General features: G+C 41.3%; 5 protein-coding genes and 1 non-coding gene across 18 annotated transcripts; 2 read left to right on the top strand and 4 right to left on the bottom strand.

Annotated features, from left to right (window-relative positions):
* Positions 1–32,225: 32,225 nt before the first annotated feature.
* Positions 32,226–49,782, top strand: LOC120113137. The gene is made up of 2 exons (XM_039133960.1): positions 32,226–35,168; positions 49,777–49,782. Exons 1-2 carry the CDS (start codon positions 32,226–32,228, stop codon positions 49,780–49,782), a joined length of 2,949 nt encoding a protein of 982 aa, XP_038989888.1.
* A 741-nt stretch (positions 49,783–50,523) lies between these two features.
* LOC103719874 (probable aspartyl aminopeptidase) lies at positions 50,524–67,412 on the top strand. Of its 2 annotated transcripts, XM_039133754.1 has the most exons (12): positions 50,536–50,554; positions 50,634–50,767; positions 50,883–51,018; positions 51,508–51,586; positions 51,922–52,124; positions 52,529–52,598; positions 59,330–59,425; positions 59,586–59,741; positions 63,874–64,050; positions 64,864–64,971; positions 65,119–65,259; positions 66,954–67,412. In XM_039133754.1, exons 2-12 carry the CDS (start codon positions 50,692–50,694, stop codon positions 67,173–67,175), a joined length of 1,464 nt encoding a protein of 487 aa, XP_038989682.1. In that variant the 5' UTR covers positions 50,536–50,554; positions 50,634–50,691; the 3' UTR covers positions 67,176–67,412. The 2 variants fall into 2 exon arrangements, with proteins under 2 accessions (XP_038989683.1, XP_038989682.1); XM_039133755.1 differs by having other exon boundaries at positions 50,524–50,767; positions 64,897–64,971.
* Positions 67,413–67,588: 176 nt separating this feature from the next.
* On the bottom strand, positions 67,589–82,512 carry LOC103719876 (sister chromatid cohesion 1 protein 2). Of its 8 annotated transcripts, none has more exons than XR_003388028.2 (14): positions 82,232–82,512; positions 76,661–77,027; positions 76,532–76,569; positions 76,303–76,346; positions 76,110–76,174; positions 75,632–76,029; positions 75,383–75,491; positions 73,637–73,773; positions 73,262–73,542; positions 72,881–73,140; positions 72,650–72,782; positions 72,269–72,338; positions 68,287–72,191; positions 67,589–67,901 (listed from the first exon to the last, which is right to left on the bottom strand). XR_003388028.2 is itself a non-coding variant. In XM_008809341.4 (14 exons), the coding sequence occupies exons 1-13, from the start codon at positions 82,353–82,355 to the stop codon at positions 72,309–72,311; spliced, it is 1,788 nt and encodes a 595-aa protein (XP_008807563.2). In that variant the 5' UTR covers positions 82,356–82,512; the 3' UTR covers positions 67,589–67,901; positions 72,269–72,308. The 8 variants fall into 8 exon arrangements, 6 of the variants coding, with proteins under 6 accessions (XP_008807563.2, XP_008807560.2, XP_008807562.2 ...); XM_008809341.4 differs by lacking the exon at positions 68,287–72,191 and having other exon boundaries at positions 72,881–72,905; positions 73,104–73,140; XM_026809539.2 differs by lacking the exon at positions 67,589–67,901 and having other exon boundaries at positions 71,521–72,191; positions 72,881–72,905; positions 73,104–73,140.
* A 3,926-nt stretch (positions 82,513–86,438) lies between these two features.
* LOC103702935 (adenylate kinase 4) lies at positions 86,439–126,234 on the bottom strand. Of its 5 annotated transcripts, none has more exons than XM_008809344.4 (9): positions 111,002–111,331; positions 110,869–110,918; positions 110,702–110,771; positions 110,496–110,601; positions 100,033–100,099; positions 97,675–97,750; positions 91,144–91,442; positions 90,435–90,565; positions 86,439–86,899 (listed from the first exon to the last, which is right to left on the bottom strand). In XM_008809344.4, exons 1-8 carry the CDS (start codon positions 111,159–111,161, stop codon positions 90,482–90,484), a joined length of 912 nt encoding a protein of 303 aa, XP_008807566.1. In that variant the 5' UTR covers positions 111,162–111,331; the 3' UTR covers positions 86,439–86,899; positions 90,435–90,481. The 5 variants fall into 5 exon arrangements, with proteins under 5 accessions (XP_008807566.1, XP_008807564.1, XP_038989680.1 ...); XM_008809342.4 differs by having other exon boundaries at positions 90,491–90,565; XM_039133752.1 differs by lacking the exon at positions 90,435–90,565 and having other exon boundaries at positions 111,002–111,332.
* A 6,927-nt stretch (positions 126,235–133,161) lies between these two features.
* On the bottom strand, positions 133,162–138,411 carry LOC103702934 (ankyrin-2). The gene is made up of 4 exons (XM_008785576.4): positions 138,128–138,411; positions 135,870–136,145; positions 134,962–135,099; positions 133,162–134,841 (listed from the first exon to the last, which is right to left on the bottom strand). Exons 1-4 carry the CDS (start codon positions 138,302–138,304, stop codon positions 133,297–133,299), a joined length of 2,136 nt encoding a protein of 711 aa, XP_008783798.4. The 5' UTR covers positions 138,305–138,411; the 3' UTR covers positions 133,162–133,296.
* On the bottom strand, positions 135,580–135,701 carry LOC113462463. Its single transcript, XR_003384866.1, has one exon. It is a non-coding gene; the product is annotated as a U6atac minor spliceosomal RNA (small nuclear RNA).
* Positions 138,412–144,179: the final 5,768 nt, after the last annotated feature.

The raw sequence follows: 144,179 nt of genomic DNA, 5'->3' as shown, positions 1-144,179 counted from the left end.
CACTCTCACCATCATTGCACCTACGCTAGAGTGAGCAGCGGTTGTACCTAAAAAAAAAAAACATGAACGACTTAAAAAAATTTCTGAGAAAACAAATACATGCTGCCTTTTGCTCAACCTAGACCCTAGGGGCTTCAAGAAAGCTGAAACTGTGGGTATTAGACTGTTGAAAAAAATGATGGATATAAACTCTATATATATATATATATATATATATATATATATATATTGTGAAAGAAAAAAAGTCTGAGTCAAAATTCAAATCCACATAGCCAGCTTCCTGGTCGCTGCCGCAATCCACCGTCAAAACCCAAGCATTGGTTAACGAGGCTTCATATACCTTTTCTTTTCATTTATTTACCTATTTCTTGATAAGACCACTCTTTATTTGACCACCTTCTATTATAACAATACTTGTAAGCAATAATCATGTACTCTTAAGTTTGACCAAACTAACATTTTGGCTAGTCCTGGGACTCTAATTCAAATCCTTAAATTTACTTTGGAAAACTACATTAAGTTGTATGTCACATTTTGACCACATCTTAACAAGTGGAAATAAGGAAGATATAAGAGAAAATGTTTTCTGAAAAAAAAGAGGGGAAAGGGAATCAGTGGGATACGATGGGCCTTGTTAATTTTATTGGTCCAAATCATGATAATGATACCATTCAAGTGTGGATGTACTTGTCAATATATTTAGTCATCAATGCTCTCGATCAAAAAGCTTTGGGGTAATTAATCCCCCACCCTCCAAAAGATCGCATTATAACAAAAAGTCCCCGTTGACCGATCTTAAAATCTTCCGTCCAATATCTCCACCAAGTTTAATTCCCGGTCCCTGAGCCCCTTTTATTTTTTCAAAAAAATGACAAAAATACCCTATGCCCCTATTGATCTCCTATTTCCAGAAGAAGGAGAAGAAAAAGGTACGGCCGCCACTGACCATGGCCCGTCCCCGCCCAAGCTCCCTCCCGCGGCCGCCATCAGCCCCAGCTCGCCCCCTCCCGCAGCCTCGCCCCCTCCCGTGCCCTGCCCCTCTTGATCTTCCGTTCCCAGAAGAAAAAGAAGAAGAAAAAGGCCCAGCCGCCGCTGATCGCGGCTCGTGCCCGCCTGAGCTCCCTCCCGTGGCCGCCGCCGGCCCCGGCTCGCCCCCTCCCGAGCCCCCTCCCACGGCCTCGCCCCCTCCCGAGCCCCCTCCCACAGCTTGCCCCCACCTGAGCTCCCTCCCGCGGCCGCCGTCGGCCCCGGCTTGCCCCCTCCCAAGCCCTCTCCCACGGTCGCGCCGCCAGAAATGCCCCGCCCCTTCACGAGCCCCCTCCTGCGGCCGTCGCCGGCCACAACCCGTTCTCCTCCCGCGGCTTGGCCCCTTTCTAGGGCCGCCGGCCTCGCGGGAGGAGAAGCGTTTTCCGCTGGCCAACTGCCGCTGCCAGCCACGCCCCCTCCCGCGGCTCCCTCCAACGGCCGCCATGGCCCGGCCCCCTTCCGGCGCCGCCGGCTCACGGGAGGAGAAGAAAGAAGAAGAAGGGAAGAAGAGAAGGAAAAAAAAGAAAAAAAAAGAAAAGAAAAGAAAAAGAAGAAAAGAAAAAAAGAAACAAAAATAAATAAATAAATGCATAAATAAATAAATAAATATAAATGAACGAATAAATAAATAAATAAATAATATATTTTAATGAAATAAAATAATTATATATATATAAATAAATAAAGCCGCCACGGCCAGGCCTTCTCCTGCGGCCCCCTTCCGGCGCTGCCGGCTCGCGGGAGGAGAAGAAAGAAGAAAGAAGAAGAAAGGAAGAAGAGAAAAAAAAAAGAAAAAAAAAGAAAAGGAAAGAAAAAGAAAAATAGAAAAGAAAAAAAGAAAACAAAACAAAACAAAAGAAAAGAAAAAAAACAGAAGAAAAGGAAAGAAAAAGAAGATTTAAGTGTGTGCAAAGAAAATTTAATTGTGTATAGAGAACACTTAACTATGTGCATACTGCACATACTTAACTGTGTGATGCATATAACACTTAACTGTATGCAGAGAAGATTTAAGTGTGCGCAGAGAAGACTTAATTGTATATAGAAAATATTTAACTTGACTATATAATGTATAGAATACTTAACTATGTTGAGAGAAGATTTAAGTGTGTGCAAAGAAGACTTAATTGTGCGCAGAGAAGAGAAAAAAAGAAAAAGAAAAAAAAAAGAGAAGGAAAGAAAAAAAAAGAAAAAGAAAGAAAAAAGGAAAGAAAAAGAAGGAAAGAAAAGGAAAGAAAAGGAAAGAAAAGAAGAAAAGGAAAAAAAGAAAAGGAAAAAAAAGAAAACAAAACAAAAGAAGAAAAAGGAAAGAAAAAGAAGAAAAGGAAAAAAAAGGAAAAAAAAGGAAAGAAAAAAGAAGAAAATAAAAGAAAAAGGAAGAAAAGGAAAGAAAAAGAAGAAAAGGAAAAAAAAGAAGAAGAAAAATGAAAGAAAAAGAAGAGAAGGAAAGAAAAAGAAAAAAAGGAAAGAAAAGAAGAAAAGGAAAGAAAAAGAAGAAAATGAAAAAAAAAGAAAAAAAGAAGAAGAAAAATGAAAGAAAAAAAAAAGAGCACTTAACTGTGTGATGCATAGAACTCTTAACTGTGTGCAGAGAAGATTTAAATATGTGAAGAGAAATTTTAATTGTGTACAAAGAAAACTTAACTGTGTGATGCATAGAATACTTAACTGTATGCAGAGAAGATTTAAATATATGCAGAGAAGACTTAATTATGTACATAAAAATTTAACTGTGTGGTGCACATAGTTAAGTATTATCTGTACATAATTAAATTTTCTCTGCACACACTTAACTATGTGATGCAGAGAACACTTAATTGTGTGCAGAGAAAAAAAAAGAAAAGAAGGAAAGAAATAGAAGAAGAAAAAGGAAAAAAAAGAAAAAAAGGAAAGAAAAAGAAAAAAGGGAAAGAAAAAGAAGGAAAGAAAAGAAAAAGAAAAAAAGGAAAGAAAAAGAAGGAAAGGGAAAGAAAAAGAAGAAAAGGGAAAAAGAAAAAGAAAAGAAAAAAGAGGAAGAAAAATGAAAGAAAAAGAACACTAAACTGTGTGATGCACGCAGTTAAGTATTCTCTGTACACAATTAAGTGTGTGCAAAGAAGATTTAAGTGTCTGAAAAAAAACTTAATTATATGCAGAGAATATTTAACTTCACTGTGTGCTGTATAGAACACTTAAATATGTGTAGAGAAGATTTAAGTATGTGCAGAGAAAACTTAATTATGTATAGAGAATACATAACTATGTACAAAGAAGATTTAAGTGTGTGCAGAGAAGACTTAATTATGTAAAAAAAGAATAAAAAAAGAAAAAAAAGGAAAGAAAAGCAAATAAGGAAAGAAAAAGAAGAAAAAGAAAAAAGGAAAGAAAAAGCAAATAAGGAAAGAAAAAGAAGAAAATGGAAAAAGGAAAGAAAAAGAAAAAAAAAAGGAAAGAAAAGGAAAAAAAGGAAAGAAAAAAGAAGAAGATAAATGAAAAAGAAAGAAAAGGAAAGAAAAAGAAGAAAAAGGAAAGAAAAGGAAGAAAAGAAGAAAAAAAGAAAAAAAGAAAAGAAAAAAAGAAGAAGAAAAAGGAAAGAAATCGAAGAGAAGAAAAGAAAAAGAACATTTAACTGTGTGATGCATAGAACACTTAACTATGTACAGAGAAGATTTGTATGCAAAAAAAACTTAATTATGTACATATAATACTTAACTTAACTGTGTGATGTATAGAACACTTAACTATATGCAGAGAAGATTTAAATATGTACAGAGAAGCTTGGCACATAGGTAATATACCATGGCACACATTTAAGTAAGCTTGATACACAGTTAATCAATGTTTGAACACTTAATCTAGTCTGACACATAGTTAAATCTTCTCGGCACATAGTTAAGTAAGATTTAACTGTGTGCTAGGCTGGATTAAGTGTTCAAACATTGACTAACTGTGTGCCAAGCTTATTTAAATATGTGCCATATTATATTACATATGTACCAAGCTTACTAACCTAACTGCCACTTACTAATCATTTTTCTTTTTCTTTTTTTTTCTTTTTCTTTTCTTCTTTTTCTTTTCCTTCTCTTCTTTTTCTTTCCTTTTTCTTCTTTTTTTTTTCTTTTCTTCTTTTTCTTTCCTTTTCTTCCTTTTCTTTCCTTTTCTTTCTTTTTTTTCTTTTCTTTTTTCTTCTATTCTTCTCCTTCCTTCTTATTTATTTATTTTTATTTTATTTCATTGAAATATATTTAGTTATTATCTTATTTATTTATTTATTTCTTTATTCATTCATTCATAGATATAATTATTTATTTATTTATTTATTTATTTCTTTTTTCTTCTTTTCTTTCCTTTTCTTTTCTTTTTTTCCCTTTTTCTTCTTTTTTTTCTTTTCTTTTTTCTTCTCTTCCTCTCCTCCCTTCTTATTTATTTATTTATTTATTATTTTATTTCATTGAGATATATTTAGTTATTATCTTAATTATTTTTTTATTCGTTCATTCGTAAATATATTTATTTATACATTTATTTATTTATTTATTTATTCTTCTTTTCTCCCTCATTTTTTTCTTTTCTTCTTTTTCTTTCCTTTTTCTTCTTTTTTTCTTCTTTTCTTTTTTCTTTGCTTCTTGTCCTCCATTTTTCTCCTCCCGCGAGGTCGGTGGTGCCGAAAGAAGGGCGGGCCGCGGCGGCCGCGGGAGGGGGTTGGCCGACCCGGTGCGGTTGGCGAGCCGTGGCGGCCACTAGCGGAGGCCTCCTCCTCCTCTGAATCATGCCACGGATCTCTTCTCCACTCGGGAGGCGGGTCGTGCTCGGGGAAGATGGCTCTCTGTCGGATCGGGGCGCAGTCGACGGCGACGCGGTGGATCTCCTTTCCGCATTGGTCGTGGCCGGTCGGCGACGGAGTTTTCCCTTTCCTCCACGAAAGATCTCGGCTTGGAAGAGGGAGGAGGCGGATTGTGGCCAGTGACGGAGAGAGAAAAGGGGCTTCGGAAGAAGAGAGAGCGCCCACAAAAAAATGGAGGAATTGATTGACTTCTTTTATTGCGAGGAGGAGTAAAAGGTAATTTCGTCTCCAAATATAAATCTAAAATCGTAAAGAACCGGGAGTTAAACCATCGGTCAATAGGGACGTTTCCTTATGTTCCGGTCCAACACCGGACCGCCCATCAATTACCCCAAAAGCTTTCCATGAACGGCATCTATTTTCAACCAAATGACCGCGTGCATTCAAACATCGTTTCTGTTCAAAAGATCCACCCTTGCATACGAAGAATAATGGACTAACTGAACCCCCACCCTCTCCACTCCATATATATCTCCAACCTCATTATGTTGCAAACATCCATGGCTTTTCTATAGCTTCTTCCTTCACCAACTGCTCTCGCTCTCCCTCTCTCTCTTCCTAATCACCATGTCTGCTCTTCAAGGGTGGTTCCTTCTACTGATGCTGATGGCTCCTCTATTCATTTCATCCACCGGAGCTTGGCCACCCAGATTTCTTGTGTCAGTTTCCGATCGGTCTGCCTCGTCACTTCGATCATGGCTGCAGCTGCATCTTGCCGAAGCTCTGCCAAGGGGAAGAACGACGCCGTCCGGGCCATCAACCTGCACCCACTACAGCAGCTATGGAGTCAGGAGGTGCCCGTTGAAGCTAAGGAAAACCAGTGGGTCTCTCCACAGGACTAGACTACCTTCCCACTCATAGAAGATTTTTGGCCTGAGGATTCACCTTATACCTCATCTCTAACTATTTTTCCCAGGCTCTTTCCTGAACACGAAGCCACAGTCGCAAGGCTGGCTGGGGTGATATTTGTAATTAGCATGGTCAGCACGATTTCTTTATCTAAAGGAACAAGTTTCATGCATGGGAGAAGCGGAAAATAAAATAAGCTTCATTGCATTATGTCTATAATTTTGTTGATTTGTTAGAATATGGCTTTGCAAGAATATATATCTTTGGTGTGCTTGTCAGAGGAAAAGTCTTTGTTACGTTTTTCACGGGTGGGCGCTTCGCTAACACAAAGATCCCGCAAATGTACAAACAAGTGTGTGGGAAATTTCAATCAACCCCACGTCACAATGCATATAATTTTAAATTTATTTTAAAATGATAGGTGCTTAATTGAAAAAATGTGGCCATCCATGCAACAACTCCATTATGGTTAGTTCTCACCAAACGATCAGGGCCCAATTCTTTAAATTTGATCTACCATCCCAAGATCGTTCGGTGTCAAAAAATAATAGAATTTAGAAATCTCTAGCCTATGCATCGATCTATTAGTCAAAATAGATATAGTTTAAAAAATTTCAAAAAACGTCTGTTTTCTGATCTTCCAGTCAAGAACAATTTTATTAGGATTATTATGTGGGAGACTACATATTAATTCTACTTTTCCTTTGTATCTTTGTATATAGGATAGTCTATACTCTTTTTGAGAGAAGAGAAGTAAATGTTCCTCTGAGGCCTAAAATCAATAATCAAATATCCAAATTGAAGGTCCACATAATCTATATCAATATAGAAGTACCTAAAAGTCAAAAATTACTTGTTTATGGTCTCCAAGCTATACATCAAACAGATGTAAAGTGGAAGGTTTCATTATGCTCGTGCGCTAAAATATATAAAAATTACTTAAATTGAGAATCCACCTTATTGACCATGATATATATATGTTAAAATATTTATAGATTGAGAATTAATAGATTTTAATATTTAGATCATAAAAAAATATGGTCTCATATCATTATAAATATATATTTTTGCACCCACTTAATATATAGGTTAGAGGTTACCAAACTTGTAATTTCATTTTTTAATCATTTTTAACAATATAGACCATAATCAATAGTGTGGATCTTGATTTGGATGATTGATTATTGATTTGCAAAATGAGAGGAGTAGGTATTCTCTTCTCTCGAGAGAGGGGTAGTCCATCTCTCTCTATGTATGTGTATATTGAACGGGTGATTGCTTTCAAACAACCAATTCAACAAAAATAGTAAAATGATAATTCAAATCAGGAAATGGGCATACTAGCATGCCTCACTGTAACAAAATAATAGTCAAATAACAGTATTTGTTTAGATTATATATATATATATATATATATATATATATATAACGCTCAAAGAAGAGCATTGCTATGTGGCCCCATGAGGTGCACGGTAACAATCCTCTTGCCAGATGGCAGAAATAATGGTGGGCCTCATGGATTTATTGCCCGTATGGAGTTGCCAAGTTAGTATTGTGGGCTAGTTAAATTTTTCATGTACACTTTATAGTTGCACCTAGGAATTTTTTTTGAAAGGCTGGTGCAGGAGAATTGTGCCATGCTCACCTAATTGCTGGATTTTGTCGTTTATTCTATTACCACTTTATATTCTGCACACAAAAGTCATGGTGCTCTATGGACTCCTACATAGTAGAAAAGGTATTTCAATACTTTAAGAAAAGGATCATCCAAAAAAGAATTGTCTGGGAAAGAGCATCCATGAGGAAGCATCATCCGCGATGGATTTGGATTCCCATCTTGTGTCCTTCCTCTCCCTTTTTTTTTTGCCACAGTAATTTCTGGATTCCGTGAAGTATTGATATCTTTATTTCTTAATTTTATGATGTTTCGATCTTTTGATTTCTTATGTTTGATTGATCCCATCTTGTTTTTCTGAACATGGATATCCATGTAGAAAATCACGTTTTTTCATCTTATAGATCTATTTATATGCCTAAGATGCATAGATTTTATTTTGTATAGGATCTAGGATGCATAAATTTATCTCCTATAGATTTGTCCTATAGATATGTCCATTTTCTAAGACATTTGATCAGAGTTCTCTGAGCACAAATTTCTTGGAGTTGTATTCGCGCACTGGATGTTTGTGTGGAGCATTATATGACAAAAAAATAGCTTCAAGGGAAAGGAAGAGCAATGATACCATAGTTGAATCTGCGCACATATCATGTCTCCTTTTCTTTGGACAGTAGGTCAAAACATCCCTATTGCCTTATACACATATTCACTTGTATATAAGCTTCATTCAATAATAAAAGCTTGGTGGCATCTTGCCTCCCTTATCAACAAATATATGCATGCATACATGGATATATGTATATGTGTGTGTGTGTAGTTGAATCTGCGCACATATCATGTCTCCTTTCCTTTGGACAGCAGGTCAATACATCCTTACTGCCTTATGTACATATTCATTTATATATAAGCTTCATTCAATAATAAAAGCTAGGTGGTATCTTGCCTCTCTTATCATCAAATATATGCATACATACATGCATATATATATATATATATATATATATATATATATATATATATATATATATATATATATATATATATATATATATATATATATATATATATATATATATATAGACACACACACATATGTATGTATGTATGTATGTATATGCTTGTTATTGTAATACATTTTCTTGAAAATCATGAGTGCATTAAAAACGAAGAGCCATGTTCCTAAATGGTGAGCCCTCAAGTGGATAGAACAATTGGCGAAAGGACCAAAATTGCAACAAAGATTTTGAAGTTAGTTGCCGTGATAGCTCTAAATTTATATGCAGAAAGAAATAATTGAATAATAAAAACATGATGCAAATGGTTGATGCTGTGTAGATTTAAATATGATTCAATTTATCTAAACTTGACGCCAAGGAAAGTACTTTTGATCTACCGACTCACCCCAGGTGGGTTGAGCTAGGTTTTCCTTCTTATCGATCAGTGGAGTGCTAAAATACATAATATTTGGGTCAAGAGAGATGTTGTCACTTGCACTTTATTATATTTGAGATCCATAATATCCAAAACTGGAATATAGTTTAATTTTCTAGAGGTAGCATCCACTAAAAGTAGAGTCTGTGATAAAATAACAGGGGTTCTATAAAAATCAGTATATTTGCTTATATTCTTAATTCATGAGAACTAACAATATATAAAAAATCCTTCTAGCATATATTAGGAGTATCTTTGGTATTATATGGCAAGTAATCTTGGATTCCCATTGCATGCCAAATAGGTTACTTGTTGATGCTCAGAAATCGTCAATGTTTGGGTGATGATATACTAAACATGGTGATCTTAGATCACTGGACCTTAGATTATCCTAGGATGAGGATCACTAGTGATCTTAAATTACCTTGGTGATCCCATTTGGGTTACCAAACACCCCTTAGGTCATATGAGTACTCAAGCTAATTCCATATCAATCAACCTAGATCTTGTATTGTAGCAAAATCCTTCCTTTAATAGTAAGCCATCTTAATCAATGCCTTCCATAGTGACCGATTTTCTTCAAAGAACCTCTAGATCCATTTCGAAAGTATGACTATTTTGAACTCTTCTAAGTTCTTAATCCCAAGACTACCTTGCTTCTTTGATTTTCAAACATTTTTTAAGCTTACAAGGCAATGAAAGACTAAGGTAGCCATTTCCTTTCCTAAGAAACAAGCTCCTAAATGAGGCCAAAACCAAGCTAGGCCCAAAAACAAAGCATTAGGATCGAAAACCTTGTTAATGGTGAATAACGCCAACATAACCTAATTGGCGATGCACTAGCTACTTTCAAAGGGCATCTAAATAGCATCTGCTTACTATCCAACATCTTTAGTCCTTACTTTGAGATGGGCTTCAAGTCTAACACAACCAATGACGGATCTAGTCACCATCGATTTAACAAATGACGTTGTAAATGGTGTTGGAAGTATTCTAATGACAAATAGATCGACTTCAGAAGTAGATTTCTTCTAGAAGATTGAGAGCAGCGATATATCTTAGTTTAGTTAGTCTCAAGTTATATTTCTTATTTTTCTATAACTATTTGATGGTACATATATATCCCTTACCTTGTAAGGGATACAAGAGCCTATATGTGTTCCATCTTGTAATAAGTTTTTAGGTTTAAAAATTTAATAAAAATTATCTTTTTCTAGATACACTCTAGTGTTCTCTTTCTATAAGGTAGATTGTGCACGACCATATGTATCAATAATATATCATATTTTTTATATTACTAATAATATACTTATAATATTTATTCAATTATATTTTTATAATAATATAATTATAATATTTATAATACCTTACATATCATCTTATTTGTTACATCAGTTATATTTTCATTATTTTTATCTACAATACTACTAGTCTTGTAACTAGTATTATGTTATTGACATAATATCATATTACTTTTATATTAATCATATTAGCTTATAGAAACAACCCCTCAAGTTTAGGCAATTTTCACTTTCTCTCTCTTGTTTAAAACATTTCAATTAGATCTCTCAAGTTCATTAACTGCCGAATGTGGTTTTCCCGAGCCCCACTTGTCATTGATGCCATTAAGAAACCATCTAAAATGACAAAATAATCTTTCTTTATTTTGAATTCTTAGAGCTTTGGTAGATATAAGCAGACATCATATCAACCAACAACCAAATCACTGAACCAAAGTTGACTAGCTTCAGTTCAATCTTTAGTTTGCTCTCGAGGCTTTCTTTGATAGTGGATGCACTATTGCCCCTACCACCCACCTGGGCTTCACCACCTCTCCATAGCCTCCTCCTCTTACCAAATCCAAAACCCTTTCTCCTCTCTTCCCGCCACCTCCTCCATCTTCTTTAGGGCTCGTTTGGTTCGCAGGAAAAGGAGAGGGGAAAGTATGGTCAACGGAAAAGTAATGAAATGCCTCTTGTTTGGTTGGAGTTTTCAAAGGAGAGAGATGGGAAAGTTGTATTCCCATGGGAATATGATTCCCACATTTCATGGGAAAGTCTTTTCCATGAGAAACATAGGAAAGTTACTTTCCCATGAGGTGGAATCACTCCTTTTTTATTTTTTTCCAAAAAGATCCTTCAGCATTAAAGAAGCATTAAAGAGGCATTAAAGATCTAATTTTTATTAAGGGCATAATAGGAATTATACATAACTTTCCTAGGAAAGTGGATGGTCAACTAAACATAAGCACTTTGGAAAGTTGTCACTTTTCCATGATTAACCAAACATGCCAAAAGTACTTTCCTAGGTATCGTCTTCCTAGGAATCTAATTCCCAGGAATCATATTCCTAGGAGGGAAAATACTTCCCGCGAACCAAACGGGCCCTTAGGCTTATGAATTCCACTTTCTCTCCATCATCACCCTTCCTCCCACCATTGGCTACTTTATTGCTGGATTCGACGGCAGTAACATTGTCGACGGCTTCATCTCCACATGGCGGTCTAGCTATCATGAGTTCTCGGCCCTATTTAATGCACTCTGGTAGATAAAGCCCCCTTGACACCACCATCATCAAGAAGGGTATCTCAACCCTTACCAAGGATTCCATGAAGTAGACCATCTCCATCATGCTCGGATGGTCCCCCTAAGTCAATTTGGATCTCCTACCTCTAGCTAATAATGATTTTACAGGTGAAATCGCACCAGAATTAGGCCCAACATATGTGACCATCACTGAATTCAACCTGTCAAGAAAATAAGCTTGCTAATGGGCAATTATCAACCTTTGCAAACCTTATATCAATCCCCTTTTCCGGCAATCACCTTGTTTTGAAACAAGAGAGGCATAAATAAAAATAACTTACACTCAGGGTTGTTTTTATAATTTTCTATCATTATAGTATTAATAGTAATATTATAGTATTCATGATATTATCATACATTAGTTATAATGGATTATATTTGACAAAATATTATCAATTATGACATTATTTTTTAAACCAGACATATCATTAGAATAATAATGTTATTTTTACATTATTGTCCTAAATATTAGATTATTTATTTTATTATCATTTTTATAACATCCACATTCTTGTTTGCTAATATTAGAATGTAATATTATATTAATATCGAAAATAAAATTATGATAGAATATTAAAATGTCATTATAATATTGATATTGACACTACAATTTCAATGATATTAAAATTACAAAATAATATAATATGTTATACTTTTGTAGTTCATATATTTATAAATATTATATATGATGCACATTATATTATTTACATAATTGTTATCATGATATTAAATGATAGCAATGCAAAATAATATTTTTTTATTAATAATATAATATTATCATATGATTATATATTGATAATTATCTATTGTATTATATGCTACTAGTTTTGTTTTATTTTCAAGAAATTTAATTGGATTTATCCAAAAATAGGAATTGACCTAATCATTCCTAATAGTTTCCATGAGTGGATTTCTTAATGATGGGAAAACCATTCCTTACAACCAAACATGGCCTAAACATCTATAAATATATGAGGAGCTGTCGAACTAACATACAAGATTTGGGATCTTACAATTAGTTTAAGAGTTTGAAAAAAGAAGTTCGGACTAATGATGAGATTTTGGTTCCTGAAATTACTTCAAAATATTACGCAATAGCTTGAATTAAATGTGGCATTTGGGATTCTGCAATTAACTCAAAATTTGTGCAAAGGTGGACTTGAACTCAAGATAGATGTAGAATTATTTAGTTAGTTCAAATGAATGGCAAAATATTCTAAACTATATCTGAGGTCTAGGATCCCACAATAAGTACAAACAAATTATATTTATAATTTATATTTTTATATTATATAATTATTATTTTTATTGCTACTAATATTTTTTTATATCAATAATATATTATATTTCTATATATTAATAATAATACATAATGTGTTGCATTATTCAATTACATTTTACAATAATATAACTATTACATTATTAATCTCAAGTATCATACTTGTTGCTGGAAATTGGACTCGGGGGCCGCCGCGAAGCCAGGGGAAGGAGGGGCTTCCGCCGCAGGGGCGGTCGATCGACGGCGTGCCGACTGGTGGCGTCCTCCTGGAGGGACTGAGCTCCGCCGCTGGGAGGGTGGTCGACGGTGCGCCGGCTGGTGGCGTCCTCCTGGAGGGGCAGAGCTCCGCTGCCGGGAGGGTGGTCGACGGTGCGCCGGCTGTTGGAGTCCTCCACTGTGGGGTGCGAGTCCTGCAGGAAGAACCGGTGGCCAGGCTCCCCGGCGCCGGCCCTCCGATGCCTAAGTCAGAGAGGGCGAATATGTGGAGAGAGCGGGGAAGAGAGTATGTGGAGAAGACAGAGAGAATATTTGGATAAAATCAAGAGGATCAGTTTCCTCAATTGTCTGTGTTGTTTACTTCTTTCCACCCGGTCTAGGAGGGTTCTCTCCGGCTTCGGGTTCTTCCTCCCGTTTTGGTCCCCCTTTCCTCTTCCCCCCAGGTTTCCTTTTATAGGAGGATTCGGTTACCTGGGAGGTGACAGTAGGTTTGTCCTGTTCTGTAATAATTGGGCACGATTTGGCCCATTAATGGCGTGATGGAGAACGGGACCGGATCAGACCGGAATCAGGAAGTTGTCACGGTCGATCGGACCTGTTGAAGTGGTTGAACCGCCGGCCGTGGTGGGCCTGGGGTCCGTGGATGGTAAGTGCATTTATTACCGAATGAACCGGCGGTCAGGGAGAGCCATACGCTCTGATGGTTCAGTGATCCGGAGATCGTCTTGGGCCGTGTTCATTAAATGACTGAGTGCATCGGAGACTTGAGGGAGCCTCGTGCATTAATGGCAGGTCGTGCTGAATACCTGCGGAGATCTTATGCCTTGATGGCTTGAAGATAGCGGCAGGTTATAGTGGAGTTGTCAGGTCCCTTAGAGGGTCAAGCGAGAGTTGAATTATTTGGTAAAGGCATCGGCTCGGCAAGGGTGCCGAGCCGAGCTGGTCGCCCAATGGGGCACCCTGTGGCGGGGTTGCTTGAGTACTCCTGGTCGGCGCCTTCTGGGCGAGCACCTCCTAGCCGAGCGCCTCTACTTGGCGCTGTCTCTGGTCAGCGCTTTCTACTTGAGCGCTTCTTTGGTCGGCGCCCGCTGGTCGGCTCTTTCTAGCCGAGCATCCCTACTTGGTTATTTCGGTTGGGCGCCTCTTGGTGCTTTCTCTGGTCGGCGCTCTTTGGCCGAGCGCCTTTCCGGTCGGCGCTCCCTAGCCGAGCGCCTCCGTGGCGATGACTTGGGGTTTTTCCCCCAACACTACCCCCGACTTCCGAGTTCCAGTTGGCTACCAGCTGGAGCGCGGGAAGTAGCTTTAGTTGGGGCATTACGGATTCCGAAAATTTTAATTTGTCGCGCGTTTTGAATTATCGAGCGCTTCGAGATGCCTTTAATAGGCGGCGTCTCTCCTTACCCGAGGAGTCTCATTATTGGGACACTTCTTGCGAAGCGTCCTCGCTGTTCGTCCTTTTCCTGTCTACCTAAAAATATGCTAGACATATCGTTGTTAGAACCGACGAACAAAAGTTAAATTTAATTATACTCTTATCTTTCCTACTCGAAGAATAGTGGTTGTAAGAGGTCGATCCACAGGGAGGCGATTGGAGTTGCATAAAAATTAGAACGTTCACTCGAATTTGAAATCGATTTTTGAATTATAAAAGAAAAAAAACATTATTTTGAGGATGTTGATATGATTTTCTAATTGAAACTAACTAAAGGGAAGAAAGAAAACTTGCAATTGAATTCTAATGTAGAGTAGGGGTCGATTCCTGAAGACATAATATAAATGAAAACTGCAGACCGAATATCGAAGAAAAATTTCAAAATTATCTTAAAACTAAGAATTCCAAAATGCATAACATGAATTGCAGAAATTAAATTGAAGCTTAAAACATAGATTGCATAAAAGATAAATGTATGGATTGCATAAAAGGAAAATTACAAAAATAAAATGAAGATTGGAAGCTTAATGCTTCCTCCTTCTACAAATAAAAGAAAAACAAGAAAATTGCATTTTCTTTCCCTCTCTCTCCCACGGTGGGCCTTCAACATAAAATATATATTTTTTTTATTTCTTTCTTCTTCCCAAGAACAGAGCAATGCTCTGTTTCTTGGCCTCCACCCCGCACCTCCTCCAAGCTCTCCTCTCCCCCCCTCTTCTTATAGCCCCTTGGAGACACGTTGAAGACGCTGGGAAGCACGGTGATCACGGACGGGAAATGGGGCATCCCGACTGGCCGCGTGATCCTTGGCGTGATGCGGAATGGCAAATTGCAGACCGATGGGGCGGAGGGCATCAATCCGTGGGAGATGGCTAGATCACGGCTTGGAGCTTTTGATGCGGCTCGGACACAGTGCTGGGATGGATCACTGGGCGGAAGAAATGGCGGAGGTGGGGGTCTTGAATCCGGAATGGAGCTGCGGCTTGCTGATTTGGGAAGGAGCTGGGATCACTGGAGGAGCCGGGAGCGTGATCGATGGGAGGAAGAAACTGAAATCGGAAGGGAGGAGCGCGGAAGAATGGCTGGAACGGTGCGGGATCCGTGGGGGGGTTGCCGTGGGATGATGCTGGATCACGGTGCTGCTGAGATGTTGTGGGATGAGCTGGGGCACTGCGGATCATTTGGAGGCTGCCGCGGGATGATGGTTGGCTTCACGGAAGGGTGATCGACGGAGGAGGTGCTGGGAGTGACGCGGGATCACCGGATTGGAAGGAGCTGGGGATGCGGTGGATGCTGGGAATCCGGAATGGCTTGAGACGCGGACGGGCTGGCTGCTGGGATTTTGATGGCGTGAGGAAGGAGATCACGGCTTGATGGGCGTTGGGAGATCCCTGGGAAGTCGCCGCGGATGCTTCACATGCATGGGAGCTTGATCCGATCACGAGATGGACGGCTGTGATGACGGTGTGATCCGTGGAATGCTAGGAGGACTCCTTGACGATGCGGATGGAGTGGATTTATTTGGGATGTTGATCTGATGGATGGCGCAGGATTTCATGCTTGCATGGCAGCTGGGGAATTTGTTGAGCTCGAGCTGCCGGGCATTTGGGCTCAAACCCAATGTTATTGGGTCTCTTGGACTCCTTGCACGCAAACACAAATACAATGTTAATTCATTAATTTTATCATTAAAAATTAACTATAATACTAATTAAGGTGGTACGATGATTGCACTTTTGTGCTCTCATCACACCCCCCAACTAGCTTATTGCTAGTCTCTAGCAATTTAGTGCGAAAATGATAAGAGGGCAAAAGTGTTATTTATTATATAAATATACTAAGATAAATACTCACTTTCGTAGAGCATTACGATTGCACTTAGCATGTGCAACAAGCCGTTAAACCCCTAGGTTACCCTAGTGGACGAGTGTTGTCTCGTGAGGGTTTGCAGTGAAGTTACCCACAAACTTCATCAGTCAGGGATTTCCAATTTTTAACTCGAAATTTGAATAGGTATTACTGTATGAAACTAGAATTGTAAGGACAATAGAGACTTGTTGCTATCATATTTAAACAGACTCTAACTCAAGTTTCATTACATCCTATCTATCTGCTAACAAGTCAAGAATGTAGTGAGGTGCAAGATAGTATCATATAAATGAGTGGCTTTCACTTACTTCCAACATAATCACTCCAATTTTCAAGACTTTCTAGAGTTAAATGGTAATGAACACCCCAGATTCTTTTTTTTTTTAATTTATATATTATATTTTTTTAGATTGAATGCTAAGAAGAATGACTTGTGCAATATCTAGCCTTATTAAGCTTTCTAGCTAACCCATGTAGCGAGTGTTAGGCCAATGACTCCCGATCCAGATGGCTCAGGGCACTAGGTGTAAAGACACCCTAACAGGCTTAATAACTCAAGTTAACTAGGCTTCAAGGCCAAATTAGCCACTCAGAGTTTAATTTCAATCATCCTCACCTTTTTACGCGAACACTCGCTGCTTGCCAGGCAAGAGGCCCGGTTACTCAGTGAGAAGACTTAAAATAAACTCATTATTTTAATTTATTTTATCTTTCTTTTTTTTTCTTTTTTTTTTCTTTTTTGATTAGGGTGTTCATCACACATATAACTTTAAATTATCTCAAAGATTATAAGTATTCATATTAGTTGTAAGTTTACATACCCCACTATTCATGTGCTTACGTGTAGGTGCTAAATCATCTTGTATCATGTTAGCAGAAGATAGGTGGGACGAAAACTCAAGCTAGAACTGCTATCATATTTCTTAACTCAAAGCTATTGTCAAAGCAATTCCTAGTTTGTACAGCCAAAAAGATTAGAGTTTGAGTTAAAAATTTGAAATCCCTTTTTTTTTTTAATTTTTTTTAGTTGCATAAAAATCAAAAATATTCTCACCCCCATACCTAAATCTAACATTGTCCTCAATGTTAAAGAAAATTTAAAGCAGTAAGAGGACAGAGGAGAAGGTACTTGATATGGGCGGATAAATTGGGGCAAAATACCCCCAAACCTGCATTCTTTTTTTTTTTTGAGAATATTTACATGTTGGGTTGCCTCCCAAGAGCGCTAAGTTTTATGTCTTCAGCCAGACAAAATGTAAATTCCCATTTTTTTTCAACCATTATCTAAGAATGGTTTTGGAAGAGTCCGAGGAAGAACAGTTGGCTGATGACGATCTATGCTCATGAGGGGAACAGAATTAGGGAGCGCATGCTCGACCCCTTCCTCGGAATGGGCAAGGTAAGCTTCTAAAGGGTCCTTATTATAAGTTTGTAAGAAAGTCTCCTGAACCAGACTTTCAATCATGTCAACTTCATTGATTTCTTTGTCGTCTGGTGGTTGTTTACTTATATTAAAGACATTAAGTTCGACTTTCATATTGCCAAAAGATAACTTCAGCATCCCATTCCGACAATTGATCACAGCATTCGCTGTGGCTAAGAAGGGTCTACCTAAAATTATAGGTGTGTGATTGTCTGGATGTATTACAGGTTCGGTCTCAAGGATAACGAAGTCCACAGGATAGTAAAACTCGTTTACCTTCACTATTACATCCTCTACAATCCCTTTGGGGTACTTCACCGTTCTATCTGCTAAGGAAAGGGTAATATTTGTGGGCTTTAATTTTTCCAAACCTAACTTTTGGTACACATAGTAGGGAAGTAGGTTCACACTGGCTCCTAAATCTAATAGGGCTCTCTGGATGATCGTCTCTCCTATTTTTATTTCAATGGTGGGGCAACCAGGATCTTTAAATTTCGGAGCAATCTGTTGTTGAATGAGAGATGAGGCTTGTGCAGCCATAACAGCTTGCCTAGGAATGCTGGTTTTTCTTTTAACTGTGGTAAGATCTTTCAAGAATTTTGTATAGGAGGGAATTTGTCTTATGGCATCGAGAAAAGGTATATTTATTTGAACAGTTTTAAAGACTTTCATTATTTCATCAAAGTTAGATTGTTTCTTTGAGTCCTGAAGTCTACTGGGAAAGGGAGCCTTGGGTGTGTATGTCTCTATTGGTTTCTCCTCTATTCCTTGTGTTTTCTGTTCTTGTGCCTTTTTCTGAGTGGGATTCGGTTCATGCTTTTCTTCTTTTTCTTGTATAGAAAGTTGAACCTTATTGTCCACTTGCTTGCCAGACCGTAAAGTAGTAATTGCTTGGACTTCATGGTTCTGGTTTCCATTAGAATCAATCTGATACTGACCTATCTGACCTTGATTTTGTTGTCTACTAGGGTTAGGCACTGGTTGACTAGGTAGTTCACCTTTCTTCCTATCCCCTAGAGAGTTAGCTATTTGGCTCAGACTAACCTCAAGTTTTGCAATTGCTTGCGCATGGAATTGGTTAGTCTGGGCTTGGGCTGTATTGGTCTGTTGTTGTTGCTTGATAAAATCTTGTTGTTGTTTCATCATATTAGCCATCATGGTTTCTAATTGTGAAGGTTGCTGTGGGATAGGGGCATTATAAGGCGGTACAGATGGAACCAAAGGTTGGTTCATTTGTGGTGGACCTATCCTGGGGAAGTTGTTCTGAAAACTTGGTGGACCACCTTGATGCTGAATAGGTTCATTTTGCTTGTATGAGAAATTTGGGTGGAACCTATTATCAGGGTGGTAAACTGGGCTGAACGAGTTGGGAGTGGGCTTCTTAAAGGCACTATATGAATTTAGAGCATTTGCTTGCTCGGCCTTTATGGTGGGTAAACTAGGACAACACTCCACTAGATGCTCAGAACTATTACACAAGATACATAAACTTTGTAACTCATGATCCACTTTCATGATGGGATTTAACTCTTTATATGAACTTGAGTTAGTGGAAACAGTGAAAGCATCAAACTTTTTGCTTAAGTTGTTCATTCCAGTCACCAGATTGGACATGACATTTTTGAGTTCTGGGTCTACTTTCATTTCATAATTACCTGGTTTTCTAGACCCAAACTCATCTCTATTTACTTCCTCACCATAGCTACTCCAATTTTGGGCGTTCTCGGCTAAGTCAACAAGAAATTCATAGGCTTGATCCGGGGTTTGGTTCATAAACCTACCCTTGTGCATGGACTCAATCATGTTTCTATGTGCCGGAGTTAGTCCTTTATAAAAGAAATGTACTAGATCAGCCTTGTCAAGCCCATGGTGCGGGCACTTGACTAACAGATCATGGAATCTTTCCCAAAGTTGGGAAAATTCCTCCTCAGATTTTCCTCTAAAAGTTCTGATGGCATCCTTAATTTTTTCAGTTTTTACCATGGGATAGAACTTAGCCATGAACTTCCTAGACAACTGTTCCCATGATGTGATGGAATTTGAAGCAAGGGAATACAGCCATGCAGCAGCACGATCCTCTAAAGTCATGGGAAATAACCTTAATTTAATACCCTCTTCATCTAAATTTTGATTTCTAAACGTTTGACAGATTGTCAAAAATTTGTTTAGATGAATGTAGGGTTGTTCACTCTCGAACCCATGAAACTTGGGTAACATGTTTATTGTTGCAGCCCGAATCTCGAATTGGGCTGCATTATTAATTGGTAGTACTATGCAAGTAGGGGGACTAGCGGATGCGGGTGCAAACAATTCATTTAGGGTTCTAATGTGTTCACCCATTGTAGAGATCGACGGTTGGTTTACAGTTCGCAGGTTGTGATAGTTCTTTCAATCTCAGGATCAAATGGGGTTAACTTATCCCTTAATGACCTTCTACCATGCATACATTTTCCACAACTTAATTAGATTCGACTCCTACAATGAACGAAATCCTAAAAGAAGAGAAGGGCTAGACACAGATGACCACAACCAACACCACACAACAATTTGACCCTATTAGTCTTAGAACTAAGTGAGGTTTAGTAGCTTCTTAAATCTAGTTGCACAGAGATGTATCAGGTTAAAAAGTTCCTGAAATTCTCTCCTAGATTAGACAGCTCCTAATCTCCCTTTCAGATTAAGCTTGAGCTTACCAGTTAAGCAATCCAGTAATCAGTGACCAGGAAAGTCCCGGGGTATGTGGTGGTGCCAGAAGGGATACACCGATACCACAATACCCGTAACAGTTCTCACTGTTGTAAAACTTTCCTAGACATCACCAATTACTAAATTCTCACTGGAGTGGCTTTCAGCCGCTTCTTTCCAAGAGCCTAATTGAGCTCGAAAACCCTAAGGCCAACGTCTAATTTGATTTTAATTTAATTTGGCTTAGGATAAGTATGCAATGTAGTGATTTTTGGGCTAAGGACAGGTAATGACTTCCTGACCTTATCTTTTTAGTGGGTTTTGCCCTTAAATTATTTTATGCAATGCTTGATGCAACAAATAATCAATAATTTTTTTTTAAAGTTTATGCAATGTCATTAGGTTGTATTGATTAAATGAGCAAGCAAAATATATTTTTTTTTACTTTTACTTTTTTTTATTTTTATTATTTTTATTATTTTTAATTTTTTTTTATTTTTTTTTAGCAATAACTTGAATGTAAACTAAAACTAATCCTTATGCGTCACTCAATCTCCGAATGCCCGTGGAATAAGCTCTGGAGATTACTCCGTCAGGAGTCCCAATAGAGGTATGATAACCTCGGAAAATTGCGCCTTATCAATTACTAGCAAAAATAATATAGATTTTTTTTTTGAAATTTTTTTTAATAATTTTTTTAATAATTTTTTTAATAATTTTTTTTTGAATTTTATTTTTAATAATTTTTTTTAAATTTAAATTTAAATTTCAAATTTCGAATTTCAGAATTCAAATTTTGAATTTAAATTTTTGAATTTTTGAATCTTGAAATATTTTTTATATTTTTTTTTTGAATTTTTTTTTTCGAATTTCAAATTTCAGAATTTAATAACTACGAAATTATTAACTGAAAATAATCAAAATAATAAAAATAAAAACTTACTACCGGAGTGCGTTCACTCCGGGCATCCAAAATCCAATTTGATCTTCATGATCGTTCTTGCTTCTCGATTTGCCTCCCCGGCAACGGCGCCAAAATTTTGTTCGTCCTTTTCCTGTCTACCTAAAAATATGCTAGACATATCGTTGTTAGAACCGACGAACAAAAGTTAAATTTAATTATACTCTTATCATTCCTACTCGAAGAATAGTGGTTGTAAGAGGTCGATCCACAGGGAGGCGATTGGAGTTGCATAAAAATTAGAACGTTCACTCGGATTTGAAATCGATTTTTGAATTATAAAAGAAAAAAAACATTATTTTGAGGATGTTGATATGATTTTCTAATTGAAACTAACTAAAGGGAAGAAAGAAAACTTGCAATTGAATTCTAATGTAGAGTAGGGGTCGATTCCTGAAGACATAATATAAATGAAAACTGCAGACCGAATATCGAAGAAAAATTTCAAAATTATCTTAAAACTAAGAATTCCAAAATGCATAACATGAATTGCAGAAATTAAATTGAAGCTTAAAACATAGATTGCATAAAAGATAAATGTATGGATTGCATAAAAGGAAAATTACAAAAATAAAATGAAGATTGGAAGCTTAATGCTTCCTCCTTCTACAAATAAAAGAAAAACAAGAAAATTGCATTTTCTTTCCCTCTCTCTCCCACGGTGGGCCTTCAACATAAAATATATATTTTTTTTATTTCTTTCTTCTTCCCAAGAACAGAGCAATGCTCTGTTTCTTGGCCTCCACCCCGCACCTCCTCCAAGCTCTCCTCTCCCCCCCTCTTCTTATAGCCCCTTGGAGACACGTTGAAGACGCTGGGAAGCACGGTGATCACGGACGGGAAATGGGGCATCCCGACTGGCCGCGTGATCCTTGGCGTGATGCGGAATGGCAAATTGCAGACCGATGGGGCGGAGGGCATCAATCCGTGGGAGATGGCTAGATCACGGCTTGGAGCTTTTGATGCGGCTCGGACGCAGTGCTGGGATGGATCACTGGGCGGAAGAAATGGCGGAGGTGGGGGTCTTGAATCCGGAATGGAGCTGCGGCTTGCTGATTTGGGAAGGAGCTGGGATCACTGGAGGAGCCGGGAGCGTGATCGATGGGAGGAAGAAACTGAAATCGGAAGGGAGGAGCGCGGAAGAATGGCTGGAACGGTGCGGGATCCGTGGGGGGGTTGCCGTGGGATGATGCTGGATCACGGTGCTGCTGAGATGTTGTGGGATGAGCTGGGGCACTGCGGATCATTTGGAGGCTGCCGCGGGATGATGGTTGGCTTCACGGAAGGGTGATCGACGGAGGAGGTGCTGGGAGTGACGCGGGATCACCGGATTGGAAGGAGCTGGGGATGCGGTGGATGCTGGGAATCCGGAATGGCTTGAGACGCGGACGGGCTGGCTGCTGGGATTTTGATGGCGTGAGGAAGGAGATCACGGCTTGATGGGCGTTGGGAGATCCCTGGGAAGTCGCCGCGGATGCTTCACATGCATGGGAGCTTGATCCGATCACGAGATGGACGGCTGTGATGACGGTGTGATCCGTGGAATGCTAGGAGGACTCCTTGACGATGCGGATGGAGTGGATTTATTTGGGATGTTGATCTGATGGATGGCGCAGGATTTCATGCTTGCATGGCAGCTGGGGAATTTGTTGAGCTCGAGCTGCCGGGCATTTGGGCTCAAACCCAATGTTATTGGGTCTCTTGGACTCCTTGCACGCAAACACAAATACAATGTTAATTCATTAATTTTATCATTAAAAATTAACTATAATACTAATTAAGGTGGTACGATGATTGCACTTTTGTGCTCTCATCACTCGCGTCGTGGGCTCATGATAGGGCCGCACGATCCGATGGGGCGTTTCGGCGTCCGAAGCGCTAGCCCTAATTAGATGCGTCGCTTTGTCTTTTGGACCGACACGCGTCGCCATCTAAACCGGATGCAGCATTTTTCTCGCTGATCCGGGCCGTTGGGGAGGTCTATTTAAACTCTCCCCTGGCCCTCTATCCTCTTTCTATTGCCTTCTGCTTCCAGCTTTTTATTCTTCCAGTTTTCCTCAGACCGAAGTCCCTTTTCTCTGGCGTCTTCCCCAGGTTCCCCTCCTCTTTTGATTTCTTTTTCTCTTGCAATGGGTTCTGTCCCTAGCGAAGTTGAGTCCACCATGAGTGTCCTGGAGGTCGAGATGACCGAAGAGTGGTTCTTCCCTCTTCACGGGTTCCGTTTGGAGCCCGCCAGGCGGAGGGATCGGATAACCGATCCTCCGATAGGCCGGATCGGAGTGCATCTGGAGTCGCTCTGGGCCGGCCTCCGATTTCCTCTTCACGGCTTTGTGAATGAGCTGCTAACGACGTGCCAGTTGGTCCCGGCGCAGCTTACTCCAAACGCCTGGAGGACGGTGGTCGGTTTTCTGTCCCTGTGTTTACTGCAGGGGATTCCGACCTCTGTCAACGTCTTCCGGCGACTTTTTATCTTTAAGTCGAATCCGGAAGACGGAGAGTGGCTGTACATCGCCCTTCGGGTGGGTCGGCCACTTTTTCATGGCGCCCCCTCATCCATTCATGGCTGGAAGGAGAAATTCTTCTTCCTTGGTTCTGCACAGTCCTGGGGGTTTGACCCTAGGTGGGGACCGGCTCAGCTCAAGGCCATCAACAAACCCCCCAGACTTTCTCAGCGTGAGCAGGGGATCTTCGACGCCGTCCGCAGCCTCGGGAACGGCATCTTACTGAACGGCCTCATATGTGAGGACGCTTTGGTAAACGTGGGCTTGAGCTCGGCGCGTCCCCATGGTAAGGATAATTTCAAGGTGTATTTATTTCCTTAGTGTTCTAATGTTCTAATCCTTTTTGCCTTTGCAGATATCGCAAAGATGGTGACGAAAAGTGAAGTCCTCTATGCCCGCTTCCAAAAGAGGGCAGCCGAGCTCTCGGGCGAGCCGACCGAGCCGAGAAAAAAGCAAAAGGTCTCGGCGACCTCCAAGGCCCCAGCGACAGCAGTGACCGAGGAGGGTCCTTCTCGGCCCGCTCACTCCGAGGCGGGTCCTTCTTGCCCCGCTCGCTCCGAGGCGGGTCCTTCTCAGCCCGCGCGCCCCGAAGCTGGTCGGAGGGAGGGCGCGGATTCCGGGGGCTCGGGCTCCAGAGGAGCCTCGATGGCGCCCCTATGTCCGGCGCCCTTGGCGCAGATTCCTGGTCGGCAGGACGCTCCAGTTGCCGACCAGGGGAGGAGTTCAGCGGGTCCCGTGCTTGCACGCCCCGCTATAGTTGTGCGGCGGTCTGATCGTCCGTTCGTCCGACCCCAGCCCCCTAGCTCCGAGCCGGGGAGCAGTCAGGGAGCCTCGGGGTCGGCTCTACCTAGGCCAGCCGATGCTGGCCTTCCAGGCCCATCGGGCTCGGGGGGACGGGTGCCCCTTGCACCCACCTGGTCGGTGTTCGAGGGTGATTCAGCCCTCGAAAACCCTCGAGTAGCGCTGGAGATATTCCGGGTCGCGCTGCTCCCAGCCGACCGGGCAATGATGCAGTCCATGAGCTATAATGCTTTCATGAACTATACCCGCTGCAACGCCGTCCGGGTAAGTAAAATTTTCCACCTGTGTAATCTGTATAGATTTTTTATTTATGGTGTCTTATGTTTTCCTTTTCGTCTCTTTTACAGCATTTGCACGAGACGGAGATGCTGATGCACCTTGTTCAAGAATACCGGGAGAAGGCCCGGAGGTGCCAGCACGGGTACGACGAGGCCCAGACGAGGTACACGGCCGCCGAGGCGAAGTACCAGGCCTCCGAAGCGAAGTACCAGGCCTCTGAGGCCGAACGACAGGTGCTCCAAGAAAAGGTCGGAGCATCTGAGGGAAGGATTCGAGCTCTTACCGCCGAGCTCGATGAGGAAAAGGGCGCGCATGCGTTGGCGAGGTCCGAGCTGCGCGCCGCTGAGGCTCGATTGGCCGAAGTCGAGCAAGCGCTGGCCTCCCGCGAGCAGGAGGTGGAGAATGCCTGCCTCCGACATTCAGAGCTTGAGCGGGGAATAAAAACCCTCGAGAAGAAGGCCACCTACCACGAGGCTCGGGAGCTCGAGGCTCGGGAGCAAGCTCAGAGCGCGGTGGCGCTCTTTCGCGAATCGGCGGAGTTCCGCGACCTCCTAGAAGAGGAGGGCGTGAACGGGCTAATCCAAGGCTTCCGGGACTTCCGTAACCAGTTGCGGCGGCTTCTCCCGGATTTTGATGTGAACCTGCTCCAACCGGGAGCAGGGGTCGAAAGGCCGGATGCGGAGGCAGAGACTCCGGAGGCCGAGGCGACCGAAGCCGCCCCCGAGGCTACTCCCATTGCTGCCGAGGCCGAGGAGGTCCCGACTGCTGAGCCCGCCGCTCCCGACACTGCCGAAGCCGAAGTGGTCGGGAGCGGGCCTTAGTGTAATTTTTGTTTCGTTTTGTAAAGTCGGGATGGCCTCCCTTACTTGTAAGGGCCAAACCCGAATTTTGTACTTAGCCTACGGGCCTTTTTGAAATGAATATACATTTCTTTTTTGGAAACTCGTCTGTCGTAGTCCTAGTTTTCCTACTCGGATCCGCTTTAGGTTCCGAGGATATGGGCTCTAGGGCCTCAGCTTTTTCCGCCACAGGGTTTGAGTTTGAGTTTAGCTTGCCGAGCTCCATTGCTCGGTCCTTCAATCAGTGGTATAGCAACGCTTGTGCTTATACCAAGGATTTGGGCTCGGAGAGTTTTTCCGAGCCTAGTCCAGGACTCGACCGAGCCCTAAGGCGGTCATCAGGACTTGAACTTCAGCGAAGTTAGCGAGTTTCGATCCTCGCGTTGCCGGGGCGGACCAGATTCGTTTCCAACGAATGGGTCGAATGCCCGTCAGCTCGTGACGGGGATTCGCCGGACTTAGCATAATATTGTGCTGGTGTCATGAGCACTTCTTCGCCGAGGCGATCGAAGGCGCTCTTCTGCTCGGTGTCCATTCTTGGAGGACATCGGCAGGGAGAAATCCGAGAACAGAATAGATAATGTAGAAACAATAAATAAATGGGTACCTTGTACCGTGTGCGTCCTTGCGCCGAGGCGACTGAAGACGCTTCTCTGCTCGGACTCCGTTCTTTGGGGACGTCGGCAGAGAAATCCAAAAATAGAAGAGCGGGCTGAGCTCGTTGGCTGAAGACGATGGAGCACGAGCCGAGCTCGTCCGGTCAGAGAGGACCGCTACTCATCTCGATGTCTCGAGCATCCCTATAGCCGGGGCATCCCGACGTCTCGGGGCATCCTGACCGTGGTCAGGGTAGGAGCACGAGCCGAGCTCGTCCGGTCAGAGAGGACCGCTAACTCATAGCCGATGGAGCACGAGCCGAGCTCGTCCGGTCAGAGAGGACCGCTAACTCATATCCCGACGTCTCGGGCGTCCCTATAGCCAGGGCATCCCGACGTCTCCGGGCATCCCGACGGATCGGGGCATCCCGACGTCTCGGGGCATCCTGACCGTGGTCAGGGTAGGAGCACGAGCCGAGCTCGTCCGGTCAGAGAGGACCGCTAACTCATAGCCGATGGAGCACAAGCCGAGCTCGTCCGGTCAGAGAGGACGCTAACTCATAGCCGATGGAGCACGAGCCGAGCTCGTCCGGTCAGAGAGGACCGCTAACTCATATCCCGACGTCTCGGGCCATCCCGACGGATCGGGGCATCCCGTTGTGGCAGGGCATCCCAATATATTGGGGCATCCTGACGTCTCAGGGTAGGAGCACGAGCCGAGCTCGTCTGGTCAGAGAGGACCGCTAACTCATAGCCGATGGAGCACGAGCCGAGCTCGTCCGGTCAGAGAGGACCGCTAACTCATAGCCGATGGAGCACGAGCCGAGCTCGTCCGGTCAGAGAGGACCGCTAACTCATAGCCGATGGAGCACGAGCCGAGCTCGTCCGGTCAGAGAGGACCGCTAACTCATATCCCGACGTCTTGGGCCATCCCGATGAATCGGGGCATCCCGTTGTGGCAGGGCATCCCGTTGTGGCAGGGCATCCCGACCGTGGTCAGGATAGGAGAAATAAACCTGACACCATGAGATAATCAGGAGAATCGGTGAGCTCAAAATGAGTATGCGATCATAAGTTTGTTATGAAATGGAATTCATAAAATAAAATTCAATAATTGAATAATGGGGAACCCCTTAGGGTTCTACTGATGGTACACGCGGAGATTTTCAGAACTCCAGCTCCGCGGAATGAGAGTCCCATCTAGAGACTCTAGCTGATAAGTCCCGGGTCGGCGGATGCGCGTGACTCGGTATGGTCCTTCCCAGTTTGGGGCCAGCTTCCCTTGCTCAGTTGGTCGGGAGACTTCAGCTCTCCTGAGGACAAGGTCTTCTGGTTTGAAAGATTTGATTTTGACCCTGGCGTTGTAGTACTGAGCTGTCTTTTGCTGGTACCTCGCCATACGAACTCGGGCGGCCTCCCTTGTTTCCTCGATCAAGTCGAGGTTGCTTCTGAGCTGCGAAGAGTTGGAGCCGGCATCATGATGCTCGACTCTTGGAGAGGGAAGCCCAACTTCCAGTGGGATGACGGCCTCCGTTCCATATGTTAGGTTGAAGGGAGTCTCACCGGTGGGGACACGGAACGTGGTCCGGTAAGCCCACAGGACATTATATAGGTCTTCGACCCATTGTCCTTTGGATTTGTCGAGCCTGGCTTTGAGACCCTGCAAAATAGTACGATTTGTTACCTCGGTTTCTCCATTCGTTTGAGGATGCGCGACCGAGGTGAAGCGGTGGTCAATGCCAAGCTCGGAGCAGAACTCTCTGAAGTGAATGTTGTCGAATTGGCGACCGTTGTCAGAGATGAGGATGCGGGAAAGCCCGAATCTGCAGATAATGGACTTCCAAACAAAATCCCGCATCTTCTGCTCGGTGATCCGGGCAAGGGGCTCGGCTTCCACCCACTTGGTGAAGTAGTCGATGGAGACGACCAGAAATTTTTTTTGCCCGGTGGCCAGTGAAAATGGCCCTAGGATGTCAATTCCCCACTGGGCAAAGGGCCAAGGGGAGCTGATAGAAGTCAAAGGAGCCGAAGGCCGGCGCTGAACATTGGCGTTCCTTTGGCACCGGTCACATCTTTGGACGAAGTCCATAGCATCCTTCTGGAGTGTTGGCCAATAATATCTTTGGCGCAGAATTTTATGGGCCAATGCTCGCCCTCCCAAATGGTTCCCGCCAATCCCTTCGTGGACTTCGCGTAGGGCATAATCAGCCTCCGTTGGGCGGAGGCATCTGAGGAGGGGAGAGGTGAAGGATCTCCGATAGAGCTTTCCCTCGTACAATATGTACCGGGAAGCGAGGCGTTTGATCCGGCGAGCCTCTTGTTCGTCGGTGGGGAGGACTTCGTCTTGCAGGTAGCCGATGAGTTCGTCCATCCAGCTTGGCTCGAACTCAGTGCAGAGGGTCTGCTCGGGCTCATCTGTACTAGGCCTTTGGAGATACTCCAGTACTGCCTCCTTGGGAAGCTCGCTCATGCGAGAGGACGCCAGCTTTGATAGCTGGTCGGCCCTGAGGTTCTCCGACCTGGCAACATGTTGAATGTGAAAAGAGTCCAGGGTCGAGGCGAGATCCCGTACCTTCTGAAGATACTTCTGCATGGTTGGGTCTCTGGCTTCGAAGTCGCCCACAATTTGGTTGACGACGAGCTGAGAATCACTGAAGGCCTTCAAGTCCTTCACTCCTAGCTCTTTGGCTAGCTTGAGCCCGGCGACGAGCGCTTCGTACTCCGCCATATTATTGGAAGCAGGAAACTCGAGGCGCAAGGCTTGCTCGGCGACCACCCCTTCCGGGCTGGTGAGGATGAGCCCTGCTCCGCTACCCCCCGAGTTTGAAGAGCCATCGACATGCAGAGTCCATGTCGGTCTGGGTCGGTACTCGATGTCGAATTTCTCGAGCTCGATGGCCCATTTGGCGATCCGTCCCGCACGATCTGATTTCTGCAGGATCTGCTTGACCGGCTGGTTGGTCAGCACAGCCACTGTGTGGGCTTGGAAGTAGGGTCGGAGCCTCCGAGCTGAGATGACCAGGGCATAGGCAGTCTTCTCAAGCTTGGTGTATCGGGTCTCGGCGTCCCTCAAGACCCGGCTGGTGTAGTATACTGGCTTCTGAAGTTTGCCCTCCTCTCGGACCAGGACCGAGCTTACTGCCACAGGGGAGACGGCCAGATACAGGTAGAGAAGCTCGCCCTGGTGAGGCTTTGTGAGCAGGGGAGGGGAAGCCAGGAGGTGCTTGAGCTCTTCAAAAGATTGCTGGCACTTGTCCGACCACAAAAATTCTTCAGCTTCTTGAGGGCTGCGAAGAATGGAAGGCAGCGCTCAGCCGAGCGGGAGATGAATCTCCCGAGAGCTGCAACTCGGCCTGTGAGCCGTTGTACCTCCTTGACCGTCCTGGAAGGCGTCATCTCTTGGAGAGCCCGGATCTTCTCTGGATTGGCCTCAATTCCTCGTTGTGTAATGATGAAGCCGAGGAATTTGCCGGAGGTGACCCCGAATGCACATTTGGCTGGATTGAGCTTCATCTGGTATTTTCGGAGCGTGGAGAATGCTTCATTGAGGTCGGCTACATGATCTTGTGCCACCTTGCTTTTTACCAGCATATCGTCCACATAGACCTCCATATTCCGGCCTATCTGGTCTTTGAAGATCCGGCTGACCAGCCTTTGATAAGTTGCCCCAGCATTTTTCAAGCCGAATGGCATCACCTTGTAGCAGTAAGTTCCTCCGTCGGTGATGAAGGCGGTCTTTTCCTCGTCTTCCGGCGCCATGCGGATCTGGTTGTATCCGGAGAAGGCGTCCATGAATGCCAGCAGCTCGTGACCCGAGGTGGAGTCTACGAGCTGATCGATGCTGGGGAGTGGGAAGCTGTCCTTTGGGCAGGCTTTATTCAGGTCGGTGTAGTCCACACACATACGCCACTTCCCGTTGGCCTTCTTGACGAGGACCACATTGGCGAGCCACTCCGAGTAGGCTATCTCCCGGATGAAGCCAGCTCCAAGGAGCTTACTGACCTCCTCGGCTGCTGCTCGCTGGCGCTCAGGGGCGGCGTGTTAGCCACCTCAGCCCGCCAAGCCAAATTTCTGCAAGTTTGGCCGAGGCCAACCTCGGCCAAGAGCAACGCCCGGGCCAAATCCACTGCTTGGAAGTCTGCCCAAGCAGTGGACAGCACCTTCAGCCTTCGGCGCAGGCCATTCCCAGCGCCCGCGCGAGGTTCTGCGCCCCTAGCAGCAGCGCGCGGCCCACCGCACGCCCAGCCGGCCTTAGCCACGCACGGCCAACCGCGCGCCCAGGCGCAGCCAGCAGCACCAGCGCCAGCCAGCGCGCACACCCGCGCGCACGTCCAGCCGGCCACCTGCACACGGCCGCCAGCCCGCGCGCGCCCCTGCGCGCCCGCCCGCGCACCAGACTGCGCACGGCCCCCAGGCCGCGCACCCGGCCCCGCGCCCTGCGCCCGCGCCCGCCCGGCGCGCCCAGTGTCCCGCGCCCGCGCCCGCCCGGCGCGCCCAGCAGCCTGCACCCGCGCCCATCTGGCGCGCCCGAACCTCGCCAGACCAGGAGACGGCCAGTACTCAGCAAGGCACCGCGCACGGTCAACCAGGAACCGCGCACACCAGAAGACACTTGGCAGCCATCCGCCGACCATGCGCCCAGCCAAAGAAGGAAGGCAGCAGCCAGCCCGACCCCGCGCGCACCAACAGACACATGGCAAGCATCGGCCGACCAAGCGCCCAGCCAAAAGAGGAAAGCCACGGTCAGCCCGAGCCCGCGCGCGGCCAAGGACACATGGCAGCCATCAGCCGGCCAGGCGCCCGGCCAAGGAAGGAAGGAAACGGTCAGCCCCGCATCGCGCGCACCAAAGGCCAAGTGGCAGCCATCAACACCCAAGCGCAAACAAGGAAAGCCATCAGCAGTTTGCGCAGCCAAGGCCAACCGCCAGAAACACTTGGCAGGCTGCCAAGCATCAGCGCCGAGGCAAACCAAGAAACCGCACGCAAAGAATCCGTGGAGGAGCTTCTAGGCTCTTCCATGGCCAAACGACCAAGGCTGACACGGGCGGCCAGGATGCATCAGGCCGCCAGATGAGTGCGCGTCAAGAGGACACGCCAGCAATCCAAAGGAAGCTCGAGCCAAAGGCAGCAAGGCATGGCAAACCAGGAAGCAAGCTCGGCACAGCAGGAAACCCAGCCCAGCCGCCCGGCGCAGCAACCAAATCTGGCTGCGCACGGGCAGATGGCAGCCACAGCAAGTGCCACGCACAGAAGCCACGCCAACAGCAAATCCCGAGCGCCCAACCACCTGCAGCACATGGCCGAACCAAGGGCCAAGATTGACCAGGCCATTGCGGCCGAATTAGGAGTCCTTTCATTAGGGTTTTAGTCCAAAATAAGCCAAGGCCGTCGGCCATTAAAAGGAGCCATTAGGGCCCTTAGGCATGCATCTCTTAGAACATTGTTTTTCCACCATTGTGTCAAGGGTTGTATCCCTTTCTTTTGTCGGCCGAAAGGCTTGGGACTAGGGTGGGGAACATCAGCCCCCCTAGATTGTTCTTAGGTAGTGCAAGGTCCCTTCCCGACCTTTGCCAAGTCCTTTTTGTAATCCGTTGTTTAGTGGAATGAAATCACCTTTCTTCCAACATTGAGCCCCACCTTGATTTCTTCCCAACGCCGGCAGCCCGAAGGCAAGCATACGGCGTGGATTCCACGGCAACAAGAAGGAGGAAGATACCCACAGCAAGTCGGTCCCAAGGCAAACTGCCAACATCAAACATCAACCTTAGTCGCTTGGGCCGGGGATCGGGACCGCAACCCCCGGGTCGCCAACACTGGTGCTTTCATTGAGAGGTTCTACATCGGAGATCGTCGGGTAATCGGCTTCAGTCCAAATCCACGGAAGGACGATCTCAAGGGTATCTTCTAACTTTTCAGATCTACATACCTTCTTGTTTACATCTTGAGATCTGAAAATCAGATTTTAAATACCTTGTAATAGCATTAAAAAATCTGATTGTGAGGGGTTGTTTCATGGAGTCAGATAGGGAGTCCTTTAGCCCCCAAAGGCTCTTTGAGACCATAGAGAACCACAACACCGAGATGAGTCGGGTGTTAGAACATCTAGTGACCTCCTTAGCCACCATAAGAAGAGAGAGTAATGCAAACATAGAGAGGCTTGAGAGGAGGTTTGCAGAAAAAAATCAAGAGGATGAAAGAGAAAGAAAAAACCGAGAGGAAAGAAGAAGAGGAAATAGGGATGCATGTGGAGAATCCCTAGATGATAGATGGGCCGGTGGCATCCACATGGAGGATCGGCCAAGGAGCATGGAAAGACCCATGAGTGAACCCTTAGGTAGTCCCCATTCTTGTAGGCCTTATGGCCAACATGTGCATGAAGGAAGGAGAAGGGATGAACGGGTGAACCATGAAGGGTTTGAAAGGGGGTTCGGACCACATGAAAGAGGGATTAGAAAGCCCAAGATAGAATTTCCAACCTTCGGTGGAGGGGACCCTTATGAATGGCTCGACAAAGTCGAGCAATACTTCCATGTCTACGAGACCCCTAGAGAAGAGAAGGTGACCTTGGCAAGCTATCATCTTGAAGGAAGGGCCAATAGATGGTGGCGGTGGCTAAGGAACATATATGAGAAGGAGGGAAATTATTTGGGGTGGACGGCCTTCGTGCAAGAATTCATGAACCAATGGGGGCCTTCACCTACCATCAATCACCATGGCCAATTGGCCAAACTCAAGCAAGAGGGCAAAGTCCAAGTCTACATCGACGAGTTCCGACAACTTCAAATTATGGTTGAAGGATGGTCGGAAGAGGCACTACTTGGCACTTTCGTGGACGGGCTCAAACCTTGGTTATCCAAGGAGATCAAATTGAAGCAACCTACCCATCTTCAAGAGGCGATGCGGATGGTGGAGATCCTTGACCAAGCCAACATCCTAGACCGGCGGACCAAGGATAGTACCAACCGCAACTTGCAGCCAACCAAAGTGCAGCCGGCAGCAAGCTCTTCCAAGCCCCATTCAGCCGCTGCATCAACCTCCAAACAGCAACCATCCCATGTGAAGAAGCTCAGCCGAGAGGAGGTTCAAGAGTACATCAAGAAGGGCTTGTGCTTCAAGTGCGGCGCCAAGTGGGAGAAGGGCCATCGCTGCAACCCGGGACAGTCCTATGTGCTGAAAATCGACAGCGGCAGCGAGGAGGAAGTTGATGATGCCTCAACCTACAGCACTTCGGATGAGGAGGACTCCACCGAGGATCAGCCCACCAGCCCCTTGCCAAAAGATGCTGAGCTCTCCCTCCATGCACTCACCGGCATTCAAAGACCATCAACCATGAGGATGACGGCATGGATCGGCAAGCATGAAGTCTCTTTGCTCGTTGACAACAGTTCGTCCCACAATTTCATCAACCCGGGAGCCTTGCAGCGAGTGGGACTCAAGGGAGCAGCAACCGAGCCGTTCGAGGTCAAGGTAGCAAGCGGCGAGCGGCTCAAATGTCAGCAAATTGTCAAGGACGTGCGACTCAACATCCAAGGGGTAAGGATTTCTGCAGACTTACATGTACTACAACTTGTAGGTTTGGACGTCGTCCTTGGCAACGCATGGCTCCGAGGCATTGGTAAAGTAGTCACCGACTACAATACCATGACTATGGAGTTCCGGATCAATGGAAGGAAGAAGATGTGGACAGCACTTAACCACAAAGAAGCCCTACCATGCGAAGCCAACATGATCGAGCGCCTATGCCGGGGAGGTGCACTTTGCTTCGCTGTTGTGATGACCAACCATGGAGTGGCTGCGGAGGGACCTCAACCGCAGCCACCGCAAGTACAAGAGTTGCTTGCAGCACATCAGGGGGTCCTAGCCATGCCGACCGCACTCCCTCCCAAGCGCGCCTTCGACCATTCCATCCGGCTCAAGGAAGAAGGCAAGCCAATCAACGTACCTCCTTATAGGTACGCGCACTTCCAAAAGGGAGAGATTGAAAGGCAGGTTGAAGAGATGTTGAAACAGGGAATCATCCAACCGAGCACCAGCCCATTCTCCTCGCCGGTTTTGCTAGTGAAAAAGAAAGATGGGTCTTGGAGGTTCTGCACCGATTACAGGGCCTTGAACGAGGCCACCATCAAAGATAGATTCCCCATTCCAACCGTGGACGAGATGCTTGATGAGCTCCACGGTGCGAAGTACTTCACCAAACTTGATCTTCGGTCCGGCTACCATCAAATTCGGATGCGCGATGAGGATGTCCACAAGACCGCATTCCGCACTCATTCCGGACACTACGAGTACTTGGTCATGCCCTTCGGACTTTGCAATGCTCCATCAACATTCCAAGCAGCCATGAACCAGGTATTCAAGCCGCATCTCAGAAAATTTGTAATTGTCTTCTTCGATGACATTTTGATCTACTCCAAAACCCTAGAAGAGCATATGCGGCATCTAGACTTAGTTTTGCACACTTTGGAGGAACATCATTTCTTTATCAAACCCTCCAAATGTGCCTTTGTACAAACTGAGCTAGATTACCTTGGGCACGTGGTATCCGGGGACGGTGTACGGGTTGACACCCGAAAAGTGGAGGCCATGACAGATTGGCCATTGCCCAAGGACATTTCAGCCTTGAGGGGATTCTTAGGGCTCACAGGCTACTACCGGCGCTTCGTCAAAGGATATGGCCTCATCGCCAAACCCCTCACGGCCATGTTGAAGAAGGATGGATTTGCATGGACACCAGCCGCACGCCAAGCATTCGAAGACCTCAAAAGAGCCATGACACAGACACCAGTGCTTGCATTACCGGACTTCAACACACCATTCCAAGTCTTCACCGACGCGAGCAATGAAGGAATCGGAGCGGTGTTAGCTCAAAACAAGCGGCCCATAGCCTTCATCTCCAAAGAACTCGGGCCACAAAAGAAAGCTTGGAGCACTTATGCACGGGAGCTTCTCGCAGTGGTACATGCGGTCAAGGTTTGGAGGCCTTACCTACTCGGGCGGCGCTTCACCATCATCACCGACCAACAAGCTGTAATAACCCCAAAAAATTTTTTTTATATATAAAAAGGGATAGAATAGTCCTTTAAAATTGATATAAGGGGTAAAATTGGAAGGAATCAAAAGTTAATGGCATAACCGTAGATATGTTGAAGTGTTAGGGGCAAAATGGGAATTTAATAATATTAAAAAAAGGGTGAATAGTATTTTGATGTGATTTAATTGGAGGGTTTGAGCTGGCTTTTGGAATGAAACCGAGAGAAAGAGGGAGGGGGTTCTCAGGCGTGAAACAGAGGAAAGAAAGAAAGAAAGAAAGAAAAAGAGAAGAAGAAGAAGAAGAAAGAAGAAGAGGAAGAGGATTCGAGGAGGAAAGAGATCCCGGTTGCACTTCCAGCTGAAGGGAAAAACGTAGATCTCCTTCTCCTCTACGCAAGGACCTCGATTTCCAAAAAGAAAAAGGTAAATGTCCATCCCTATCTAGTCTTTTGATAATATTAGGCTATACAAAGGGTGAATATAGTCTAGAGGGGTCGGATAAGGGTTGTAGAGGCGGTTAAAAGAGGAAGAATCGGATTTTGACAAATTTTTCCGGCACTACGGAAAAACTGTGTCGAAGTTCCAACTTCGGCGAATTATTTATGGGGTCAAACGGCCTCCGATGATGATGCATGTTATCTCTTTGGAATCCCCTATGAGTGTAGAATGTTAGGTAAAAATTTTATCAAATCTGGAGTTTGGAAAGTGGATCAAACCCGGGATGAAGTAACCGGCTGTCGGTCCGGGTTACTGTTCATCCGGGTGGAAAATAAGGGATTTCATGCTATAATAGAGTATTAAGCCTAGATCAAGCTAAAAGGGACCTTGTACTCATGCAAGGGAATCCCTAGTATACATAAATGATGAGTTAATTAATAGAAAAAGAAAAAAAGAAAGAAAAGAAAAGATTTAGGGAACGGGGGAGTTGAATCAATTAAAGTTCCCTATATTATAAATGGCACGTAGATTATAGCCCTTGATACAGGACTAAATGGATTATAAATGCATGTCACAGTTGGGCAAGAAGTTAGGGAGCAAGAAGAAGAAGCCCCTACTGCCTACCATAAAGTTTTGGAGGCGTATCAGGGCTGTGCCAGATTGACAGGTGAGTGGGAGTCATGTACTTTGCACTATGAGCATTCTTAATTCATTTTCATGAATGTCGCCAAGTGTGAATTGATTCCACTTGAGCATATTGATTGATATTGTAGTAGATTCCTCTATAATCTTGATTCTCCATGCTTGATTATTCTGTACATGCATTTGAGGGAACATTGAGAGGAATTACGAGGGGTTGATGAGTAATCAAATTGATTCCGAATTGTGAAATGATTTCTTTTGTAAATTGATTTCATTTCCTCTATTTTAAAGACTTGTGAGTCGTAGCTTGATTATACTCTATTATGAGTAATTAAATTGGTTCCAAATTGTGAAATAACTTCTTTTGTAAATTGATTTCATTTCCTCCATTTCAAAGATTTGTAGAGCCTTCTTAGTGGTATATTGAGTTGTATTGCACTTCCTTGACCCTCACTCCTAACCCTGATGTTAGTTTATGATTGGGTCATGATCGAGTGAGTGGTAGTCTTGATCATACTCCTTTTTAGCAGAGTATTGGGAGGGTGCATTATGGCATTTATGCATGGCTTGGCAGTATCTGCAGGACACCTATAGTCGATGGGGTTGAACATCGGCCTTTGTGCACATAGTAGCCTTCTGGGTGGGCGGAGCCCAGTCCCTTCCTAGGGGGGGACACGGCCCTAGGCGTAGGATCGGCCGGTCCTACGACTTATATTCTGCTTGCCGCCGGGCATAGTAAGACCCCGCGAGGTGCAGTATGGCTTTCCGCGGATGTAGAATTCCCGCGAGGTGCCGTTTAGTATGTAGATGTGAGATGGATTTCTGTTCTGGATACTGGCCAGCATTTATATGATCAGTGTGGTGTCTTATCCTGCATATGCATGTGACAGTAGGGAGTTGTTGCTGGTTCGCCTGGGGCGTAAAACCCACCTCTCGATAGCTGTCTAGCATTTATGTTATCGGTATGGTGTCTTATCCTGCATATGCATGTGACAGTAGGGAGTTGTTGCTGGTTCGCCTGGGGCGTAAAACCCACCTCCCGATAGCTGTCTAGCATTTATGTTATCGGTATGGTGTCTTATCCTGCATATGCATGTGACAGTAGGGAGTTGTTGCTGGTTCGCCTGGGGCGTAAAACCCACCTTCCGACAGCTGTCTAGTGATGATTTACATATTGGTGTGGTGTCATATTCGATGTATGCATATGGCAGTAGGGAGTTGTTGCTGGTTCGCCTGGGGCGTAAAACCCACCTCCCGATAGCTGTCTTGTTGATGATTCAGCCTATTGACACCTGATTTATATGATTCAGTACTATGACATGTTGAGCATATTCATGAGTAGCATATATGTTGACTTGATTATTCCATATATGCTTCAGATGAGTTGATATTGATTGTGGTGATATTGATGACTTACTCCATATTCTCTATGTTGAGATCATGTTCATCTTATTATTGATCTTGAGATTTCACCTCGAGCCATGATTATATCTGGTCTCATGTGCATAGTACTCTCTACTCCACTCACTGAGTATTTATATACTCACTCCCCAGTTTGGTGTTTTTGATTGCAGGGCAGGTATTGTATAGAGAGGAGCAGGATTAGTGATTGCCTGTTAGCTGTGCCGCTCCATAGTATAGTATAATGTAGATAGAGGTTTATACCCTTTTGGTGTATTATAAACCTTCTGTTGTATATAGTGTATAGTTACAGTCATAGATCCTGTTGTGGATATGGGTTGACCATGGATGGATTGGGAAGCATGTATATATATATGTGTGTGCAGATCAGTTGTGTGCCTGTGATAATGTATTGCTATATATTGTCCAGGTTTATTATGTGACAGATTATGTGATTACTGCTCTGACAGGTAGTGTGTTATATGTATTGAGATAATCCTGACAGGTCACCATAGGAAAGGTGATCATTTTGTGCATGCATCATGCCAAAATTTTTCAGAATTTATGGATGATTGATAGGTAGTAGGGTTCTACGTGGTGGCTGGTGGCCTTATGCCTACCCGCACCCTAGGACCGTCGCGGCGGCCCGCCGGGAACGGGGCGGGGGTCGTGACAAAGCTTGGTATCAGAGCAAAGGTTAAGAAGAGTCCTATCAGAGCAATAGGGTGAGTCAGGATTAAGTATAGGATTATACTATGGAGCATCGGGTTTTTCTGTATGTTAATTTATGAGTCATTTACAATTCAGTAAAATATATTATGACTCAGTGTGTAACGACCGCCCTCTCTTTTTGACCCTTTTAGAGACATATAAAGAATACCTCCAAGGAGAGGACCTGCTCGTCCTGGAAGGAGGATGGAGCCAGATATAGCATTGGATGCGGGTTCTGCACATGTCGAGCCCCAAAGAGAAAAATCTCCTCCTGCTGATAGATGGAGGGTTGATGATCAAGGAGAGGTAGGAAGTAGAGATGCATTGATGGAACAGTTACTGGCGGAGAATCAGGCTCTGAGGGAGCAGATTGCTCGGGGGAAATCTCCTGCCCCGTCAGTAGTATCTATCCCACCTCCTGTACCTGTGCCAAGAAGTTTGGCCAGGCGGGCTCTAGATGATGAGGGGATTACTGTACAGGAGTTTCTGAGGCTCAGAACCCCGGAGTTTAAGAGGGAAGAAGGTGAAGATCCTCAGAGATTTCTGAAGGAGACTGAAAAGATGATACGGAGACTGCCCTGTTCTGATGCAAGAGCTATAGAACTTGTAGGGCTTACAATGAAGGAAGATGCCTGGGACTGGTACCAGAGACAAGTGGAGGACAGATTGTACAGTAGGAATCCTCCAACCTGGGAAGAGTTCAGGCAAGCAGTGATGGATGAGTTCTTGTCTCCGGCTGAGAGGGAGAATCGGGCTCTTCAGTTTGAGAGGCTGAAGCAGGTGCCCGAAATGAGCGTATCTGAGTACGCTCGTGAGTTCACTAGATTGGGGAAGTATGCTCCTTACATCATCCCCACTGAAGCTGCCAGGATAGAAAGATTCAGGCGGGGTCTGATTTTCCCGCTTTATAATGCAGTACTGGCAGTAGAGGTCCCCACCTTGTCTAGGCTAATTGATAAAGCAAAACAGTGGAAGACCAGAAACAAAGAGGAAAGAGCTGAAAGAGAACAGAGAAAAATGAGTATGGGGAAAGGGCAAAGCAGTAGAAATAGATCTGAGGGAGTAGATCTCTCGGAGGGCCCGACGGAGCAGTCTGTACGCTCAGCTCCACCTGCCCCACGTAAGAGGAAATGGAGGGAAAGAGGTCAATCACAAGATACTTTTCTGCCATCAGTACCTCGTCCTCCGGTCACTATGGCCAGAACGGAATCCAAGTTCCAATCATGGCCAGTATGTGGCATATGTGGGAAGCAGCACCCTGGCAGATGCAGAATGGGTCAGGGAGTGTGCTACAGATGTGGACAGCCGGGTCATTTTGTCAGAGAATGCCCGCAGGGTGCCACCCAGCAGTTTGTGTCTTTGGCATCCTATCCTTCTGTGCAGATGGACAGGCCTAGTAGTAGGGAGCCTGTAGGCAGAGGTAGAGGTCAAGCACAAACATCACAGCAGAGTGCTGGACCATCTCAGCCATCAGCTCCAGTAGGCAGAGGGCAAGGAAGGGTGTTCACGGTAAATCCACAGGAGGCACGGGCATCGAATGCAGCTATGACAGGTATACTCTTCATTGATAAGATTAAAGCTAGAGTGTTATTTGATTCTGAAGCTACCCATTCATTTGTATCCCCTTATTTTGCTAAAAAGTTAGCTAAGGATAAGATATTAATGCATATTCTCTTAGCTATTAGTACACCTGTAGGGGATAGTATAAAAGCAAAGTATGTGTATCCTACCTGTGTGGTAGAGATAGAAGGTAAAACACTTCTAATTGATTTGATTTCCAATACCACACCGAGCAGAATATGAAAAGCAGATACACTCACCCCTTTGAGTAATCAGGTAATTTACTCTTTTAAATTCGAGGACGAATTTTATATAAGGAGGGGAGGATGTAATAACCCCAAAATTTTTTTTTATATATAAAAAGGGATAGAATAGTCCTTTAAAATTGATATAAGGGGTAAAATTGGAAGGAATCAAAAGTTAATGGCATAACCGTAGATATGTTGAAGTGTTAGGGGCAAAATGGGAATTTAATAATATTAAAAAAAGGGTGAATAGTATTTTGATGTGATTTAATTGGAGGGTTTGAGCTGGCTTTTGGAATGAAACCGAGAGAAAGAGGGAGGGGGTTCTCAGGCGTGAAACAGAGGAAAGAAAGAAAGAAAGAAAGAAAAAGAGAAGAAGAAGAAGAAGAAAGAAGAAGAGGAAGAGGATTCGAGGAGGAAAGAGATTCCGGTTGCACTTCCAGCTGAAGGGAAAAACGTAGATCTCCTTCTCCTCTACGCAAGGACCTCGATTTCCAAAAAGAAAAAGGTAAATGTCCATCCCTATCTAGTCTTTTGATAACATTAGGCTATACAAAGGGTGAATATAGTCTAGAGGGGTCGGATAAGGGTTGTAGAGGCGGTTAAAAGAGGAAGAATCGGATTTTGACAAATTTTTCCGGCACTACGGAAAAACTGTGTCGAAGTTCCAACTTCGGCGAATTATTTATGGGGTCAAACGGCCTCCGATGATGATGCATTATCTCTTTGGAATCCCCTATGAGTGTAGAATGTTAGGTAAAAATTTCATCAAATCTGGAGTTTGGAAAGTGGATCAAACCCGGGATGAAGTAACCGGCTGTCGGTCCGGGTTACTGTTCATCCGGGTGGAAAATAAGGGATTTCATGCTATAATAGAGTATTAAGCCTAGATCAAGCTAAAAGGGACCTTGTACTCATGCAAGGGAATCCCTAGTATACATAAATGATGAGTTAATTAATAGAAAAAGAAAAAAAGAAAGAAAAGAAAAGATTTAGGGAACGGGGGAGTTGAATCAATTAAAGTTCCCTATATTATAAATGGCACGTAGATTATAGCCCTTGATACAGGACTAAATGGATTATAAATGCATGTCACAGTTGGGCAAGAAGTTAGGGAGCAAGAAGAAGAAGCCCCTACTGCCTACCATAAAGTTTTGGAGGCGTATCAGGGCTGTGCCAGATTGACAGGTGAGTGGGAGTCATGTACTTTGCACTATGAGCATTCTTAATTCATTTTCATGAATGTCGCCAAGTGTGAATTGATTCCACTTGAGCATATTGATTGATATTGTAGTAGATTCCTCTATAATCTTGATTCTCCATGCTTGATTATTCTGTACATGCATTTGAGGGAACATTGAGAGGAATTACGAGGGGTTGATGAGTAATCAAATTGATTCCGAATTGTGAAATGATTTCTTTTGTAAATTGATTTCATTTCCTCTATTTTAAAGACTTGTGAGTCGTAGCTTGATTATACTCTATTATGAGTAATTAAATTGGTTCCAAATTGTGAAATAACTTCTTTTGTAAATTGATTTCATTTCCTCCATTTCAAAGATTTGTAGAGCCTTCTTAGTGGTATATTGAGTTGTATTGCACTTCCTTGACCCTCACTCCTAACCCTGATGTTAGTTTATGATTGGGTCATGATCGAGTGAGTGGTAGTCTTGATCATACTCCTTTTTAGCAGAGTATTGGGAGGGTGCATTATGGCATTTATGCATGGCTTGGCAGTATCTGCAGGACACCTATAGTCGATGGGGTTGAACATCGGCCTTTGTGCACATAGTAGCCTTCTGGGTGGGCGGAGCCCAGTCCCTTCCTAGGGGGGGACACGGCCCTAGGCGTAGGATCGGCCGGTCCTACGACTTATATTCTGCTTGCCGCCGGGCATAGTAAGACCCCGCGAGGTGCAGTATGGCTTTCCGCGGATGTAGAATTCCCGCGAGGTGCCGTTTAGTATGTAGATGTGAGATGGATTTCTGTTCTGGATACTGGCCAGCATTTATATGATCAGTGTGGTGTCTTATCCTGCATATGCATGTGACAGTAGGGAGTTGTTGCTGGTTCGCCTGGGGCGTAAAACCCACCTCTCGATAGCTGTCTAGCATTTATGTTATCGGTATGGTGTCTTATCCTGCATATGCATGTGACAGTAGGGAGTTGTTGCTGGTTCGCCTGGGGCGTAAAACCCACCTCCCGATAGCTGTCTAGCATTTATGTTATCGGTATGGTGTCTTATCCTGCATATGCATGTGACAGTAGGGAGTTGTTGCTGGTTCGCCTGGGGCGTAAAACCCACCTTCCGACAGCTGTCTAGTGATGATTTACATATTGGTGTGGTGTCATATTCGATGTATGCATATGGCAGTAGGGAGTTGTTGCTGGTTCGCCTGGGGCGTAAAACCCACCTCCCGATAGCTGTCTTGTTGATGATTCAGCCTATTGACACCTGATTTATATGATTCAGTACTATGACATGTTGAGCATATTCATGAGTAGCATATATGTTGACTTGATTATTCCATATATGCTTCAGATGAGTTGATATTGATTGTGGTGATATTGATGACTTACTCCATATTCTCTATGTTGAGATCATGTTCATCTTATTATTGATCTTGAGATTTCACCTCGAGCCATGATTATATCTGGTCTCATGTGCATAGTACTCTCTACTCCACTCACTGAGTATTTATATACTCACTCCCCAGTTTGGTGTTTTTGATTGCAGGGCAGGTATTGTATAGAGAGGAGCAGGATTAGTGATTGCCTGTTAGCTGTGCCGCTCCATAGTATAGTATAATGTAGATAGAGGTTTATACCCTTTTGGTGTATTATAAACCTTCTGTTGTATATAGTGTATAGTTACAGTCATAGATCCTGTTGTGGATATGGGTTGACCATGGATGGATTGGGAAGCATGTATATATATATGTGTGTGCAGATCAGTTGTGTGCCTGTGATAATGTATTGCTATATATTGTCCAGGTTTATTATGTGACAGATTATGTGATTACTGCTCTGACAGGTAGTGTGTTATATGTATTGAGATAATCCTGACAGGTCACCATAGGAAAGGTGATCATTTTGTGCATGCATCATGCCAAAATTTTTCAGAATTTATGGATGATTGATAGGTAGTAGGGTTCTACGTGGTGGCTGGTGGCCTTATGCCTACCCGCACCCTAGGACCGTCGCGGCGGCCCGCCGGGAACGGGGCGGGGGTCGTGACACAAGCTCTCCGACATCTCCTTCAACAGAAAATCGTGACCCCGGATCAACAAAAGTTCCTGGTAAAGTTACTTGGCTTTGAATATGATATAATCTATCAACCAGGGAAGGAAAACAAGGTGGCCGACGCTCTCTCACGAAAGGATGGAAGTCCAATGCTCGAAGACACCCTTGAGGACAAGGGTACTCTCCAGGGGGGGGGGAATGTTAGCCACCTCAGCCCGCCAAGCCAAATTTCTGCAAGTTTGGCCGAGGCCAACCTCGGCCAAGAGCTTCGCCCGGGCCAAATCCACTGCTTGGAAGTCTGCCCAAGCAGTGGACAGCACCTTCAGCCTTCGGCGCAGCCCCGCGCAGGCCATTCCCAGCGCCCGCGCGAGGTTCTGCGCCCCCAGCAGCAGCGCGCGGCCCACCGCACGCCCAGCCGGCCTCAGCCACGCACGGCCAACCGCGCGCCCAGGCGCAGCCAGCAGCACCAGCGCCAGCCAGCGCGCACACCCGCGCGCACGTCCAGTCGGCCACCTGCACACGGCCGCCAGCCCGCGCGCGCCCCTGCGCGCCCGCCCGCGCACCAGACTGCGCACGGCCCCCAGGCCGCGCACCTGGCCCCGCGCCCTGCGTCCGCGCCCGCCCGGCGCGCCCAGTGTCCCGCGCCCACGCCCGCCCGGCGCGCCCAGCAGCCTGCACCCGCGCCCATCTGGCGCGCCCGAACCTCGCCAGACCAGGAGACGGCCAGTACTCAGCAAGGCCGCCTCCCCGCCTCTCGCCAGCAGCTGGCGCCCGCGCAACAGTGGGTTGCGCGCACGCCAGACATGGGCATGATCACGAGCGGCAGCCAAGGGCACCAGCCCGTGCGTGCGGCCATGGGCGCGCACGCATCAGGAGAAGCAACCAGCCCAAGGCACGGCCAGACCGACATTCGGCCGAGCGCACCACAGCCAAATCAGCCCAAGGGCAGCGCACGGGTTCAGCTCGACCAAAGACACAGCCAAGCAGCCGAGCCCGCCAGCATTGGGTCCGGACCAGCCAGCGCACGAGCGCCCGAGTGCCAAGGATGGAAAGCCACGGTCAACCAGGAACCGCGCACACCAGAAGACACTTGGCAGCCATCCGCCGACCATGCGCCCAGCCAAAGAAGGAAGGCAGCAGCCAGCCCGACCCCGCGCGCACCAACAGACACATGGCAAGCATCGGCCGACCAAGCGCCCAGCCAAAAGAGGAAAGCCACGGTCAGCCCGAGCCCGCGCGCGGCCAAGGACACATGGCAGCCATCAGCCGGCCAGGCGCCCGGCCAAGGAAGGAAGGAAACGGTCAGCCCCGCATCGCGCGCACCAAAGGCCAAGTGGCAGCCATCAACACCCAAGCGCAAACAAGGAAAGCCATCAGCAGTTTGCGCCCAGCCAAGGCCAACCGCCAGAAACACTTGGCAGGCTGCCAAGCATCAGCGCCGAGGCAAACCAGGAAACCGCACGCAAAGAATCCGTGGAGGAGCTTCTAGGCTCTTCCATGGCCAAACGACCAAGGCTGACACGGGCGGCCAGGATGCATCAGGCCGCCAGATGAGCGCGCGTCAAGAGGACACGCCAGCAATCCAAAGGAAGCTCGAGCCAAAGGCAGCAAGGCATGGCAAACCAGGAAGCAAGCTCGGCACAGCAGGAAACCCAGCCCAGCCGCCCGGCGCAGCAACCAAATCTGGCTGCGCACGGGCAGATGGCAGCCACAGCAAGTGCCACGCACAGAAGCCACGCCAACAGCAAATCCCGAGCGCCCAACCACCTGCAGCACATGGCCGAACCAAGGGCCAAGATTGACCAGGCCATTGCGGCCGAATTAGGAGTCCTTTCATTAGGGTTTTAGTCCAAAATAAGCCAAGGCCGTCGGCCATTAAAAGGAGCCATTAGGGCCCTTAGGCATGCATCTCTTAGAACATTGTTTTTCCACCATTGTGTCAAGGGTTGTATCCCTTTCTTTTGTCGGCCGAAAGGCTTGGGACTAGGGTGGGGAACATCAGCCCCCCTAGATTGTTCTTAGGTAGTGCAAGGTCCCTTCCCGACCTTTGCCAAGTCCTTTTTGTAATCCGTTGTTTAGTGGAATGAAATCACCTTTCTTCCAACATTGAGCCCCACCTTGATTTCTTCCCAACGCCGGCAGCCCGAAGGCAAGCATACGGCGTGGATTCCACGGCAACAAGAAGGAGGAAGATACCCACAGCAAGTCGGTCCCAAGGCAAACCGCCAACATCAAACATCAACCTTAGTCACTTGGGCCGGGGATCGGGACCGCAACCCCCGGGTCGCCAACACGGCGCCTCGCTTCTTCTGCCGCATAGGCTTGCTGGTTGGCTTTACTTGGAGCCGGTGGACCATGACCTCTGGATCTATCCCCGGCATGTCTGCAGGCGACCATGCGAAGACATCCATGTTGTCTCGCAGGAAATTGACGAGACGACTCCTCTCGTGCTCATCGAGGCCAGAGCCGACCTGCACGGTTAGCTCAGGAAAGCTCTCTCGTAAGGGAACTTGGATTAGTAACTCACCAGGCTGTACCCGCTCTTTCTGAGGGTCGACCCGTGCCTCCATGACCTCAATTGAGGGCTGGTCAGTCGCTGGGGCAGGCACCTCGGCGGGTCGCTTTGCCTCGTGGGTCGCCAGGTAGCATCTCCTTGCCACCATTTGGTCCCCTCGGACTTCGCCGACCCCCTGGCTGGTGGGGAATCGCATGAGCAGGTGATGAGTGGAGACCACCGCTCGGAGGGCGTTGAGGCCTGGCCTTCCGAGGATGGCATTATAGACCGAGGGAAGGCGTATCACGAGGAAGTTCATCCCCACGGTACTTTCACGGGGGGCGAGCCCGGCTGTGACCAAAAGGTCGATCTCGCCCTCTACTGGGACTGAATCCCCAGTGAACCCAACCAACGGAGCATTCATCCTCCGCAGCTGTTCTTTGGTCATCCCCATTTTACAATATGCATCAAAGTACAAAACATTCGCCGAGCTTCCATTATCAACTAAGATGCGTTTTACATCAAATCTATTTATGATCATGGAGATGACCACGGCATCATCATGGGGGGTTTCGACCCCCTCTAGATCATCGTCTGAAAAGGAGATAGCCTCGGAGGCGCGCAGGCGTTTCGGGGAGGTTTCTTCCCCTGAAGCTCCTCCTGCCGAGGCCTCGCCTCGGATGGTGTTGATGATGCCAGCGATGGGCCTGTTGGCATTTGAACCTTCAGGCTGCGCGGCTCTTTCGGCTGGCTGCTTTTCTTCACGCCGGCCTTGCACAAACCGATCGAGCACCCCTCGGCGGATGAGTGCTTCGATCTCATTTCGGAGCTGGTAACACTCCTCGGTATCATGGCCTTTATCCCGATGGAAACGGCAATACTTCCGGTTGTCACGCCGGGTTCGGGTGTCTGGTTTCGGAGGTGGGAGCCGGATGCGATCCCGACTCTCGATCTCCATGAGGATTTCAGCCCGAGGAGCGTTGAGGGGAGTATATCTTTCATACCTCCCTTCGGGTGCAGGGGCTTGCAGTGGGAACCTCGGGCGGAGTCGTGACCTCTGCTGTGGCGGTCCCCTCAGCCGGGGTGGACTCTTCGGGCGGGGCGGATTCTTGGCTCGTCGCGGAGACGGGCCTCTGGGCTGGCCACGCTCCTCGCGGCGTCTTTTCTTGAGGTTCTGCTCAGTCCCGCCCCGCCTGACGGCCACGGCTTCTTCGGCCTTGGCGTACTTCCGCGCCCGAGCGAACATCTCGGTGAGGTCCGCGGGAAAATTCTTCTCAATTGAGAAGAGAAATCTGTAGGACTGGGCTCCAGTCTTCAGCGCCGACATGGCGATTGACTGGTCAAGCTCCCGGACCTCCCATGTTGCGGCGGTGAACCGGTCCAAATACTCCTTGAGGGATTCTCCCTCCTTTTGTTTGATATCAAGGAGGGAGTCGGATGTCCGCCGCTGGGGCTGGCTGGCGGCGAAATTGCCAGCAAACTGTCTGCCGAGCTGCTCAAAGGAGGAGACAGTACTCGGTTTTAGCCCGGTAAACCACAGCCGGGCTGGTCCTCGGAGTGTCGCCGGGAAAGCTTTGCACATCATGGCCTCCGAGGCTCCTTGTAGGGCCATTAAGACCCGGTAGCTTTCCAGGTGGTCCAAGGGATCAGCCTTGCCGTTGTAGGGCTCCACCTGGGGCATCTTGAACCGTAACGGGACCGGTTCATCTTCAATTTCCTGGAAGAAGGGCGACTTCGTATTGAACTCGAAGTCGCCGTTATGTCCTGACTTCCTCCCGTGGAGTGCCTGGATTTGACGTTCCAGCTCTCGACCTTCCGGTCGAGTTTATCGTTCTGGAGGATCGCTGCAGCGGTTCGTTCGAGCGCAGGTTGCCCTGGAACCGATTCAGCTTCTGAAGGCTGTGGCCAGCCTCCGTGGCCTCCGGCTGGGTGCTCTCTCCAAAGGGAGGCCTGGACTTGGGAGTCCTGACCTCGAAGGTGAAGCCCGCTTGTGGGAGGCTCCGGTTGAACTGGAGCCGGAGGAGGCGGTGCCGTTGGGATGCCCCTGGGCTGCAGGCTTTTGACAGCGGTAGCCAGGGCCTGCACCTGTTGTACCAGGGCATCGAACTGCTCCGGCCGAACTTGATGAACTGACTCGGTCGGAGGTGATGGGTTTCGGACGGAACGCTCCGGGCTAGGTGGAGGACGTCGAGAGGCATTGGAAGCCCCTTTGCTTCTTAGCTTCATGGCAGCGAACTCGGGCCCTTCCTCTAGCGCCAACTGTTGCTGGAAATTGGACCCGGGGGCCGCCGCGAAGCCAGGGGAAGGAGGGGCTTCCGCCGCAGGGGCGGTCGATCGACGGCGTGCCGACTGGTGGCGTCCTCCTGGAGGGGCTGAGCTCCGCCGCTGGGAGGGTGGTCGACGGTGCGCCGGCTGGTGGCGTCCTCCTGGAGGGGCAGAGCTCCGCCGCCGGGAGGGTGGTCGACGGTGCGCCGGCTGTTGGAGTCCTCCACTGTGGGGTGCGAGTCCTGCAGGAAGAACCGGTGGCCGGGCTCCCCGGCGCCGGCCCTCCGATGCCTAAGTCAGAGGGGGCGAATATGTGGAGAGAGCGGGGAAGAGAGTATGTGGAGAAGACAGAGAGAATATTTGGATAAAATCAAGAGGATCAGTTTACTCAATTGTCTGTGTTGTTTACTTCTTTCCACCCGGTCTAGGAGGGTTCTCTCCGGCTTCGGATTTTTCCTCCCGTTTTGGTCCCCCTTTCCTCTTCCCCCCAGGTTCCCTTTTATAGGAGGATTCGGTTACCTGGGAGGTGACAGTAGGTTTGTCCCGTTCTGTAATAATTGGGCACGATTTGGCCCATTAATGGCGTGATGGAGAACGGGACCGGATCAGACCGGAATCAGGGAGTTGTCACGGTCGATCGGACCTGTTGAAGTGGTTGAACCGCCGGCCGTGGTGGGCCTGGGGTCCGTGGATGGTAAGTGCATTTATTACCGAATGAACCGGCGGTCAGGGAGAGCCATACGCTCTGATGGTTCAGTGATCCGGAGATCGTCTTGGGCCGTGTTCATTAAATGACTGAGTGCATCGGAGACTTGAGGGAGCCTCGTGCATTAATGGCAGGTCGTGCTGAATACCTGCGGAGATCTTATGCCTTGATGGCTTGAAGATAGCGGCAGGTTATAGTGGAGTTGTCAGGTCCCTTAGAGGGTCAAGCGAGAGTTGAATTATTTGGTAAAGGCATCGGCTCGGCAAGGGTGCCGAGCCGAGCTGGTCGCCCAATGGGGCACCCTGTGGCGGGGTTGCTTGAGTACTCCTGGTCGGCGCCTTCTGGGCGAGCACCTCCTAGCCGAGCGCCTCTACTTGGCGCTGTCTCTGGTCAGCGCTTTCTACTTGAGCGCTTCTTTGGTCGGCGCCCGCTGGTCGGCTCTTTCTAGCCGAGCATCCCTACTTGGTTATTTCGGTTGGGCGCCTCTTGGTGCTTTCTCTGGTCGGCGCTCTTTGGCCGAGCGCCTTTCCGGTCGGCGCTCCCTAGCCGAGCGCCTCCGTGGCGATGACTTGGGGTTTTTCCCCCAACAATACTATTTCAAATTAATTCTATTTTCATTATCTTTATTATGTTATTGACATAATATTATATAAATCATTTTAGCTATTAATATTATATTAAATGTAATATTATGATATTAATGATGTTAACATCATAAAATATGGTAAGAGTAATATTGCATTATATATCATATTCTATTATTACTCACAACATTTTCTTTCTTCACACTTTTTCTTTCCCTTCTTCTATTTTACATTTTAATCACAGGATTAAAGGTTAGCACTTATTTATTATTTACTTATACGAATTTTGTATTAAAAATAAAATAAAGGATCAAAAAGTTGTTATCCTTCTTTTAACATTTATTTATTATTCTACAAAAAACATTTATTTATTATTTATTTATATAATTTTTAATTAAAAATAAAATAACATGTGCATCATGGCACGTGCCATTTTGTAACTATGGCAAGGGCCGCAAGACATGGTACCCTTTTAGGGCTCGTTTGGTTCGCAGGAAAAGGAGGGGGGAAAGTGTGGTCAACGGGAAAGTAATGAAATGCCTCTTGTTTGGTTGGAGTTTTCAAAGGAGAGAGATGGGAAAGTTGTATTCCCATGGGAATATGATTCCCACATTTCATGGGAAAGTCTTTCCCATGAGAAACATGGGAAAGTTACTTTCCCATGAGGTGGGAATCACTCCTTTTTTATTTTTTCCCAAAAAGACCCTTCAGCATTAAAGAAGCATTAAAGAGGCATTAAAGACCTAATTTTTATTAAGGGCATAATAGGAATTATACATAACTTTCCTAGGAAAGTGGATGGTCAACCAAACATAAGCACTTTGGAAATTTGTCATTTTCCCATGGTTAACCAAACATGCCAAAAGTACTTTCCTAGGTATTCTCTTCCTAGGAATCTGATTTCCAGGAATCATATTCCTAGGAGGAAAAATACTTCCCGCGAACCAAACGAGCCCTTATTTCCCATTTTTCCGTCCGTTCTCCATCTTCAGTTCCGTAGAAAAACTTCCTGATAAAATAAGGTTACATTGAAAACTGGAAGCATCCGATTTTTTTTTTTAATCTCCTCTTTTGTTCTTTTCCAAAGATTCCTCTTTGTAGAATCTCATTCCGGAGCAAGCAAGCGAAAGAGAAATCGCTGACCATCGATCGCTGAGGCATGGCGACCGCGGATCCCGTAGCCTCCGACCTCGTCGACTTCCTCAATGCTTCGCCCACTGCTTTCCACGCCGTCGGTATTGATCTCTCATCCCCTCCACTTCCAACTGCGTTCTCAAAAATTCGATCTTTAGGGTGTATGCGAAGGTTTGATAATGTGGGCGTTTATTTTGGATGTGAATAACTTTGTAGATGAGGCGAAAAGGCGTCTGAAGCAAGCTGGATTCAAGCAGATATCAGAGAGGGAGGATTGGGTGCTGGACTCGGGGAAGAAGTATTTCTTTACGAGGAACTACTCCACCATTATCGCCTTTGCTATTGGAAAGAAGTGAGTTCACTCTATCGCTCTTGTTATGTTCTTTATGAGGAGGATTTAGAGCAAGAAAAGATTTTGAGCGCAATTTTTGTTAAAAGTTGTCGTGGTTTTGTTTGGATTATAAGAAAGGAAGGTTTTTGTACTTCCAGCTATTGCTATTTTTCTCTGAGGAGGATTTAAAGCGCAAAAAAGGATTTCGATCGCGATGTTTCGTAAAGTTATGATGATGTTGTTTGGAGTACAAGAAAGAAAGTTTTTTTTTTTTTTTTTTTTTGTAATTCTGGCTCTTGTTATTTCTTTATGAGGAGGATTTAAGGCGGAAAAAAATTGATTGCGATTTTTGGTGAAGTTATGTTGATTTTGTTTGCATTATGTGAAAAAAAGTTTTTTTTTAATTAATTATAGCTCTTGTTAGAGGATTTAAATCGCAGAAAAGGATTTGATTGCGATTTTATGATGATTTGTTTGGATTGTAAGAAAGGAAGTTTTTTGTAATTCCAGATATGTTGCTGGGAATGGATTCCACATCGTAGGAGCCCACACTGACAGCCCTTGCCTCAAAGTCAAGCCTATCTCAAAGGTATCTGATTCCGCGATTTATATTTCTAATTTTTTTTATTGTTCATTATTTCATTTTATTTTTGTATAAAATTTTACATTTTTTGATGCCTGTGTTTCGTTTACGTCAAAATTTTCTTCTGTTAATCATTAATTTGAATCAGATAACGTTAATTGTTGAAATATGTTAAACTAAATATTGAGCCAATAATTGATCTTTTCTCTTGAATAGCAATATCTACAGTAAAGAGGACAGGAAAGGGATGGCTTTACATACATAAAGGAGAAAAGGACAAGGGGATGTCTACAAAAATGTAATTAAATTGTTAAATAAGTATACTTTCATGTTTTTTCCAGGTAACAAAAGGAGGGTACCTCGAGGTTGGTGTCCAGACATATGGAGGTGGATTGTGGCACACTTGGTTTGATCGTGACTTAACCCTGGCTGGGAGGGTGATGATAAAGGAAGTAAAGGATGGTTCAGTCTCCTACTCGCATAAACTTGTCAGGATTGAGGAGCCCATCATGCGTATTCCTACCCTGGCTATCCATCTAGATAGGTTGGTCTTATTATTTGAATTTTGTACTGGATTTTAACAGTTATCTTGGCATTTATGACTTTCATTTTGGGCATTAGCTTCTGCTTTGTGTACGTGACTAAATGCTTTACATGGGTATTCTGAACTATGACATGGGTGTCTATGAATCAACATTTCTAGTTTTCTACTATGTGTTCAAAACACCTGCCAGTTTTGGACTTTTGGGTGTAATTTTTTTTGGCGATCTAACATTGCACATATGATGTTTTTGTGACTGTTTAAGCCGAGGAAATGTACAATGTAACTTTTAGAAATGACTTTTTCCCTACAGTTCACACAAGCATTTTGAGAGGAAAAAATGTTTAAACCTATCATTTCTTCAGGATAGTGATTTAGCTGTTGTTTTTCTATATGCCTGGCTGCAGGGGTGTTTCAGAAGGCTTCAAAGTTAACACACATAGTCATCTTGTCCCTGTGCTGGCAACATCAATTAAGGTGATTTTAATTTTCTTCATCATTTTATGCAGATTATTTTCGAATAGGATACATGAATATCTATCAGCATGCCTGTAAAAATTCCAATGTTTCATCTAAGTTTCTGATTTTGTTGACAACAGACTATGCTTTCTATTGGATAACATTAATATGGTGCTTCTCTTGGTATCTGGAAAATTCTATCTAGGGTAATGTTCTTGCTTTGGAAACTCCTCAGAAGCTTGTACCTATACCCACTTCCTAAGTGCTTCCTTGCTTCACGAGTCTTTAAATGTCCATTTCCTTGCAACTGCACCAATACTCGCTCCTGCAGCCATACCGACTCCTAATTTTGGCAACCAAGGTGCTGCCTTGCTATTCAATAGCTATATGAAGTCACATATATTTTGATGACACAATTTTGTATTTTTCTGCCAATAGTTGTTAGCTTAGCTGATTGGTAGCCCTTTTCTATGGGCTTGCCCCGTTGGGGAGGTCTGAGGTTCAAGCCCCCACCCTGGTGGTGTCGCATTACCACTATATTGCTCAAAAAAGGAATGCTTATTCTGCTTATATGGTGTACCTATTATTGTTTCGCTTTTGTGGTCTGCCCTATACTATCCATGTTCTTCTATAATGCAGAGGCTTTACACGTTGCACATTTTATGGCACCCATATGAGCACCAATAAGAGTGAAACATAATGCATTGTGAAAGAGAATCCTAGATATTTAGAAGCACAAACTATACTCGAAGAATCTAATGTTTTCCTTTATTCTTTTATTTTTTCTTAAAAAAAATAGTTAAACATCTTTAAGGAGCATCCCAATGCATGAGGCTCCCACCACTGCAAGGCTCATGAAGTATCAGATGCATGTAGCCTTACCCCTGCATCTCAAGAGGCTGTTTTCATGTTTTAAACATGCAACAACTAGGTCACAATGGAGCACCCTTTCCGTTGCACCTAGACCCATCCTCTAGTTAAACATCTTTAAGAAGAAAAAAAAGAAAAAATAATTTATGAGCATTTTGGATATAGCTTAAATAGATAGCCTTGACTTAATATGGATCTATATTTCAATGGACTGATTGCGACTCTAAAACCTCTTTATTTTGGGCTAATTTTTTAATCTTATTTTGGTTTTCTGATGATTATGTGTATTAATCAAATACAATCCATCCTTTTTGCAAACTGGTCTATATCCTAGTGAGTGCAACCTTCATATGTTAGGAGGTTCACGTTTGGAGATTTCAAGTGTTGTTTCCCATGTGTTTCACCCAAATGATTCTAATTGGTGGTATTCCCACTAATCATATGGACATCTCTCAGTGATAGTATGACCTAAAAAATTACATATGGATAGTGAGACATGCACACATATAGAGTTGGATTGCATACTACACATTAAATATCTAGGAAAAATTTTAATGATTTAAAAATCAATAAGGAGCCATTAAATTTTAGATCTCATATAGTTGATCATGTTGCACCACTAAAAAATGTGTAGAAACCAATTCTATGTGTTGGAGCTTTCTAACCTATGCAAAAGTATACAAAAATAGTTGGCTATAATAGCATGACTTGATATTTGACATGATTCGAACATCAAAACCTTTTGATTCCTAGTAGATATGTTCTTTTGATGTGTAGGTCATGATCAATTGTGTGATTTTTCAATTTATTTGCTCTGTAATATACTGTAGTGTGCAACTTTAATTGGTGCCATCTTAATTTGCCCTCCTTGATGTATAGGCAGGTGATCACCAAAAGGTATATATATTTTTTAGTTTCTAGACATTTTTAGTGGTGTAGATCATGGAATAGAACTGTAATTTGCATGGTTAATAATTGATTCTGAATCATTAAATGTTTTGCTTCTTGTCATTTACTATTTTTACTGTAGATGATGACTAACAATGTAAAACTATAATTTGTATGGTTCATCATAGTTTTGCAAATGTTATCAAAGATTGAAAGCTTACTGTATTGTTTAAGTCATATATGTGTTGTATATATGCCATAACCATGCTACACAGTCTTATCCCAACTATTTGGGGTTTGCTTTATGGATCCTCATTTACTAAGGTTTCCTATCTAGGGCCATCTTTATGTTTTTTTTCTTCAAACTTTTCCATATCGTTACTCACAACTTCCATGCATGTTACCTTGTGTTTTCTCCTTCATTTCTTGGGTCCCTCAAGGCTTCAACACAAATTAAAGTACCTATCCTCATTGAATCTCCCTCAAATCTTTGTTGTGCATGCTCATGCTATTTCCATAGATTTTCTATCACTTTATCCCAACATTTCAGGTCATACAACATTGCATGCCTTATATAATATTTATTCTTAAGTCTCCAAGATATGCATCAATTAAGTAACTCTAGAGGCACCTCTCCACTTCATCTAACCAGCTCCGTAATTTGATCCTCTTAAATAGCCACCCTAATATTGATCCGATATTTGATACTGGTCTGGCCATCCCATTTGAAGGAAGATTTAGATAGTGAAATTTAATTTGTAATATGGTCGAGATTGTGTAGGATAGTAGCCGTTCGAATACGATATCTCAAATATGGGATATCCATAGGGGTTATATTGCGAATGTATGGCATAGGATTCGGTATATGATTCCGATTCGGTATATGATTCAAGGATCATACTCTATGTGCTGCATCATCCGAAACAGTAGTACCATGTATGGAACCACCTTAAGGGGCCTGTGTTTTATATACAATCATATCTTCTCGAGTTCTAGATCGTGCACCTTGGTCCGTATGCTATATTGCATTAGTGAACTGCGACTCAACAATGACCAAAATTATAGAGTTGAGTTGTACGCACCTGCGCCATATCCACTGCTACCTTTCTAGCCACCAGATGTATCATTGCTCAAACTACTATTATCATCATTGCTCGTATCACGAGATGAGCTAGACAACCGATCATCTGAGGGCTCATTGGTCTCAAAATTTGAATGAATAGGCTCTTCATCCACTCTCTCCCACGGATCAACAATTCTCTTTTCTTTCTCTTTCTTGCTACTCTAAGAAACTGTTTTCTTTTCTTGGATGCCCCTACTTGCGTAGCTCTGCTGGATGGCTCGATTAGGCCCACCACCCTAACTGGCCCTAACTCCGTGATAAGATTGGGTATCATTGGTGACCTCTTGGCATCTTGCTGTTAAATCTCTAAAAGGATATCTCGAACATAGATCCTTGTGATGATGATCGGCTCCTCTTGACCTCTTAGTTACTCGGCTGATTGTGAGCATGGTATGTGTCTCATGCCCATAGTTTGCATCCACCCTAGCCTCTCTTGTTATAAAACTATTGAGGCGATCTTGACTCATTAAGATTTGGTTGTTGTTGTGGTCCTCGAGCCAACCAATCATCAGATCTTCCTCATTATATGCCAAAATATTGTGGTGGATTGTCGTACTTTAGCTCTACCTCCTCTTGGATGTACTTCAATCTGAGCCTTAGATTATAGTCGATATATATCAAGTTGTTCAATCGCTTCTATGTCAACAGGTTGCTCTGCGGTAAATTAGGCCAAAGGTTGACCAGTTGTGCTCACAACCACTAGAGGAGACCGTCTACAAGAGAATCCATATCACTAACCTCCTTAGGTTTTTCGAAGTAGAATTACCGTTCAACTACAAATGCAATCATGTAAATTGCACATCAGGCACTATTTATCATAATTAGATCCAAGGTCCGCCGTACCGGTCCGGATCGGCGTACCGGTGGCCGGCCGGACCGGTACGGTACCGGTCCGGACCGGTACGGTACCGGTCCGGACCGGTACCGTACCGGTCCGGACCACTTTCTTTCCCATCAAAAAAAAAAAAAAAAAAACCACAGCGAGGCGCTGTGGTTCCCCCCCCCCAAAAAAAACACCGGTTCGCACCGGTACGAGGCCGGTACCAAGCGGTACCGGCCGGTACGGTCTCCGTACCGGCCGGTTCACAGAAGAAAACCGGAAATACCGGTTTTCATCTGTGTCCGGTACCGGTCAGGGACCGGACCGGTACGTACCGGCCCGTACCGGCCGGTACGGACCGGTACGGCATTCCTTGATTAGATCAATTGTAGTCAATGTCCAAAAATACTTGGATTCATGTTATTTTTGCTTACTATAGCTACCCTCTCATGAAGCTCTGGGAACCTGCTTCTCCCTGAAAATTAATTAAAAAAAAGAAGGAAAAGAACAAGGCAGAGAAGGCACGGAAGGCTTTCTCTACATCAGTTAGGCTGGTTGGAAGCCTGTATTGAGCTGACCACTCGAAACAACCGGTAATCGACCGATATTGGTCAGTACGTTTCGAATTGGGCTGTTCGGGATGGTTTAGCATTCATTAGATCTAATCATACAAAATTGCGAATAAATGCATCTAGGATTTCCCAAAAAAGGGATTCGGTTGTGAATAGTTATTTCAACCTTTGTTTCCCTAATCCTCTGGTTTTTTTATCTTCTTCTACCTTCTTGACTTATGGATGTCATACATGTTTCAACACTTATATTCTCCATAACTTGTAGGATTCTTATTGATTCAGCTAAACAAAAAATCCTAGTTATCGAAAGAAAACAAGAATAGTACGAACTAGATCTCAAAAATCTGATGCTTTCTCTTATTCTTTTACTGCCTCTCATCACTAGATACTAAAACATATTTAAGAAAAGCTGACATGCTCAAGGAATACTTGGAACATTATCATGAGACAAGAAATTGTTGCTAAGGGTCCATATGATCTGTAATGAACCAATAGCATCTATGAGACATGCTTTTCTACCTCTCATCATCGAGGCACCACGTTATATTTAATAAATGTTAATGTACTTGAGAAACATTCCAAACATAGGCATAGATATCCTTGCATAGGGTCCATGCAATCTGTAATGATAATTTATGAGTCATGTTCCTTTTGTGGTTCAATTGTATAATTGCATCGGCATAGTTTGTGTTAATGTTTCTCGTGACGTGTGTAAAACTTTTTTTTTTTGTTCTTTGATATAGTGCTTATATTAGAAGGGCAAGGGCATTTTGTTTTCTGTGCAATAATATAAAGCTTATGGTTCTACATGCTTTCAAACATGTTTAGATCCATAGTTCCTATTTTTGTAGTTCCAAGAGTCTAAGGGCCTAAGCAGCACCATAAGCATATCATCCAAGGAAAAAATAAGTGCGCTTAATACAACATGTCCTTGATTACGTTGTTTAATTGTGTGGTTGCAAGCATGCATGCATTTGTGATGCAAGAGTGCACATGTATTAGTTTCACTATTAAAGTGAAACTAACCATCTTTCCTTTTTAATCTATGTAAACTAACAATGTTTTGAGATCTAAGGTGAATAGTGAAGTAGTGTACAACCAAGGAAAGATCTTTATGAAGTTTGTTTTGATGTTATTCTTGTTGACATTTTATACCCTCTGTAACCAAATTCATGAATTATGAAATATGTTGAATGATGTCTGTCATGATGGTGGTGCCTTTTAGTTTAGTGTTTGTTAGTATACATGTTTTGTGTTTGTTTCAATACTTAACGATGGAATAGTTCAACAAAGGTGGTCCAATGCGTTTTCTTCAATTAGGCAATTCTAGGCTTCGAGCTTATATTTTGCAAATTGTGGACTACATATTGCCCCAAACCACCCGGTGCGGGATGTATGATACCTTACTGGGTTGGAACCGATGTGACACTCATATTTGGATTGTACTGCCCTATACCGAGGCGTATCGAGGTGTGTACCAACTCGTACTGAGGCATACTAAGATAAAAAGTGAGAAAAATGATTTGAGAAAATTTGTACCTTATCGTACCGATCAGTACCATGCCGGACTGGTAATATATTGGTACGGTATCCAATATTGAGATTGTGGACCTTGGTGCAGATTCTTATTTTTTGTTTTCATGAATCCTTTTTGTCTTTATTCTTACCGTCACGTCATTATCTTAATTCTCTACTTAGTCATTGTTGTAGTCTCCTGCTTTTCCAGTGGTCCACATTTCTGGTTTACTACACGTGCCCCTAGTGCTATGAGCCTATGACTAAACTTTCATTTATTGGACTTGCTATCATTTATGTATATCACCTTATTTTATCATAAGCCTTGCTACATCACTCCGATTCTTAGTACAATCCAGTCAGGATGCATCATGAAAGTAACTTGTACTATATAGAAACTTGCAAGTTCGTGGATTCATAGAACATGAACAAGTGCACATTTAACCTTTTACAGAAACTTTCATACACTATGAGAAGTATAACACCGTGTTATTGTGCTGCATGCTGAGCCTTTTAATACTCAATACCTTTTCTTTGCTATGGCTAACTTTGGTAATGATCCTTTATTTGAAGAATTAACTTGCCTAGTTTTCCAAACTTGTGGCATGAGGCAATGCAGGTATTTGATATTCTGAGAAAACTAGAATTTAGGAAAGTACAATAAACTATTCTGCCCCTCTGTATTTTTCCATTGTAATGCATATCAAATCCAGTACCAGGTTAATAGTTTGTACTTTGATAGTTGTTTTTGAAATGCATCTCTAAGTATTCCTGGCAAAGTGGCAATTTTGTAGCCTTAGTTGATAATCATTTGCAATATTGTAGCTTTAGTTAATAATCGTTTGGAAAATGTACATAGCTAGAAAAGGAAAATATACATGTGCCAGAGATTGGGGGACAATTTATTTTATTTTTCATATACAGAGCAGCTAACAATTATCTTTATTGACCTTGCCTGTAGGGTGAAATTCAGAAAATGGCAGGAGAAAATGGTCCTGCTGAATCCAATGAGAAAAGGAATATTGATAACAAAAAACATCACCCAGTATTACTTCAGGTATAAAGATTTTAAAGTTGTGTTATCTTCTATTTATGGGGTCTGCTTGTCAGTTTGTGTAGGTCTTTTAGGTCACTTGTGATTTACCTGACCAGAATGTAATATCTTTTTTTTTTTGGATCACCTTGTTGCTTAACATGTGCATTTCAATTCGTTGCAGCTGATCGCTAATCAGGCTTGCTGTGAACCAGATGGAATATGTGACTTTGAGCTGCAAGTTTGTGATACTCAATCGAGTCTTGTAGGTGGTGCAATGAAAGAGTTCATATTTTCGGGAAGGCTTGACAACCTTTGCATGTCATTTTGCTCATTAAAGGTATGTGTTCTTTTGGTATTCTTGTATAATAGAGAAGCATGGTATGCCGTACCATATTGAACTAGGTGGTATGATGCGTACCTCATTTACCAGTTTGGTTCCAGTACATGGTACGAGCGGCATACCGACAATTGGTACGCTGAACCAGCCTCATATTGTACCGTACCAACACAGAGATAGCATGGCACTGGTATGAGGCCTGGTACCGAGACGGTGTATCTTGTAGAGAAGGATTCTTGTACCTTTGAGTGTCTGATAAATCATTTGCTTTCAATTAGGTTAAATTAAAAGTTGCATCTCACAAAATTTCATGACATGATTAGAATATGCAAACAGATTTTCTAGTTCCAAAGAACTCATTCTCTCCATAGAATGTCCATAAAGAAATTGATAGCACTCACATTTTTTCTCCTTTAATGTTTTCTTCCAAAAAATGGCCTAGTTGTTTACCACCTTGTTGGCTAGATACTCTCATATTATAATAATCCTAAAATGTTAACACTTTTTGATGCTTGGATAGGTACTATAAAGTGTGATATGTCTTGTTATTTGAGAACAGATTGTGCTGAGGGAGCTAATCTGAGTTTTAATCCGTCCTAAATGCTCATGTTGTGTAAATTTTCTATGCAGGAATAAAAATAATAAGTAGGCTTAATTGCTTAGTGCCTATTTATTGAAGTAAGCAGCTGTGTAAAGATTATACTAACATTCTGAAATATGTTTGTCAAAAGAAAGGGAAGATATAACACCTATAGTAACATGTGTAAATAAATTGTTTATAAGGTGATAATTTAGATAATTAAGAATGTGCAAAGAAAGAAACGTATTTTAAGTGGGTATATCCATCAATTGTTGATAGACTCGCATGTCAATCAACTACAAACAGGACAACTTTTTGTAGATAGCTGTAGAGATTCTAGTTAATGTGTGACTGCATTGGCATTTGCTTTTTCATCCGTTTCTTAGAATGGAAGTGTGAATCATTCATTTATAAAATGTATACTGCTAGGATTTTGGAGTGTATATAGTCGCACAGAAAATTAAAAAGAAAAAAACTTAAGGATCATGTGAAGAGCACAACATGTGGGTGAAAATTAAATTTGGATTTGATCAAACCAAAACCAATGAATGGGAAAGGATGAATTTTCTTAGAAAATTTGCATGTTATTGTTGCTTGTAGACTCAGTTTTCCTAAGCCGATATACTACGATATGTCGATCGTCGTATCGACCCGAACCAAATAGTTCAACCTGAATCGAATCGACACAATATTGGGATGGTTCGGCAATGCGGGTTGATTCAGGTTATAGAACTCCCCCCTCCCCATCCTTGTCTTAGATTGGTTCTTTCCCTTGCTCTCTGCCCTAGCTGGCGCTCTCTCTCCCCTTTTTGATGTCGACCGACACTATTCAAGGGTCTAGTTGCTGCCGTTGAGGTAAGGCCCCCTTTTCTCCCTCTCCTTCTCTCCATAAGCTCTCCCTCGCCCTCCCTCCCTCTCTCTTCTTCCCTCTCCTCTCTCTCCCCTATGTGCAAGCCCGTTCTCTCTCTCCTCCTCCCTCTCTCTCTCTTCCTCCCTCTCCCCCTCTTTGTGGGCCCCTCTCTCCCCCTTCCCATCTTCCTCTCCTTGGTTCAGTATACATGGGATCAATACGATTTACCATACCGTATCAAACTGGTCACCGGCTGGTACAACCTCTAGTACCAGTCCGACAAACCTTGGTTGTTATAAAGTGGCAATTAAGATATGTGTATTTGGAGTATGAAATTTGTGATGCTACATTTCTTAATCAAGACCAAGAACAATGTTTGCATTCATTATCTTTTTCCTCAGTTTTTATTTGATTTTCCAGTCTTAAAGAAAACTCTTTGGCTTATGCCCTATGCCTTGAGGCTTAAACATTGTCTTATCGAGAGTAATACTTTGCTGTGCACCTCTACGCCTTTACGCTCTACTGAGGAAGAATACTTAATGCACTGATGCAAAATATTGTGACCAAGGTCCGTAGAATTGGTACCAAGAACCATAGTGGTATGTTATCCATTCGGTACGATATGGTACATGCACCATTTTGAGATAGCTTCCAACACTTTTTCTCATTCCCAGCCATGCTACTGCCCAAAATCTAACAGTACAAGGTGGTACCTGACGGGTTGCTTGTTCAGTTAGTATGTATAGGTTTAGCTCATGTACTAAACTAAACCTCGATATGGTATCAGTACCTTACCAGCATGGTACGATATAGTCAGTATAGGATAGTATGGGTTAGTATACGATGGTATGGATTGATGTGGCAAACCTTGATTGTGATGGAGCTTTTAATGTTTATCTTTTTTTTTTGGCCCCTAAAACTATCTGTAATCTTCTTCCATATTCGTCAATCAAGCCTTCTATAATGCCTTAAATTGAATCATCTTAGTATATGCAAGAATGTATAATATATGTTAAGTCCTAGAAACTTGTGTTTTTATTAATTCTTCAGCTTGTATACGTTTCTAACACATTTACCAATTACCATATTCTCCTAGTTTTTTTAATGAGATTTCAATTTCTCGAAATTGGATAAACTTCAATAGAAATGCACATTTTCCTATAAATGTTGAGTTGGAAGTGGGTTTTCTTTCTACTACATTTCTTTGCGTCCAAACACTTGTAATATAACAAATAGCCTTAATAGGACTGACCACCTGGTGTATGTTAGGGGCAAAAAATATTATGCTGGTTAGTGGAATTAGGAACTTCAATTAACTCTATATAGGATAATGGTAATAAATCTGTTGGAAATGGTCAGAAAATTACTTCAAACAGATGTTATTATAAGATTGATGACCAAGTGATAATGCAAAACCCTCAATAATAATTTCTCATTAACTTTTATTCTCTAAAACAGGAGCCTGAAACAATAGTTCTGTTTGATCTTAATTGAAATTTCCTATGAATAGAGAGCTTAGTAAAAAAATTGTGTAAATTAAGAGTTAAATACACTGCAGGGGCTTGCTGATGTTATTGTGACAAGCAGATGACTCATAGGGATCAAACAGCACTGGTGACAGCTTGACATCTTATAAGGTTATGATTGATCTGTTAAAAAGTAGAAGCAGCTCTCTGAATAGGGTATATGTGCCCACATATTTCGTTTGACAAATTAGACTAATTTTGAGTCTGATCTTTAACTAATTGTGGAAGGGAGTGGTTATTTGTCAAAATTTTAGAAGTCTCCATCTAACTCCCCCCTCCACATCTCTCTCTCTCTGTCTCACAAACACAAACGCATGCCCGCACAAACATTCCACCAGCCAATTAATGCATCTCACCTATTGATTATTCTCCATGTTATATTCTGCTGTCTGGTGCTCATAACTTTTAATTGGCTGCCTGAAGTATGTAGTGGATGCTTGCTTGCACGTACATATTTGAGAGTTCATGATATTTGACAAACTGAGATGTGCACTAGGGAGCAGCAAAGTGAAATGGCAAATGTAGTTGGATGAAGAACATTTCTAAATTTTAAATTTTGCTACTTAACATGATATGCTTCCTAGATAAAACCATCTTGTTTTTTATAGTTTGTGATGTACCTTACCATCAAATGGCATAAAGGATTTTCTTTTCTTTTCCTCCCCATTCTTTCTTTCTTTCTTTCTGTCTGGGACCTTGGTATGAATTCAGTGTGCCATTTGGCTTGGCCTGAAGTACTCAATACATATCTCTTGTATAGTAAAAAGCATTTAAAGCTTTAATTGGGAAAAATTGATCATTGGCTACATTAGCCACGCATGAGTTTGTTTTACCCTTAAGAGATCTTGACAAAATCAAGTGTTCGGTGTGATTGAAGAATCTTTTGGTTCATTAACTCTAAGGAGTTTTGGATTTTGTTATGGAATTTTCTTTGTTTACTAGATTTGGAATAGAATAATTTTATATTTGATCCAACAATAGGTTAATAAATTACTTAGTTAAGCATGGGCAAGAATGGGATAGCTTATGTTGTATATGTTACAAATAATATGATCGTTGTCGTTTGCTCTGCATTTTGGCTTTCTTTACTTTTTTTTCATATTTATATTATATTTTAATTTTCAGATATATTACTTAATGATCAATTAAAATTCTAATTCTCTATCTGAATTTCAGGCATTAATAGAATCAACATCTGCAGAAAGTTCTCTCGATGATGAATCTGGTGTGAGGATGGTGGCATTGTTTGATCATGAGGAGGTTGGATCTAACTCAGCTCAAGGAGCTGGTTCTCCTGCCATGTTGGATGCTCTGTCAAGAATAACAAAGTCCTTTGACTCTTCAGAGTCCAAGGTAGTATTTATTTGCATGTCTCTTTACATTTGATCATTTCAGTGCAAACAGATTGTTTCCATGAGCTCTTTATTACTATATGTATTGTCACTGTTTGTATTATTTGTTTTTGTTGCATTGTTGGCCTCACATTTCCACTCTGATGGAAACGGGAGGAACCTGACTTTTGAGTTGTATAGCTGTGCCTTAGGTATTTGTCAACTTATGCATATTTGAAAGAATATGATGCTTAATAATTGCTGCACGTGCATGCATGGGTGCTTGGCTGTTTGTTTACTAGTGTGTTTCTGTGTGTATGCATCATGTGGTCAAAGGCTTTGGAGTTCATAGAACATAATCAACTTAATTAGCCTACAGTCAAACGTCATTTATGGGATGTCTAACTTGATCACCTACACCATATGACATCTACATTATCCAAACTACTTCTAGATAAAATTCAAATGTCTTAGAGACATTAATAATTCTCTGACTGTAAAACAAAATTTATATTTGATCAATTGTTGAAAGTTGTACTGAACTCTCCTCATTAGATATTTGGTTGTGGAGTAGTTTTCCTGGCTGGCAATGTGCATCATCAGGAGGTGCTTACAAGGTTGTTCCCTTGTAAAGCATTGGGACATTTGTCAATAAATTGCTGTCAGCTATCTATGAATTTACATAGGTACCTATCTAGATGCACATCTTCAACCATCAGAGATCAAACAAGATACCTGGCCCAACTTGTGCATATATGTGTGTGTACAGACATCTAAGTTCTTGCTTTTTGTTTGCATGGATGTCATCTTAACATTTTTGTCTTGAGTTTATCAGACAGCTGCTAAAACTGGTCCAACTACTTTTCAGTTGCTTGAGAAGGCAATTCAGAGGAGTTTCCTTGTATCGGCAGACATGGCTCATGCCTTACACCCTAACTATATGGTATGTTCAAAATCTTGAGTTCTTTCATGCTGTTTACTGTTTTCCAGTTTCAATGGCTTCCAGACAAGCCTAGGGCATGCTTTATTGTTCTGCATGAGAACAAGACATCGTTTCCCCCTCTATTATTTTGTTTGCTTGGTTTCTTAGGACAAACACGAGGAAAACCACCAACCTAAATTGCATGGTGGTCTTGTTATTAAGCATAATGCCAATCAGCGTTATGCCACAAATGCCATCAGTTCGTTTATATTTCGGGAGATTGCAGAAAGGCATAACATACCTATTCAGGTCAGTTCACTCTCAAACTCAGGTTAATGTGTTAAACATCATGGAATATCTTTGACAAAATGGAGTATCATATGTTCTTGATTTCTGATGCATCGGATAGTATCTATATAGTAGATAGTAACTTCATCTTGACTTATTAAATTGGATTGAGATGGTGCTAAAGATATAGATATAATATCAAATTATGCTCATTAATTTTTTTTTCTTCAACTAAAACCAAATGCAAATTCGTCTGGCTCACTTGACACATGGAGTCCACGAATGTGTGCCTCTTCATTGTTTTTCCTAATATCCTTAGCCTCTCTATCTATTAGCTGGCAGTGATAAGCACGCTGTGAAACGGTATTTGTCTTCCTTTAAAGCACCATCCTTACTATTTTGGTTGGGGTGGGTTGGGAAGGAGGGGGGGGGGGGGGAGATAAATCTCACAATTTTTCTGTAATCTTTATGGTGGGTTTTACATTAAAATAAAATTTCAACTGCTTATGCATGTGCCTTAGCTAGGAACAAACAATGGCATTACTCTGGAAAATCAGTTATTAGAGATTATTAGATATGCTCACCTTCGAGGTTTGAAATTTCGATACTAAATTTATACTGATTTAATGTTTGTATTGGTATGCCCGGTAAGGGAATAGATTCAGTTTACAGATAATTGGTGCGCCCCCCATACAAAGTATCGGTTTGATACCGATACGGTATAGTTTGCCCATATGGGACGATATGCACGGGTACTACGACCTTTTTTTTTCACCCTCTTTTCAAACTTTTGGGGGTTCTCAGCATATTTTCCTCTCAGATTTCAGATCTTTAAAGCTAGCCAAATTTTCCAGAATATCGAACTTCCAAGGCTGTAACTATACTTCTAAACCTTCCACACAAAGCTGAGAACTTATTCAGCCTCACATGATTTTGTCTAACATGACATTATGGCTTCTGATTCTTTTTCATTGATTTAAACTGTTCTGCTATTCATAAACTTATATGCCCTTCTCTTCATGGTCTTGGTTGACATCGGTTTCCATTTGTTAGACAAGTCAGGTATATTGCCTAGTATTCTGATCCATACAGCAATATCACCTTTCTTGCTATCTTTTGGTATTTCTGTTTTAGTGTCAGCAGCACATCAACATTCCATTCATCAGATTCTCGGTGAATTCTATCCATATATATGTGAAAGACTGATTGAAAAATGATGAAAAAAGTTGGTACATTTATTGCTCCTCATGTTTAATTGGAGTCCTCTTTTTGCTGCGGCCTTGTGCCATGCGACACTGTATGCTTGGACAATGTGATGTGAATGAGCTTAGCAATAATAGGATAGTTCTACTAACATAAGCAAGAAGATAATTCTACTAAAACTCAAGAACAGCTTTTAGACACAATGTTCAGGCTGCATATCCACCTCAAACAGAGCGTTGCCTCATGCCTGCTTTCAAAGTGTAGGGATTCCAATTCGAACTCATATTCTTTTTTCCTGAATTATCGAATTTGGATTTCCATACCTTAGCTTGCAGACTGAGTAAATCACTTGCATTATCATGCACTCATCTGCTGGCTTTTTGAGGAAGGCTATTTGCCATGACATAAACAATGTTTTACACTTCGAATCAATTTGCCTGTTATACTTGGCCTTGTAATGCCAGTAGATTAGTTTTTCCCTTTCTTTGAACATGTATTGTTTAATCTTGCAGGATTTTGTGGTACGTAATGACATGCCCTGTGGTTCAACCATTGGTCCCATACTTGCAAGTGGTGTTGGAATCCGAACAGTTGATGTTGGTGCCCCACAATTATCAATGCACAGCATAAGGGAAATGTGTGCCGTTGATGATGCCAAACATTCCTTTGAACATTTCAAGGCATATTTTGATGAATTCACCCAGCTGGATGCAAAAATAACAATGGACATCTAATACCTCGTGACCTTCCAGGGTGCTGCAGATGTTTACAAGATATAGTTTTGCTTTGAAAGGACTGAACTCTTGTAATATTTAAGGCATGATTGCCATTATCTCACTGGATTGAATAGAAATCTCCATATCGGCTTCTTTAATTTGGTTATGCACCTGTTACTGCTAGACCGCTTCTCCACAGTTACCTGAATATGTATTGCTTGGGATGAAATTCTTCCGGCATAAAGTTTTCGCTTGCAAACTCAAGTTGCACCAAAAAAGTTTGATTGTTTGAAGGAGGTACCAAACACGATCTAAATATGACCACATAGCTTTCTGGATTAAAGTTATATAATCGAATGCTTTGTATATTTCCATCTATTCTCGATCCCAAAAATTAGCAGCTTAAAAACATCTAGATTTGACACAAAATATGAAGTGGAGTCCAAGATGTTTTATCGCCTGTATGAAAGAGAGATTCTGAACATATGAACTGAATCTTTCTGAAACAAAGGAAATTTTCCTGTTGGAAACTGTTTGATTTTTAAGCAAAATCATAATATATACAGATCTGTTTCTACATTGGGAGGCTAACAAATTTACAAAGAAGCCAAAACAGACATCTGTCGTCCTGTTCCTGCGCTATGGATTGTTAAACTCTGCTTCAAGTTGAGGACCCGCTGATATGATAATGTCACCATAAGCACAGTCCTGCTTAACATCTATGAGCCCACGGCCCTTTAGAATCTGCAAAAACAAAAGCTATCTTAGTTCAGTATGATGTTCAATTTTCAGAGAACTGATGCTCCTTGCTTGTATTTTTCTGGAAACGCCCAGATTCTTCTTTTGTTTTGCTATTTCGAGTGCATGGGTAAAGCCGAATTGTACTACATTTAAATTACATATCATATTGTAGGGATACAGCAAAAGAAAGCCGGTATCAAACTTTGACACCAATCAAGCCCCACCTGGAGCGCAGATCATGGATCAGGGGATCCAGATATTTCAAGGCATGAGATTGAAACTAGCGTTAAACCACTCGTCATCTACCATATAAAAGGTGAAGTCTTGCTAGTGAAGCGCTACTTTCATTACAGTAACACTTGCCAGAACAAGAGCCTGGATATTTAACCTGGGAACTCAGCAGATAAAGAACCACATTGCATCTGGTGCCATCATCTATGTTGTGATCTTGCCACATCCAATTGATCTGTGCCTTCCTCTCCATCCATCCGTGCTGTTTAAGACTTGCCAGGAAGCCTATTGCTAGAGTTGTCGCAGGTGACCATCAGCTTATTGCTCAAGAGGTTAGTTTAAACCTAGGTCACAGGGGAATGTCTCAATAAGTATATAAGACAATATTCTTGACCAAATCCATTTACCCAACTCAATCCATCGGAAGATAGGCATTTGGCAAACTAAGCACCGGTTGAGTGTCACCAATTCTTAACAAGTTTGTATGACTACTACATGTGTCACGGCTATTCTTTTATCACCTTGCACTCGTGTCTCATTAAAATCACATTGGAGAATTGCTCTCCTTGTAAGTGCTTGTGTTATTCTCCCTTGACAAAATTCGTCTTGATATATACACAAGGGTCGAATGGACTAAAAAGTCACCTAACTTAGAAAGCTTCATGTTGGATCCAGGTTTAAAACCCACCTAACTTGACCAGTTGTTGTGAGCATCTCCAAATTTAGAAAGCTTTTTGAGTTGTTATGATTAGATGAAATATGCCCCAGTGGGTGGATTAAGATGAGCTATAATGGCACAAGGCATTAGTCTAGAATTTGAAGAGAGAATTGCACACGAACTCTCAAAAAGTCTTAGAAGTCAGGATATCTCAGTGAGATTAAGTCTTCTCGCGAAGCTAGTTGAGGTCAAAGATTATGTGATGAAAAATGGATTGATTGACTTCTGGATAAGTGCTCTAAGAGTTACAATTGGGCTGGGAAAAGAGTCCGGTTCAGTCCAGTCATTATAACCTCTTCCATGTTAATCAATATAAATATACACAGGTGTGCACTCTTGTAGTTAAAGAGAGAGAATACAAATAAAACATTATATTTGTGTAGTCTGCTTGGTGTCCATTTATCTCTCTCCCTTCTAAGTTATCTTTTAATACTTGAAAGTGAGAGGTTCTACAGCTAGGGGTGCAAGTTGAGTCGAGTAGCTAGGGACTCGAGCTCAATGTGATTCAAAATACTTAGGCTAGAAACTTGACTCGAGATCGATCAAGCCTTAATATCCAAGCTCATGCTCAACCTGATCAAAAAAAAAAAAAACAATACTCAAGATCTACTCGACTTGACTTGAATATCAACCGAGCTATACTTGAATTCGAGTTCAAAACTTGGCCATAATTAAAAAAAATGGTTAAAACAAAATATAACATAATATTATATTTTAAAATATTAAATTAATAGAAAATATTATAAATAAAATATAATTTATTAAATATATATTTGACTATGCTCGCGAGCTTTTGCTACTTGAGCGCGACTTGAAAAACTATTCGAGCTACTCAAGCTTAATAACAATCGAGTCGAGCTCGAGCAGCTTGCGAGCTGCTCGGTTCATCTATATCCCTATCTACAACAATGGCCACTCGACACTCTGAGAAATGCACCCCTTTAAACTACTTACACACCAAAAATCATATGACTCAGAGACTCCTAATTCATGCATCAAATGCTCAAAAAATATGCATTGTTTTGTGTGATTTAAATTGTTCAATTTTTTGACTACTTGATGCAAGGGTTGAGGGCCTCCAAATCACATGGTTATTGGTGTGCAACCAATTTAGTGGTAGTAGATCATACATCTAACAACTTGGATCATCAATATGAAACCCTCCATCCTCCAATAAGTTCTTAAAGATTTTATATGATTTGACATTTTTTAGTTAACAAAATTTTCTTCCTGCAAATTCATTTTGTCATAGAGTTCAGAAAATTCAATCTTTTTTGGTTAAAAGGCAAACTTAATGACATGAGGATCATAAATTTAAATTTAAGAAGTATTGGTGTGTGATGAGGGACCGACAATCCTAAGAGGAAGTTGTGGAATTCACTTACATGAGGATTTATGGGAATGAAGGTTTTCTGAAGGCTATGAATGTTTATGGGAAGTTTTCTAACCCGTTTCAAAGGTTATATGCTTCAATTCTCAGGTATTCACTAATAAGCCAGCTCAGAAGGTTGACAAATGAGGACGTGAATGACAATATAAATGATCCATATGCTACAGTTAGTTGGTAGTTTGTTATAATATTTGTATTTAAATTTGCAACTATAATATAAGTTTATGACTAAATATTTTGGCTACTTTTTGTAAATTAATTGTTGCATTTCTTATTTGGTGCAGCTTTATAATACATTTAGAAGCCATCCCTCCTATATCCAAGAACAAAAGCCTGAGTTGGACTTTCATCAGCAAGAACCAACATTAGATTAAAAAAATAAAGACATGATGTTTTGGTGTCATATAAATCTATCCACCCTCAATATCTTCAAGTTTCTAGGACGTTCTGTGGCATTCTGACTGTTCCTATTTTCATTGTAGCCTTTATTTTTGGACATGGGGCACTCAAGAATCTTGCAGCTATCTTATGACTGAGATATGCACCCATAACTTATTATTCTGACATTTTGATTATTCATATTTCTAGAGCTTTTAGCTGCGGCAGCTTGTCCCAGCTTTTAGTTGTGGGGGTAGGGGGTTTAAGCATATTACAGTTGTCTTACAATGGATTTTGTTGAGGCTTTGATACACACTTGTAATCAGTTATTTGGATTTAAACTTAATCAACTTTGGTTCTATTAAAGTTGCATAAAATTCTATAGTTGATATGTTAGAATGACCACATTTACAACCAAAAAAATAAATAAATGGAGGACAAAGATGACGGTCTTAAGAAGTTCTTCTATTTGGATATTTCTGCTGGAATTCTTCTCATGCCTCCAAGGAAGTAGAGATTGATTGAAATGGAAATTGAATGAACAAGAGGTACTATGACGGAAAATACTCTGGACTCTGGTTGTCATACTAGTTAGTTTTTATTTATTAGCATATATTTATAATTTGGGGCAAAAACATTTGTTCTTTTATCTTTTGTTCTAGCACATGATAGGTGTGCTTTCCGTGTGTTTTGACTTTGATGATTGGAGGGATTTTTGGTTGGAAATCAGAAGAATGTCCCCCTTTTTTCCGGCCCAGAGGCATCCTTGGCTTTTGCACTTAGATTTCTTTAGTCCTTGGGGGTTTGCAACATTCAATATCTAAACTTTGTTTTGTGTTCCTATAACATGTATGTGATATGGATGTGATTAATATAAATAAAATTTGAGTGATATTTTGATGGGAATAGCAAGATGAAACCTGAGTGTGATTATTGATGGAATTTGGAAAATGATTTGTTGAATGGTTTAAGTGAACATACTATGGTAACAATTTTTTCAGATCCTTTATTATCAAACTATCAAGTATTCAGTGAAATGCTGCATGTTTTGAAGCCTTAGTTTAACAAACTTTAATGCTACATGTTCAGTATCAAGTATTCAGGTCACATGTTATCAACTGCTTAAATGAAATATTGCAAGTTTCGAGTTTTACTCTGATGATTTGTAGTGCTAAAAGTTTAGATATTAATAAAATATTCACTAATTGTGGAATGTTATGAAGTAATCAGATGAAACATTGTTTTGCTGTACTGCATATATTAGGGCTACATAGGGTCAAACTGGATGGCATCCAGGTTGACTGAATTATAAGGGTGTCATTACTTTGTATTCTATAGAGCAATCAGGTTGAAATATGGTCAAACTGGTTTTTAATCAATTCAAATCAAGTTTTTTAATATATAATATCTGAATCTGGATCCAGGTCTCATAGAAACCTGTAACTTTAGGCTATTGCTCAACCCGGAACTGAACCATCCCTGATTTTTGCTATCCCAGATTTTCTGAATTTATAGACCTAGACAAACAGTTCTAGAACGGCCAATTTTTTTTGGACATGGTTTTGGGACGAAGTACCTACAATGCAGACCAGTTGGTCGGTTAGGTTGGATAAAATTTTGCCACTTCTACAAAAAAATAATAACCAAACTCACAAGTTTTCCATTTGGGAGCAACTCAGCTACAAGCAAAGATTCAGAATTTGACAAAAGATGATGAAGATTTCTGAAAGTCAAAAGAATCAGATATTCAGATAATTAAAATAAAATTACAGAATCTAAAATTAATGAAATATTTGTCAATATATTCATGTGAAAACAAGCATGTGAGGCAAGAACTCTAAACAATAGCAAAAATAGCCGTATGAGCAACCATATAGCATCATTAGGTTCGACTATACAGTTTTCCTGATATAATATATTTAGGATAGTATTTTATAAAATCATACAGTCGAGGAAAAAAGAGAGTAATTGGACATTTCTTTAATAATTCAGATGATACTGATACTATGATAATAATAGGGATAAGAAACATACCAGAGTTTCATAAAAAAATCTAGCACATTTTCTTCTAGTCTTCCCTTCTAGGATTCGAGCCAAACTTAAGAATCCTTTTTGTTCTCGATTTTTAATATCTAGCAACTTACTACAAAGATACTGTGCCGCTGCCCTGAACAATGAGAAGTCACCGGTACAAAGACACTTCAGCATGGAGGCAAAAATATAGGGTCCAAACTGGAAAGAAGAAAAAGAAAACTTCCATCTTACCTAGTGCGGACTGACCATCTGTTATCTGCGACAAACATAGAAAGCGTGAGAATGATGTAGAGCAAATTCAAGCTACTATTCCCTTTTGCTAAATAGAAGCAAAGCGTGAGAATGAAGTAGAGCAAATTCAAGCTAGTATTCCCTTTTGCTAAATAGAAGCAAAAGGATATGTGGCAAACCAAAAGGCTAAACCGAATTGCTTTTACTACCCATATAGCAATACCTTGACCTATACTGCTTTCTTCATGAGAGCCAAGCTCCTGAACATATAAAATAACAAAAGCTTCAGTAACATTGGTACGATCTGAAACAGCAAAGATGAAGCAGTGATCTCCAACCATGAGGGGTGCAACCAAGAATAATACTAAACAATTCACTTACCTTATCCATCAAATCCAGTTCAGTGTCTGATGTTTCCAAAGAAGATGGCTTGTTGGTTTCCATTTCAGATGATTTACTAGTTCTGGGTTCATCAGCAAACACTTCTGTTGCTGGAGTTTCAATTATTCTTTCCTGGCATGTTTCTTCATTGTCAGCAGATTTGTTGGGTATTCCATTCTGTGCATTTCCTGCTTCAGTGTGATACTCTGCAAGTGTCTTTTGTGAGGACAAATAATCGGATGATTTGTTCTGGAAGAGAGCTTTGAGCTCTGAAGAAGTACCTGAGAGGAGATGAAACAATAAGCACAACAGATAATTAAAGTAACTTGAATGTTGTATGTGCATTCATCAATAAGGACATATAAGTTAACTTACAGGGCACCAGAGGATCCATAAAAGTTTGCTGCAAATTGGCAATTATGTCAGCTTTCCAGGCATCCAGATACGTGTGAGGTGCTTTCCTCCGCTTAAATATTAAACTACTAGCATCATGTATTCCCTGCCTCAAGGCCCTGGGAGAGTTTAGGATAGGTGCAGCCATGTCAAACTATTTTAAAAAGGAAAAGAAAATGCTCTTCAATATCCACATACATTTAGACAAAAAGAAGAGACCACTGCGTTGGAGAGACAAATTTCATGACAGATTAGACAAATATAATGGACTTAGGACAATACTGAATTACTGATGTGTTCTCTGGTGTCAGTTCCACAAATTACTAGTATATCTTTTCCAAGGAGACATCATAATTTGTATCAATTTGCTAATTCCAAATATATGACATAAGCACTTATAGTTATTGTGCAAACCAGTAAAGTGTGATGGTTGATGCAAATTTAATAATGAAAAATGAGCAGTATAGCAGTATGAAGTGAAACTAACTCAGTATTCTGACAGCTAAAGTGTCCAGGAAAAAAATAAATATAATGTCTCTCAGGAATGCCAATGATGACAACTATGCCTGCATCTCTTGATCTTAATTGTACATTTTAGTATACTCTTAGTTTGTTCCAGATCATATTTTTTTTTGGTTTGGATTACAACATTAAATGTGTCAAGAACTCAGCCAAAATGCTTAATGCAGTCCCAGTGTTAGGTATACTTGTGAGTTGTGTCAGTCACAATTATGAGATTTAAGACTCATAGAAGTTCCAAAAACTAAAAGAATACCATGCCTTCGTAGCTCTCACTGCCATCAATGATAGAATACAGCTCTAATTCCCATAATTTTGACAATAAGCTCAACCAAGACGAGGCAACTTCAATATCTGCTTCTAGCTCTTGTTCTAGGTCTACATTATTGTGGGCGAAGGGGTCAAGAGAGTTGCACACATCTTGCAAGTCAATGCTAGAAAGATAGTTTATGAACGTGTTCCATCCACAAGGCATCAACACATAACATAGTACTCAATGACAGGACATTGCATTAGCTCCCATTTGTCACTAACTAGATCACAATCCTCTCTTTATTTGCTCTCAACTCTCAAAGTTTATAATGTTCCTTATCAAGCAATAAAGCTGTCTATCATGGAGCAACCTCTGTCATCGGGTAACCCTTCTTTTACCTGAGCTTTGATGGCCACTTGATCGAAAGCGGATGCCCTATTTTTCCAGATGAAAGAATCAGTGCTTCCTTTTCTTGCTTCAATAGCCTCCTAAAGGAATTCATCAACATTCCTTGTAACATAGTGACATTTCATCATAAACCTCAAAGTCTAGTTGACATGAAACAACTAATTAGATTCATTTACATAATCTTAACCACGACCACCTACTTCCAACACACATCTCTGTCCACAATGCAATTTATCCAAGTAAAAATAGCTAATGCTGGAAATAAAAATCATTTGTGCATAGAGCTTTTGATTGTGCCTTACTTTTCAAACATGTAATATTTTATTTAAATATTCATCTCTAGATTTATTCAAAACAACCAGAATATGTGATCAAAACTTCATAGTTGTACAGGGTCTAGTTTCTTACTTGGTTTCTAATGTTTAATCACAAAACGGTTTCCGGTTGACACAAGAAATATGTAAAACACAAATATATGGTTCAAATGAAATTCACTTTGATAGAGTAATTTAAGGGGAACATTTTTTACAATTTATACCAATACTTACTCATTGGACAACACAATTGTTTCATCAAAGAGTTTTTTTCTTTTTCTCAGCATCGGAGGACGTTCCCTCTTAGCTGGAGTTCTGACTGTAAATTTAGGTGAAGCAAGCCCTAAAATAAGAAGAAAAAAGAGAAGGTTATCAGTATCTAATAGCACAAGTTTGTGCATAAAACAACAGAAAAAAAGGTCCATGATGACTTCTCCAATAAGTATTAGAATCATAGCAGAATCCATTCTCATAACAACCAACCTAAATCACATGGTAAGTATGTTCTATCATGAGTTTTGGATGGACTTGTAGCTTTTGAATCTCCCCCAACAAGGATTTGAGTTTTTTCATGATTTGATGATAATATCTGATGCAACATAATTGGCTCTACTGGTTTCTGTAATTCCTTAGCATGTATGTTTTTGTCAGGATCTGATGGTGTCATCTCTTGCAGCTTTAAAGGATGTACTTGATGATCTGATTCCACATTGTGTACATTAGGGCCTAGTGACTCCATGGCAGCTAAACCTGCAAAACTCCCACTTTCTTCTATATGCTGAGAATGTCCCCGAGTTTTTCCCCCTCTAACTCCCATGCTGTTCAAGTTGTAAATTTGACTAATTGTGAAATCAATATCCATCATGTGAGATGGAAGAACACTGTTAAAAAAAATTCATCAGTATCAAAAATTAATGGATAATCAACTGTATTAGAATAATTTAATGACCCTTTCCCATACTCATCCACTGGAGTAAAACAAGCAGAATCGAACTCAGCATGAATTACTGTTTCCCTGTGATATTGCTGCAGTCACATGAATACAACTAAAATTAGATCACACATTATTATGAAAGAAACCCATGCAAATTAATTGACAACTTAAAGATTCCAAGAAATCCAATAGATGTAGAACCAAAAAAATGTGAAGATACCTCATTTAGAAAAAAGGTCTGATCCCTTTCATCTGTCCAGTCATCTAGTATAGAGCAAAAAATATTAAGAAAGTTAGTAAATTCTGGAGTTTTTTTACTAAACGAAGACTTCTTACAGTCTAGGAGAGTGGAAGAACACAAAGGAGACCGGTGCCTAACATATATTATCTAAAGTCTAAAATATTTTCATGTATATTGAAAAAAACAAGGGCAAGTGCAAAATTGATACCTTGAGCAATGGTCTGTTCATGGGATTTGGCAGTTTCACTGGAGGAGCCAGAATTATGATTGGTTAATCCGAATAAATAATGCAAGAAAGGTAGAATTATATGCTTTCATAAGCTTATTTAGTTCTTACCATTCATCTGAGATATCCAGATCAAAGGAATCAAGTTCAAATCTTTCTGGTACAGTGATAGTAACATGATTATATGATGCACGCATGGCTTCAATTGGTGCTGTGGACGTTGCTTCTTTTGCAATATTAACTCTCTGATCTGGTACATGTATCACTTTTTTTGTTTGCATAACATTATGCCGTGGTTTGGCAATTGCTTCATTTTGTACAATCCGTTGACTAGGCATAAATGATTTTCTTATATTAGTCAAAGCCTCATTGCAGTCATGGTAAAGATAGTCAACTTTCTTTGAAAATATCCTGACAATACCCAGAAGTAGCTGAGCCAATATTCTATATGAAATATGAACCTCAGGCATGATCTTATCTGCAACAGTCATAACAGAAGAAACAAGTCATCGTAAGTCAATAAAATGAATCTGCCATTGAGCTAACGAATATGGAGTTTTGGAGCATTAACCTTTTGTTGACATTTTGACATACCATAAAAACACAATCTCATAGAAACATATACCTACCAAACATTTTTATGCTTAAAAATTAAGTTATTAAAGTGTGACGGCCATGAATATGAATGAATCAGCTGAAGTTTCTCCTTTGATTTAGCAGCTTCGCTCAGCTAGTTGGCACCCCTCTCCACTTGGGAGATGTCCAGGGTTCAAACCATATTGGTGGCATCCAGGCCGTGTTTCTCAATTATCTCCTTCCATAAAGAAACCATGGATGGCAACACTTTAATATGATCAAAACAAGCAATCTATGGCTAGATAATCAGATGATTAGATGAAGTGGAAACATATCCAGATGGCCAACAGAGATTTGATTTAGATTAAAGAAAACACCCAAGAATAATATAGAAAAGGGAAAATAATTCCTGCTCCTTAGTTTGACCGCTATTGAGCAATTAGAATCTAATCATGTTTCATTTAATCTTTAGTTCCTGATGTGTATTTTACACACAACTGTTTTGTTCTACAACCAGTTTTCTATGCACAATTGTATGTCTTATTCATTGCTATGTATCCAGGGAACTAGACTAAACAGCTATAAGAACAAGGAACTGGTAACAAAACTTTTGGTAAATAAGCACCAATTGTTAAATGGCACTATTGCAGTCTAATTTCTGTTTTCTTTTTATTTTATTTAGACAGCAAGATAGGGAATAGACTGAATATGGATTTATATAAAATGATGTATATCCAGCAGATTTAGATAAAATAATGTATATCCAGCAAACATATTCATTGATTCACTCTGAATATGCTAAAATAAGGATCCTATGGCCTGTTCTTATTCTCGTTCCTGTGCTTAACTCGTGTTTAAGTTGGCAGTAACTCAAGCTATAATGCTCAATGATTCTAGGCATTTTCCAATGTGCAAGAGTACTATTTATTTTTGCCATGTAGGCAATAAGTAAAAGTATCCCAAGTAAAGTAAATGAGAATGCCAAAGTCAGCAGGGTCCACTTTAAAATCAATAACTAATGCATGTTGTAGAAGAGTAACACTTAAAGTCAGACTAGAGAGGTGTCTAAATTGAAAATTTTAAAGAAATTGATTCTGCTAACAGTTCAACACATATTACTTATGTGAGATCCGGCCTAGAATGGGTCGTCTTGGGCTGAAGTCGGTTGGGCCGATTTCAGTGAGAAGAAGGGATTAAAACAGAGGATCGCAATCACAATCCTCTACTTCTTCTTCTCCTCTTCGGTTAAGCGGATAAGCTACAACAACTGTGGCTGCTGTGGACCCCGCGAGGCGTTTGGGTCGCACTCAACCGCCACAAGGATCGCGGGCGGGTGCAACGAACTCAAGCCTATCCCCCCATCTGAAGCTCTATAAATTCCCTCTTTCCCCTCCACCTGGTCCATCACTAAGCATCTTTTCCTTCTTCCTCACCTCCAGCATCCATCGTGTCGCCAAATCCGAGCTCTGCCACCCCAAAATTCTCACCATTTCTCTCTAGATCCCAGACTTCTCTTCTTCGGAAGCAGCCACCGCCGCCGCGAAGTCCACCGTCGTTGCAGCTCGCCGGTGAGTCTGCATCCTCCCATTGCTTCTTTAGGCCGAACTACTACCACCTTGGGCAGCTTGGGATGCTTCCCTTTCCCTTCCTCTGTTTCCTCTTGTGCACGTCCGAACCCCTGCATCTTTCCACCACCGACTGCACCACCGCGCTGCAGGCCGCCGCCAAGGCCACCTCTGCCGTCGGTTCCTCCAGGCTTCGTTGTCGGATCCCCAGCACCCACCCCCTACCTCTTCTCTTCTCTTCCCTCCGTTCTATCTTCTTCTTCCTCTTCTAATTCTTTACTTCTTTTCATTTTATTTATTTATTTATTTATCTATGGATTAGTTTTTCAAATCCTCTTTTCTTTCTCCTAACTTGTGGGACAGACATGATGATTAATCTAGGTTGGCCCGTGCCATTAACAACCAAACCCCGACCCTTGATTGAACCCGGACTGAGATTCTCTCTCTTCTTCCTGTTTTTCTTTAGATAGTCTCAGGGAGGCCCTGAACTACTTTTCTTGTTGCTCGGTCCAAGTTGACCCTAGTATGGAGGCCTTAAACCGCCTCGGTACCCAGGCAGTAGACCGGCCCATTACCTCAACCCTAGCTAGATCTTTTAAAATTTGGCCATTATTGATTTTTGCTTGACCAGTTGAGTTCTCCTTGCTCGGACTGCCCTAGGCAATCGAACATTGCCACCTTCCCAATTTGACTTAGTGGCATGAAGTTGTATCCGCAATAGTATTTTAATTTTTGACTTTGCTTAACTTCTAAGATGACGATAAAATTAATTGTATTTTAATGGTATTAAAACAGGTGAACCTAACCCGCCTATCTGAAGTAGGGTTTTGAAGCGAGAAGAAGGAAATAACTTAATGCTTCAAAGTGTGTTTTTCGAATTTTGATAAAATAATAATTAGCTTATTAAATATGATATATGTTTTATACTTGGTCAAATGGGTCGGGCATGCTATTGTTACAATAGTAAATCTTTTAAATATGTTGCGTTATGTTATAAAATTTAAAAAATATGACTGGATAAATTATGAAATTTGTTTCATATGTATGTATTCTTAGCACTGCTATAATCTGGCCCCACCAATAGAAATTATTCGTTGGCCCTATCGACTTGTAATCTGAGAAACTAGTTTCAATGCCGAACCATCGGTGATTAGAATAGTGGTATTTGACACTTTGTGCATTATATATCTGACCCGTGCCACTAGGTTACGTGGCTATAGCCTGATGTTGGACCTCTAGTATCAGTTTATAAAAATAATAATAAATTTCAAAAGAGATAAATGCATTATTCGAAAATGGATTTATTCCCTATCAGTATCATGCTCTTTAATTATTTATTCATTTAGCATTCTTAGACTACACTTTTTGGTGTTATGTTGCTTAATGGGCTAGTGTAGCTCATTATTCTTTCTTTTTCTATTTTTTATTTCAGATCTTGAATCATGATTGCTCGGGACTTAAGGAAGTTCGCTAGATCTTCTGAACATTTTCACAATTATTGGAGTTCTATTTATATTAGTTTAGTTGGAACATCTTATTTGATTTGAATATTTCGACTTATGTCACTTTGGAGTAACTTTGATAATTTGCTTTAGATCATGATTAAATTAATTTACAAAGAATCAAAGAATTATTATTGCTTTGAGATTCTGATATGATTTGTAGCCTTGCATACTTGTATAGTCCGCCATGCAGATATGCGGCGTCTGTTACGCTTTGGGTTCGAGGCTACACTCTAGGTTTAGGGCGTGATAACTTATGAAGCCTTCTCTCTACCATGCATTGGCTAAGATAGTGATCCATTTAGACAGCCCATGGCAAAACTCCCACAAGACAGAATCTTTCAATGGACCACTTCCATCATTGGGATTTCAAAAACAGACCACCAATAATCTACATTTGGATGGTCCAAGAATAAAAATTGATTCTTATGCTATTGAAGCTTTTAATACGTTTCTTTTTCGAGCTGGCAATTCTCAGGGCAATGAATAAGATTGCTTCCATGGATGCTTATGCTACACCAAAGTAAAAATTAGCTTGACAATGTGAAAAAGCATCGAGAATGAACAAGAGATATGAGATAAATTCTATCTTGCTTATATTAGCCTCACAATGTAAAAAAGCATCGAGAATGAACATGAGCTACAAGATAAATTTTATCTTGCTTATATACCTTTCTTTACATGATCAGGTAAAATTCAGCTTCTAGACACACAATATATTAGACTAAAACAGACACGGGTTAACCTCCCTATATGGGCAGCCTGAAAGGATCAATATACAACCTGTAGAAGTTTACAAATGTGTTACACCTCTCTTTCAACTTGATGTTTACAAATGTGTTACACCTCTCTTTCAACTTGATGTCACCCCTCTGCACTGATTGCAGATTCTTGCTAAGGCATCTGGCAGGAAAGGGGCCCAGCATAAAATTTTAAATGAAAAACTGGTATTTGTACCAACTTCGCAGACTAATTTTCTTGATCACATAGTTTCTTCTCATGCGACCAGGAAGCAACCTGCCAAGATTCCCTATGAATTTGAAAGTGTCTATATGAAGGGGAAAGCCTCAAAATTGCATCCATTACTAATACACTAATTATACCCCCAAACTAAACTCAAACACATAGGTCATATGTACAATCAGTGATAAAATGCCCCACATTTGCAAAGAGCGCGAATCGAACTGTTGCTACTAGCATACAACACCATAAAGAAGAGTTTGACACTCAACTCTAAGCTAAGAACCATAGCAAACTAAACAATTAGTTCAACATAAATAGTGCTGAATCTTCTGCTCATCAGTTCTACTATCCCTGTATATCTCATAAGAAAAAAGGGTGAGGCTAGGGAAGGGGCGGGGGGGTGTATAAACGTGTACCCGCCCTCAATCTTGCAACTGGTTTCTGATATTAAAAAAAGCATCCTAAGTGCATGACGCTCCACCCACTGCAGGGTCGAGAGGGTCAGATGTATGTACGGAGAGGCTATTTCCATGTTTCAAACCCGTGACACCCAGGTCACAAACATTACCGTTGCACCAAGGCCTGCCCTCATCTGACCCTCTGTTTCTGATAACAAAATAAAACAAGCAAATCCAGCACTCAGGCATAAAGATTCATGAACAAGCTCTCTAAATACCTCGTCTAGGTTTTGACAATTTTAGGAACGCAACATCAGCTTTGACGACCATGCATCATTTACAGCTTCAATGCACTAAGAACAATAAAAAAAAAAAAGCAACTTCTGAAAACCAAATCAACTCGCCTCTTCCAAAAACACCCACAAAATCCGAGAGACATATGCATCAATAAAGAAAACAAGGTCTATAAGGAGGGAAAAAATAAAAGGAAAAAGCAAAAAAAAAAACCGCAATGAATGGGTGGTTTCCTCGGAGCACAAATACTTCGATTTATAGAGACTAAAGCAATAAAATTCAACAAGAAATACTGAGAAGTCACCAGTCACTCTGTGGACAAGACATACCTAAAGAAAAAAACATGTTTACAGAGATTGAGTGAGTGAGAGAGAGAGAGAGTACCAACAGAAGAGGAGATATCGGTGTCGGCAATCTGGTCTTTCTTCAGCTTCTTGAAGCAAAACGCAGCAATCCATATGTTGCCCAAAGGCCCCTTCCTTGATAGAAGGGACTGCGAATAAAACATGGCTTCTTCTTCTTCCCTTCCGACGTCTCTCCCTCTTTCTCCAGCTCTCCGAGCGAGTATTTTTCAGGCGGCAGAAGAAGCGAGGAGACGCGAAGAAGAGCTCTATCGAGATATGAAGAGAAGAGGGTGGGAAACTGATGGCTTACGACGGAAGCCAGCGAAAGGGGCAGGGAAAACAACGGGACACGGAGGACAAGAGAGTAAATTACTGGATTGCCCTTCTGCCACCCCCTCCTTTAAAATGATAGATACCATCTCTTGCCAAAATGATAATAATAATAATAAATCGAGAATTCAATTTTGATTTTATCTTTAGAAATAACTCAAGGAAAGTATAGAAAGAGATCAATTAGTCTTTCTATTTTATTGCTAAGTTTGGAAAAGAAAGTATGTAGCAATACCCGGCATTTTAACACAAAAAAAAAAAATGTAATGATGAGTTGGAGAGAAAGTATTTTGGTCTCTTCGAATTTATTTGATTTGTGGAAAAAAATTTTCTCATTGAAATATTTTTTAAAAAAACTATTATCTAGAAATATGATGTTTGGAAAGATGATTTTTTTTGCATATTTAGTTAAACATAAAAAAATAACATATTCTAAAGTAGCTCATATTTGGTTGCGTATTCTTTTTAAAAAAATATATAAAATACCGGTTAGAAAGATACTGTTCTATTCTCATATAGATTTTTTTATGCAAAGCTGGACCTCCCTACTCACTGGCTTGACTGCATTGACGCTGGGATGAATGCATTTAAAGCAAACGGGACCGTACAGGGTGGGCCTGCCTTACCGGTCACGATTCCATCGCCCACGAAGATCAACGATGCACGGACGGTCTCAGCTCAGGAACATGTACATACGGAATACGAGAATTTCCACCTTGTTGAAGATCTGGTGGTGCTACCCGAAGACTTAAATGAATAGCCATCGCTGTTAAGAACAACCGAGATCCAATTAGAATTTGCGCGTAGCTTTTTGTCTTTGACATAAAAAAAGAAGGTTGTAATAACGAAACGGACATGTGAGAATTTTGTCCTTGCCTTGCTAGTGGAACAAGAAAGACAATAAATAAATTATAAAAATTTTATTTTAAAAAAAGCTACCTTCTCTTTTTTTGTGGTAAAGTTTTAATTAAAATATATTTTTTATTTTTTCATTAATTTTTTTTTTCCTCCCAACCAAATGTGTTCTCCACCAAAATTTGCCCCTAATTTTAGTTTTGGTTACAAAAGTTTGTCCCAGATGCCTAAGCTTTTCTATTTTTGGTTCATCGGAGGCTGAGCTGGGGTGTTTTTGTTATTTGCTGAGTTGGCAGCGGACATTTTGGTAATTGAAGATCGCAACGGTCGGCTTGGGAGGATGACCAGGGGGGACGCCTGTAATAAATGATTGCAGAGCACCATGTAGTTAAATGTTATTAAAAGGAATGGAAAGAAAAAAAAGAAGAAAGTGGAAAATAATATTGAGCAAGAAATATTAAATCTATTCCAGCGAGGATGATTGACGGAGAAAGGTCTTAAACTCTATCCTCCGGACTTTGGCAATTTATTTATTCGTTTACTCCACCGTGCTGTTAGCTCAGGTTGACACGAGGCACGTGTTGGAGAAAGGTGTTAACTATATCCTATTTGAGGCTTTGTTTGGCAACCTATTTATTTGTTTATTTCAGTATGATTTTACCTCAGCTTGACGTGAGTCACTTGTTGGACACGTGGCCGACGCATTGAAAAAGGGCTCGCCGTGTCACGAGTTTTGAGGCTCCCTTCCGGAGGCTTTGTTCAGGATAATCATCCATATTTTTTTTATTTATAAATGGAGTAATCTATGTTATAACCCATTTTCTTCTTTCTTTCAAATGAGTTGGCTTGAGGTCTTCCTTTGTAAAAACCCAATTCAAACTTGACTATTGCCCATGGGTTTAGGATAGGGTTGGCAATCATGGATCTGTTCTTCGGATTGGATGCAATCAAATTAAAAGTTTCTTCAATCCAAATCCGAACTATTTTATTACAAATGATCAAAAATTTAAATTAAAAATTGATTTTTTTTTGTTCAACAAGTAATTTGATGCAACCACATAATTTATCTATTAAATAAATCAAGTTAGATTAAATGAATTAAACAAATTAAATGGGTCAAATGAGTTGAATAGATCTTAAATGGATTAAATGGGTCAAATGAGTTACATGGATTACTTGATCCACCCCATACATAAATATTAAATGGGTTAAATAGGTTAGATATCTAAAATCCGAATCCGACCTGAATGTTAAATAGGTTAAATGAATCGATCTATTTATGACCCAATCCCATTTAGCCCAAAGCTAAATTTGATTATGGTAGGTCGAACATAGAATAAGTTGACAGGTTAGGTCACATTTTGCTGGCCTTAGAGTATCATTCCTGACTTTTTTTAGTGCTATATAAAAAAATAAATTTTGAACACTTGTCGATGCGTAAAATTACTTCACCAATAGTTGTTTTCAATTTCTTCAAAATGATACCAGATAGCATACTACCTAAGTCCATGCTAATGAAGTAAGGTGGTGAGCAATGGGCAAGCAGATGCACCAAGATCTGGTACTAGAAAGAGTTTATCTTGCCTTCTACTTGTTCCTTTGTAGTAAGGCAGCAGTGCTAGATATTCCTGGTCCGAGTATGTTCCATGACATCAATGATGAGACAATACTCCAGAGGTCCAGTAGAAGTGGGTGCAGCTACCAGGAGAGATATAACAAATCCAGCCCCACCATTAGCTCTAAGCATCCAGCACCCGAGCTTACCACCACCGAAATTGATCTTGAAAAAGCTAAAGAATCAAGGCTGACATGCGATATAAATCCCCTTAGAATGCAGAGAAACTATAGAGGGAGACTTCTAATTTTCCTTGGTTATCAAGTACCAACGATGGACAATTGTGTGGATAAACTCTGAAGATTGCAATGAAGCTTTCATGAATGTAACCTAGCTGCTCTAATCTACATTTTTTAATTATTTCTTGCCAACCAAATATGATAAATGACATAACAGATATTAACTAACTATTCCTTGCCAACCAAATATGATAAATAACATAACAGATAGTAACGACCTTATTGATCTCGTAACCTCTATACACTTCACCCTTCAAATGACTCATTAACTTATCCAGTGATAAAGGATTGTCCCGGGTTGATAGCCAGACACCACACCCAATGTGCTCTCTAACATTGAAGGAGAACGAGGCTAACAAACACTTACAATCTCCGGGCAGTAATCACAAGTAGGAAATGATGCAGCACTTTGTGATAATAGAGACAATCCCATGCCACTTACCAAAGCAAAAAGTGCCACTCTTGGATAGATACTAATTTTTCAAATCCAAGGTAGAATCCTCATCAACAAGGAGCCAAACCTTAGGGTTTTATAAAGATCCCTATATTCCACTAACTACTTGTCGCGGTCGTCAAATTTTCCAACCTTCCACAATTAATTGTCGCAGGCGTCCACTTGAGAAGAAAAGGTGAGCAAATGTGATGGTATGGTTTATTAAAGAGAAGAAAGCAAAAAAGGTATGTTAATAAAATTGTTTAAAGACTAATAAATGAGTTCTCTATTCATTCCCATGTATTTGCCTCATTTCTCCACATTTATTTTCTCAGTAAAAAATACATACTCAAACCAGCAAAAAGATGGAGACCCATAATTTTCTGTTGTTTGGAAGTAATTGATTAGTAATGGAAACATAAAGTTTTTTAAGAGTGGCATCAGCATTGGTGAGAACCGCAATTTCTAACCAAAAAAAAATAAAAAAATAACCACGATTGAAGGGGAAACCAAACACAAGAACAGGAGGAAGGTGAGGAGATGCGCCATTCATAGCATGAAGAAGCAAATAACATTAGTTATTAACACAACCATTAAACATTACTTCAGGATCCTTCAGCTTCCATTTGTCAGACCTGGATGCAACATGGCTATTGACACCATAATTCGGATCATAACAGCATGATTTCCATAACTTTGTGCCATGAACCTGTGTTAATACAAGCATGTTGACACATCAGATATCTAAAATCCTTGACCAACTATAATAGGGATCTCAAAGTCCAATCACAGGGGGGTGACCTTTGCAAGCTAAGATAAACGTCAGTCAACAAAACAACACACAGCTTCAGATTTTGAAACATTTTCACACAAAAGATCTCATCAATTCCATGCCACATCACAACTTTTACAGCAAGAACCCTTGCTTGCATGCGAAAAACTTTATTCTGGTCTGCATTTGTTAAGAACTCTCAAGCCAAAAAGCCGAAATGCAAAAGGTTTGGTGAAAGGGAAAAAAATTCAGGAGATTGAAGCTCCAGCTGACAATGTATCAGATTGCACAGGTTAATTAACCAATGCCCAGGTGAGTTTCTGATAAAGTTACATTTAAGTCAAATAATAGGGGGGAGGTTCCGCTCATGAAAGTGACTTCTGAACCTCAGAAGTGACTTCTTTTGGGGGTTTGTCGGCATGAAGCTGCGCCACAACACTCTTCTTGGAGTAGTAATCAATGACCTACAATGTAAAAAGAAGTGAACCATTGGCTTGGACTAATCTGATGAAAACTTTGAAGATGGAGGAAAATAACGAGGCACATTGAACGAGTAGAAACAATTGGTTTAAGCATGTGATGAGGTTGCACATCACTGAATAAATACACTCATAATCTCAAGATTCGATATGACAGTTTTGCCTGATATAGAACCCAATACATTTTAACTTCTTGTTCTTAACCAGTACCAAAATAAACTCTCCTGCAAGAATCTTACTTCTTATAAAATTAAAAAACTTTATCTAAAAGCTAGTGTTTGCATAAAACGTTGACCTGTCAATAATGAACAACAGGTTTGAGTCCCAGGATAACCATAAAAGAAACCCAGCATATCAGGATTTCTGGGAAAGGACTTGACCATACATTTGTCATGTATAGCTCAATATTGCACAATAGCTTGTCCACGTTGCATGATTTGTGGAGTTTCAAGATACTGAAACAGAGACCAAAATCTTTCAATAACATCTGAAAATAAGGTTATGTCCTTAAAGATGACAGTGTCTATGAAACTAGGTCATGTTTTTCCAAACAATCTTGTAATTCATATATTTGCCAGCTCGAGTCCAATCATTGCACAATCCAAATTTAATTAGGTTTCAGGCCCAATTAAACTTGGACTCAACCCAATTAAACTTTATTCGGCTTAATCAATTTAAATTCCAATCTAATTGAACCCAGTTGGATTTAGATCAGACCCAACCCGAGCTAACCCAAATCTATTTTAATTTCTTTAAATCCGATTGGATTAGTTCGGGTTCGGACTCGACCCGTTAATCCGAACCCAACCCATTAACCCATTCCCTCCTCCAGAAGGCTCTCCCGAACCCTCTTTCCACTCTAATCTCCTCCCCATCCCCTCTCAAGGAAGAAGAGGAGGCTCGAGAGAGGTCGAGCAGCCCCCCCCTTTCTTCTCCGGCGAAGGGAGGAGGGTGAACTCGGGAGGGGCCGAGCCACGGCCGCCGATGCCCGCGGCCGAGCCTGCGGCATCCCTGGCCGACCCCAAAGTCGGAGCGGCGGCTCCTTCGTTCCCACTGCGGTGGGGGAGGAACCCACCACCGTGGCCGTAGTTGCGGTCGAACTCGCTGCGACCAAGGGAAGGCTGCGGTCGGGCTCGTCGTGCCCAAAGGAGGGGAGGAAGGGCCTCCGGCCATTGACGGCTGCGGCCACGGCTCATCGTGCCGGATCCGCAGCCGAGAACACCAGGTAGGCTCTTCTCCCTTCCTTTCCTCTTCTTCTTCCTCCCTTTTTCTTTTCTTTCGTTATCAAAAGATAAAGGAACAGGAATTAGGGTCTACCTTGCTCCGAAGAGTGGCGCAACGTCCCTTGCTCCGGCTTCTCTGGTTCAAGGATTCCCTAAGGAAGAAGGAGATCTGTAAGGGCTATGACTATAAATAGGATTTTTGAGCGGTGGTAACCACTTTAGCTGGGTAGCTGTGGCCCCTTCCACCCGGTAGCTAGATCTCCCCGAAGTAGGAGGTGGAAGCCTCCAGGCATCGCCCCCAGCGGCTTGGCGGCTGTGGCCTCTTCCGCTCGGCAGCTGAACCGCCCACCTTCCTCTTCGAAGCAGGAGGTGGCGGCACTGCTTTGTGGTCGGGCATCTGTCGTCCCGTCCGCCTGGCAGCTGGATCGCCCACCTTCCTCTCCGAAGCAAGAGGTGGTGGCCTCCAGATGGGCTGCCTACATGGGTCTAGGTCGGCCCATCTGGCAGCCCAGGCCTAGTTGTCACAAACGCGATGGCAACAAACGGAACAAAATAAGAGTCCGAAACACAACAGTTATCCCAGATGGGATGGAAATGTAGTGACATCCAGCTATGGAAGCGCAAAGATGTTCCGTAATGATCGGATGGAAGTTCAATGGCATCCATCTAACTCATCTGATTAATGGCATATAGACAATATAGACTATGGAAATGCATGACCAGGCCTCTGATCATGTCCTACTCATCTGACTAATGGCACATAGAATATATAGTCTCCAGACAGTATGCAAGGACACGATGAAACTGCAACTTAATTGCAGGATGCTTTAAATATTATCTGGTCATAGTTGCAATTTTCTGCACTCCCTTTAGCAGGGCCATGAGATCCAATATTGAAATCTTTTAATCTGTGCAATACTGAAACACAGCTGCCATCATGACTCAAACTACAAGATTTTAAGGTTTTGGTACTCACAAAAGCATGACTTATGGACGTAAACGCTGAGCATAAATGACCATGAACTGGTTTGTAGCCCAGTGGCCGCACCACTATATTTGAAGGAGTTTGGATGGTATTTCCCCATATGATTGATATAGGTTTTTCCCCGTCAATTCTTTTAAATGATGGGTGGCGCTGCCCCACTATTTTCAAGATATTCAATAAAGACCATCTAAAAGAGGCAGTTATCCATGTTGGCACAACAACGTGAAATGGTAGAAATTTGTTTTCGACAAAAAGGTAAGCTCAAATTGATGATGAAGCATTTCCCTATGTTTCAAAAAACAACCAATTGGCTGACAACCTTGCCTGAGGTGGCTAAAACTTTCTGGATGGCTACAAAACCATCCTGATGTTCAAGATACAACTAGTATGTTTATTGACGTTCCACAGTTTGGTTTGAAGCTGTATATGCATCACAAATAGACAGAAGAGATGGAAGCCACATCAGATAAACAAAATCCTAAGAGGCTAGCTAGGTTTTCCAGCATATAAAAGAAAAAAAAAATTCATATTTGGTTGAAGCACATTACAGCGTGCAGAAAACTAGCTTCAACCCATTGGTAGTTCCATATCAGTTATTTTCTTTCCTTGCCCTTCTAGAAATTAAATTGAAGGAAGCTCAAAATCTCCGTTTGTGTTTCATTCAGGCCAGCCCTGCCAGATTATGCAGACCTGAATTTACAGACATGAGAGTGCCATTACTCCGATATTCTCCTTGGGCTGGTATAAGGAAATATTGATAGTGAACATGATTTTAGTACTCAACCTCAGAGTTAATGCCACTCAATCTATAAAAGGTAAGCTTTTTACCAGTGTCGGCAATTTTTTCCAGATAAAGGCATATAGATGGATAAAGAGAATGATCCAAATACTCGGCATGAGAGGGATATGAGGGAAACAGAGAAGACATAAATGGAAACTTGAAAAAATATTGTAAAATTACTGAATGAACTTATAGCAGAAATGAAATGATTTTAGAAACATATTTGCAATCAATTTCTTGCCCTCTTATCCCACTTCAACGCTTACCACAAACCTCCAACTAACTCAAGAGCAGTATGCAGATCAAATCTTATCCAGTCCTTATTCTTCACAAATTTTGATTTTTCCTACTCTTTTAATGTTTCAAGCTAACATTTAAATATATCACCAGACCAACCAACTGATTCCATTTGGAATCCACTCAGTTATATTGGACTGGAAAAGGGCCAAGGCATCGAATTTTGTGACCAACTGAACTGAAATGTGAGAACAAAAGAACAAGGATCTAAAGAATTTTAAAAATCAGTTTTACCTGACAGATTCAAATATATATATGTCAAATAGCAGATTAATCAAAAACTAGTCAACCTCCATCTCTGAAAGGGATTCGTTCAAAATGTTGTTTAGCTCCTTCACTCTACTCTTTGCAACTGCAATGCACGCCTACAAATCATCAAATGCATTAGTAGCCTTCATGTAATTCTTTGGTCAATTGTGAGTCACCAATATTACAAGCCAATTTATTATTGTCTATAAGTTTTAATGGATTATAGAATATCATAGTGATTTATGTCAGCTACCTGCTTGATATCCAACACTCATGCAGAATTCATATTGCACACATGAAGAAAGCACAAAACTGGCCATAAAACAAACTTCATGTTTTTCTTAAGATGTTGCTAGAAGCATATTTAAATTTTCATGGAATAGTAAGATAGATAGCTGACCCTAATTAGTGTGGGATTAAGGCTTGGTTGAGTTGAGAATTGAACAACAAGATATATAATTCTATGATGTTACATACTCTAAAATTTGTTCAAATGCATTTCATGAATTTAAAAATTAATTTTTTATTAAATTTAAAATGTGCATTTAAATCAACATATTTTTCAATTATCTTCTAAATCACATCATAGAGGTTAATAAAAGATTCGAGACAGCTAGTGTTTTAAATATCTTAATAACTTTAATTCCCCAAACTTCTACTCTAGTAAAGTTATAGGAGGAACGTGGTGACAAACCTTAATTGTTGACATGTTGGCAAGAACTGCTCCCCCTGGTTTGTATATTGACACAAGCTGGCCCCATGAATCTAACACAACAGTCACAAAGGTATCCATGATAGACTCTTCTTCTGAATTGGGGTCTGCAAGGATGTATTTTTCATGAAGTATGCATGTCAAGGAAAATGGCTTGCTCCTAAGTGAGAGCTTCCTCTTTTCTTTATTGACCAATTCTAGTTTTGATTTTCCTTCCGTGAGTTCACCAGATACAGCAACAACTCTTCCATCATCATTGACAGAAACAAGAGGGATCTGCACTGTAGATCAATATAAAATTTTTAGTCATTAAATTTAAGTACAAACTAAATGAGATAAACAAGGTAAATAAAACAATAGTCATCCTTGCAACAAAAACAAATTACCAGTCAAAGATGGGCATCAGTATGGACATCCAACCATCACAGAGGTGGAATAATATATGTGTGTATATTTATGTGTATGTGTTTGTATGTATGTATGTATATATACAGATAGAGAGAGAGAGAGAGAGAGAGAAAAGGGGAAGGGGTGGAATAGGATCCATTGGCTGGATTTCAAGTCACATTTGGTCAGGTGAAATCAGAAGATAGGGATCTGACATTGATGATTCAAGCTGTTGGATATGATCTATACCTTTTAACTGCATACTGACCAAAATTATGTGATATCAATAAAGCACTAAAATCAATGGTCCAACCAGGAAGAAGACAAACACAAACTTGGAGTTGTTGAACAAGAAACTAAGACAGCAGCAAATGCCCACAAAGTGCTTGGACTTGAAGAGGCCAAATGAAAGCTCAAAGAAACTTGAAGAGGCCAAATAAAAGCTCAAAGAACCTTGAAACCTCACTGGCATAAGTACATAAAGTAAGTAAATCTTATAAAGGAAAAAAGCAAAGCTACATCGAGGACTTAAAAAGGGCCAGCTAACTAGCAAGAAGATGATGCAGATAGGAAAGGAACCAATGAATTAGCAAAAGGGCTGCGATCCCAGAAAATAGTTGAGATAATAAATGAAACAATGTGTCTACCTATAAGACGGTTTACATATCAAATTTGGGGGAAATGGTTGTGAGTTGTGACACATGGCATAAGGGCCATATGAGCTAACAGGGATAACTAAAGTGAAAACCATTATTAACTTGTCACAGTTTCACAAATTGTGCCAATGACATCAATATATGACACTGTGACAAGGTGCTTTTACTTTACGTCATTGACATTGTGATATTCACCCACATTTGGAAATCAACAAAAAGGAATTAATGCACATTTATTCTAAACCAATTCAAATAATTCAAAAGAATGTTACAATGTGCTTCACTTGAATACATTGTGTTCAACACGAAATAATTGACATATTCTAAACAGCAAGCTTATAAAAAATTGCTAAAAAAATGAAAACTTATAAAGAAATCATGACTTAAAAAAACTGTCCCGGTCATCCCGTCCTGTTCCAATGAGATCATGGCACACGAGATGGATGCAGGACTCCTAAACTCACTTCCGTCCCCCATCCCGCCTCCATCCCAGCTGGGTCATGCACCGATACGGCCGTCCCAATTCATAGAGTGCTTAAACTGAATAGGAAAAACTCTCGGTTCCTGTTTTTTTCCACTTGACAGGGATAACTTTTATGAACCTACTTAGTTCATAGATCTACAATGTAACGATAAATATTTAAGGTACACTGAACAAATTGAACTTCAAATGGTGTTGGTTACATTGTATGTCATGGCAGCACAAATTGGATTAAGTTTTTGCTTCAAAGAACCTTTTAAATAGGTTATTGCTTGCTTGACCCCCTTTTGAACTAAGCCTAGTCCACTTGGTCCTTGGTCAGCTTAGAAGACTTGGATTATCCCCAAATACCCAAACAAACTCAGAAATTGGATCAACCCATAAATAGCTTGGCCCAAAATTTACCTGGCCCAAAACAGAATTTGGAAAAACATTTGAAATTCTTAAACCCAGCATGTGCTCGCATGTGCTTGGGCATCCCCCCGGGGGGGTGGAGGGGGTGGTTACTTGAGGTGCACAGCCGCACATGCAGAGAAGAAGACAAACTCCTGATGGAGTCATCTTCTTCCTCGACTCCTGATGGGAATCCGACGCCGAGAGGGATGCTGGAGTTCGATCTCAGCTCTAATTAAACCATCCCAGATCCCTTCAACCCCCACCAGCAGTCTTAGCCTCAAGTGGATATTGCTGGTGTTCCCGGCTTCATCTCGAGCACCGTCCGCCACTGCCATAGGCTAGCATCATCGAAACAAGGTATTAATCTTGTAATCCTCAAATTGATTTTCCTCCACATCCTCCTTAGCCTTTAAACCATGTTTTTTGGTGGAGAGGTCGCCAGATTTGGTCGGGAATTTTGATGCCCTGTTTCGATTATGAATCCTCCGTTCCAAGCTTCGTTGGAAAATCTGAAGTAAAAAGGGCTCCAGCCATCAGTCCACGACCATGCCAAGCTCTTTCCACTACGTCGAGGAGTGACCCTGGGCTTTGCTGCCGGTTAGATGGAGTTTTCAGCCCTTCTAAAGTTGTGTTGATCACCAATTTACACCCCTATTTTTTATTCCTTTTCAAGCGTCGCTTAGCCATCGGTTCCACTGTCGTCGGAAGATGGACCTTCCGCCTCCCAATTCTTCAACAGTTGTCCTTCCCTATTTTATGTCAGGAAGGAAGCTCTAAAGCCCCTATTTTCTCCTCTATTGTTCCTGTCTCCCTCACGACAAGTGGACCGCAATGGGTCCCTTCTCCTAAGATCAAGGTCGACCTGAACTCAGCCCTCATCTCGGGGACCTAATTTCCATGAAAATATTTTACGATTATTAGGCTCGATCCTTTATGGGGGTGTCAAGATATAGAATTTTTATTTTTAAAACAATCATGGTTAAATTTCTGATAGAAATATAATTTTTGAATATTAAGCTCTGAGAGAGATTTTTAGACTAAGAGGATCTGTTAGTTAGTTGTACTCGCGATATAAGCAATGTAACCCTTTTTCTAGATTTATCGGCAATTTATAAAATATTCATAATTTTTGAAGTCGTATTATTCATTATTTATGAACTTGACGCATAGTGTTTTATTGATATGCTTTTTTTTCTAAAATATTATATGATTCATGATTGAACATGTTGATTTCAATATGGATTATGCTAGATTGATTTTGATATTGCATATTTTATGTATCCTTCAATTTGGAACATGAAACATCTTTTTGAGAAAAAAAATTGAATCGAGATGGATTGGGACTCGCTGTTGGACTATGTTTCGATACCCTATTAGTGGAAGGCATATGTTGGCACTTCGATACTCTACCAGTGGGAGTTATATATTTTGATACTTATATCCTATTGGCATTTTGATACCCTACCAATGGAAGTTATGTATTGACAGTACAACTATTTCTAAGCTCATTATCTGGCCTAGCCACAAAGTATAAGTATGGTCATAGTTCATAGTTCACATGAATATGAAATTTTGAAAGATCTAGGATTTATAAACGAAATTTGAATTTTGAGAAAAAATGGATTTGCATGCACAATATTTTGATAATGTTGCACGTCTAGATTTAGTTTTGAACTAATGTACTTCATATACTTATTTTTAGTATATTATTGTTTATCTTATTACCTGATTTATTTAGTTTAAATGTTCATTACTTACTGGGTTGTCTAGTTTATTATTCAATATTTTACTATTTTTACAACTGATAGTTAAGATGGCATAGGGACATATTTTGGAAGAGTGATTAGAAGCAAAGTTCTTTTTTTTTTATTTTTGATTAGTATTTTATTAAAAATATGATGTAAGACTATTAGATATTACTAGAATTTTATGATACATTAAGTTGGATTTTAGTTATTTAAATTTTAGAGTTATTTAAATAATTATTTGATTCCACTACTTGCTTTATGATATTGTGACGAGATGTCTTGCATGTATATGAAAAAAAATTTCTATGAGTATGCAGCGATTACCGCATACCTGGCCCGTATTTTCAGGTCGAATGCGTGACATTAGGTTTAAGGATAAATTATGCCTTGACAGAGGACTTTGAAACCAATTATACTAGAATTTTAAACCATGTTTACATCACCCAAGTAACTCTGAACTAACCAGTATATCGCAAGAGCTTATAGGGTATGGGTGAACAATGTATGCAAGCTTACCATCCTCCATTACGTGCAAATTGGACTATGCACATGGATAGTTAAATGAATAAAAGCATAAGATAAGTCAAAATAATAACCAAGTAAACATTTATAAATAATTGGCTTGGAGGGAATTTGAACTCATGGCCTTCAACAAACTAGCTCGGATACCATGTCAAACTAACCACTAGATCCTAAGTGCCTATGAAACAAGAGAAGATGGGTCAATATTGCATGTTAGGCTTAACAATAACAAAACCTCTAGTCAACAATCCAAGAAACCAAAGTTCGCTATCTCGGTACTATATCCCGTACCGGTGCCATACTAACACAGTGTCAGTACGGTACAGTACGGAATTTTTTTGACGTACCGAGTGTCCGTACGCCATCCGTACCGGGTACCGGTACCGAACTGGTACAGTATACCCCGTACCGCCCAGTTCAGGCCGGTATAGTACGCCCCGTCCCTTCCGGTTCGGGCCGATTCGGCGTACCATGCTAGAAACCATCAAACACTCACCTAAGAACTCTACGGAAGACTTTTTGGGACCAGCCTGACCCTATGATTGTTAGTTTGATCAAGTTTGGTCTAAATTTGGGTTGGTTTTAGATCTCAAACCTACGCCATTAGCTTATTTAATCAAAATTAGGTAGTGATAAAACTTAGGTTATGTTTAGTAGTTTGGTTCAAAGCTTAAATTGGCTTGGCATTAGGCAGAGTTCAGATTTTGCCCAATCCAAATTCCTCTAATGAATGACAAAACAATGAGACTTCCTTTGACAAATGTGCTTATTGTATTTAAAGATGAGTCATGCGAGGACTTTTCTTAAGCAATGTCAAACATGCCCTTTAAGTGTTTGAGAAAGTCACAAGTGGATTACCTTTCCAACATTTGGGTCTTTGGGGTGACCCACCTACCCCTTTGAAGGTCCCCTCCTCTTTCATTCCGCTAGATGCTCCCAACATCAAATGTTTGGAATCCACTTGCAATCTAACTCAGCAAAAGTGAGATGATTATTTGCAAGGGAGGCAATCAAGTTAGTGCTATCATAGTGCACCACATCACTACATATTTCATGCCCTTGCCGAACACACCACTAACTAGGATGGCAATCAATATGGCCCCGTTTTGGAGAGCCATTGACAGTAGAGCTTTTGGAAGTAGAGCTTTCTGAAGTAGAGCTTTCATAAATAGTTGCTTGTTGTTGGTAACTACATTTCTAAAGTATTGTGCCACTTTAACATATGTTTGGTAAACAAACTGAGAAAGTACTTTTGGTATAACAAAATGACCATAAAAAATATTGCATAGTATTATACAATAAAGAATAATAAAATATAATATGTATTAACACATAAAAATATGATATAGTATAATATTACTATAATATAATATAATATTATAATCATATAGTAATATAATATTGTATACTGTAGCATAATAATTTAATATAATTTTAAATTATTTAACATAACACATCAATGTATTATGATATAATGTAATATAATATTATATTTATAGTATAATACAATAATAAAGATATAAAATATTATAATTATTGGCGTAAATTAATTTCTCATAATATAACATTTTCTAGCTAAGTGATAAAATTAGTTAAACAATTATTAAAGGAACATTCTGTGTAATTATTATATTTTATCATGGGTATTTTGGTCAAAAAAATAGCTTTTCGACCAAGTCTAAAAGTGGTTTTTCGGAAAGCTCCAAAATGAAGCTTCTCCCAAAAGCTATTTTTAGCTTTTTAAGAAAGCTAAAACAGCTTTCCGAAATTTTTACCAAACACCCCTATTACATCTAAAAGTGCTTTTAGAAAGGCAGAAAGTACTTTTTGGCCCTCCAAAAGCTCTCCTAAACGGGGCCTATATCATCCCATCAATCTTTTTGTCTCAAGAGTGACTCAGATACCATTACATCCACCATCTCACCACCCCATTGACTTCCTTCAAGATATCCAATAGTTTCCTTGGTGGTCACCTTTGGAGCGGCTCATGATGACACTCGCCTTCCTTCCAATACATCCTACTTATCATCAATGCTAATGGTTATGTTTACTCTAGATCTTGATTGAGCAGTAAGGAGGGGCAGGAGGCTTGTACCTCTTTGCCACAAATAGTTCTAAAGATTGTTTTGCTAAATTCTACACGATAGGAATAAGCTAGGAAAACATCATAATCAGAAACTAACAACAAGCCTTAATCCATCAATATGGAATCACTTATGATCCTATTTCCCAATGTATGATTGCAGTATGTTGGGCTTAAATTCAACATAACAAGAAAAGGAAAAGAATGTAATAAGTTGTAGCTGAGCAAGGATGAACTTACAATGAGAAAATGCCGCAACTGCTGAAAGTAAAGCAGCATCAAATAGGCATCCATCAGCATTGAGACAGTAAATATCCTTCAAGACACAAACGATAGCCATTTTGGTCAAATATCAACTACAAAAACTACAAGCTCCCTCAGTTGCTAGAATGTCAATCATTCAATAACTACAATTCTGAACAGACCAAGGTTTTAAAATTCGGAACCAGACATGCTTTTAATCCTCTAGAATTTCAGTTTTGATAGTTTCAGTTTCAGCAATTTCACTATGAGATTTGCAGTTTCAGTCAAAAAAGTTAGGAAAAAATCCAAAAAATTAGAAAATAAAAAAAAAACGCAAAAAGTTATTTCACATCATTTCATTGTGTTTAGAGTTATTCAGGGTCATAATTTGTGTAGTTTAGGTAGTTTTAGGTGGACACTAAATTGTTCAAAGCTCATGTACTACATATATCATAATTTTCTCTAGCTTCTATAATTGTTCTTCACTTTCTCTGTATTTTAGACTCTCCTACACTATTCTCTTTGATATAATTTCCCATATTTTCTCTAATTTTTACATTTAACTAATTTTGCTGCTAATTGTTGCTCATTTTATTTCATTATAATAACTCATCTAAGAATGAAAAAAGCACTTGACCATATTTCATCATATTCCATTCAACAATCCATCCTAACAAGAAAAGAACCATCCAAAATAAAACCCATTTTATTCTATTATTTCATTTTAATGTATCCCATCATTCAAAAGAAAAGAAAAGAAAACTCATTTAAGTAGAAAAAGAACCACAGCAACATGTTGCTTTCTCATTAGTAAATATACATCAAAATCGCATCAGCCACGGCAATAACCAACCTTAGCCAAAAATAACATAAATAAATTATTAGAGCTTTAGATAAATGTGATATCGAACAACATTAACAAATTTTAAAAAATATTAGAAAGTATTGAACATATAAAACCTATTGATAAAAAAAAAAAAGATAAAAAAAAATATCAGTTTGGGTCAAAATCTGCTGAAACTACCAAAACTCAGCCAAAATTGGTCAAACCAGCTAAGACAGGTCTCCACAGAAAATGATCTGTTTGGCCATCATACATGCATACATATATACATAGTTACGTACAAATATACATACATATAGACTTACATGCACAAGCACACGCGCACATACATGCATGCATAAGTACACAAACACATATAATTGTAAATGCCCTAAAATAATATTTCCTTAATTGCTTCTGTTATTAGATGTACTACTATTATTTGCTGCACTTCTGTTGTCAGGTGTACTACAACAGTATTTTTGTCATAATATACCTCTCTTGAGTGGTTTCCCTAATTTAACAACATAGGAAAAAAGTGTCTAATCAGATCTGTGATTGAACAAGTCATCTTTTCTCCACTTCTTGATTCTTATTTTCCTTTTTTTTCTTGTATGTTCTTTCTTATTCTCTAATAAAAGATCATCTGGATTTCCACTATTAAAGGAGATAATAGCAGGTTAAAGAACAAAACATCAGGCAGTTTAAAGAACAAAACATCAGGCAGTTCTCTCTACATTTGGATCTAGATTTAGTAAAGTTCAACAGATTCAGATGCAATAAAAAAAAACATATATAAAGCACACACAAGATGCACGTAAACATGCATTAATGTTTAGTATGTGTATAATGGATGGAATGTTTATAAGAGTTCTTGGCCTTAGCTTCTTCGTATTCGAATCAATAATAAACCTTCTATATGAAAAACAATATTATCTATCATGATTTCTCTATGACTAAAATTTCCTAGGAATAAAAAATCATGTGTTTCAGAGGTCTCTTTCCAATGCATCAAAAAGTTATAAAATGGACATAGAATTATAGTTAGTGAGCTGAAATATTGCTGCAGGACATATTATTTCACAATCCAAGCTCTTGACCTTCACTAGACATCTTAAAACACAAATAAAAAACAACAAATTCCACTGATTTCAGTGCATCTAAACCATAAACCAAAACAAAGCTTGGCATTCTACAATGAACATTGTACATGTGTACACCAGATGCAAAAGATGCCTCCAAGATAATGAAATATTGTTCCTAAGCAATTTAAACAATGTAGATTATGCTCAACAACATAGGTTTCCATTTTAAAAGGTCAATCATTTCTTTCACATGGAAAGCTCTTGGGGCCAAATACTGTTAAATGCTTTCTAGCTCTACTGTTCATACATCAACATGCCCATAAATTTTAGTACATATTTTTGCATATGCATGTATTTATATTTTATTCAAATCAATCTAAATTTTAGAAAAATGGCGGACGAACTTTTGCACAGGAATAGTGAACTAAGAGAAAAGGGCAGCCTTACCAAGTAGGCCATCCATGCAGCCTTTCCACTAATTAAGGACAGTTCATTCAAGTTTATCATCTCAGAACTGCAGAAATTCAAAGAGTAATTTCCATAAAATGTCATGAAGCATTCCAAACAAAATTAAAAGAAAATAATAATTACATTAATGAAAAAATATGTTAAGAACATATCTTATGATCTTAAATGGCCATCAAATGGTTCTAAAAGGAAAAATATTTTGCTCAAGCTATAAAAGAAAAGAGTTTGCAATTGGACCGCACATCATTTTGCAATACAGAAGTTTTGAGTAGTATTACATGGATGCAAACACAAGAATGGTATTCAGACACATATCCGAGTATCTGACATCAGAAAATGAAAAGATCAATAGAGAAAGATAACTAGAAGATATATTTAAATAGTGTATAAAAGAAACAGTGATATATCATTTATTATGGTTTTCCAATATGCACATTTCTCTTTCAAACTTCTCAATTCGCTTAAGATTTTTAAAAAAAAAGATATTACAAAATGTTACTGTAACACCTATATTCTTGACCAATCTGTAAAAAGATAAAAAGCTTGATTTTAACATTATTGTAGTGAGCAAACTCATTGTTGGAATATATTTTTCATCCCATTTATAAAAGCAACAACCTGATGCATCAATTATTCATATACATTTCAAACATAGATTTTAGGTTGGATGTGGGTGTCCAAGTAAGACAGGTTTTGATGAATCTCCTCGTTTCCACACATGGGATTATAGCAACCACTCTGCCATTCAGAATCCAACAGGAAATAAAATATAGACTTCTAAATTCATCACTAATGATGCCATTAGCATAGATTGTCATCCAAAGGTTTTGAACAAGCAGCATAAACCAGCATGAGATTGAGGAGGGCCTAGGTAAGGAAAGCCATTGAGGAACTAGGTTGCCTGAAGCCTTCATTCTGATGAACAGTCCAAAAGGAGCCACTCTTGAGCCATTCACTATGAATTAGGATATGAGCAAAGTCAAACCCAGATCAATACCAAAGGTTCTTGTAAAGAATCTCTTTCACTTCTGAGGAAGAATACTCTGGACCTCCATGAGAGCCCAAATTGCAACTCAACATCTAACTTTAAACCATGTTAGCATAAAGGCCACCAATTATACAATTGATTATATTGGTTACTTTATCTGGTTGTGAAGAGGCTTAATGGAAAATGGGAGGCCAGTGCAGGAACCTATGCAATAAACTAAACAAGTAAAAAAAGTTGGAATGCTGTTCTTGTTGGAATTTGCTAAAATCTTAAGAATAGAACTAGAGATATAGTTGTTATATTTAATTAAAACCATAATCAGTAATCATGTTTAAGATGTTATGTCTAAGGAAGACTGGAAGGATGTGTGGGGATAACTTCTGTTGTTGCGCTGGAACACTCACACATGGCCAAACATGTCAGAAATGTATAATAAATTTTTCAGCTTTTCATCAATATAACAGCATATTGGACAAAATAAAAATGCTCTCTAGTTAGCTTCTGTACTAAAGAAGACAAAGGGGCTATTAACTGGAATACACTACTATCATTCACCTTAATGTTCTCCAACCAGACTCAAGACACAATTTTCTTACAACTTTCCTGAACATTAACATTGTTGACAAGCCAAGCAGATCTTATGCCTAGGCTGCCCAGCCCTGGAGTACCTCCAACATCAATATTAGACCCAGAATCAGAATCAGCCCACATATATCAGGCTTCAAAGGGCCCTAGACAAGGTTCTTTTGTCATGGGGTTCAAAATCAGGCTTATAATCATCTATAAAGCCCAGCTCCAATCCAAACACAATTGGGGTCCTTCAAGTTTCTAAGCCCTAATCTGGATTGCAGATCAGACTTTCAAGTTTCAGCCATGATTTGTTTTAGGCAAGGAATTTCTGCCAATCAAGAGATACCAATTTTTGACAAACCAATTAGTCAACATCTTATTTTACTTTATTGTCTAACCAGATTGGGTAGCTATATCTTATATAATTTATGCTCAATTAGGTCAATATATGAAAAGATGCTAGAAAAGTACATAGTAACCTAAACAGATCAAGATGGGAACTAGGTAAATGTATACCAAGAGGGATGCCCACACCCTTTAGAGAAACAGATAGATAGGCAAACAAATTGATCATCTCACTCAGCCCTAACAACAACTAGGAGGAACCTACAAGCAAAGAAAATGAACCGAGCGCCCAATGAGCCTAGATGGTTTAGGATTTCTTGACCAAGGCACCTAAAACTAAAGTAGAGGAGGCATTTTAGACCTTTTCTACAGCAATGTTTAGGGTTTCTAACCACCAATGCATGAAATCACACATGAAGGGGGAGGGAGAGGGAGAAGGAGGATGGGAACGAGGGAGGGAGGGAGAGACCAACCAAGCGAGCCAGAGAGAGGGGAGGGAGGGAGGGAGAGAGAGAGAGAGAGAGAGAGCTGATCAAGAATCATATCAAAAAGGATGAATCTCCTATAAAATAGTACCTGATGAGTCATCCAAATTTTGAGACCATGTTGTTGATCATGATCTACAGTATTACAGCGTGCTTAAAAACTAAGTATTTCTTGTATACAAGTGAGTGACAACAAAATGGATGTTATACATTGAATTACGAAAAATAATTGCAGAGAAGATATATATAAGAAATGAATACATGCAATTGATCAAAATATACACATCATGAAACAAAATTCAAGTTCAGTCCGTTTGTGCATCTGTATTTTGCCTTTGGATTCCCACATTCACTGCATATCTCTTATATATACAATGTAAACTATGGACATGATGGCCAATTGTCTGTTCATTCAACCAACCACATGTGATCACATACAAGTGAGGTCAATAAAAGAAAAGCAAATCCATTTCTTACCTATGGCTCTGACCAAATTACAAAAAAAGAAAAGAAAAAGAAAAAGAAAAATCCTCACAGCCACAGATCCATGCTCACCATGTTTGTACCAGCACTAACCCAAGAGATCATTGTTTAACCTTTTCTACTTTCAATCATTTTTTCCTTTTGGCCTAGAACCAATGGATTAACCTCACAAAAAATTGATGGCCAAGATTGCTTTCACCAGCTTAGTTGGATACCCACACCAAAAATTGATGGCCAAGATTGCTTTCACCAGCTTAGTTGGATACCCACACCAACAAAAGTTGCTCGACAGTTTCTCAACAAAAGCCTACTCCTAGACAAATGTGTTTCCATGAACACCCCCATTCTAGGCCAAGGTTGGATAATGCCATCACCTATTATAACATCTATTATCCAAAACTACTATTTAACAATTAAATTCACTGCAGTTTCTGTTGTTTTCCAAGATGAGAAAGGACTGGAATTATTTACAAGTATGTAAAAATTATTATAATACTTACTATTTTTAAAAAATAATACACAGAAAAAATATGTGTAGACCATTGTACATGAAAAATAACAGTTTTTCCAGCTGCATGCAAAGATTTGGTGATTCCATAAAATATTACCTTAAACAGGTAAACAGTGCAAATGTTAACTAATAATCCATGCCCATAAATTTAATGAATGTTATTTTTCTTTGAACTATGTTTTTTCCCTCAGGACCTCAGTTAGACATGCACAAGAAATAAAGGTAAATACAGAACTAGAGGGTCCTGACATTTTTTTTGGAAAATATGAATCAACACAAAGAACTTGCCCATCGTTTTTTTTTAGAAAAAAAGAACACTGAAACCATGTTCTTTTTGCTTCTTTGTGTTTCTTTGGAGGCTGGCTTCATGAAGCCATCTTCAAGCCCATCCAAAATATGGTCATTCAACTCATCTTGCATCGCTGCACATGTAAGGCAAAGAAAGAGAACAAAGACAAGAAATGGAGGGGGGGGGGGGGGGGGGGGGGGGGGGGTTAAATGATTTCCTAACTCTCTAGTTAGAACTGCTGAGTTATGCCCCGTTCGATGCGACGTTCGCAGCGGAATTCGAACGGGATGTCGTTCATCGTATGAACGCGCCTTGGATCGTAGAATTCAAAAAATTTTCTGGATCCAAATCCAGAAGATCTTTGAACTCATTAGGGAGGGAAGATTAGGATCTAAGGAGGGTTGATAAAGATTTATAAAACTGAAACAAAAAATCAAAAGTTTTAGATTTGAAGATCTCATCTTCAAAAATTTCTGCAGGTGTAGAACACCGCAGCCTGATGATCTGTCTAGGTTCCTGGTTAAGCCGCACACATGTCCGGCCTCTACAGGTATCCACACGAGGATTTAATCATCTGAGATAAGGTCTTATCGGAGTGCTAGCTCATTGCAAAGACCTCTAATGACTATCATAAGTTGGAATAAGAATCTGCAACTTACCTCCTTGAAGAAGAACCCTTTCTTCTTCAACCTTGCTTGCGATGGAGGAAGAGGAAGGAGGAAGCTTGCACGTGGATCTTCCTTGCCTTGCTACTGTGGAAGTAGAGGAGGATGAAGACCCCTTGCTTCCGTGAAGGAGGAAGAAGAAGGGTTATGTGGCGTGAGGAAGAACTCCTTCCTTGCTGCCGTGTGGTCTTTCTTCCTTTCTTTTCTTCTCAAACTTCCAACGCCTTGGAAGAGGAAGAAGGGAACTCCTTTGCTGTCGTGCAGGAAGAGGATGAAGGCTCCTCTTGCTGCCGTGGGATGGAGGAAGAAAGGAAGAGGAGGCGTGGAGAGGAAGAGGAGAATTAATTCATAATGTCTCTCTTGCTACCCTTTTATAGATTGGGTTTAGGGCTTCTCCTAATCTTATTAGGAGTATGGGAATATAACCCACCCTTGGATTAATGCCAAGTGTCCAATCCTTGTGCTCATAGATGCATGACATGTGTCCACTTAATCAATTGATTAATTTTCTAATCACATTAGGATTTCTAATCTCATTAGGAGAATTAATTGATTTGGGAGCATGCATCCTACGACGCCATGTGGACTTTAAAGTCCGCATAGTGTGAACATGACTTAAGTCATATCATCCTACGACGACATGTGGTCTTTAAAATCCGCACAAACCTTGGTTTAATCAAATTGACCCAATCATGAACCCAAATCAATTTGGGTCGAACCTAATTTGATTTGGCTCATTAAATCAGCCCAATTGCAATCCAATTGCAATCAATTCCACTTGATTCTTCTTCCATTAACTCACTAACACTTAGTGGGTTAATTCAATCACCAATCATATTGATGATTGATTTCTATTGTGATTCCAAATCACAATTATGATAGCTGACTAATTAAATCCTCTATGTGTGTAACCTCATAGGTTCTATTCTGACTGGTAGTGAGACATATTGAGATCTCCAAGTCAATATCACTGAAACTCCTTTTAGTGGACTGAAACAATTTCAGTTCTACTCTTAGGGTTCACTGATCACCAAGTAAATGCCTTCGAATCTCACAATCCACTAGTAACACCTAGCAGTATGTGGTGGCAACCAGCAGAATGGAATATCTGAACCTCTTGGTGCAGTTAGCGTATGATACAGTCCCTCTATCATGGATCCCGACGTGACGGAGGTTATGGATATCTCATCAAACCCCATCGTCCGTCATATGTCAAATTTATACGACTTCCAATTCGAGATATCGAAACTCTTTTTCCAAAATACGTGACCAGAAATTTATCAAACTCAGTCTCATAAATCACATAGGATCACTCCTAATCTATCAAGATCGATAGATCCCATCTAGATGCAATCCTATTCCAAAATGAACCAACTGCAGCCAATCCGCACTACAAGGATCCGAATGGCTATGGCCCAAGTTCACATGCTCGTCAAACTACAGCAACCTCACAGTGAATAGCTGAGGCATCGCAGGTCAAAAGACCAGTCATACAACTACAGCATAAGTAATCACTGACGAGTGGATAAACATCCATGTGACCACTATCTTTGGTCAAGCTCAGTACCTTGTCCTCTAACAAGTACTTGCATAATCACTCCAGTGTCTCTACACCGTGGACTCGAAACTCGTCCATCTGACTAAGTGATTTGTGTATTAATCTCGGCGGATCGATCACCGTCCCTCGTGATGGATCCATCGATCAGGAGCATTTAGAAATTAATCTCTAATGACACATGCCTCAAATTCTCAACTCCTTGAGAATATGTGTCATCATCTATTAATTTCTTGGACGATTCATGGACACATACAAACATGAATGAAAAATAAATTGCCCAATATTATTTATTAATAAGAGTCAAATTACAAATTTGTTCCCAGATTACAAATATGCGTCAGCCACGTTGGCTTCTAGGGCATACTTCTAACAAGAACTGTAACTAGGAAACATAACAGCTTGGAAAGAAAAAAATAATAATTATAAGTCCAACACTCCAAATCCAAGCAAGAATGAAGACTATAATTTTTTCCTTCATGTGTGTTACACATACTGAATACTAGTTATAAACTTATAATAATGGGAAGGGCACAGAGCCCAGCAACATGCTAGGCTCTAAAAGTCTTTTGCCCAGTGGTCTCAGTGGGACCATCATTGTAAAGTGGTAGCCAGTCAAAATAAAAAAAGAACTAGGTTAACTTCCTCCATATCAAATACCAAATACCAATCTATAAATCATATAAAAATAGAATATTCATCGAAAAAATCATTGCAGGTTGATGCCCAGACTACACTATATCCAAAATTCACGCCAAATAGAAAAAATCAGGCAACATTCATTTTTGTTTGTGAATTTTGGTCTTTTTTTCATGGATTTGGCTGGATTCATGTTGTGGATCAAAGCATCAAGAGAGTAGAAGAGTTCTCTCTGCCTTCCTCACTCTCTTCTTTTGTTCAATCCCCTCAACCACACTAAAAAATAAGATCGACAAACCAACCATATAAGGGTATGTACTGCACGCCATGCCCCCCCATATCTACAAACCCTGAGCAAACTCTGGGGCACACCATGCTACTTTTTGAGCTAATATATGACCAATACTATGTTGTGGTACTTCAAACTTTAATGAAGAGAGAGAAAGCAAAGGCAGCAACTTCAGTGCAAGTTGTACAAACTAGGATGCGTTGGTTTGCTATGTACCAGGGTACCATTAGTGTCCTAAGAGCTGGTTCTCCGTCAGTCCAATCAATTACACTTAGTATGGACCACTACAGGCCAGCTCTTCCTACTTTGCATTTAACAATGCTCTTTACTTCCAGAATTTCATTTTGTGCATCCATGTTGCTTTCTCTTCGATATTTGAAAAATAACATAATAAATAAAGCAAATAGTTCTGCATGCGGTAACCACTACTCCATCTTGACAAGATGAAAACGGTAAATACGATTTACACTCTTGCCCATTTCAAACTGCAATCTTTTCTGCAGAAAGCGTTTCACAATTCTGTTTCACAAATTGATCCCAATTTGCTTGACAACAATGATATGTGCTGTATATTCAAAAACAACATTATTACATTAATAGGCCTTTTCTTTTCACATAAAAGCATGAAATAGCACTTCCAACAAAAGACAAATATACAATACGAGTAGCCAAACCAATTGGGTGCAATATGCCCCTTTATTAATACAACAAAATGGAATGAAGGTCAACTAGTAAGAAGTATAACGTATTCACCAAAAATTTTGATGGATCTGAAGTAAACTAAATTCAAACAAGTATAGAGTTATATGTTACAAGTTATATGCAATAAATTAAATAATACATATCATGTAAGTTAAAGTTATATAAGTTTTCAAATTAAATAATATAACTTGTATAACTGATACTAATCAAGTATTTAAGCTAACTAATAGTTATTAACAAGTAATGGTTATATGCTTATAAACTAAAGTTTATCATAATTCTACTATTATGATGCAAATAACTTCGAGCCTTTATCCAAAGTCCTTCAATCTCCATTCATGCTTAACAGCCACCAAATTTCTGACTGTGAGGTGCTTTGTACACACTCTCTTCTTTAGCAGAAGTATACCCTGATAACTTTAGTTCTTTAAGAGAGAAAAGCAAACTGCACCAGCTAAAAGTGGAGTGTCTTCATCAGAGAGGGAAACAAATAGGTACTGATACTTTCTCATAGAATCATGGCCATTCATGCTTTCCCCCCACATGCATTATAAGGCAAGACTTCTAATAATTTCTAACAGCTGTGAGTTATAAATCAGGTCAGAAATCTATAAATTCTTGTCAATAGTAAAAAGAATGAGCGGGGAAGAGAGAGAGAGGGAGGGAAAGGAATCCTTTAACTCTTTGAAGATATTTAGAATCAATGCAAATGATATTTAGATGATAGGTTGTTTGGAATAGAGGAACAGAACAGAAGAGAAAAGAGAAGAGACAGGAGATAAAGATGAGAAAAATGATGATTTTTCTCCAGGTGTTTGGATGCACAGGAGAGAGGAAATTTATCTAGACCGTCTGGATCTAGGGTAAAAGAGAAATAGAAAATAATATTTTGAGCATACAGTTTCTCTCCAAATCTTTACAATTTAAGTGCCAAAAAGAAAAAAAAAACTGTGGGTTTGAGGTGACATGGTTTTTTTCCATTTCTCTTCTTTCCTCCCCACTTCTTCCCTTGTTTTCCTAACCACATGAGAGAAACTCAATTTCCCTACTCACGTTCTCCTCCTCCCCATTTTCTCCCAATCAAAGAGGAGGTCTGTGAGAACCCATGGAGGCGTGTGTATAGTCCCACATCGGTTATTCGACGGAAAGATCTTGGCTACTTATATAGGACTAAGGAACCCTAAAAAATACCTTCCAACTAGCCTTTTTAGGTGAGGTCCTGGGTTGTGACAATTGATATCAAAGCCTGGTTATCCTAGTGGTGGTGCTGGTAAAGCTCACCAAACAGGTGGAAACCCAAGTCCGGCTAGTGAGGAGGCATAATCGAGACCGATTCCTTTGCATTCAGGTTTTGGACGATCTTCCTAATTGATGAATTTCAAGAGATTTTAGAGCAAAAATTGTAACTTACCTCTACCCCTAGTATTAATTATGATCCAATTTACATTATTTGAAAGTTAATCTATTGCTATTATATTTTGCTGAAATTAAGTATCATATGCATGCTGCATGAAAATGATTGAATCGAGTATGTTTAATTTTACTTGTGCATGATTTGTATTTTATTGTGATATCGTATATGTTCTGATTTTGCTACTCTCCAATCCAACTATGATCACACAGGCTTAGGATCTAGTCCCCTTCCAAGCCTCCAATGGGGTGATCACTGGCGCATGCCGGCTGACAGCATGTTGTAGTCAGGAGCTAGTTTTCTTTCAAGCCTAGCCAATTGAGGTTGATCGTTGACACATGCTAATGAAAACATATATCTCTATATGATTTCGAAGCTAGTTTCCTTTCGGGCCTCCAGTAGGGCAATCATTGGCTCATAACTAGCAACGGCATATTGTAGTCAAGATCTAATCTCTTTCGAAGCTTGTTACGAGTTGATCGTAGCCATAATTGCGAGGACTTGGAAAGTGAGAATGGATGGTCCATCCCTGGTTGTGGAAAATTTATTTTTGGCCAAGTGCATTACATATTTTGAAATCTATGTTGATAGATATGATATGTTTCATGTATTTTCAGGATGTTATTATTCGTGAAAACTCATGCAAACTGAAATTTCATGTTTCTTGCACAATACACTTGATCTTACTAGAGGTTTTGGTAACTTATTGGGTTGTGAAGCTTATTATCTCTCTTTTATTTTTTTTACAAATACAGTCGAGTAGACGAGGTTTGGGATCAAGCAATGAGGAACTTAGGATTTAGAAAATATTTGATCAATGTCTCTTGGAATAATTTGATGTATTCTTATTGTTAGTGATTGTGGACTATTTCTTCGGAATAAATGCTTTAGTTTATTTAACTCCACCACTACCTGAGTTAGAATGATATGTGTATGAAAAAGGCACGCCTTGCATGATATCCAAGGCATCACTCTAGGGTTCATACGGTCGTATCACATGATCGACCTATACAATAGGTTCGACGCGTGACAATTAGTGATCCTGTAAAGACCTATGTGGGTGCAAGGAAAGTCCCACGTCCGTTATTCGCTGGAAAGATCTTGAGTACTTATACAAGACTAAGAAACCCAAAAAAATACCTTCCAGCTAGTCTTTTTGGGTAAGGTCCTAGGTTGTGATAAATAATATCAAAGCAGACCCTGCCCAAATAGACTTGAAGACGCTGCAACACAAGCTCTTTAAGACTGACGATAGGCCGATAGTAGTGCTTGTGATTAGATTTGAATGGATTTGGACCCTTAGTCTAATAAGAACGTTAGGGCTTAAATGGGGAGTATGTGAGGATCTGTGTCTTACATCGGTGATTCACTGAAAAGATCTTGGTACTTATACAGAACTAAGAAACCCAAAAAAAATACCTTCCAGCTAGACTTTTTGGATGAGGTCGTGGATTGTGACACTAAGATGGGCAGAAGCTATAAAGAGGAACCCACACAAATCAGAGCATACCTCGTTATAACATCTGACAACCGCTGTGAGATGACAGGTGCCACCTCAGCGGGCCTTCCAGACCTAACGCTTGGAGAACAAATTGGTGGCATGTGGAATTCGATTGCTGCAGAAAATAACAGAACCCAGATGGCAGTCCCCAAAAAAATAAGCATTTCTGGCAAAAATAAAGAAGCGGTAAATATCATATAAAATCGAATGCAGACCTAGGGATCCCTCATCGGGCGCATCTGCCGAAGGGATCATGACTTCAAGCTTGATAGCGGCAAGCATGGTCTGTGCATCAGAAGCATTTCATCAAGCAGTCGAGGCACATGTTCAGAAAAGCATTTCCAAGTTACAAAAGGAGAAACTAAAACCGAAGAAAACGCACTGTATCACCGATCTTAACCAAAGCAGAACCATCGGCAGAAGCAACAGGACCTGGAGAAAGAGAGGAAGAGAGGGTTTGTTTTAGAGAAAGGAAAAGTTGGCATTACGGGAGACAACAAAGACAAGAAGAGTACCAAGGGCGACGGTGGTATCTCTAGCGCGGTTGAGAGGCCGGGCATCCGGGCGCACCGACTCGAGAAGATGGCGCTCGTAGAAGGGGAGGGGGAAGAGACGCCGGTAGGCCTCCACCTCAATCTCCCCTGCTAACCCTTCCGTGCCCTTACTCGATTCCATTCTAACGGCAATTTTTGAGACCTGGACGCTGTTGTCGAGTGTCGGAGCGTCCGCCGTCCGCCAGGCGGCCGCTCGCAGCGTGGAGAGGAGGAACAGTAGGAAGAGCTGGAACTGGGGAGCGGAATCTTATTCGGTCGATCTCCCCATCGCCATCGAGCCTTAATCTTATTTGACTGGGTGCGTGGGTGGGTTAGTTTAGACCCAAGCCGGTCAACTTCTCATCTTTTACACAAACCGGGATAAATACACTTAAACAGGGTAAACTTGGTTTAAACACCTTATTTTTAATAAAAAGAAAAATTACCAGGGCCAGTTTCACCCTATAACTCTTGCTTTAAAAGTTTTGAAGCCGTCTTCGAAATTTGGTATGCTGTTCAAAGTGATCCTTCCAACCATTATGTTCGTCTAAGCTCATGGGATTTCGTCATATGATGATCAAGTGAGACCTTTACGATTAAGTAACTCTTATATTGGCGGCACTCCCTAATGGTGTTATTTATTTGGCAATACGCTTCTTCTCTTTAGTAGCGTGCGATTCAAGCTTGGATTCCCCTTCAAGCCGCATCTCCCACTCTTCTCTTTGGTCCGGTTCTACCATTGTGGAAGAAAGTCTTCTCTCAGGACATTGTGTACGGTGGCAAACCCCAAACGACACTTCTATGGATGTTCAAAGTATGAGGTATGCTGATTTCTATTAAGAGCTTCTATGAATCCTTCCACTTTAAGGCTCAAACTCAACTTTGAAGCTCTCCAATGCAACAAAAGCTTGAGAGGAAACTCCAAATATGCAAAGTTGCTGACTATTCTCATATAGATTTTTCTTATGCATAAATTATAAAAATTTTATTAAAAAAAAAAAGCTACCTTCTCTTTTTTGTGGTACAGTATTAATTAAAATATATTTTTTATTTTTTTCATTAATTTTTTTTCTCCTCCCAACCAAATGTGTTCTCCACCAAAATTTGCCTCTAATTTTAGTTTGTCCCATGTATTAGATGCCTGCTTAAGGAATACGCTATTGCTGTTGCTTTTTTATTTTTGGGACAGCGATAATTTACGCTAGTCTCGTCGCCATCGGGGGCTGAGGTTGGGATGTTTTTGTTATTTGCTGAGTTGGCAGCGGACATTTTGGTAATTGTAGATCGCAACGGTCGGCCTGCGAGGGGGTAGTTCTATATACACCCCCCCTATTGCTCAGGACACCCCCCAAAAACCAAAAAAAAATACCCAAACTAACCTTTAGTGTAATTACCATATTGCCCTTGAAATTTTCTCATACACCCCCCTTCCTCCTCCTCCGTTTCGTTTTGAAAAGAAAAAAAAAAAACCCCCTCAAACCCCCCTTAAACCCCTCGCTCCATTTACATCGTTTAGGCGATCTTTGAAGGAGATTTAAGCCCCATTCGAAGCATGGACAAGCAACTAGTGATTTGGGACGAAGAATCGGCCGCAAAGGTACGTGTTCCACCTTGTTTCGAAATTTTTTTTTTTCACGGTTCGTGCTCCGTTCGGCACTGGATCGCCGAACAAAAGACTTCTGTTCGGCTGCACAGTGCCGAACAGAAGCCTTCTGTTCGGCAATCCTCAACCGAACAGAAGCCTTCTGTTCGGCACTGTGCAGCCGAACAGAAGGCTTCTGCTCGGTTGAGGGTTGCCGAACAGAAGGCTTCTGTTCGGCACTGTGCAGCCGAACAGAAGCCTTTTGGTGCCAAATCGCGTGCCGTGCTGAATTTTGTGCCGAACAGATCCTCTGATTCATTAATTCTTGGTGATAAATTATTTTATATGTAGGGCTATGCTACAACCGAATCGAGTATAATTGGATCAGAATTTGTACTGGATTACACAAGCGAATTTACAACTTACGAGGTATTATAATGTATTGTGCAATTTTGTAATAGTTTAGCGAGCTATTTTTACAACTGTGTACTTACATAAATTGTTTAATGTATAGATCTTCAAGAGTAGAGAGGACTTGTGTAATTGGTGTCGTGAAGCTGGGAGGCGAAATGGTTTTGTTGTTGTAATCAAATCATCCGATGCAGGTACCATTTCTAAGAAACCCAGAATTACGTTAGGTTGTGAGAGGGGTGGGACGTACCGAACCAAAAAAGAAAAGCGAATAAAGACTGCCTATGGGACAAAAAAGTGTGGATGCCCTTTTGCATTAAGAGGAAAGAAATTGGATACTGCGGATGATTGGATTATCACTCATGCATTATCATATTATGATGATTGTCCACCATATGACAGATGGATGACTATGCCGGACATGGGTCATCTTATAGCATCCTGCTATAATGTTGTCCTATACCATCTCTCGTTGCAACAATGTCTGACCTTCCTACCTCTCCGTTCTGTGCCAGTACCTCTTCTATCCCGCAAAGATATCGCTATCGGATTCGTAAATGGAAATCATTTTGTTAAGGTACTACGTTCACAACACTTGCGAATATTTAATTTTGCTTATTTATAATTTTGTAGCTATTAATATTTTCTTATTTCTAATTTTGAAGGTGTTCTTGTTGCCGGGACATCCCGTTCCGCCAGTAGCGACCAACTGGCGAAAATATCATCTTCCTTGTGCTACCGGATGGGAAAATTCATATGAAGCACGGATTCAACAGTTCAAAGAGAGCATCTCACCTAATGTTATAACTAGCGAGACAGTAGAGTTAGATTGATTCTTTATATATGTACAATTTTTGAAAGTTGTAAATTTTTTTGGGCTCTTAGAGTCATGTACTGTGAAACTCCATCATCAATATAAATCAAAAAATATCTGTCTTCGCATTTTTCGGGTATTGGGGGTGCTGAGGTGGCTCTCCATCAGCTGGGAATACATATGAAGACTGTTGTTTCCGTTGAGATTTCAGATGTAAACAGAAACATACTTAAGAGCTGGTGGGAGCAATCCTAGCACACAGGGGAACTAATAGACCTTTCTGATGTACAAGAACTTAACGGTGACAAGCTTGAGCAGATGATTAACACATTTGGTGGGTTTGATCTGGTTATTGGTGGAAGTCCATGTAATAATCTTTCAGGTAGCAACCGCTATAGTCGTGATGGGCTGGAGGGTAAACATTCATCTCTTGTTTATGATTATTTTCGCATCTTAGACCTTGTGAAGTGTATCATGGGGAAGAACTTCTGATTGCACCATCTCACTTTCTTGTTTTTGGGTCAGTGAATCTAGTTGTATGTTACATCAGGGTACGTTACAGCAGGCATCATCATTTCTGAAGGAAAAGTTGAGCAGGCATTATCATTTCTTTTGTTGGAAAAGAGGGCTCTGTGATGTTCTTGGTCAGGTGAGCGAAGCGCAAATAGGCTGCGCGCTTTATTTGGGGGAGTGAGAAATTAAGGGGGTGGTAGAGCATCTTTTAAATGTTTGCCTTTGATGATTGAGGCGGATTTTCTGATAAGCAACAGTTATGTTAGCTATGTATTTAAAATGTTGAAAGATCATGAGGATGTTCTCTGTGAAACTCCATCATCAATATAAATCAAAAAATATCTGTCTTCGCATTGTTAGATTGATTGTTATGTGCACTGTTATATTTGTGTAAAATAGAACGGGCCAGGCTTTACAAAGATTACACGTAAATGTACCAAAAATATATATTTTTCATTAATATCAAAGGCTTTACAAAGATTACAAAGGCTCCATCATCAATCCCTATAACGCCATCGTCGACGCGTGTACTGCTGTACGTCCGAATGAGAGGGTGCTGGATCCGAATGAGAGGGTGCTGTACTCGGGCCAGGCTCATCACCCAGAAGTACCTGATGCATCTGAGAAATAGCATCAAATAGGTGCCCGGCACCTAGTGACGTAGCCTCTGAGGGACCCATCCGTACAATGTCGGTACTGATACCGAGTGCAGCTGCATTACGCCGCCGGTGCATGTCAGCATCATCATGACCTCCCCTAGCTCCAGAATGAGTACTCGAGCGCAGATGAGGAGGCTGAACTGCAACGTGCGTGATACGGAGATACCACTCCATGTATCCCGGTACGCTGTCTGATGGCCGGGTAACTGGGTGGCTCCTGCTCGCCTGGCTCAGCACGTGGTCCTCCCACCGCTCCCAAAGCTGATCCATATAGGAGTAATGTATCCGGTACGAGCCTGCTGTGGAACCTCTGTTGGCTCGCGTAGGGGCTAGTGGCGCTCGAGGGATGGTCTGAATACGACCAAACTGTCTAAGAACCCTTTCTGGATGATAGGGTTCTACGATATCAAGGCACTTGATGGAGCCACTAAAAAATGCGATATCAATATATGGGCGATCTCCCCGAAGCCGATGATGGGGATCCCAAATAACCTGCAAAACAAAAGGTCCATTTCAGTTTTATACTATATCGCATATTAAAAGTACTGACAAACACAAGCAAATGGTAATATGATACGTACCTCATCGATGCTCAAAAGGTCCAATGACTCACGTAGAACCACTAAATGGTCCATCGTGGTACGGGATGGAGTACCGGGCATCCAGCGGTGCACGCGGGGACTGGCATCAGTATACTCGAGCGATGGGTGAGGACTGAGTGCTGGACGCGCGTCTCCAGCTGACACCCCCAACAACTCCACAAGTAGCTCCTCAGCATCCCGATCACTCATCCTCTCAGGAGAAACTGCTACTGAGGCACCTGCGACAGGAATCCCTAAAATGGCGGATACATCATCCAACGTGATAGTGATCTCGCCAAATGGTATATGGAAGGTGTTCGTCTCGGGCTGCCATCTCTCTACGAAGCCCGAAATCAGAATCTTATCGATGAATCGATAAGAGCACTGTACTAACTCTACGAGGCCCGACTGCCTCAATAGTGCTCTGAACCTGGTATTTGGTTGGTTTAAAGACCACCACTTCCATTCACCAACCTTGGCAGTATGGTTCATGCACTTTAGTGGAGCTCGTTCCTGTAATATAAATGTATAATTACTACTACTTTATAAAACATCAATAAACAAAATATAATGCTATAACAAATAAACAATACCTGTTGCCTCCAGATGGAAGCTGCTATATGCGTCCTGAAACTGATCAGGACGGACTCATCCTCTGGACCTCCTGGACATGGTCCAACGGACTCATCGTCTTCGCCCCTAGCGGGCATATCATCATGCTCTGACTCAGGAGAGTCCGATGGCATATGAGCAGGCTCGGGAGAAGCAATCCTAGCACGACGTCTCCTAGCTGACGCCGTAGGTCTAACTCTGGCGGAACGGGGATCCATGTCTGAAAATATAGAAATTCAATGTTAGGCTATATCAAAGAAAATAATTCAATTGCATACATAAATGTTCGGCACAAAATTCAGCACGGCACGCGATTTGGCACCAGAAGCCTTCTGTTCGGCTGCACAGTGCCGAACAGAAGGATTCTGTTCGGCACTGTGCAGCCGAACAGAAGGCTTCTGTTAGGTTGAGGGTTGCCGAACAGAAGGCTTCTGTTCGGCACTGTTCAGCCGAACAGAAGGGTTCTGTTCGGCGATCCAGTGCCGAACGGAGCACTTGAGGCGGGGGGGGGGGGAGCTACCTCGAGGTGGTCGTGGAGGCGCCGGCGAGGTGCTCGTTGCTCGGGAGATGGCCGGGGAGGTGGTTCCGGGAGAAGCCGGCGAGGTGGTCGGAGATCGGGAGAATGCCGGCGACGAGAGAGAGAAGGGGGAACGGGGGGGTTTTGGGCGTTGGCGAGGTGCAATGCACCGACCGGCGACGAGAGGGAGAAGGGGGAGACGGAGGGGGTTTGGCCGCCGGCGGGTGTTTTGGAGGGGAAGAGCGGGGTGGGGGGGGGGGGGGTTGAGGGGTGTAGAGAGCAATTTAGGTGAGGGGGTGGGGAGGGTGGGGGTAATTTAGGAATTTTAAATTTTTTAGGGGTGTCCTTAGCAAATGGGGGGGTGTAGAGAGTATTTAATTTTTTTTTAATTTTTGGGGGGTGTCCTGAGCAATAGGGGGGGTGTATATAGAAGGGGTGACCAGGGGGGACGCGTGTAATAAATGATTGCAGAGCACCATTTAGTTAAATGTTATTAAAAGGATTGGAAAGAAAAAAAAGAAGAAAATGGAAAATAATATTGAGCAAGAAATATTAAATCTATTCCAGCGAGGATGACTGACGGAGAAAGGTCTTAAACTCTATCCTCCGGACTTTGGCAATTTATTTATTCGTTTACTCCACCGTGCTGTTAGCTCAGGTTGACACGAGTCACGTATCGGAGAAAGGTGTTAACTATATCCTATTTGAGGCTTTGTTTGGCAACCTATTTATTTGTTTATTTCAGTATGATTTTACCTCAGCTTGACGTGAGTCACTTGTTGGACACGTGCCCGACGCATTGAAAAAGGGCTCGCCGTGTCACGAGTTTTGAGGCTCCCTTCCGGAAGCTTTGTTCAGGATAATCATCCATATTTTTTTTTTATAAATGGAGTAATCTTTGTTATAACCCTTTTTTTTTTTTTCTTTCTTAGTTGGCTTGAGGCCTTCGTTTGTAAAAACCCAATTCAGACTTGACTGTTGCCCATGGGTTTAGGATAGGGTTGGCAATCATGGATCTGTTCTTTGGATTGGATGCAATCGAATCAAAAGTTTCTTCAATCCAAATCCGAACTATTTTATTACAAATGATCAAAAATTTAAATTAAAAATTAATTTTTGTTTTGTTCAACAAGTAATTTGATGCAACCACATAATTCATCTATTAAATAAATCAAGTTTGATTAAATGAATTAAACAAATTAAATGGGTCAAATGAGTTGAATAGATCTTAAATGGATTAAATGGGTCAAATGAGTTACATGGATTATTTGATCCACCCCATAGATAAATATTAAATGGGTTAAATAGATTAGATATCTAAAATCCAAATCCGATCTGAATGTTAAATAGGTTAAATGAATCGATCTATTTATGATCCAATCCTGTTTAGCCCAAAGCTAAATTTGATTATGGTAGGTCGAACATAGAATAAGTTGACAGGTTAGGTCACATTTTGCTGGCCTTAGAGTATCATTCCTGACTTTTTTTAGTTCTATATAAAAAAATAAATTTTGAACACTTGTCGATGCGTAAAATTACTTCACCAATAGTTGTTTTCAATTTCTTCAAAATGATACCAGATAGCATACTACCTAAGTCCATGCTAATGAAGTAAGGTGGTGAGCAATGGGCAAGCAGGTGCACCAAGATCTGGTACTAGAAAGAGTTTATCTTGCCTTCTATTTGTTCCTTTGTAGTAAGGCAGCAGTGCTAGATATTCCTGGTCCGAGTATGTTCCATGACATTAATGATGAGACAATACTCCAGAGGTCCAGTAGAAGTGGGTGCAGCTACCAGGAGAGATATAACAAACCCAGCCCCACCATTAGCTCTAAGCATCCAGCACCCGAGCTTACCACCACCGAAATTGATCTTGAAAAAGCTAAAGAATCAAGGCTGACATGCGATATAAATCCCCTTAGAATGCAGAGAAACTATAGAGGGAGACTTCTAATTTTCCTTGGTTATCAAGTACCAACGATGGACAATTGTGTGGATAAACTCTGAAGATTGCAATGAAGCTTTCATGAAAGTAACCTAGCTGCTCTAATCTACATTTTTTAATTATTTCTTGCCAACCAAATATGATAAATGACATAATCAGATAGTAACGACCTTAATGATCTCCTAAACTCTATGCACTTCATCCTTCGAACGACTCATTAACATATCCAGTGATAAGGAGAGTTCTGGGTCATACAAAGGTTGACAGCCAGACACCACACCTAATGTGCTCTCTAACATTCAAGGAGAACATGGCAAACGGACACTTAATAAGCCTCGGGCAGTAATCATGGTAAGGTAATCATGTAGCACTTTGTGGTAAGAAAGACAATCCCATGCCACTTTCCAAAGAAAAAAGTGCCACTCTTAGATGGATACAAATTTTTCAAATCCAAGCTATAATCCTCATCAACGCTGAGCCAAACCTTAGGGTTTTATATAGATCCCTACATTCCACAATTAATTGTCGCGGTCATCAAATTCTCCAACCTTCCACAATTAAGAAATGGTGAGCAATTGTGATAGCATGGTTTACTAAAGAGAAGAAAGCAAAAAAGGTTTGTTAATAAAATTGTTTAAAGACTATAATAAATGAGTTCTTTATTCATATGTATTTGCCTCATTTCTCCACATTTATTTTCTCAGTAAAAAATACATACTTAAACCAGCAAAAAGATGGAGACCCATAATTTTCTGTTGTTCGGAAGTAATTGATTAGTAATGGAAACATAAAGTTTTTTAAGAGTGGCATCAGCATTGATGAAAACCGCAATTTCTAACCAAAATATATATATATATATATATACTGCTACAAAATTCGGATCATAACAGCATGATTTCCCTACCTTTGTGCCATGAACCTCTGTTAATACAAGCATGTTGACACATCAGATATCTAAGATCCTTGACCAACTATAATAGGGATCTCAAAGTCCTATCACAAGGGGGTGACCTTTGCAAGCTAAGATAAACGTCAGTCAACAAAACCACACACAGCTTCAGATTTTGAAACATTTTCACACCAAAGATCTCATCAATTCAATGTCACATCACAGCTTTTACAGCAAGAACTCTTGGTTGCATGCAAAAAACTTTATTCTGGTCTGCATTTGTTAAGAACTCTCAAGCCAAAAAGCCAAGGTGCAAAAGGTTTGGTGAAAGGGAAAAAAAATTCAGGAGATTGAAGCTCCAGCTGACAATGTATCAGATTGCGCAGGTTAATCAACCAATGCCCAGGTGAGTTTCTGATAAAGTTACATTTAAGTCAAATAATAGGGGGGAGGTTCCACTCATGAAAGAACCTTCTGAACCTCAGAAGTGACTTCTTTTGGGGGTTTGTCGGCATGAAGCTGCACCACAATACTCTTCTTGGAGTAGTAATCAATGACCTACAATGTAAAAAGAAGTGAACCATTGGCTTGGACTAATCTGATGAAAACTTTGAAGATGGAGGAAAATAACGAGGCACATTGAACGAGTAGAAACAATTGGTTTAAGCATGTGATGAGGTTGCACATCACTGAATAAATACACTCATAATCTAAATATTCGATATGACACTTTTGCCTGATATAGAACCCAATACATTTTAACTTCTTGTTCTTAACCAGTAGCAAAATTAACTCTCCTGCAAGAATCTTACTTCTTATAAAATTAAAAAACTTTATCTAAAAGCTAATGTTTGCATAAAACGTTTACCTATCAATAATGAACAACAGGTTTGAGTCTCAGGATAAACATAAAAGAAACCCAGCATATCAGGATTTCTGGGAAAGGACTTGACCATACATTTGTCATGTATAGCTCAATATCACACAATAGCTTGTCCACGTTGCATGATTTGTTAATGTGGAGTTTCAAGATATTGAAACAGAGACCAAAATCTTTCAATAACATCTGAAAATAAGGTTATGTCCTTAAACATGACAGTGTCTATGAAACTAGGTCATGTTTTTCCAAACAATCTTGTAATATATATATATATATATATATATATATATATATATATATATATATATATATATATATAATGGATCCAGGTTGACATGATGAAAATGAACAAAGCAATGCGTCTATGCATAAATCACAGAATCATATGAAGCCACTATGTCATTTTTTTCCGTCATAGTAAAGGTCAACTCACTAAAAGACAAGCAACAACAGGAAAACCTCATTATGGCAAATGTTGACAAATATGTACAGATATATATATATATATATAAAAACAGGACATCTATCTAGTGGTTTTCTAGATGGGCATACGTGCATGTAGAAGAGTATATAACATATTTTTGTAGACCAACCAGATATGTACATGTACAAAATTGGATTTACATGTATAAAATACACACATCTTTCCATGAGCATTATATGTAGGACTGTATTATCAAAACAAAATACATTTTTGGCTATCTTGAATATATTTCATGATTAAATGGTGAAAGAGAAAACAACCTCTTTTTGAATTAAAGTGGGAGGATGAGGTCACAGTGTCATTGGAGGGGGGAAAAAAGCATATTGCAAGATAGCAATATCATGTTTGGACAATAAGAGAATCAAGGTAGACAGAATCAGCATCACTATCAAAAATGAGAATTTGATGAACTCACTATCCTGGACCAAGACAAGCTGAGACATGTATAATATTTGACAACAGGCATGAAGTAGAGGTTGAGAAAAGACTAGGATTGTAGGCCGTGTAAAAGAACTTGAGAAGGCTCCAGAAAGAAACAGGCTCTCAGATTTGTCATGAAGGATCAAGAGAAGACTGACAAGGCCTACTAACTTACCAAGACCTTGATGGAAGTTGTGAGAAGGTTTAAAAAGGTGATAGATTTGCTCAGGGTTTCAGCCATAATGATTCTGCATGAAGAATAGGAAAAACAAAATACCTACAAATCGAAGGAAAGATGGGCATTATCTAACTGCCGAAATTATATAGGATGTGAACCAGAAGTAACAGGTTGTCGAACAAAAACATACATTTATTTCAACATTAACTTTCATGGAAAAATCAAATAAATAGGGGAAGCTCTCGAAATCTCAATATTAGAAAATCATTAAAAATCTAAGCAGGCATAGGCAGAATGTAAAGGAATGCCATACAGGTTCAGTTTGTCTGTGGAATGATTCAAGCCTTGACTTCAGGACCTCAGCTGTGTCATCCTTCCTTTGAATCAGTGACTCTCCAGTGACCTTCAAAAGGGAAGGAAGCATTATAAGCACCAAAATGCACGACTCAGCAAGACAGGACTGAACAGAATATCAGGCGTTCTGAGACATTGCCAAAAGCTCAGAGACAATAAATCTAGCTAACATGGCATGCATGAAAAAAAAATTGCATTGGGAACTCTGCAACACAAGTAATGTGATAAAACAAGTTTACAGATAAAAGAGGAATTGTTCATTCTAGGTAATAAGCACTGCTATTAGGAGCAAACCACAAACCAGATTTGGGGCTACTTGCACCTAGACGCAGCACCCAGAGATCTAACATAGTCTAGCATGTTTCTCAGACAAGAAAAGGTGCAAAGCCTAGGTTACTATAGATACAATAAGCAATGATGGTTCCACAATTTGTAAAGCAAGACGTTTCAAAATTCCTGGCTTAAAGGTAGACCTACAATAGTTATTAATTAATTCACTTATCTACATGCCAATGGCACCAATAACAGCAGTATAACTCTCTATCAGAAAGGCATTTAAAGAGTTAAACTGGAAACCCCATCTTTTGATTGGAATGCGCTCAAGCATATCAATATTGATATCATGATTCAAGTAAACGCAGCACACAGAGACCTATACATAGTCTAGCATGTTTCTCAAACAAGAAAAGGTGCAAAGCCTTAAGTTACTATAGATACAATAAGCAATGATGGTTCCAAACTTTGTAAAGCAAGACGTTTCAAAATTCCTACCTTAAAGGTAGACCTACAATAGTTATTAATAAATTCACTTATCTACATGCCAATGGCACCATAACAGCAGAATAACTGTCTACCGCAAAGGCATTTAAAGAGTTAAACTGGAAAGCCATCTCTTGATTGCAGTGCGCTCAAGCATATCAGTATTGATACCATGATTCAAGAAAACTTGAAATAGAAATTACCCACTGTTCATAAGCTTATAGTATGTCATTATAGGCATGTCATCAACCATTCACGTGTATTAGAACAATGCTAGTCCATACATTAACGTTTTGATATTCCTTCACATTGAGCAAACAAACAAATTGTCCTGGACCATCTTTTCATCATACTAAGCCTCCCCCAGATCCATAGAGTAGAAAGAAGTAATGGATCAACATGTGGCATTGTAATGATCCTGCCAACTTAAACATCAGCAGATAGAACATGAATACCAACATGGCTACCTTTTATTATGCCTATATCAACATATTATACATAAAATATCTCAGGTATAAAGCATGCTTCAGTTCAAAAAAATAAATAAGTGAATTATTGATTATTATCCACTTACATCATCAACGCCCGGAACCTTTGGAGGAGCGAATTTTGAATGGTAAGTCCTTCCACTAGCTGGATGGATCCAGCGACCAGTAATTCTTTCTTCTAGTATGGCATCATCAATTGCAAAATTGAGCACCTTGTCAATTTTGGTGCCCTGCTTCGCCAACATCTCATCTAGCTGCATGCAGAATTTGTCAGAAAATTGACAAAAAAACTTAGCAAAACGTAGTTCCATAAAAAGCAGTAGAGGTTCTATACACTCATCACCCAGCTAGCATTATAATATAAGGGAAACGATTTTAACCTTCTGTGCTTGAACAACCGTCCTTGGGAACCCATCAAGAATGAAACCCTTTTGACATGATGGTTTCTTAATGGCTTCATCGATTATTCCAACAACCAAGTCATCAGAGACAAGCTCACCCTGAAAAGCGAGGAGCAAAACAAACTGAAAATTGTAAAAAGGTACTATTCCATCTTCTATTATTACCCTTATTTTGATTGCTCAATGGTACCTTATCCATGCCCTCTTTAGCTTTGAGCCCAAGAGGGGTCTTGGCAGCAACAGCAGCCCTCAACATATCACCTGTGGCCAAATGGCATAAGCAATATTCATCCTTAATTATTGGTGACTGGGTCCCCTTTCCAGATCCCGGTGGGCCTGCATTTAAGCATTAAAGAAAACTTAAGAATTATCTCTTTATCAATCTATTATTCTCTATCTCTAGCAATTTTTAGAGAAAAAAGAGAACTATTGTACAGGTCTCAAAGATAAATGATGTGGAAAACTATTAAGTCTGATATATGTTGTTGGCCCTTTCTCTATCAACCTAAGCTTCTGGCATCAATTGGTTAGTCAACATGATAATAGAGCTCATATTTGTGGGAGGTCGCAACTTATAATCTCCTCCATGCTAATTATTTATTTGATTATCCTGGTTGTTGTGTGGACTTAATTCACTCAATGTGTTTGTTATCTTGACTCATTTCAGTCATTGTGATCCTTCCATATGCATGATCCAGGCCGTACATGGGGGGAGGGGGTGTTAAGCCTGATACACATTGTTGACCTCTCACTATCAGTTTAAGCTCTTGGAGTCAGTTAGTTAGCTAACAGAAACAAAATAATTACAGTATATTTTAATTAAACAACACATACATCAATAAACAGAAACATCTCATGCTAACATACGTAAGTTCCAATATATGAAAAAAAGGAATGTTTTTGTTCCCTTAAATCCCTTCAAGAAATAATAGTTAAAAGATGTCCGAGTGCAACCATTCACTGTGACAAATTATAAAGAAGATTATATGTAAAGACATATCTAGCATAAATGGAGCATTGTAAGTGTACCAAAATGATGCTTCTGGTTCATGCATTTCACACTTGAGAAAAACATTTCTCTGAGATGTTATCTGTTTGATCTTCTCATTGCCTAGGCTAGAGATCTATATTGCTCATGGAAGTGATTTGAAAACTCCCCAAAAAGAAAACAAAAAAAATAAATAAGAAAGGTTAGTTATTTTTTTAGATTTTATGTATCTTAGCAAAAAATCTATATGCAGATATTTTTTTCAATCAACTAGTGATTTGAAGAAGGCATACAAGATCACACTATACTCACTTATGCAATTCTTCTTGCTGATCCAGCTAGAGTTGACCCTAGATGACGATATTGAGATAGATGAGTGGTAGCACGAATAAAATAACAACTAAGTAGACAAGGGATGCCACAATTGAGTAAGATCGTGATATGATTTAGACTGGTATGGCATATACAACAACAAAAAAGGATAATTCATTTGCAACATTCACCTCAGATTTGTGATGCAAGATGGAAAAGCTCAAATGGAAGAATAACGTAGCATGTTATAACAACAGAAGTTGCAGAGCACAATAGAAATGAACCATGAAGAATGTTCCGCCCCCTCTTTCAAAGCAATCCTTGGAAAAGAACAAGGACCTAAAACAACACTAAATAGTTTTGCTGGTTAAAACAAGAGCTACCGCACACCTGCTCCAGCAACCTCACACCTGTTAAGGCATATCATACCAATGTGCTCACATTGCTACCCAACATTCTCATCCATCCAGAAGAACTATAGGAATAGCTTCTTATTTCTGATTCCTCATGGTGATAGCTGATTACCACTGTCTACATCTAATTAGGAGTATACCTTATTTTAAAAGGGGAACTTATTCTCTTATTTTGGTAGAAATTCGCTTAGAGGAGTATTATCAGACTCTGGGGATGTCCAAACCAAGTTCCTTTTCTGCTAGTCCAATAAAACTATACGATATAAGTCTCGTATGTGCTAAAAAATTAATCGATTAATGAAATTTCCTCCCTTTACAGTTTGCAGCAAGTTCATCTAAAGCTTCTAAAAAATCAATCTTTTTGGAACGACATAATGATACACATCGATCACAAGGAAAAAAATAAAAAAGAACTATCATCCTAGTCCGGAAAAATCCTTAAAGACTAAACAAAGAAGCAAGAAAAATCCCCTCTTTTTTTAAGAACAGCACATCCCAGAACCCTGAGCTCAACCAAGCCAAAAGAGATCTCGGCGAAAAAGAAAAGCAGGCTCTACGTTACAAATGAAATCCCAAGTAAATCTCAATTGGATGAAAATAAAAAGAAGAAAAATAGAGAGGGAAAAAAAAAAGCAAATCTAGCCCTAGAAAATTATCTAGATCAGATCCAGAGAAAATCTGTGCCGATCGAAGGGATATATATACCAATGAGGATGAGGCGCTTGTCGGGCTTGGAGGCGCACTTCATGCGGCGGAGAAGCTCCGTCATCAGATCTACCGACGGTATGTCCGCCAGTTCCACTCCGCCGCTGCTCCCCATCTCTTCTCTCTCTTCTCCTCCTCCTCCTCCTCCTCCTCTACGAATCTCTTCTCCCCAGCTCCCAACCCCCTTCGATGGATCGATATATAGAACTAAATCTGCCTCGCTCCCCTCAGGAGAGATCAAGATCGAGGACGACGAAAAGAGGGATTTTTTTTGAGGGGTTTATGGGCCGCTCAGATGGCGGCGGGTCTTTCCATGTCCCGGGGTTTCAGATTGGCAATAAGTTGATCCGTCAGAGTAGCTTATCCTTAGTACAATTTTCATCATTACCGTCAGTTATATGCTTGTTTACTTGAGATGGTAGGATCCAGACCTTGTATTTTTGATGGTGTTTTCGGTCCGAGGGTGCAATTTAAGGGAGAACTGGCTACCTAATTTGCGCGTTGGGTTCCACCAACCCCCTCTCCAAGGCCCGGCCACCATGTGCGAGTTCGGTTGTTTCGTTGGAACCATTCAGATTAAACGGTGTCAAATGATGAGACAAATTGGAGATTGGACTTTAGAAGTATCTGGTTTGTCTTGCTCGAAGATTGTCGCCCAAGTGGAAAGTTCTGGAGGGTTAAGTTAATCGAATTGAATTTTACGCAAACTTCAAAGCCATGAGTCTTGGGCACGTTCGCGGACAGCAGAGAAGCTTCCGTTGGTTGGTGAGCATGGCCGCTTTACCGGTCATTGCCGAAACCAGCAGGCCTTAGGCTGCAATTGGACCGGGTGGACCGGTTACCAACCCAAACTAACCTGTTCAGACCTCATCCGGCTTGTTCTCAAAGAACTGGGAGCCTGGTTGGGTTTAAATATTAGATCCGTTTCAGGTTGTATCTGAATTTCACAAGCTTGGTCGAATTCGACTGGACCTGATCTGTACACTATATGAGTCTATTTTAGAGCTTCCTCTTAGTTAACCAACCTGACACGTTTTAAATTGATCTGAAGGAATTATGCCAGATCATTTTTTTTTTCCTTCTTAAGAGAAAAACGCTCAAATTAATCTTACTGTATTAAGAAAGCCCATTGCTGAGGTTATTAACCTTTTGAAGCATATTGCAGTTTTAGATAAACATTAGTTTATAGAGTTTTGACCATGTTAGCAAATAATATTGTGGTAGTCAAAATTTAGTTTGATTTAGAAGTTAGAATGAAACTATTTTTGGGTTAATTAATAAACATAGACTTGGATCCGAACCAAACCTATTCTAGACCTGAATATTTTGGGTTAGATCTAGGTCATGCACGACCCCGATCCAATCCGAATAACCTGCTAAATTTAAAATATTTTTCATCAAAATTGATGGGGGGCAAAATAGATCGTCCTGCCCATAACAAAAGGGCCATTCAATTTCGGCCCAATAGATACCAACGCCTGCCAGACGGAACCTCGGTCCGGCCTAGAACCAGCTCGACCTCGGATTCGCCGAAAGCTCCTTCGACCTCAGGAATAATCGCCGACCCGCCCCGACTAAGCTTAAGGTGCCTCCTGTATTCGCCGACCCGCTCCGACCAAGCTCGGAACACCTCTGGTATTCACCGACGCGCCCCGACCGAGCTTGGGGCGATCTCTCGACGAGTTCGACCTTGCCAACGGCCGCACCCATGTGCGTGCCCACACCCTTCTACGTGGCTGTACATTGCGACACTACCACGTCATGCTTCGCTTGCTGGCCAAGGACAGCGCCATGCTACTCCGGCCATACCCTGCTACGACTGTCGACGCCTTACCTCTCACAAGAACGAACCGCACTATGCGCCACAAGCAAGCTCTAGCTGCACACCATCCCCACTCATGATGGGAACGGGCCATACCTCCGCCACCTGGGCGCCCCTACTGGAACCATAAATAATCTCATTAAGTAACGCCTAAGGGACTTTTGACTGGACCAACTGAGTACCACTCTAACTTGATCGTCGGAGGGCCCTCATCGGAAGCACCGGTGAAGCTTTTGTGCAGGTACATTGTCAATCGCAGGAGATGGTTCTCATCCTCTTCCTCCACATTCTGGCAGCTTCCTTGACTCCTCTGGCGTGGTCACCCTCGGGCCAAATTTGAACCACAGCAGAATTGATCCAACTCGACTCGATCATCTAATGGATTGGGTCTGGGTCTAATATCAAGACTTGTACATGAGACCGGGTCTAGTCAGGGCCAAGCATGCCCTGATCAGACCCAACTCATCTAACCCTAAGCGAGCCATCATTTCTGCATATTATATTGTAACAAGTAAATGACATACATCTGCAAATTTTGAAGGAGGGAGGTCTTACAATATTGTAAAACTTTAACATTTATTTGGTAACCAAACCGAAAAAGTACTTTTAGCATAAAAAATAACAATAAAGTACAAATAATATAATAATAATAGTAAATAATATTATCAATGTATAGTATAGTATAATAAATTAAAAATATATATATTATTATACTATACTAATATAATATATAATGTAATATTAGTTGATAGTTAGCAAACAATATTTTGATATAAAGCATTATCATTGTTTTTATTACTACATATTAATATATTATAACATAGTATAATATTATTATAATATATGAATGTGATACGATTATTTTACTATAATATTAAAATAGTATTACATTATATATTATTTATATTAATATAATATAGTGTAAAGTATTGTTAATATATATATATTATCTTATTTTATATTATGATATAGTTTAAGGGTATTTTGGTCAAACAACTGCTTTCGTATGGGATTTAAAAAGCATTTTTGAGAAAAAGCTTAAGATTGGAGTTTTTGGAAAGTAGAGATTTTTCAACTTTTTTAAGAGGATTGAAAAGCTATTTCAGATTTTTTACTAAACACCTATATATCGTCAGATATATTTTTTGGACTCTGAAAGGTATTTTGCCCCTCCAAAAGCTATCCCAAATGTGGCCTAATACGTATCACCAACTTAGATATACAATCAATTTTGCTATGTCAAAGAAAAGGTTTTGAAGAAGTTCTCCTCTAGCTCGACTTATAGATATACAAACCTCGTTGTCTTGCATAAGGCACAAATAACAACAATTGATGAAATTGCCAGCAACCTTGATTTCTAGGAATATTCAACAGCTACAATTGTAAACATCCAGAATCTCCTTTAGACACTTATAACCAAACATATATTGCATATCTTAGGAAACATATTTTGCATATGTTATGAAAAGGTCATTTTTTTTAAATAGGATAGAATGTGTGATATTTCTCTCCATACTTATCTAGATAGTTTGGTTTACCAAAAGAAACTTGATCGTCAAGGTATCCTCTACCAAAATTGTATCCATGCTTACTATGTCTTCTTCCTTAGGTAGCCCATGTAGGCAATCGAGAATTCTCTTACATGACTCTACCTTGGTCCATGGTTCTCAGGGCGGCTTCCTCCCCATCACTTTGAATAGCTGGTTGAGGTTGCTTTTCTATTTCTAGCTCCATCACATTACGATCTTTAATGTAATGATAGCATCTTCCTCGTAGGATCTCATTGTAACAACTCAGAACTTCACCCAAAATGTATTCTTCCGTTCAAGTCTTGTCAGACTAAAAATTCAAATCCATTCAAATCTAATCACAAACACCATAATTGGTCCCTGGTCAGCTCCAATGGATCTGTGCTGCAATATTTCCTAGTTTACATAGATTATGGGCCAAGTCGGCTCTGATACCATTTGTAACAACCTAAGACTTCACTCAAAATGACTAGTCGGAAGTATCCAAAATCTATTCAATGAATAACCGATGTGTGACTAAACATATGCCTGCATGGGTCTGTACACTCATCAATGAGCCCTTACCTTTGTGGCCTCTGGTGTTCTTTGTTTCTGCGTCGCCCCTTCCACCTCAACTTAGACTCTTGAGAATCTCTTGCTTGTTAAGTGTGTTAATGGGCCAGGCTTTGTTGTGCTGAGCGCTGAAGTTTGGCCTCTGGGTGAAAGTTCAGATCCTAGCCCACCAAGTCTGGATTCTTTCTCAGCTGGGCTGGGCTTAAATCAAGGCGTATTAAATTTTCACTAAAAGTTGAGCTGGATCAAGCCAAAATGTTTGGGCTTCCTAGTTTTCAGGCCAAGTCAGTCTTTGGGCCTTGAATGTTAGCCTGGGCTAGTCTCGTGCAGGTCAATTGTTCGGCCAGTGAATCTGGCCCCAGCCATTGACATTCCTTTTTGTCAGTTTTGAATTGCTTCTTGTCTCTATATATGCACTCAGGAACCTTAGTCTCAAATATTGCTATCTTAACTGCACTATCGGCTGGCCATGGCCATGGAGCTCTAAATTCTTTGGCATACGAGGGATCTTGCTCGTTTCTAAATGAGAAGGTCCATTATTTACTGCAAATGATATTTCAAGCCAAAAAAAAACTTAAGTGGCTGGATTGGTCCTTAGCTTGGTTTTCAAGATGCCCATTTTCATCGTGCAGAAATATTCAATTCTGTTCCAGAATGGAATAGTCATTAGCAGTTTTGCTTATGTTGAAGCTATTTCAAACAACTTTTTGGCCCCCGTCACAATTTAAATAATCTAGTTATTTGTGCATCTGGTTTACATATTTAGTTGACCATAAAAAATAATACATTTTAAAGTTGCTTATATTTAGTCAAACATCCACTTTTCTAAACAAATTATATAAAATATATGTTATGCTTTTAATAAAGAGAAATATTTTATCTAAAAGCTTAAGGACATATTTAAAAAAAAATAATACTTCAATTTTCAATCGATAACAATTGAATCTTTTTATGTCCTATATATTTTTTTATATAATATATAGAAATTTTATTTCTATTTTGAAAATTTCAATCAAATAAGAGAACTCTGTATTTTTTTTTATTGATCACATTTTTTTTCTATTTCTCTCCCTGCGATCCAAATAAATCTTTGGCTTTGCTTTTTCATTTTTTTTAATAACTTTTTCATTTTTTTTAATATCTTTTTCATCAAAGTAACTTAGCCCTATCAAGCTAATACAGGTGTAGGTGAGTCCTCAAGCTTTTGATGACCCAAAACGTGCGCCTACTGCCTCACAAGGAGTCCAGCATGACCTATAACCGTGCCATGGTCTGAGTTCCAAGTTGTACCCGTCGTCCCACGTGCCGCGTAAAGGTGTTCCAAAGTTACGGCAGATCCACTGCTTAACAGTGAGTTTAACAAAAGTCACTGTACGCTGCGCCGGACTGATTTACCCAAAGTGGCCATTGGCAATTTTACCGAGTCTGAGAGATATCAACAGCTAGAGGAGGCTATCGGTGCGCACTCAAGAGTTATGGCGGCAGAGGTCCTTGATATCACTACGTCATCATCCCTTAGAATGGCTAGAAAAATTTGAAACTCTTATTCCGCTCGCGTAGCATCCAAGTGTGTTCTCATCTTCTGGAAGCTTTCACATTCTGACCAGAAAAACTACTTTTTCACTATATGCATGGTCTTTTTCGGACCATACATATCTACAGAGAGATGAATAGTGCTACTAACTGGGTGGCTTCCTTCACAGCTCACAATTCTGGAGGCTTCATTTGAATAGACCACGTGTCGGTGTCTTATTTTCTATATTATTTTTTTTTTGATTTTGTTGGCTGCGCTCATATCCTCGAATTTTGTTGGCTGCACTCATATTCGTCGTATGTGAGTTATTGTTGCATAGCAAAAAATAAAAAAATAAAAAAAATACACAAAAAAAGAGTCATCCTACGCTGCGCCGGACTGATTTTTTTTTTGACTAAAGCGGGCATTTCATACAACACGGGTACGAATACACCTAATCGAATCAGAAAACAAAAGATTCCAAAGGCACTCCGGGCATCCCTCCCTCCTTAGTCCATAGAGTGCTTCCTAAGTGGCTCGTTACATATGCCGCCATCCAGTCGGCCGTCCTTTAGCCTGAAATATAACACTCTCACTCACCATCATCCAAATATCGCGGATCAAGGGATGAACTCCGCTGACACTGCTTGGGCCATTTTGGCTCTTTACATATGCCGCCACCCAGTCGGCCGTCCTTTAGCCTGAAATATAACACTCCCACTTACCATCATCCAAATATCGCGGAGCAAGGGATGAACTCTGCTGACACTGTTCAGACCATTTTGGACCCAATTGATAACCGTAGCCGAATCACTCTCTAGTATAATTGATCTCGCCTGAAGCACCCGTCGCATGTAATACTGCGCCAAACTGATTCAGTGGCCGGTGGCAATTTTACCGGGCCTGATAGATATCAACGGCCAAGGGAACTTATTGGTGGCTTAGCATCATGCCATCCCACTATAGACGACAATGCCCCGCGACATGTCAAAGTCTCCTTCGCGGTCGTACACGAATCTCGCACCACGAATGCACGAGATATGCTAACATCACTGAAGACATTGCTTACTTGAAATGTATCATGATCAGTTGTATGTCACTATTCTGCGCGATCTACATCGTGTCAGATTTTTGGGTCCGGATGGTCTCAAGTTTGGGGACCGAACTGGATTGTTTGGTCCAATTAGATCATGCTCGTGATGCATCAGGCCTTTGTGCATCGCAAGAAGCTGTACGCTACGTTTGCATCTTCGCCTTGGCATGTACTTCCAACGACAATGCTCTTATTTTACCGGTCAAGTATCCTTCGATGTTTGGTTGATGAAAAAAAAAAAATTCTCAGCAAAATATTTTTCAAAAAAAACTAATATTAAAATATATAATATTTGAGCAGATAGTTATTGCATATTTGATTGATAAAAAAAAGTGGTATATTTTAGAATAATTTATGTTTGTTTGAATATCTACTTTCATACTTTCAAAAATTATATAACATATATATTATATTTTAAATAAAGAAAAAGAATCTATCTCATTCTATCTCAACATTTAAAAGTATTTTCGAAAAAAATTATCCTCATTTTTAGCAAGTGCAATTTAAACTTTTTCATGTCCTAGGAGCTTTTATTTTTTATAAAATATAAAAATTTTATTTTCATAAAAAAAGCTATTTTTCATCTTCTTAAAATTTTCAGTTAAAATTGCAGCATTTTTCTATTTTTCCTCTAATTCTATTTTATCTGCTCCTTGTCTTGCGAACCAAACGCGTCCTAAAGTTCGATCTAATGATGATTCAAATCCGGTATCCATTTCACACGCCACTAAAATCTATAGTTTATCTAAGATCAAACTATACACCACTCAAACCCACATAAAAAAATTAAAAACTTGGACTTGAAGTCCATCTTCTCTCTCTCCATTCTTTACAGCATATCATCCAAAAGAACCCTCCACCACCTACTTCTCTCCCTTTCCAAATGCTGCCCTTGTGATCAGCCTAATCCCCCTCACCCAGAGCTCAGCCATCTCCTTCCCACCCTCGCACACGAAATGCACCTCCCTCTCCTTGGTGGTCACCACCCTGAACAGCCCAGGCTCAAAAGCATCCTTCTTTGCTCCCCGCTTCCTCTGAAACGCCGAGCTCCCCCCCACCTCAGCCTCCCTGCACACCACATTCCTGCACCTCGACTTGCCCCACCGCAGCACCCCTGCGGCCCCCACCATCCTCAGCACCTTCCCATGCGGCGATCCCCGGCCGCCCTTCGTGTGCTTCTTCACACACCTCCCTTCCAAGACCAACACCCTCGCCATCTCATCCAATATCACATCTTCCGCCTCCTTGCCAAATAATTTAGCATTCATCCTCGCCAGTGAAAGCGCGGTCTCGCCCCGGTGAGTCTTTTTATTGCACCTGGCACCGGAAGCAATCAAGAACTCACACACTGCTCCATGGCCTTCCCTCGCCGCCAGCATCAGCGGCGTGTACCCATCGCCGTCAGGCACGCCGACGTCGCAGCCCCTCGCCGTCAAAAGCCGCACCGCAGCCAAGTCTCCACGTCGAGCCGCGTAGTGCAGAGCGCAGAACCCCCCCGCACCGCCCTTCTCGAGAGCGAACTCCAGCATCACCTGCTCCAAAAGATCCGAATTGCTGTTCGACTGAGAAAGCTTGATCGCCGTCTCCCCTGCTCTATTTCTTAGCTCCACATTGGCACCGGCGAAGACCAGGAAGCGGAAGGCGTCGACGTAGCCTTCCTTAGCCGCAACCATAACAGCCGAGAAGCCATTCTCATCTTGCTCGTCAATCTCAACCTCTGGTTGCATCAGCAGTGCCTCCAAAGCTTCGGCATCGCCGAAGCGTGCCGCAAAGATTAACGGAGAGAAGACGGATGAATCACTCGATCGAGGAACCTTCCCTGACCTCATAACATCGAGGACGGCATGTTGGAAGCCGATGCCCCACCGGTTTGCAGCGGCAACCGATGCAGCCGAAGCGCCAGAGGAGCTAACCAGGCCGAGATCGGCACCAGCCGATACAAGAACTTTAAGGCATTCATCACGCTTGTACCGCGCGCATAGCATCAACGCAGTCTCCCCGGACTCTGTTCTGGAATCGAGGTCGCACCTCTTCTGGATCAAGACTTGCAGGACTGAAGGCTGGCCAAGCCGGGCGGCCATGTGGATCGGCCGGAACTCATTGTTCCTGCTGGTTCTCACGGGGAGCTCACGGTCGACTCCACGATATGCTAAGAGGATGTGGACGGCACGCGGATTGGCACAAAGGATGGCATGATGGAGAAGGGCCCGGCCCAAGTGCACGGTGCTGGGGGAGTAGTGCCGGAGGAGCATCCGCAGTATAGTTCCGGTAGACTCGAAGTACTCGACGGCGCACCAGGCAACGCTGTAGGGCTCGGCAAGCCCGGCTCCCACCCGGAACTCCTCTCCAGTGGCAGTGTCCCATGACCATGCACCCAACCTCACCGTAGCGTCCTTCCTCACTCCGGCCTGGATCGAAACAGTATCGACCATTTATGTCGAAGACTCGTGCATGGATCGTATAAACAAGCTATTATTATTATCTTTGCATTGGCTACTAGTAAGTGAGCGAACAAAATATGATCATACCTGAAGTAATCGTCGGACGGCAGCGACTTGCCGACTGACGATGGCGGCGACGAGAGCCGTACAGTTGACGTTGATATGCAGTGATGGCTTCAATGAGCGGAGTAGCATGCGGTCGGTTGCATTTGGATCAACCCCACACTGCAGTAGATATTAGCAGCATTCGTAAATTGAGCTAAAAACTGTATTAGGCTACCATTTACTGGAGCATCCACACTTGTTATAATCTATTAATTAAAAAAATAAGTAGTTAAATGCACCGTAAATCATACTAAAATGGATTATCATGTTTTGTATTTTAATTATGACTTTGCTGTATATATGAATCAAAGTGTAAGTTCTATTCCATATGTTCGCAAGGGGCCGAGTATGCAACTGAATTAATTACATTTTAAACTAATTAAGTGATGACCCAATTAAAAAAATATTAAATTTTTGAGCAGGATTTCTGGGAACATTGACCCCTTTTATTACCATACCGCACAAATCTTTTGCAATAATTTTCTGCTCGTTCCAAAAGTTTATTTCAATAATTTAAAAGTAGATTCACGAACTTTTCGGTTGTGGGCTTCATAAGTTTATTTTTTAATTTACATCCCATACTATGCTTTTTTATATGAAAAAAAAATTGGGTAAGATCCGCCGAAGCGGGAAGCCTTAACCGCGTGTGTAACAGGAAAGCCCGAAGGCTGTTCCCGTCCCTGTCAGGGGAGATGCCAACCGTCTCTCCTTTTAACGAACACGCCACAGACGATCCTACTCTTGCTTTGTAAAGCCATGCGCGTATTTATAAACATCCGATGTGGGACTAAAAACAGGTCTCTAGCAAACCTCAAATTACGTAAATACCCTTACCGGGTTTGGTAAAATGGCATGAACCACATACAATGAGCAGGTGATGATATCCATACCTTGATGAGGGTGTCAACGACGTCGACGAACCCCCGGGCAGCAGCAGAGACGAGCGCATGCACGGCGACATGTGGGCGGACGAGGTCGGCGGCCATGAGTAGCTCCGCCAGCCTTGCACGCCCGTGGGAGCACGCCTCCACAACCGCCTCCTCGCACGCCGGCTGCGAGGCCCCGGCCTTCAGCAGCAGCTCTACCACCTCCACCCGCCCCTCCCTCGCCGCCGCGGTCATCGCGTACCCCCTGAACAGCCTTTGGTTCACGTCCGCTCCCGCCCCCTGCTCCCAACCAAACAATCCAGTCAAGCCGTCGCACGAAAACAATACAACCATAGCTAAGCGATAAGAACTCGGCAGTATTGAGGTATGGCCCCAAAGAAAGATACGAGCCCAGCAAGATCTCTCTGTAAAGGTCCAAATTCCAGGCACCTGGGAGGGGTCCCTCAATTATCGCAAACTACAACCAACGTGGGCTGAGATAAAAGGTGTATGCAACTCAAAAAGAGACGTCTGATCCATATGGGGACGACGGCACCGACCAAGATGGATCCCACTGAACCTGGCAGAGGGGAGTGTTTCCAAAGGAGACAGCTGGCAATCATACAGGAGTAAAGGAGGAGAAGGCGTACGGGCGAATCGTACGGCTAAGAAGACCTCGCAACAGTGAGAATGTGCGTGTATCGACCCACCTCCCGTGCTCCTTTTCCACTCGCTCTGTACTCACCGGTCGCTCTCAGCGAACAGAGACGCCTGCCAAATCAGGCAGGCCGAGAACAAAACAAACCGGCTGAAATGTAATTAACCTCAAAAGAAAGTTAGCAAATGCGATAATTAACGCAGCAAATGCGTGACGGTGCACTGGTACAATTATTGAAGATCATGCAGGAGGTCATCATTTTAATGGCCAGTGATGGCAGTACACGGACGCCACGAGTTATCAATGCCATGGAGGCCCGCTAATGCAGCATAGCTAAAATAGGCCAATCTGCAGGCTCTTAGCTGAGTGTAGACTCTCGGAGGCCAGCCATATATGCCTATAGGAAAGCGAACAACGCGACTAACTGAGAGGTTTCATCTGGGCTGATCACGTAACGATACCTCATGCTTTGTGTTATCTTCTTTTTTCTGATTTCACTTGCTGCTCTTATGCCCGACATGTGTGAGTTGCCAGTGCACCGAAGAAGAAAAAAGGTGGAATAGAAAATGGACGGTCTGGATCTAATGGTGCCCTGATACTGCGCCGTATGAGGTGTGGTACCACCGTATCATTCATCAGCAATAGCGAAGACCAAGAGGAAACCATCCCATTTCGCTCCAGCTGCTAACAATATGCTCATTAAAGAGCAAGGGACCCTTGCCATTATCAACCATCCCTTTTATTTTATTAACACTATGATTATAATTTATATTAAGCATGATTCGATGCATACAGGGCTGCAAAGTTCTTTTATTTAATGTTAGAGATACACAGAGGGATTTGATTATAAATCCTTCATTAATATTTCTTTGCATATTTACGCGGATGTATCAAACGCATGGGTCCCATAAATACGTGCTAATAAGTAGAGATGGGTGTGTTCTTGCCCCCCTAATAATCCCTGCAACAACCTAATTAGATCAAGGAAAAGATATATCCAAGATGAGATGCGGAGGGGACTGGAGACTATCCCGATCCTTGTCAAGGAGGGAGCCGCCTGACCGCTTGGAACCTTCGAACGGGATGCTCCTTCAGAGGGAGTCCACGTGGCAACGTACGGAGCCGTTGGAGTTCAAAACGGCGTAATCGTATATTAACGGCATAGGGAGGCAGTAAGTGCACGGAATTAGGGGCTTCCGTAACGGTAGACAGGCTCTGAAAAACGTCAAACATTTCGGGATAAATTCATAGGGAGTTATTATTTGATTAAATGTAACTATGTGCCTAAATAGGCGGGGCGGCCTCACAGGAGTCAGAGAAAGAGGTAGTAAAATAAAGGAGGGTAGGAATATCAAAAATCCTGGAAAATTAGTAAAACGAAAAAAACAAAAAGAAAAATAGTCAAGTCAGGAAATTTTTTTCCTTAAAAAAGGGAAAAATATATCAAAGAGAACCGATAATTCTTCTATAAAAAATCAAATGCCCAAAATCCAAACTCAAGTCTCCGATTAGGGTTTTTTTTTTCCCCCCAAAAAAGCGATTGGAGATTAGAAAACAAAGAGAAAAATCGGATTTAATCGAAGTTTTTTCAGAAAAAAAGGGGGGAGAGAGATGGGAATGGTACCAGGAGCTTGCGGACGAGGGGGAGGTGGCCGGAGTGGGCGGCGAGGAAGAGGGCGGAGACGTCGGTGCGGAGCTCCTCGTACTCGACGCGAACTTCGTTGGGGACCTCCTCCCGGAGCGCCACCTCCGCCCGCCGCCACTTGAGGCACACAGCTCCGGAGTAGTTCACGTCCACCATCGGATCCGCCAGGCACTCCGCCACCTCCCTCAGATCACCCCGCTCCACCGCCTCCACCAGCCTCCGCGACGCCGCCTCCGTCTCGTAGTCCACTGGCCACACCTGCTGTCTCCCCACCGTCCCCCCTTCTCCCCCTCCCCCTCCACTGCCGCCGGCGACCACCATCCCGTACCCGAACACCGTCATCCAGACCCCCCCCCCCCTCCACCCAATTCGACGATTGCCGATCTCCACCGCTCCCCCTCACTCGACCGCCGATCGCCGCCCTATGCGGCAGCATCCGGCATCTCTCTCTCTCTCTCTCTCTCTCTCTCTCGGGAAACTTGAAAGGAGAGAGCGCCAGAGAGAAGGGAGGAGGGAGAAGGTATTTATAGTGGGGAAAATGGAGAGCTTTTACTTTCACCGAGGACGTGCACTTGGAGAGAGGACTGGGGAGTGGGACCCACGGGACAAGCTGGTCTCGCTCGGCTTAGGTTGGGGTCCGGGGTCGGCTCAATGGCTTTTCTTGATTCTGGTGCATGGTAGACCGGATTGGACCGGGTTTGGGTGGTGTGTTGTATTTTCTTTTTTTTGGTACATCAGATTATAGTGTACGGAACGAGAAGATATCCAATGGACCATGTGAAAGGAAAGTAATAATAACAATAATAATAATAAGCTAAAGGTAATTGTGTCATTCACTGCTCATGATCAAATATGGATATGGATTTATCATGGCACCCAACTATCTATTACATCTATTCGTGACTCCTTGATTGCCAATGTAAGACTGATGAATTGGAATTGCTCAAACTAACCATATTTTTGCCCAAACAAATCAATTGGCCTCAGAACAATCATTTAAGAAACCTATCTTAAAAGAAAAGAGTGCGAACTTAGGTACATATGGCAAACTAGTGTAGTAGTGTTCCTCATAATATAGCCATATCTTAATGAATTGAATTGCTCATATCAAGTCACTATTTTTCTAGATTAAAATTTAAAAATCATGAGATCGAAAGTTATGCTCTTTCTTCCTTTGTTTTTTTTTATTTGACTATTTGTCAATGTTGTTGGATCTCTAACTGAAATTTGTAAAATGTTGGTGTTGTGGTTGAAATCTGGCCTGAGGGTGGCTCGCCGGCCGAGTCGGAGGAGCTGCCAGTGGGGATAGAGAAAAAGTGTCAACTCCTACGCACCGATGTACCTACACGAAGCCTCACCGGTGGTTCCGGTGAGGGCCCTCCAATATTTAAGTTAGAGTGGATCTTAGTTGGTCCCCAAAAATTTCCAGATGTTACTTGATGTGGGCTATTTATAGTTTCTGCAGAGGTGCCCAGGTGGCGGAGGTATGACCCGTTCTCATCATAAGAGGAGATGACATTTGGTCAGGTGGCATGTAACCAGGGGTCGCTTGAGGCACACGGCGTAGGCCATTCTTGTGAAAGCATGATGTTGACAGAGGTGGCAGGGTATGGCCCTTGGCAGCAAGGTATGGCCCTGGTCAATATGTCGTGGAGTGACCAGCAAGTAAAGTATGGCGCAATGAGGTTATAATGTACGGCCACGTATGCGGGCGTAGGTGTGCGCGTGGATTCAGCTGTGGACGAGGTCGGGCTCGTTTGGAGGCCGCAACATTTACTTGACGAAGTCAGCTTGGTGAGCACTGAGGTCGAGTTGACTTGGAGGTAGCAACATATGTTCGGTGAGGTCGGCTCGGCGGACTCTGAGGTCGACCCAGCCTGCTCAGTTCTGAGGTCAGCTCGGTAGGGCGGCTTGAGCTTGGGCCGGGGCGTTATTGTGGATACCTACGGTCGATGGAGCATCTTCGGCTCTTGGTTGATCCTGCAAAGCGTCCCGAGCCCGGCTTGAGGGGCGTCATTGTGGATACTCTTGGTCGATCCTGCAGGGCGCCTCAAGCTCGGGCCCGGAACGTCATTACTTGTTCGGGGGTTGTTCGGCTCTGAGGTCTGCTTGACAGGAATTGGGTGGTTCCACTTTAGAGGAGGACGATCCATTTTGCCTCCCATCCGTTGGCATCACTTTTCGATGAGGTGCACCCCGTTGTATCATTTTATAATAGTTTGATTAAAATTGTTGGACTACTCGATAAAGGTAAAGGAGAAATCTAACTTAGAAGAAAAGTGAGATTTGGGTCATTAAAACTATTATACCAAAATTTATAGAAATCTTTGCGGCCATGTTCTCTAGCTCTTAATTATGAAACTCCAGCTTTATAAAGCCCGATAAAGGAAGAGTTTTATAGTTTTCGAATCATAGCTGAAAATCCTTCTCTTTGCATGTGCGAATCTTAACTTTATAAGTACCATAGCTGTAGCGCAATTTCAACATTATAAGTTGGGTCAAATTTGAATATTTCTTCCACAATTAATTACCTTATAATTTTAAGAGTTCAAATATTACAAAGTTTTGATCAAGAATTTCAAAACCTTAAACAACTTTGATTCATCAACATTTCTTTGAAATGATTGTTAGCCTTCTCACTCTTATCATAAAAAAATTATGCATGCCTTAAAGAGTTATTGAAGAAATGTCGGGAGAGAGAGAGAGGGCATGCACTTCCCAAAGTTTGGTGGATGATATAGCTTCCGGCATCAGTTCGCTTAGCTCACTACCCACAAAAATCCAGCGACCTTGGAGTTTTTGTCCCCATCAAAAGTGGTCATGGCTCAGAATGGCCACCCGAAATTTTTTGCACCACAAAATGCTATACAATATTTGATAACCACCGTCAAAAGATAAACGACTATCGAGCAAGGCACACGGCGTATGACACGTAAGGTCATCTTGTTTGATAGTTGTCTATCTTCTGATGGCGGTTATTAAGTGCTACACAGTATTTTATGATGCAAACCACACACTATAGAGGATTCGTGCTCTTACAGCCTTGAGCTACTCGAGAGTGACACAATTTAGACTACTGTACCGCCATCAAGAGATGAACGACTATCAAACAAGGCACACCGTGTATGACACGTAAGGTCATCTTGTTTGATTGTTGTCTATCTTCTGATGGCAGCTATTGAGTGCTGCATAGTTATTTATGATGCAAACTACACACCATAGAGGATTTGTTCTCTTACAGTCTTGAGCTACTCGAGATTGACACAATTTAGGCTACGGCACCACCATCAAGAGATGAATGCCATCAAATAAGGCACATCGTGTATGACACATAAGGTCATCTTTGTTTGATGGTTGTCTATCTTCTAATGGCGGCTATTGAGTACTGCACAGTATTTTATGATGCAAACCGCACACCATGGAGGATTTGTGCTCTTACAGCCCTGACCTACTCGAAAGTGACACAATTTAGGCTACTGTAGAGTTAGTGATGGATGTGGAAGTGGACCATTTGTAGCCAAGTCTAAGCGATGAGAAGTCATAAGAATGATGAGCGATTAGAATATTGAAGAGATGGCGCAACTTAGGCCAGATCTTGAATTGGTTTTTGAGCCCAGGGTTTGAATTTAAAGTACAAATATTTAATGAGTGATGATATTGCAATGAGATGGGGTTAAGGTGATGAATCCAATTATCCAATCTCTCGGTGGCGAATCACAGTCTAATGCCTTGAAAAAGATGGCTGCATTTTACTAGGTGAATGTATTCCACATCAAGCTCCCATGGAGCACATCAACATCTTGATGGAATTGCATCAAGCAAAAGAGCCAGACTACTTCACCAAGAAGCACAACTCCAGTAAGCTATGACATTGAGTAACTAAGAATGGCCATCCTGATAGTTACATTTGGAGTAAAATGTTTTCCTTTTTTTTTTCTTGAGAAAAATTGGACTACCATGTATTCAAAGGGATTCATGTTACATCAAGTTCCATATGAGATAAAAGTGGAATTTTGTAGGCTGAAGACGGTGCCTACTATTTTTGAAACTATCATGAAAGAATTCCTTGCGTCAAACATGTAAAATAATGCATTCTAAGGTTCAAACTAGATGAATCCTCCGGAGCAAAGAGGCAAACAAATACTAGGTTGTTGCTTTATTTGCAACTTACCTGCCATTTGGCTTCTGAATCACGCATGCAAGGGTTAGTTCGGGTTGATTTTGATTTCTTTACTTCAAATAAAATGGGAACCATTGGCAAATTATTTTTTGATTTGATATCCAAACTTCACTTATGAGTCTGTATCTTTAAGGGTATATTTGGTTCGTTGCCAGTATCAAAATTGAAATGAATTAAAGTAAAAATTAGAATGGCCATATTCTCTAATGCATTTGGTTCGTGACCGGAATTGAAATCAAACTTGGACTGAAATTTGAATAACAGGGAAGAGTTGAGATTAGGTTTTCGCGGATTGGGGCACTTGCATCTTCTCTAGAATTGAAATCGAAATGGGACTTCTTTCAACTAAATGGTTAAAATGGAAATCACTTATTCCCATTTCTATTTTCGAACCAAATCCCTCCAAACCAAACATGCTCTAAATTTTGTACAATCTTGGATCTTGGCCATGTAAGTTGGGTTTTCAACTATATTTACAAGTGCATTTTGTTGGAAGCATGATTGAAGATTAAAGGTAGATAAAATTCATATGGAATTAAATGACTAGATTTATGTGGCGATGATACATCCATAACTATTGTAATTTATATATGATTTATGAAAATTCTACAATCGATCACAAGATATCATTACAAATTTTTAGAGATGATCCATGCATCGATGATAAGTTGTAATCGCCTGCTTACTCCCTGCTATAATAATAGAAAAGCATTATTATTAATTCTTATTCAATTATGCAATTTTATGTAGTAATTAAGGATTGGTGCAGAACATAGGGATTTTGATCATTTTTCTTTTATTTTCCTTAAATCTTAATTAAATTATCCACATGACTTTGTTCAGATTTACTTGTCTTAATTCTTACTTTCTTCTCTCTCTCTCTCTCTCTCTCTCTCTCTCTCTCTCCAACAAACAAACTAGAGTTTGAGCCGACGCTGCTGATCCAAGCCGAGAAAAACACCATGCCCGAGCCGAACTCCAGCCCACGTGACGTGCCACGTGGCATGGAAAAAGGAATATGGCCACGTGGATTCGTCCGCTGGCCCCAATAAAGCCCCCCCTGTTCCAGCTGCCGTCTCTGACCTTTTTATCTAGCAATAAATAAATAAATAATAAAATAACAACATTAAATAAAAAATCAAAACAGAATAAAAATAATAGTCTAAATACCTTTTTATCTAGCATTAAATGATAATAAATATTCTTCGAGGCAGTCATCATGAACTGTTCCATTCCCCAAAAATACGTGAATAAATAAATAAATAAAAAGTCATTAAACAGAAGAACATAGGCGTGACATAGGAGAGATCGTCCAACAATTATATTAACTGTTATATTTTCTTCCTGTTCTCCCTTGTCTTCACCCATGCATAACTTGAAAGCCCAAGACAAATGGGGCTCCCTATTTCGATCTTAGACTTTTCATGCCGTGATTAATTTATTAATGATGATTAGAGTCATGAGCAACAGAGGATGGGCTTTTTTTTTTCTTTTTCTTGTTTTTTTCCCGGACCTGTTGAGGTGGATGGTTCCTGGCCTGTGGGTCCCTGGGGAGACAAAGGTGATCCCACTGCTTGGTCGATGAACTAGGGGTCGTGGGATCAAGGATCAAGTAAAGATTCTTCGTTCAGCACCATGCAGGCCCAGCATATGACACAGTTCTGGCTGAAGGTGACAAGTGCGAGGTTTGGAGATATTCACAGTTGGCAAGAACAGCTTTTTCTGAATTAGATGCAATGGTTGGAGCAGGTGGTAGGGTTCTACATAGAGTGATGTAGGTTAAAAAATGCAGTCAGTTGTATTACTCTAACTGATGGTGAGCCAAAAAGCCCATGGGGTCTGGGTCTGGTC

This window comes from Phoenix dactylifera, chromosome 14 (genome assembly GCF_009389715.1).
Source record: "Phoenix dactylifera cultivar Barhee BC4 chromosome 14, palm_55x_up_171113_PBpolish2nd_filt_p, whole genome shotgun sequence".
Classification (NCBI taxonomy): Eukaryota; Viridiplantae; Streptophyta; class Magnoliopsida; order Arecales; family Arecaceae; genus Phoenix; species Phoenix dactylifera.
This window is presented reverse-complemented; position numbering and strand designations above follow the sequence as displayed.

Excerpts from the sequence above, each read along its gene's own strand:
- LOC103702935 (XM_008809342.4), bottom strand. The coding sequence starts at position 111,161 with ATGGAATCGAGTAAGGGCACGGAAGGGTTAGCAGGGGAGATTGAGGTG. Across the intron at positions 110,919-111,001 it reads AGATACCACCGTCGCCCTTG|GTCCTGTTGCTTCTGCCGAT; the intron begins GTACTCTTCTTG and ends CTCTTTCTCCAG. Across the intron at positions 110,772-110,868 it reads TGGTTAAGATCGGTGATACA|ACCATGCTTGCCGCTATCAA; the intron begins GTGCGTTTTCTT and ends TCTGATGCACAG.
- LOC120113137 (XM_039133960.1), top strand. The coding sequence starts at position 32,226 with ATGGAGTCAGATAGGGAGTCCTTTAGCCCCCAAAGGCTCTTTGAGACC.
- LOC103719874 (XM_039133754.1), top strand. The coding sequence starts at position 50,692 with ATGGCGACCGCGGATCCCGTAGCCTCCGACCTCGTCGACTTCCTCAAT. Across the intron at positions 50,768-50,882 it reads CACTGCTTTCCACGCCGTCG|ATGAGGCGAAAAGGCGTCTG; the intron begins GTATTGATCTCT and ends ATAACTTTGTAG. Across the intron at positions 64,972-65,118 it reads CCTTACACCCTAACTATATG|GACAAACACGAGGAAAACCA; the intron begins GTATGTTCAAAA and ends TTGGTTTCTTAG.
- LOC103719876 (XM_008809337.3), bottom strand. The coding sequence starts at position 82,355 with ATGTTTTATTCGCAGTCCCTTCTATCAAGGAAGGGGCCTTTGGGCAAC. Across the intron at positions 77,028-82,231 it reads CGATATCTCCTCTTCTGTTG|ATAAGATCATGCCTGAGGTT; the intron begins GTACTCTCTCTC and ends TGACTGTTGCAG. Across the intron at positions 76,347-76,531 it reads TGAACAGACCATTGCTCAAG|ATGACTGGACAGATGAAAGG; the intron begins GTATCAATTTTG and ends GCTCTATACTAG.
- LOC103702934 (XM_008785576.4), bottom strand. The coding sequence starts at position 138,304 with ATGGTGGACGTGAACTACTCCGGAGCTGTGTGCCTCAAGTGGCGGCGG. Across the intron at positions 136,146-138,127 it reads CCCTCGTCCGCAAGCTCCTG|GGGGCGGGAGCGGACGTGAA; the intron begins GTACCATTCCCA and ends GGTTGGGAGCAG. Across the intron at positions 135,100-135,869 it reads TCGTTGACACCCTCATCAAG|TGTGGGGTTGATCCAAATGC; the intron begins GTATGGATATCA and ends TATCTACTGCAG.